This window comes from Culex pipiens, chromosome 1, assembly GCF_016801865.2.
Source record: "Culex pipiens pallens isolate TS chromosome 1, TS_CPP_V2, whole genome shotgun sequence".
Lineage (NCBI taxonomy): Eukaryota > Metazoa > Arthropoda > Insecta > Diptera > Culicidae > Culex > Culex pipiens.
In genome coordinates this window covers 134,109,180-134,229,045 of record NC_068937.1, presented here as the reverse complement: position 1 = coordinate 134,229,045, position 119,866 = coordinate 134,109,180, and the positions used below count along the sequence as shown (strand labels likewise).

The following is a 119,866-nucleotide window of genomic DNA, read 5'->3' as shown; positions in this document are numbered from 1 at the left end:
TTTGTCGTTGGCGGGATGTTATTGTTATGTGAGTGTGGGTGTTTGTAGGCAACTGAGAGAAGGTCAAGAGAGATCATCCTTGCGCTAAAATAAAGCAGGAGGAAGTGAACGTAGAGGGTACACTTGTAAAAAAAGTTAGCAGTTTTTCAATGTTAAATTTATTTAATTTTTTTTAAATGGCAGTTTTTTTTTCAGATTTTGGGGATATTTATTTTTAAAAGTACAAAAACTCATCAAACTTTCAAGTTTTTCATACTGTGCCAAGTCGTCCTTGTTCCACCTACACACGCCCCATAACGGAGCAAGGTAGCGGCAGGCCAGCTTCCCTCTGGCCTAGTTAAATATTCACGAGCGTAATAATTCGACTGCTTCTCGGGATTGAATTCAAAATGAAGACGAAATGCAAAAAAAAAAAATATGAAAAAGAAAGGACCTTCGAAGAGCGAAAACAATAGCGCTATATTTCAGTTTTGTTTTTGTTTTTGTCGCCGGAAAAAAGGTCTGTCACTGAAGGAAGTGGTTCTATTTTCGGAGAATTGAAATTGAATATAAATTAGATCAACTTTTTGTTCCTTTGAATCAAATTTATTTTTCTATAATTTTTTATTTTGCCTGATCCTGTGCTGAACAAAGCATTCCAAAATCAGCCAAATTTTAATTCTCTCAATATTTTTGTTCTTTTTGAAGATGTCTTGCTTGGTTCACTCAGTTTTTGTCGTTCCTCCTTCAAAATCATCCAAACAAAATCAAGCAATTTTGCAATTTTTTGCATAACCTCAAAAGGCCGGGTCTTTTTGTTAACGTGCGAGAGTCGCGCCAGATGCGAAACGCCCGGTTGCAATATTGCTTTAAATGAGAGTCTGCAAGTTTTCTGGAAAAGTCTGTATCAGGTATATTTTTTTTTTTCATAAACTTATTTTCATTATTACTTTGTAAATGTGAGGAAGGCACCAACCACCTAATGCTGGATTAAGAAACGTTTTTTATTGAAATTTCATAAAAATCAAAATTTTGGCTCACAATATTCAAATGTCTTTATCTCTTTTTTTTTGTGAGGTGACATGATGAAAATTCCATTTGCCTTCAAAAATTAAATTAAAATAACCTTAAATTATTTTAAAGAAAGATCACCGAAAAAATAATATATTTTATGTATTTATGCATATTAAATATAAAATATATTTCAAACGATTCATATTCAAGTTTATTTATGATTAAAAGTATGTTTTCTTAAATTTCGTAAAATACTTTAATTTTCAAAATACACTCACTGGTAGGTAATTTCACAATATTGGCATTGAATTTAAAAAAAAATTAACGCATTTTCACTAAATTCGATTTTTTCTACTTTAAAAAACTTTCAAACTTAAATTTTTACTTAATAGAATTTTAATTCAAGATGCAAACATGTTGTAAGATATTCAATATTAATAATAAAAATAAACAAACTTTTAATGTATTTTCACAACCACAAAATACCAACTTATTAATGTTAAACAAGGCCAAATGCTGAGTAAATTTTTTGAACATTAGACTAAATTTTACAAAGAAACCCAAAATATGACCAAAAAACGATTTTTCGATACTTTGGCTCAATTCTGAGGGCAGATTCAGATTCAGCGGGCAAAATTACATGGAAAAACATATTGGACAATTTTCGAATTTCGTTAGGGTGGTCCCATATGGGTTTCCCTTGAAAATTAGACTTTTTCAAATGAAAATATCTCGAGTTTAAAGAAAAACACCCCTAAGATTTTTTCAGCGTTTGTAGTGCTGGATCTCCTCTTTCAAATGCAACCTGGTGCTTAAAATTTGGCTTGTGCCTTTTCGAGATATTTAAGTTTTAAATTTGCATCTTTTTTACCTTAAAATGGCTGTAACTTTTTATTTGACCTTTAGGTCCAAATTGACATGTCAAAAAATAAAAATGTTTGTTTTTTAGAGCTCTAAAAGTGCTCCCAATATCACTTTTCTCTAAAACTTAACCCTGAATTGCCACGTTCAAAAAACTTATTTTTGAAGGTTTGCTCAGATGCTTTCTATAAATTTGGTCGTAGAGGCGTAGATTACGAGATAAAATTTTGGTGTCTTCGACAAAGTTGCTTGAATTGGCAAGTCCAACAACTTTCTAGAAGACGAAAAACATTCCTGCAATGTTAGATTTTCAAAATCACCCTAATCGTTAACCACCCTAATTTTCAACCAAACCAAAAGTTGCCCCTTTCCATTTGCAACAACTCTTCTGAAGACACCAAAGCTCCAAAACGTCACCATTTTTCGGAAAATCCATTATCCACTTAATTTTGCGATCTGGACCACTGTGCAGTGGTCAAAATGGAGACTTTTATGTAAAATTGTCGGTTTTTGAAAAATTTTACGTTTAGAGCACTTTAAAAAAACAGTTTCAGTAAATGATATCTGTATTTTTTTTTAGGTGAGTTGCTCCATCCTGCATTTTTCGTGAATCTTCAGGTTATTTTCGCAAAAATTTTGAACGAAAAAAAAACGTGGTATCCCCCTCTAATTTGACTTTTAAACTTGAAAATCAGAAAATCTCATAAAAGTGGCGTGTTTTTTTCTTTCAGTGTAAATGGAAAGCCCGTCAAATTTCCTACAAGTTTGTCTTTGACCACTTTTTGATACGATGCAACGGCTTCGAGATACAGAAATGTTTAAATTACGAATTACAAAAATATTTAAAACACTTCTGTTTTGGGCTGGAATTGCTCTATGGCAGCGATGGAGTATTGAGATTGTATATTTGGTTACAATACAAACAATCAACCACTCACATTTACATAATTTGGGGTATCTGAACTGAACTGAACTGATTTTCACACGATAAGAGGTTTGGTTTGAATACTCAAACTGTATTTTTTTTAATTTCCGTAATACCCCCAGATAACACCCTTTTTGTGTTTTCGAACATTTAGGCTAGACAACAGGTTAGTCTATTGTTTTTTTTTTAAATCCATCATGAGATTCTTATACAAATTGATCAATAAACTGTTGAATGTTGGATTTTGAAACAGTTTAACGTCAGTTTCCCTGAGCTGAAACTAAACAGAACGTTTAAATTCCTCCCAAAAACTTTGAAACAAATGCAAAGTGAAGGGATTGGCAGTTTCGAAATACATTATGGAACAAATCAATTCTATCAAAAGAAACGAATGCCGAAACTGATCTAGGGTAAGCAGCATTGATGTTGGCATTATCCTATTTTTGTCCAAAGATTAAATTCGACTGATCTTTTAAAGTGCGAAATGTCAATGTGGGGGAGTACCTATTCTAGTGATTTTGAAACAAATTTAAAAATAGCGATTGCGTCAAGTGAGAACACACACAACGCCCAACTGTCTAGCGCAGCCAGTACCAGGATATTGAGTTCGCTCCTTGATGGTTTTGATTTCGAAGCTATGCAGATTTGCGCCCATATTTTTCGGCACATTGATATTCAAATCGAGCTCATTCAATTTCCGGCACGGCTGGAATGCCAGGTCTGGCGGCTTGTGCTTTCACTCTTTATCCGAAAAGGGAAGTTTAAACGCGTCTGCTATAGATGTCAATTGTTTCTGACGTCAATGAATTATGGATGCGTGTGCTCTTGGGCGAAGGGAATTCGAGGAGCATGCCATGATTTGTGCGATCTGCTTCGAATGCACAAAATTAAATTCTTATCAAGTTTAAACAATTTTTCCACGCAAATGTGGAACCACCCTAGTAAATGTGTAGAATCTGGTAACAATAATCTGGCAATACGATTGTATTGTCCAGAAAATCAGCATTTGTGATCAAACAATGATGTAAGCGGTTCATTCTCGGTGCAACAGCTATCGGAAAAGGTGAGCTTTCTATCAAATCGCCTACTTTGCTCCATCTCCTAGTTCCACTCAAAACGTCAAAAATGGCATCCACCGTCACGCGGGACCGTTTGGTGTGCAACTCGAGCGGTTGCTACCAGCAGATCGAGTGCACCGCCTGGATCACCCTGTGCTCGCACGTGTTCTGCGCGGAACATGGCCGCGAGCTGAGGCAGCGTCTCACGGCGAACCCCGGATCGCCGTGTCCGGCCTGTGGAAGCATCTTCCGGGACGGCCAGTCTCTGCTGGAGCGCAAACTGGACCATCCGGTGCAGGTCCGGGCGGTGAGCATAACCTCAATCTTGACAGAAAGAAACAAACAAAAAACAAAATGGCCCCCTGTTTCCAGTTGCAGCTGTGCGGGTACAACCCGGAAGTGATCATGGAGATCGCCACCGTCGCAATCGCCTTCTGGAACCACCAGAAGCTGCAGGTTTGCGCCAACCTGACCCGGAAGAACGAGTTCTACAAGGAGTCGGCTCTGGTGGCGCGAAAGGAACGCGACGACGCCGAGGAGCAGCTGCGACGGGTCAAGGTCCAGTTGGGGCAAGTCCAGGCGGAAAACCACGAGCTGAAGGAAAAAATTGTGGCCACAAAGCGGAACAGGCGGCGGGACAGCAGCGAACGGGACCACAAGAAATTGGGAATTGAGAAGCAGCGCAGACAGGAGGATGATTTTTTGCTGTAGATTTGAACGGGGAGAGATTTGTTTCGATTCGCAACCTCAATAAATATGTTGAGTAATTGTGTACGCTTTTGCAAGGCGACCTCCTAGTTATTTTTTGTTAAATACGTATTTTGGGAATTCAACTTTTTTAGTGATACAAATTTAAACAAAAACAAAAGGGAAATTCTTTTCCGTGTACCTTTTTCTTTCAGAAAAATTCTAACCACAACTTACAACTTTGCCGAAGGCACCAAATCGATCAGAAAATCCCTTTTAAAGAAATATATTTTCGAATATTCAAATGCCCATTTTATTAATCTTCTGATTTAAAGATGCCGGCGACAAAATTGGGCGAAATGTTCATCGCCCGGAGATCGCGAGTTGGCGCGAGTGAATGAACACCGCGAAAAAAGATTCGGGGGTGCATTGGGGTTAAATGATCATTGCGTCATTCGGTTTAATTGAAAAATAATTATTTTTTCGTAAATATCACTACTTTGATGCGATGTAATTCATTTTTACAGTAAATTAGGCATTGTTACATCAAATTTGACCTTTCAAACGCGCTAGAATGTCCAAATTTTAAAACAACAATGTTTGCCAATTTGACCGTTTTACCCCCAATTCCCCTTGTAGAACAAAAGAAAAGTTCATCCGCGGTCTGTCAGCAGCGCGCTGTTTTGTTTGCTGGATCAACATTTGGAAATGTCGAACGTTGAAGGAAATCGTTAAAAAAATGGAAATTAACCGATTTCAAATGTTTTGGCCGCAAATGAAAAGTAAGGGTGGCTTATTTTTGATTCCGATCTGTAAAACTAGTTCTGGCGAGGGTTCTGGGCACTGCGGCAATCGAATGTACCGGCGGGTTGCTTCCGGTTGCATTTGATTTGAGGAGAAGGTTTTTCAATCCACCAGGGGCTTATTCGGGGGCAACAGTTTCGGTAATCCGGAACTTCCGGAAAGTTTCATATTTGCTGTGTTTTCAAACCAGTTTTTTTTTTAAATGTAACTGAGTACAATGAATCTCAAAAGTGCGCTCTTTTTGGGGGTCGCAATCCGAGGATGAATGCAATTCGGAGTGTTATTTCGAGGTTTTAGCGCAAATCGAGGGAGCGTTATTGCGGGGATTTGGCGTAAAACGGGGTTTTCTTTTTTAATTTTATTTACAAATAAACGAAACATTTATATAAGGGGTCATCCACAAAACACTGATAAGGGGCCATCCTCAAATCTGGGTATCCAAGAACTCCCGGAAGTCATTGCCTAGATAGCTACCTGTTCAACGGAGGTCTATATGGGTAAATTAACCATCGGTGTAGCTTCAGGTAGCTTCACTGAACCACGATGGATACTCTAGGGTTCGTTGGATTGTTATATGTCTTCCAAGAACTCCTTGAAGTCATGACCAGATCAACGACGGTTTATATGGCTGAACTAACCATCGGTATAGCTTCAGTGAACCACGATGGATACCCTTCGACATGTTGGATTATTATGGGTCCTCCAGGAACTCCCGAGAGTTATGATCTGATGATCTACCAGATCAACGGTGGTCTATATGGGTGTATTAATCATCGGTATAGCTTCAAGTAGCTTCAGTAAACCACGACCCATAACAATCTAACACGGCGAAGAATATCCATCGTGGCCCACTGAAGCTACCTGAAGCTATACCGATGGTTAGTTCAGCCATATAAACCGTCGTTGATCTGGTAGATATCCAGGTTGTGACTTCAAGGAGTTCTTAGTATCCATCGTGGTTCACTGAAGTTATCTGAAGCTATACCGATGGTTAATTCACTCATATAGACCCCCGTTGGATCTAGGCCATGACTTCCGGGAGTTCTTGGATACCCAGATTTGAGGATGGCCCCTTATCAGTGTTTTGTGGATGACCCCTTATATAAATGTTTCGTTTATTTGTAAATAAAATTAAAAAAGAAAACCCCGTTTTACGCCAAATCCCCGCAATAACGCTCCCTCGATTTGCGCTAAAACCTCGAAATAACACTCCGAATTGCATTCATCCTCGGATTGCGACCCCCAAAAAGAGCGCACTTTTGAAATTCATTGTACTCAGTTACATTTAAAAAAAAAACTGGTTTGAAAACACAGCAAATACGAAACTTTCCGGAAGTTCCGGATTACCGAAACTGTTGCCCCCGAATAAGCCCCTGGTGGATGAAAAAACCTTCTCCTCAAATCAAATGCAACCGGAAGCAACCCGCCGGAACATTCGATTGCCGCAGTGCCCAGAACCCTCGCCAGAACTAGTTTTACAGATCGGAATCAAAAATAAGCCACCCTTACTTTTCATTTGCGGCCAAAACATTTGAAATCGGTTAATTTCCATTTTTTTAACGATTTCCTTCAACGTTCGACATTTCCAAATGTTGATCCAGCAAACAAAACAGCGCGCTGCTGACAGACCGCGGATGAACTTTTCTTTTGTTCTACTAGGGGAATTGGGGGTAAAACGGTCAAATTGGCAAACATTGTTGTTTTAAAATTTGGCCATTTTAGTGCGTTTGAAAGGTCAAATTTGATGTAACAATGCCTAATTTACTGTAAAAATGAATTTCGCATCATCAAAGTAGCGATATTTACGAAAAAATAATTATTTTTCAATTAAACCGAATGACGCAATGAGCATTTAACCCCAATGCACCCCCGAATCTTTTTTCGCGGTGTTCATTTGCTCGCGCCAACTCGCGATCTCCGGGCGATGAACATTTCGCCCAATTTTGTCGCCGGCATCTTTCAATGAGAAGATTAATATATGAACAGCCCGCAAAGTTGTATGGGGCCTTGTATCGGAAAACTAATGATGCAAAATGGCTTTTTTAACAAAATTAAAAATGTTGAATTTTTTCGCGAAATTCTAGAGAATAACTCAATAAGCTTGTTTTAAACCAAATAATTCAAAATCTATAATCACGCGAAAACTTCAGCAATTCTATAAAATTACCCTGCTCCGAAAGTGTCGAAATTGATGCCAGGGAAGTATTCGATTTATGTTCGTTTTGGGCTATTTCCGGAACGGCCTCGCCACGCCACCATGGCTAATAAACCACATAAATATAAGCACTCGATGCTTTATGTTGCGAGGAGAAGTTTCATCGTGCGTGCCTCTTGCTTGTGCGTTTCATTTGTGCAAAGTCCAGATTCGCACAATTCCGAAGGATATTGGTTTACTGGCCGCGCCCGGTTCTTGCCAGAAAAAAAGTAATTTTTTGGTGGAGACTCAAGTTGAAAACCATTGGTGAGTGGCAAAAATTTAAATTCTTTGAATTTTAGAAAGCTTCTAACAAAAAATTATCCAAAAATGAAGATTTTTTGAAAATAAAAATTTCAAACTAAGAATTGTTTAACCCTCCACATGTTCCGCCTATGAGCAGTTAACGCGAAACATAACTTGCGACTGCGAGGCTCTCTCCACATAAGTAACTCATAACACTTTAGGAAACTTCTGCTGCGAGTAGCATCCACAATTTCGTATAGTGCCGTCGTGGCATGCCGGGATTGGATTTCTTTTTTTGTAATCCCAGTTTATTTTCCACCCACTCGCGTGGTGGGTGGGCAAAAATTGACTCGAAAAGTGGGCGAAAATGTTGAACGCCAGATTTTTGGTACCTTAATAATCTTTAAAAAAAATAGTGGGAAATGTGATTCTAACTTCAGACAACCAAGGTTCAGCATGGAACCAAAGTGCAGTCATGTTTGAAATATCTTTCCAGAAGTACTTAGTATTTTGCCTTCCTCATTTCTTTTTCGCAAATCAAAGTGAATAAATTTATTGAAATATGAAAAAGTTGCACCACCAGAAGGTACCCACGGCATAATAAATTTCCAAGCCAGGGGCGATTTATGGATTCTGGGAATTCATTTGCCGTATCCTTCGCGGACCATGGCATTGCACTATGGACGAGCTGGTGCTCAAAAAGTAAAATTAAATACAGTCCAGACTAGATTATCCGAATGCCTCGGAAAAAAAATCACTTCGGATAATCGAAAAAATAATTCGTTGTCTTATTTTTAATTGTCGAGCTTAAGTATGACCCCTTAACTACGCTAAAGTGATTTATAATTTACAAGCCTTACCCGACAAACTTCGTTCTGCCTTTTTTTCGTTTGTTGACGTTTTTTGCTTTTTTGTTTATTCAGCCTCCTGTGATCAAAGTTTTTTTTTACGTAGCTTTCTCCATACAATTTGCCGATGCTCCGGAATCGGTTCCAGAGTGGCCAAAGTATCAATTAGTTAACGTAAGAACCTTCCTTGGACTTATACGAACCCAACGCAACAAAGAGCAACTCGATCCGACGCTCCGTATTGAACTGATTCGCGTTCGAACAAAACCGTCGAAATTTTTTATATGTATCTAGAGTAATAAGCTCCAGGCTCTCTACTATAAACATACGAAAGACAATAGTTTATTGGTCCTTTTCAAAAAAAAACTCTGGATATAGAAGAAGAAGATAGATAAGTCCAAGATGACAACCAATATGGTGGTAACGAAAATATTGAAAAAAGGCATTTTATAATTTAATAGGCAATTAACTATTGAAATTCGGCTAAAGTGGGGTCGCGAACTCGAATTTGATGTTAAAAAAAAGAAAAAGAAAAAAACGAAATATTTTTTTTGTCGTGATTTGATTATCCGAATTCCCATACAAAACTTCGGATAATCAAACTTCGGATAATCGAGTCTGGACTGTAAATGAAAAATATGTACAATCTGGGATCAGGTTTTTATTTTTTCCAATTCCTAAATCCAAACATATAGTACTGTTGGGAACAGTTTAAACATTTTGAAAAAACAACATCCCGGAAAAGAATCTATTTGATTTTTTTTCTTCAGAATTTCAATAGCACGACTAGCATTGTAAAAGGCCCAAAACGTTTTATTTGTCCCTTTTTAGCATCTTCTATATTAGGGTCATGCTCGGCCACCTCATACGAGATCTGAAAAGTTAACCCGACCCCATTTGATTTGCGTGTAACTTTGTCTTTAGATGTATTTTTGGTCCCTGATTATGACCCGAAGGTTTTTTTCAATAATTGCATCCTGAAGTGGTGATGATTTGGGAAATTGTCATCATAGGGGTTAGTGCGATTTTCAATGTTCAAAAATGAAATCTTTTCATAATTTCAAAATAATTAATGACATTTCAAAATAAAGCCCTATGTCAATCTTTATGTTCAACGGTAAAAAACAGGGTTAGAAACCATTTCTGATCACTTTTTTTTTAATTTTAATGCAAAAAAAAATGACAAGACAATTTTTTTCAATTTATCAACTACGGCCCCTTGGAAAAAACTGTCAAGTAGGGCCACGAAGTATTTTTTTTTTAATTTAAAAACATTAAAAAAACGTAAAAAAAATATCCGTCCTTTTGCATTGCAAATCAACTATACTATCACACTTAGATTTTTATGCCGAACTTCGGCAAAATTCTGCCGAAATCAGAACAACTTATCCCTCGGCAGAAATATATGCCGAAACTCGGCAAAATGGAAGTCATTCTACCGAATTCTCGGCGAAAAATGACAGTTGATATGCCGAAGTTCGGCATTTTTCTGCCGAAAAAATCAGTTGTTCTGTTTTCGGCAGAATTCTGCCGAGCTCGAAAATCAAAAATGACTGTGTATTTAAAAAAATAAAATAATAGATAATTGAAGTGTTGAAAATCTGCTCTGCAATTTAATTTTTGAAAACTACCTTTGCAAAAAAAATAAAAAATATTTCTTGTTTAACTATTTGTTAAAATTCAATCATCATGCAAAAAAACTGATTTGAGAATCTGAAACGTGTCAATAAGGCACTTGTAGCCCCAACGGGGTCAAAAATGTTGGAAATGCAACTTCACCGGCTCTGTGAACACTTGGAAAAAAAAGTTGGAAATGCCTTTTTCATTATAACTTAGAGTAGACGCATCTGTTTTGGATCTCGAATGCAACAAGAATCATCCAAATTGAGTTTTCGTCGAGATACAGCCCGATGAAGTTGCATTTCCAACTTTTTTTACCCCCTTGGTGCTACAAGTGTTAATAGTAAAAAAGCGGCAATATATATGGTCCTTAAACCCTACGTTAAAAAAAATTTACAAGACATTTTTTTAGATTGATCAACTATGGTCCCCTTGGAATGATCTGTCAAGTAGGACCATTTCTGTCAAGAAGGGCCGTAAAGTTTATTTTTTCTAATCAATTTGAAAATCCATGTTAAATTCTTTGCGGTCGTATAAAGGCTTTATCGTTGTGAACAATAATATAAAAAAAAATCACCTATAAAGTTTTGTCCACCAACAAGTTCACACTGTGCAACCATCAGGATGTTCGACATTCATAACGTTTGTTTGGTGAGGGCACTCGAGCCCGGCGGCTGCTTCGACGGTTTCCCGGGGGAAGAGCACAAAAAAGCTAAAAGCACTCTTTCCGGGCAGTGGCATTGATTTCAGGTGAACTGGCAGAAATGGAAATGCTGTTTTTTTTTTGTTTCGTCAGCGAAAATTGCGAATTTCCGGGGAAGTGGTTCTACTTCCGGGAAAGGAATAAACGTTGACAGTTCGGGAAAATGTTTTTTTTTGCATTGAAGTTTATTGAATTCCCTAATCGAAGCAATCCGAACCCAAACCATCAATCACTAATTTAATTCAGTTCCGCCTGTCGGTCCGTCATCGAAACACAACCCGACGATGACAGGCGACAGGGCGCCCTTCTGTCAGAGTCGACAATGGGAAAGACACAACAACCGCAAAAGGAGAAACTCGTGTCTCGTTTATAATTTCCTGTTTCATCATCAAACTTCCCCGGGGAGTGGTGGTCTCTCCTCTCCTTCTGGCTGTCAATCAACATTTCCCGTTGCCGCACCAACACTAAAGTGACACCCCTGCATGATTAGCATAATCTCTGGTTTCCCGTCGTCGGCTACTACGATTCTGTACGGTTTCGAGGTTCAACAAGCTGAAAGGGTCCAAATCTCGTGCAGGCGGTGGAGTTGCTCTTAGGCCCCTTTCGATTTGCGCCGCCGCCAGCTGTCAAAACCTGTCATCTTCGGTTTTGTTACAAATTGGGTATTGCGGGTTTGATGGAGGTTCGAACCGATGCGGAAAATGGGAATATGAACGATGCTGAAAAGCTGTTTTATCCCATTAAGGGGGGGTATCGCGTACATTCGTGCTGTGCTAATGTTTCACCTGATTGAACATGAAAAAGGCATCAGCAGCCAGTTCCGGCCTGGTGGCGTGATTCGTCGCACCTAATGGTAGGTTAGGTCTTCAGTTAATAATATGTTTTTAAGTTCTTTTCTCCCCTACGATCAGATTTAATCTGTTTGACGATTAATATAGCTGCAGGTGAAATGGCTCAATTTGTGTCGTGATTTATGTAAATTCAATGTGTATTCCGTCTTCAGCATCAGTCTATGAGAGGTCCAAGCTTTTCTTTTTCCTCGCCCTCAAACCGCATTGGTAAATTGCACAGATTTTCCTCTATTACTTTGCGCACCAACCACTCTCTATTTCATTTTTCTCGTTCTCACCAGGGCCCAGGGTCAGAGTTGCCTGCCTGCACAGAATTTTATTTGCTTTTCGCCCAGGTCACGCAACTCACATGATAATGGGCTCTGCCTGGCCGCCGCCGGTGAAGGACTCTGGCTGTACTGACTGTGGGTGCCCTTCGGAATGGCGGCCTTCACGGACCAATGGGGTGGTTCTTTTGGGGTTTCAAGACCTAACATCAGGAAAATAAACAAAAATATGAAATGAACATTTCATTTGAAAAAAAGTTCCCAAAAATATATTTAAATTAAAATATTTCCTTAATTTAAATTAAGTTTAAACTAACACTAAAGTAAAAAGAAACAAAAATGTGATAACCATGAAAATGCTTCAAGTTTAAGAGTCACACAAAAATTTCGATATGTTATGTAATGTGACATTTTTAGACGATATCATTTTTTTACTAGAAATATAGATTTTCATAGATAATTTTGAAAAGATTTGTCATCAAGTATTCATTCTACAACGAAATCTAGATTAGATTTTTGGAAAAATAAAGGGTTTACTGTACAGATACGACCGTTTAAAAATTCAATCTGGCAATAATTTTGAAACCAACTCTGCCAAGAAGTTACACACTTACAGTGTTTTAATGTTGTAGATGTTTGCAATCAGGATTTCTCTGTTCACATATTTATGAAAAGGTATTTAAAAAATAATTAATTTATGCATGACACAATTAACTATTTATTTTTAATTAAATTTCTAATTACAGTCCAGACTCGATTATCCTAAGCCTCGATTATCCGAAGTTTCGATTATCCGAAGTTCGATTATCCGAAGATTTGTATGGGACTTCGGATAATCGAATCACGTTTTTCTCATTTCAGTCAAATGTCGCCATCTTGGATTTAAAAAAATTATATCACTTTAGCGTAATTTAGGGGTCATACTTGCTCGACAAGCAAGAATTAGATAACGAAAAACATTTTTTTTATGATTCGATTATCCGAAGTTTCGATTATCCGAAAGTACTTTCGGGAAATTTCAAGTGAAAATTTAAGTTTTCAGCATTTTTTTTCGCTCTGATTTTTCGGTCAAGTTATAAAGATAGGGTGCAAAAATTTGAAATAAAATTTGCATTGGCCTATCCAAATATAGATTTTTTGGGTCTTAACAAACTTTGATTCTTGGAACATCAAAAAAAGACGCAACACAAAACAATATGTTATTTGCAAGAATTTATTGATATTTTGAATTTTTTGACGATCGTCATCAGGGATGACATTGGGTCCGGGGGATTAGATTTGGTCATACAAAAAAAGCTGAAATTTGTATGACCCAATTTCACCCCTGATGATGGTATAGCTGTATAGCATGACTGTTAAAATCTTAAAAGTGTTTTGTGATACCGTAAAACGGGGTGACTTTGATAGCCGGGGTGACTTTGATAGGTTTGCGATTTTTCCGCAAAATGAAGAGTACAATTAAAATTCGTACGGAATGGTTTAGATTCATACTGACCGTGGTAGAGAAGTGTTCAAAGTACTTCAAAATGAACTTTTCATAACATTTTTGAAAGTTTAAAAAGTTAGTTAACTATAGTTAAGAAAATGTTGATGAAAGTCATTATTTTAAACTTCTCAAAGAGTCATTATTTTCTCAATGAACATGATTTTGAATCGGAAAACGGAATGCATTTTCGGACAATTTTCCACTAGGAGAAGGTTAAATAAGTTTGAAAATAATAAATAATATGTGTTTTTGAAACACAATTAACAAAAATTCTCTAAATTTATAGGCAATTTCGGTTAAACAAATTTCATGTAAAATGTAAAAACTTGTGATTCGTGCTTCGAATTCAGTATGAAATGCAATTTAAATCGATAGTTTTATAAACAAAACTAGTTTTAACAAATTTCTGGCAAAATTCCGACTTTTTAGCAATTTTACCTAAAATTTATATGTATTTTGTTAAAAAGCTTATAAACTTAGTTAACTAAATATAAACCTGTTTTTTTTGTGATGGTACATTTAACGTAAAAATAAAGTTTGAACATCTTTAATATGATTTTAATAAGAAAAACTATGACTATCAAAGTCACCCCGGAATTTAAACTAAGAATTTTTAACGTAACTATTTTTCTAAACACTATTGAAAAAACTTTTTTCCAAAATAGTGCATGGACTTGGTGTGGCGTACCCCAGTACATGTTTTAGAAATAATAATCTTGAGAAAAACCTTTCCTGTTGGAAAATATTCCAAAAACAAATTGAAATCCTATCAAAGTCACCCCGGTTTACGGTACTTTTTGATTGAAAACAAATAAAAATAAGGGTTGAAATTTGACATTTGCCCCCTAAATATTTTTTCGAGGGGCAATATTTTGAAACCTTTAGAATCAAAACAAACATTTTAAGATGAACATTTGACGAACACTACTCTATACGGGTTGAAAGAAAGAACAATAATGAGTAACACTAGAAAAGCATGTTTTTGGGTCAACTATTTGGATATTCTAATTGCTTGTTGTTTTTGCATATGAGACATTTAAGCGAACATGGGCAGTTAAGTGCTATGAAAACATTCAAAAAGTTTTTTCAATCAAAATTTCTTTTTTTTCTCGGCCACTCAAGAGTTAAACTTCATGAGTGAATTGGTCCATAGTATAGAGAAAACAATGGAAAAATCACAAAATCACATCGAAGTTTGGAAGAAAAATCTGAGTGTGAAGGTCATATAGGTATTTACAATGGTAAACATGGTATAATCTCAATAAATGCATAAAAATCTCATCAAATAATCGTTTGAATGTGACAATTTCTAAATTTTAACATTTTACATACTGCAGTGGGGGTGACTATGGGTCAAAAAACGATATCAAAAATCTTTTAACGTAGAATTATTCTTAGATAGTTTACTAACATTTTCCCAAAATATGGTGGAATTTGATGAACTCTACCTTAAATGCCAATCGTTTGAAAATATACCCAATCTCACCCCTTAGAGGGGGTGAAATTGGGTCAAATGAAAGTAAATTAAGCTCAAATACAACGATATGGTAAAAACAAGTCATCCATCAGTGTTTTTTGTTCGAGGGAATCGTATTGACATGCTACAATGTTTGAAGTAGAGATTTTCGTACATTTAGGTACTTTTCAAGCAATTCCAGCAAAAAAAATAAAAAAAATATTTTTTGAGGCGAAATTTTTGGCCAAAAACGTACCTCAACTTTAGAGAGCTGCCAAAATGACAGAATTTGTTGTATGAACGAGATTTTTTCAGCTAAGTCATCTTAAGATGTCCCTCACACAACCCTTTTAACGGAATTTAGTTTCATTGAAAAGAACTTGAGAAATTGTCAAATCCGTAAAAAATCACTTTGACCCAATCTCACCCCCGAGACCCAATGTCACCCCCACTGACGGTACACTAAAACTTAATCATAAATCCTAAACAGGTTTAACTCCTTCCCGCCCAGAGCAAAATCGAGATTTTTACGTTTTCTAGATTACTCGTAACTGGATAGACCAAATTAGATGAAATTTTAATGGTTATAAGTTAACATTCTATTTAAACTAATGCCGGTTGTACCAGGCTGATCAAATGCATGGTGCTCTGGAGTAACCATGGGCGTTAGAGGTTTAAGCTTACCAAAAAGTTCTAAAGCACCAAGCGGCTCCACCTTAATTTGATCCTTCATTAAATTTGATGGAGACGCATGGCAGTTAGAAAATAAAAGCTTCAATTTCCCAGACCCACTCTATCGTCGCAGCTGAGAGTCCTACACGCGGGGCAATAAATCATCGCCAATAGTGTGTAAACAACCTTCTTTCTGTATTTTTTTTCCTCCAGTGCCCCAAAGAAAAGCACTTTCATCAGCTGAGCTGGTGCTTGCTGCTGCCCTGCAAATGGTGGTGGGTGGTAAATAAACTCGCTGGTTAAAGGTTAGGTGTGGGTTTTTTTTGGGCGCCTTTTTTCCCCAAACCAAATCATGGAATCATTCATACTTTTTCGTTATTTTTTTAGTTAGGGTTCGCTCTGTCTGTCTGTGTGAGTTGATTTGACAGGCAACAATAGATTTTTCCGTTGATTTGAATTGTACATCAGAAATGAGTACAATCGCAGGAGGCGCACAGCAAAAAAGAAAAGAAAAGCTTTGACAAACTTTTGCTTTGGCGTTTTCTTTTTGGCACTTTTCCTTCTTCTCGTGGGAAAATTTCCCAACCTCGCCAGTCACACGAATCATCAAATCAATTTTCCGAACCATTTATATTCAGTGCAGAGTGGCTGGGCGGTTTGGAGCTTTATGCAAGGGAATGATGGTGTCGAGGAGGCGCTGGGAAAGTTTTATTATAGGGTAAGCGGACCTATTGTTGACTATTGTTTTGAAACACATGAAAAAAACCTTTAAATTTGCCTAAAAAAACTTAAAAAAACGTACTTATAATTTAAAAAAAAAACATTTTCGCAACTTACCTTACTTCAGGGAAAGAGAGAAAGACGGTGGGAGTGTAATTTTCGGCAAGGACAGCTCCGAATGGGCCAATGAAATATTCCGGTGCGGTCCATGGAGCGTCACCTCGACCGTTTTTTTTATGACGGACGGACGGACGGAGGGAAAAGTTGGAATCAGCATTTCCATGATGGTGGTGGTGGGATCTCCCGCAATGAGCGTGGGTAATGAGCCTGCAGGGAGAAGCCGGGCAACTTCTGGCCAACTGCTGGACGTGACGTGTGCTGGTGCTGAAAGGATAAAGGATAATTTAGGGCGTCACGTGTGTGTGTGCGAGTTTGTGTGGTCAAGAGTGTTTGGCGAGTGGAAGTAATTGAAAAAGTAGGGGTTTAGCTTTAAATGAGCTCATTCTCGTTTATATTTTCGTTTTACTGCTTAGTATTTCCCTTGAATTTTTCCCCCATTTAAATTACTCACAAAAAACATTTCCAGTAGACTTTAGTGAATACAATTGTATTTTGAGTTAAACTTTGAAACTTCCATACAGTCCTGAAATTTGAAATCTTAACAAAAGACGACGATAAACCCTTGATCAGTTCCCTAGAATTCCGCAAAAAAAATCCTGATTCTAATTTTGAAATTTCTTGTTTTGCATAAAACTTTGTCCATCGATTCCTCATGTTCAAATGACCGATTTTTTCGTGACGGGACAACGTTTGTACGCATATATTTTCAGTTTTTTGCTGATAACTTTAAAATCTGTGGGAAAAGGTACCAATATATACAGCCATTCCACGTCAAACAGGAAGTCTCCAAATCAAAAGTGCTCCGATTTGGCTCAAATTTGGAGTGGAGGTTCTTTGGCCCAAATAATTAGACCCGTATTTTTTTGTTTGGTGATTAGGGTGGTTCTATCCGAAATAGGGTGGTCCAAAAAAATTCGTTTTTCGTCGATTTTCGCAAAAACCACATTTTTCATAAAATCATCTCCGGAACGGCTAAACCATTTTTGGAGCGCCTCAATTCAAAAGAAAGGTTATTAGTTGAGCTTTTAAGGAAAAATATGTTGAGGTCCAAAAAAACTAGCTGAATGTTTGAAAAGGTCCTATGAAAATTTCATTTGCCGATTTCAAGGTCTCGGGACCAAAGAGCCCATGTCTGAAAATATTTTTCCCTGATTCCTTGTAATATTTTACATAACATATCAAAAAATTGCGAATATCCATTAACACGTTTCGGAGATATGATTTTTTTTAACATAAAAACTGGGTTTTTCGACGCGCCGCGCGCAAAAACGGGAAAATTACGAAAACGGGTAAAAATCAACTTTTTTCACTAAAACTGCGATAACTTGAAAATTTCGTAATTAAAAGACGCAACTTTTGCTGAAATTTTAATGTTAAAGAATATGTGCAATCCGAGATGGCGTCCAATATGGCGGTTATAGAATATTCGATATTTTATAAAGAAATGTAACCGGCAATGAACAGGTCAAATTCAACAAAGGGTTGCTGAACTCGAATATGAGCTTTAGAATATTCCAAAATACTCAGGGAATCTGCAATCCAAGATGGCGGCCAATATGGCGAAGCTAAAACAATTGATTTTTTTTTCAGATGTGGCTGAATGGAAAAACCACCATAAAAGTATTTTTAAGTTCAATCAATTAGTCAAATTTATCTAATTTGGGGTCGCTGAACTCGAATATGAGCCATATAATACTCTAAAGTACTCAGGGAATGTGCAATCCAAGATGGCGGCCAATAAAGAAAGCTAGAAAATTGAATTGCATTCCCTGAGTACTTATTTATTTATTTGTCATCGTATTCTAAGGAATTTAGAATATTCTAAGGATTATATTCGAGTTCAGCATCCCCAAATTAATTAAATTTGACTTGTTGACTGCCTGTTACATTTCTGTATAAAAATTTCCAATATTCTAGGTTCGCCATCTTGGATTGCACATTCCCTGAGTACTTTGGAGTATTATATGGCTGATATTCGAGTTCAGCGACCAAAATTAGTTAAATTTGACTAGTTGATTGAACTTAAAAATACTTTTATGGTTGTTTTTCCATTCAGCCGCCATATTAGACGCCATCTTGAATATCTCGCTTCCCTTTGAGACTCAGGAAAATCAACAGGCAAATTTGGATTCAGGAGGGTCGATTTAGTCTAGATCGATCAGAAACTGGCCTGTTACACGATTTGCTTCTAGACACGACAAATGAGCACCTTTTTTTGAATTCGTGCCTTGACCAAAAAATTGGCGTGATGGGATAACGCAAACTTGCGTCAGTCGTAACTCTGGTTCCTTTTGACCAATTTTCGATTTCTAATAAGCATTTTAAAGGGTTTTTCGAGTACAAAGAGAATCCAAAACATGATGCAAATCCGATTTCACGAACTATTGCAAATTAAACAATTGTCATTTTTCGTGACGGGACAACGCGCTTATATATCCCCTTTTTAAATGTCCTGTATGATATTATACCTGCTTTTGTCAATAAGAGGGCTTATAAAAGAGTAATTTTACTATAAAATTCCGTTTAGAATGATAAAATATCTGCATTCCATCCATTAACTTGAGCAATTATTTAAAAAAATAGGGAAAATTAAAAAATTCCAACGTTTATACATTTTACAACTTCTGCTCACAGATATGTTTAGAATAGAAACTTTGGTGTGGAAATATGTTTTTTTGTGTAATTCAAATAGTTGGAAAACATGGAAAATTATCAGACCCATCCAAAGTTCAACTTGAAAAAATGACTGCTTGGTAAACAAGTGCTAAGAATCGGTCAAATAAGCCATTTTGCATCATTAGTTTCTCCATAGCAGTCTCCACATAAATTTGGGGGCTGTCCAAATAGCACTTAAGTGCTATGAAAACATTTTAAAATCAGTCTCTCTAAAAGGGATTTCTGATCGATTTGGTTTCTTCGACATACCTAGTTGTAGGTTGTGATGATTAGGGCAATTCTGAAAAAAAAGACATTGATCAACAGGTCAACTATGTTCCTTTTGGAAAGAGCTGTCAAATAGGACCTTTTCTGTCGTGAAGGGCCGCGAGGTTAATTTTTCAAAATTGATTTCAATATCCATTTTAAACTCTTTGTGGTCGTACAAAGGGTCATAGTACTCAGAAAAATAAGCTTTATCGTTGTGAACAATAAAATTTATTCAGCAATTTAAGCTTAATTTTCGAACTCAATTGACATATTTTTTGTCTAAGACTAAGCTATAAGACTAATTGAAATTCTTTTTGAATAATATGGATCCTAAATCCTTATCCTGAATCGGTAAATAAGCTAACCGTTCCTCATCGCACTAATCTTCCAAATCACTGTATTTATCTCGGTGATTTCACTTCATCACCTCTGTCCCAAGATCCGGTCATGTCCTTTCTGCTTTTCCAGAAACCAAACCTCACTGTTTACAAAGAAATCAATATTTACGTGCCTGGGCCACCGAAAGAATGCGCCCTTGCAAAGGTCCCCAACGCAATAAACATTTTAAGCAAACACTAAATACTTCCTAATCCCCTCAGGGAAAAGCGAAGCGGAACCAAAAAGAGCGGGAGAGAGAGAGAACGCCGGTCTAAGCTTATCGCCCCAACACCATCTACCCTGACCTAAACCAAGAACCACCTTCTCGCCCCTCGGGTCCTGGGACCCCAAATCAAACTTTGTCATCGCCCGCCCGGAACTATAATCTCCAGAACGAATTGTTTTCCCTCACGTTCCACCACCAACCGACCAACTCCAACAGATAGCCAATTTCAAATTATTCCTTTCGTATGCTAATTCCGTCCGTCCAACCGGTCCTCCAACCAACCAAGCAGGTGCTGAACCATCTTTTCTTGTTGCTTCTCTTTTTTACAGCAGAACCTGCGGGACTGAGCCCCGCACCGAGGGACACGCGCGCGCGCCACGCCGGTCGTAATGAATGCAAATTTGGCCACGTTACGACCTGCTGCTGGGGTGTCCCAACCCGGACCTGCCGCCGACCACCGTGTTGTTGGCCAAGGGTACAAATGAAGTCGGAGCAGCTAGAACGAGAACGAGGAGGGAAACCGTCAGCAAATTTTACAGCCCTTTTTATATAGGCCACACAGAGAGAAGGGCCGGAAACCGGAGGAATTGCTATCGCATAATTAAATCAAGACGCGCTCGGGATCCAAGTGTCGGGCCAGAACTTGCAGCCGGACAGATTTGCGCAATCACGTTTCTCCCGGAGGAGGAGGAGGCCATAACAACAGAGACAACGACGACGACGACGACGACGACACCACCAACACAGGAAGTAGGCCATGAAACGAGTTGAACTGTCACTGTTGCCGCCGTACCTGCTGCTGCCGGCCTTTCTCGGCCTACTGCTGTTGCTGCTGCCGCTCGGTTGGGTTGACGGATCGAGGCCGGGTGCAGGCCACCGGTTGGATGTGTACATTGCGGGTTTCTTCCCGTACGGGGAGGGCGTCGAGAACAGCGAAACGGGCCGGGGCGTGATGCCCAGCGTCAAGCTGGCCCTGGACCATGTCAACGAGCACTCGACCATCCTGCGGAACTACCGGCTGCACATGTGGTGGAACGACACCGAGTGTAACGCGGCCGTCGGAGTCAAGAGCTTCTTCGACATGATGCACTCGGGGCCGCACAAGTTGATGCTGTTCGGAGCGGCCTGCACCCACGTGACCGATCCCATCGCCAAGGCCAGCAAGCACTGGCACCTGACGCAACTGTCCTACGCCGATACCCACCCCATGTTCACCAAGGACTCCTTCCCGAACTTCTTCCGGGTGGTGCCCTCGGAAAACGCCTTCAACGCGCCCCGTCTCGCCCTGCTCAAAGAGTTCAACTGGACTCGCATCGGAACCATCTACCAGAACGAACCCCGGTACGCACTTCCGCACAACCACATGGTCGCTGACCTTGACGCAATGGGCACGGAGGTCGTCGAAACACAGAGCTTCTCCAACGACGTCGAAGAACCGCTGCGGAAGCTCCGCGAAAAGGACGTCCGCATCATCCTGGCCAACTTCAACGAGTACTGGGGCCGGAAGGTGTTTTGCGAGGCGTTCCGGTCGGAGATGTTCGGCCGGTCGTACCAGTGGCTCATCATGGGCACGTACGGCAACGAGTGGTGGGCGGAGAACGATACGGATTGCAGCCCGGAGGAGGTCCGGGCGGCGCTCGAGTCGACCATCATGGTGGATCTGCTGCCGCTGGCCACGAGCAAGGAGATCACCATATCGGGCATTGTGAGTATTACATGTTGTATACGGATCATTCCACCTGAAGTGTGCAAGAAAAAATGCAAATTTGAAAATTACCATCTCCGATTCTACTCAAATTTGGCAGAGCTGTTGAGACTATCAAAACATGCAAGAATCCCGAATTTCATCCAAATCGGACCACCCCCTCCATTTTTGTACCCTCCTAAAAATCGACTTTTTGGCGATTTTTGAGCGAAACCTCTATCTTCAAACGACGATAACTCAGGAACCACAAATCTTAGAGGGTCGGTCTTAGACTCAATTTTGAAGGAAATTGGACGTAGAATCAATTTCCGTGATCAAAATTTAGATTAAAATATTTTTTCTACCTGTATTGCGCAATTGAAAACTTTAAATGGCCGTATCTCAAAACAGCCCTATTTATTTTTTTAAATTTGACCTCACCATCGTATTCCCCGGCCAATTTTACATAAGAATCACTTATCGACAGAAAGGAATATGTTTCGTTCCAGAGATATCGATTTTTAAAGTTTTGAGTATTTTAGATTACCTACATTAGCTTCATTCGCCGCATCTGCGAGAAGCACACAGTCGTGCTGATAAATAATTACTACCTGTTATTCTGGGAGATGAATTATTTTTATAATTTTATGCGATTTTGAAATAACTAATACAATCTATTTTATGTTTAAGGTATATTTATTGGATTATTTTTAATGCACTGTTTTTCCTGATCTCAGTGTCATTGAACCATATTTAGTAAAATTTTAACTTTTGATGTTTTTTTGCAGACCCTTATTCATCAGCACGACTGTGTGCTTCTCGCAGATGCGGCGAATGAAGCTAATATAAGTAATCTCAAATACTCAAAACTTCAAAAATCGATATCTCTGGAACGAAACATATTCCTTTCTGTCGATAAGTGATTCTTATGTAAAATTGGCCAGGGAATACGATGGTGAGGTCAAATTTAAAAAAATAAATAGGGCTGTTTTGAGATACGGCCATTTAAAGTTTTCAATTGCGCAATACAGGTAGAAAATATATTTTAATCTAAATTTTGATCACGGAAATTGATTCTACGTCCAATTTCCTTCAAAATTGAGTCTAAGAACCAGGGTTGTTAAAATATCAAAATATCAGCTCTCAGCAACTACAATTATCCCGCCTGAATATTCATGCCTCAAATATAACTGCTCTTCTCTCTTCATTGAAACTCTCAGCGCCGAACATAGCCGAACACGTTTTCGTGTTTACCCACTCGCGATTGACATTTTCCTTTTCTCTCCAATTCCCGCTTCCACGTTCATCCTACCACAACAGCGTTTAACCACAAAAGCCGCCACAAAACCAATTTCGCAAACGCAGTTTAACGGGACGTCATGCGTGGTCGGCTCCTAATCGCCTTCTCGCGTTCTCTCATTGCAGTTTTCGGAGAGATTGAGAGACTATGCGGTGAGAGGGCATAGTCGAGGAAAAGGGAAAGAGTGATAGAGAGAGAATGACATCGCTGGGAATCACGAGGCATAAGAAGAGATCTCACAAGCTATAGTGACGGCCACTATACTCTCAGATATTTTTGGAGCAGAGATAATCTATTGATAGCTTTTTTATCACTCATTTGCAACACTGCTAAGAACCCTCTAAGATTTGTGGTTCCTGAGTTATCGGCGTTTGAAGATAGGGGTTTCGCTCAAAAATCGCCAAAAAGTCGATTTTTGGGAGGGTACAAAAATGGAGGGGGTGGTCCGATTTGGATGAAATTCGGGATTCTTGCATGTTTTGGTAGTCTCAACAGCTCTGCCAATTTTGAGCAGAATCGGAGATGGTAATTTTCAAATGGTGTTCCGCTTCAGATGGAATGACTCATACACTTTAAATAGTACAATATCTCGCGCAAAGCCAATGTGCATTTGAAATGTTATCGTCGACTTGTCCTTAGAACTAAAGCAACTTCAACGAATCATCTTTGCGGCAAACTTTATACAGTAGGCCTGGCCCCTGTTAATCTTAGGAAAAAAAAAACGCGCAGAAAATGTTTTTTTTTTTTCAATCCAGATTAAACCTTTAAAAAACAAATTAAAAAAATCTTTGAATCACTTTTTTTTTAATCAGGTTCGTTTCCAAGAATACTAGATTTCATCCGATTTTTTTTAAAGTTGTGCAACGGGATTCTATAAACAAAACAATTTAATTTGACAACATGATTAGATTCAAGATGGCGTCTTTAACTCCATTTTGCGTCACCATTGAAAGGAATGCCGCCGAAAATTATCGATGTCGGGACGATAACGATAATCTATCGTTATCGTTATTCCGATCATTCTATCGGCGATAATTTTATCGGCGATAACGGACGATAACTTATATTTAATATAATTCCAAAATTGACTTACAGTCATCCCACATATTCGGAACACCCACAAATTCGGAACACTTTTGTGATAATTTGTCAATATCATGGTAAATGAAACTTTTCTGTCGACCCTACTATTTTTAGGACCTTTATTTTGACATTTTCTGGCTATTTCACTAGTAAAAGTAGTACTTTTTGAATAAAAAACCTCATTTCATGATTATTTTATCAAGAGCAGCAAAACACTGCCTCCAAATTGCCTGTTCCATAATTGTGGGATGTTATTGTGCCTCCCACAATTGGGTCCTAAAATGAAGCTTAGATTGCTGATATTATTGTTTACAGCGATAAAGCTTATTTTTCTGAGTACAATGACCCTTTGTACGACCACAAAGAGTTTAAAATGGATTTTTAAATCAATTTTGAAAAATTTACCTCGCGGTTCTTTTTGACAGAAAAGCTCCTACTTGACAGCTCGTTCCAAAGGGACCATAGTTGATCCATCGAAAAAATGTTGTCTTGTCAAAAAAAAATTGCGTTAAACTGAAAAAAAGTGATCAGAAATGGTTTTTGGTCGTGTTTTTCACCGCTGTACATAAAAATTGACATAGGGCTTTAGTACCCACCTGTATATAACTGATATTTTCACAAAAAAAAGTTATCAGACCATTCATAAAACATAACTATCCTTTTGTTTCGTTGGTTTCAGTGCGTGAAGTCAATATTTTGTAAAAATTATGTACTCATGGAGAGAACCAAAGTTTGTTTACATCCGTAAGAAAAAAAAGTTCCGAATTTGTGGATTTCAAGGGTCAAAATTTTTCTTCAAAAACTTGATATAAAAGTAAAAATTTGCAGTTGTTCGATACAGCATTCGAAAGATCGCAAGAAAAGCTTTCAAATGAAGGTAAAAGCGGATCATTAAGTTAAATTATCGATTTGCTATGATTTTTGGAGCATTGGCCGATCTGTAAACCGTTCCGAATATGTGGGATGACTGTAATCCAGCCAAATTTTGTTGAATTTTTCTCGAAAATACCCAAATTCTTATAATCCGCAATATGGATATCATCTTCATTTTTGAATGAAGTACTAAATTTTTTACAAAAAAACCCGTATTTTCTCGAAAATACTAAAATTTTTATAATCCGCAATATGGGTATCAAACGATTCGAAATTTTGCATGCATTTTCACTATTTTAGAGTTTTTTGAATGAAATACTCAAATTTTCACAAAATACCGTATTTTCTCGAAAATACTCAAATTTTATAATTCGCAATTTGATTCGAAATTTTGCATGCATTTTCACTGTTTTAGAGATTTTTGAATGAAATACTCAAAATTTTCACAAAATATCGTATTTTTTGAAAGTACTAAAATTTTCATAATTTTCAGCAAACTAAGCGAAAATTTACCTGTATTTTCACTGTCTGACAGTTATTTTTTTTTTTTTGAATGAAATACGTGCATAATTTCGAATCGTTTGACATCCATATTGCAAATTATAGAAATTTGAGTATTTGCGAGAAACTACGGTATTTTGTGAAAACTTTAACATTTCATTCAAAAATCTTTAAAACAGTGAAGATGCATGCAAAATTTCGAATCGAATCGAAACTTAATACCCACATTGCGAATTATAAAAATGCATTGAAAATTTAACATGATATTGTTGGATTAAGCCAATTTATGAAAGATTTTATACTACTAATACCTAATAAGTACAAGATTTATTAGTAAATGAGAAGATCATGCCGCAAAAGAATGTAAATTTCTCATTTTTCGCAGTTGGGTGTAGTCATATCTCGCTTAAACATTTGTTAGTGATATAAAAAATAGATCTTGTAGAGCTAAGTAGGGCAAACTTGATTGATACTATGTACATTAAGGAGTTTAAGAATCCTCAAACAAGTTGCTTGCTAATTAAATTGTAATCCAAATGGTAAACAGTTGCTAAATAAAGAAAAAATTTTAGAAAAAAAAAAAAACTAGCGCTCTTGAAATGCCTGACTTTACAAGACTTTGACTAATAAGTTTCATTTCACCCTACTCCACAGACCGCCGACGAGTACCTGGCCGAGTACAACAGCCGGCGGGGCAACGAGTACTCGCGCTTCCACGGGTACACGTACGACGGCATCTGGGCCGTCGCCAGCGCCATCCAGTACGTGTCCCAGCGGAAGGAGCTCTCGCTGACGCACTTTGAGTACCGGGTAATTGCAAGCATTAAGTTGATTTGTTTTTAAAAGAAGCTCATTTGAATTTTGTTTTCAAGAATTCCCGCTGGGAGGACATTTTTCTGGAGGCGCTCAAGAACACCAGCTTCGAGGGCGTTACGGTAGGCTGGAGGTTGATCTTGACTTGGAGTTCTTATACTTATGGTGAGTTTCTTTTTCAGGGTCCGGTACGCTTCTACAACAACGAACGCAAGGCGAGCTTTCTGCTGAAGCAGTTTCAGAACAACGAAGAGGTCAAGATTGGCGAGTACAGCTCGCTGACGAACCGGCTGGACCTGACGCTGGGCAAGCCGTTGAAGTGGGTGGGCCGGAGTCCGCCGAAAGACCGGACGCTGCGGATCATCGAGCACAGCCAGGTCAACATTACGATCTACGTGGTGCTGGCGAGTTTGTCGTGCGTCGGGATCGTGATGGCGTCCGTGTTCCTGGCCGTCAACATCAAGTTCCGGAATCAGAGGTACGTCGTGGGTTAAGGGTGTTGAAGGTCACTGATCATTTGGGGTTTTTTCACAGGTACATCAAGATGAGTAGTCCCCACCTGAACAACCTGATCATCATCGGGTGCATCTTGACGTACATGAGCGTCATCTTTCTGGGGTTGGACAGCGGGTTGAGTAGTGTGGCGGCCTTTCCGTACATCTGTACTGCACGCGCCTGGCTGTTGATGGCCGGCTTCAGTTTGGCGTTCGGGGCCATGTTCTCCAAGACGTGGCGAGTGCACTCGATCTTCACCGATCTGAAGCTCAACAAGAAGGTCATCAAGGACTACCAGCTGTTTATCGTGGTCGGCGTGCTGCTCAGTCTGGATCTGGCGATCATGACCACCTGGCAGATCGCGGACCCGTTCTACCGCGAGACCAAGCACATTGAACCTTCGGTAGGTAGCGAGTGTGGGAGTTTCCAAAGACACGATCCCAATTGATCGTGTCGATCGCGTTTTTTTAGGAACATCCAACGCTGGAGGACGTGATCATCGTGCAGGAGAACGAGTACTGCCAATCGAACCAGATGTCGATCTTCATTGGGATCATCTACGCGTACAAGGGTCTGCTGCTGATCTTCGGGGCGTTTCTGGCGTGGGAAACGCGTCACGTGTCCATCCCGGCGCTGAACGACTCCAAGCACGTCGGCATGTCCGTGTACAACTGCGTGATCATGTGCGTAATGGGAGCGGCGATCGCGCTCGTGCTGTCCGACCGGAAGGACGCCGTCTTCATCCTGATATCGCTGTTCATCATCTTCTGTACGACAGCCACGCTGTGTTTGGTGTTTGTACCCAAGGTTAATAACCCCAATGTCTCAGCAGGTACGATCTAAGCTAACTTTCCCCTTTTCTTCCAGTTTGTAGAACTGAAGCGCAACCCGAGCGGAGTCGTGGACAAGAAGTGCCGCGCCACGCTGCGGCCCATGTCCAAGAACCGGCGCGACTCGTCGGCGTGCGAGCTGGAGCAGCGCATGAAGGACGTCAAGCAGACCAACTGCCGGTTCCGGAAGGTCCTGATGGAGAAGGAAGCCGAACTGCAGGCGCTGGTCAAGCGACTGGGACCGGACGCTCGGGCCTGGATCGGACTGGAGACGTGCTCGTCCGAGCCGGATGTCAACAAGGAGACGGTCAAGATCCAAGTCAAGAAGGACTACGCCAGCGGTGAGTTACGCTACCCCTTTCAAACTTGAAAGAGACCCTCAACGAAACGATCTTCTTTCAGAGGGAACCGAGTTCACGTCGATCGGCAGTCTGGTTGGTTCCAGCAACGACACCCTGGATTCCGTCGGACCGGAACGGTAACCCTCCCCCTTTACCATTCTTCAAACGCCTCCCCTAACCCACCCTCTTCAGCAGGAAAAAGAAGACCACGGTGGTGCTGCCGGGTGAGGAATCTGCCACCGCCAAGCCACCACTCTCCTCCACCACCGTGGTCAACTCCATCTCCAAGAGCAGCCTAACCAACACGGCCTCGGCACCGGCCTCACTGCCAACGACGGTCACGACGGCGGCCCAAACGGTGCTGTCGACGACGGCCACCAGCCAAGCGATGACGGCGACGAATGGTGTCCAAACGGCCACGAATGCCAAGTCGGCGGTCACGTCCAACAGCATTAGTGCGTGCACCAGCGTGCCGCAAGATCCGAACAAGCCCATGTTCAACAGCGATGCGCGGAGGGAGTCGCTCGCGAGTTCCAAGTACTCGCCGGGGCATATCAAGGTAGGGAGGGAAAACTGTTGAATTAGTTCGTTAGTTATTTAGATATACTAACTAAAAGTTGATCTAAATATAAATTTGTAGAATTTTTTTTCGTGCAAAAAATAAAAAAATAAGATAAAAGTTGTCTAAATTTTCTAAAGCGACCAAAAAAAACTGTTAAATTATTTAAAAATAACCTAAATTATTCATTTGTAAAATTATTAAATTATTAATTTATTAAATTAACTTATTAAATAATTAAATTATTATATTATTAAATTATTAAATTATTAAATTATTATATTATTAAATTATTAAATTATTAAATTATTAAATTATTAAATTATTAAATTATTAAATTATTACATTATTAAATTATTAAATTATTAAATTATTAAATTATTAAATTATTAAATTATTAAATTATTAAATTATTAAATTATTAAATTATTAAATTATTAAATTATTAAATTATTAAATTATTAAATTATTAAATTATTAAATTATTAAATTATTAAATTATTAAATTATTAAATTATTAAATTATTAAATTATTAAATTATTAAATTATTAAATTATTAAATTATTAAATTATTAAATTATTAAATTATTAAATTATTAAATTATTAAATTATTAAATTATTAAATTATTAAATTATTAAATTATTAACTTATTAAATTATTAAATTATTAAATTATTAAATTATTAAATTATTAAATTATTAAATTATTAAATTATTAAATTATTAAATTATTAAATTATTAAATTATTAAATTATTAAATTATTAAATTATTAAATTATTAAATTATTAAATTATTAAATTATTAAATTATTAAATTATTAAATTATTAAATTCATCTGATGAATTATTAAATTATTAAAAAATTTAAATTATTAAATCATTTATAAAAAAAATCTATGATTGCAGTTATGCGGGTTCTCTATATTTTTTATAATTCCTCTTTTTTTCAGGATCGCTACGAGGACGACCGGCAGCAGTACCAGAACATCACCAAGTCCAACACCCAGCTCAACTGCTCGTCGGCGACCTCGCTGAACCACTCGAACAACGACCTCAACCAGGTTTGTCACCACACCAAGCCGAGCAGCAAACCCAGAGGAGGTAGGTTCAATTTGGTTTTAGACTATTGGTTTCGAATTTAATCGTCTTTTTGATTTCGCAGAACCTCCGAATGACCCAACGCGAAGGGTCAGCGTGCAGGCGACGACCTCGCTCAAGGGCAACTTTGTCGTGTCCCAGAGTGACCTGTGGGACACCCAGACGCTGAATCACGCCAAACAGCACCAGCGGCACTCGCCACGGGGACAATCCCGCTGTCCGGACCACAGTCACCAGCAGCAGCAGCAGCAGTCCCAGCAACCTCCCCAGTACTCGGATCACGAACGGAGCGAAGCCAGCGTGGCTGCCTCACCCGGTCCCATCCAGCGGAGCGTGTCGGAGAAGAACCGTAGCAAGCACCGCCACAAGCAGAAATCAACGGCGGCCGCCGCCTGCCAGAGCGAAACCGACAGCGAGCGGGAACAACGCAGCGACTATCAGAGCTACTCGGTGTGTTCAGCGGCCATCGGTTCGTCCGCGACCATGGTCAACTCGACATCGCACCACTCGGCCGCCACCAACAACTCCACCAAGGGCACCACCGCCAACTCGGTGTCCTCGTCACGTAAACTATCGAAATCACAGCACTCGCATCACCACTCGACGCCAAACGTGGCCCCCGAGAAGAAGCACTCCATGTCGGGCGGATCGATCGGAGGAGGAGGAGTAGGGGAACGAGGGGGCTCCACTTCCGGCGGAGGGGGGTCGTCCCACATCCGGCACCGCAAGAAAGAGTCCAGCCAGTCCAAGCCGAACCTGTACGGGGCCTGCTCGGAGTCGGAACTGCTCGACGGGGACACGGCCATTCTGCCCATTTTCCGGAAGTTGCTCAACGAAAAGGACTCGAGATATCGCACGCGGAACACCGTTGGGGCCAGCTGCCCGAATATATCGATTAAATGTGATATTGTTGAGTATCTGTAAGGTGTGCGTGTGTGTCGATCGGTTTCTTTGTTTTTGGTTTGGTCTTGAATTTAAATCTCCTCACATGTTCACATCGAAAGCAATTCTCTAGATTTTCCATAAAAATCTTTTTTTTTAGACAATTAGAAAATTTGAGAAAATTTGAGTGCATTCACAAAAATACGGTATTTTGTGAAAATTTTACTATTTTATTCAAAAACCTCTAAACTAGTGAAAGCATGTTAAATTTTACTTCATATAATACCCTGGGTGATGAATAGAGAGAATGCGTAACGTGATTTTCGAATGATCCCACTTTGTTTACATCTACAAAGTAGGAGGCTGTTCAAGCACAAGCATGACTTTTTTTATTACTGGTAAATAAGCTGTTTTATATTCAATAGTACGTGTTTTATTTTGTCTACTTTTTGACACTTTTGCTGTAAAATTGTGTGTGTTTTCAAGTTTTCATCGGTTTGAAGAGGTTTTTTTATTTTTTACGGGTGACGAAAAACTGAGGTGAGAGTGCCATTCTGCAAAGTCATGGATAAATTCCCTGGCTGATTTTGGAATCCTTCAGCTCTTCATGGTCTAGCGAAAAAACTGATCCAACAAACAGAGAAGATTTACACTAAACCAGTAGGTTTTCAAATGAAATCAAACAATAAAGACAGATGGATACAACCGCATCGACTCGATAAACAACTTCCATTCAAAATATAAAAAAATGACGATCTCCCCTTCAACTTTCTTAAGATTTCTTAACATCAACTTCACGTCCTCAAAAGCCACACATTTTTCATTCTTGCGAAAAAAAAACACGCGCACAATTTTTAATGATCGATAACAATACTCTCTACTTATGGCGAACAGTAAATTAGTTCCGCTTTGACAGTTCAAAATTGAGGCCGTTTTGCGAACCACTATTCAGCACCCAGATAATCGAGAAATTAAAAGTGAGAGTGTATGCAACATGGAGTTAAACTTTCTGTGAAGTTGCTGTGAAGGTTACCATGGCACTTTGAAAAGTTTAACTCCATGTTGCACGCACACACTCTCACTTTTAATTTCTCGATACCCATTTTGCAAACTATGAAAATTTGAGTACTTTAAAAAATACGGTATTTTGTGAAAATTTCAGTATATTATTCTAAAAATTCTAAACCATTGAAAATGCATGTAAAATTTATCTTCATTTAATACTCATATTGCAAATTATGAAAATTTGAGTACTTTCAAAAAATACGGTATTTTGTGAAAATTTAAGTATTTTCGAAAAAAAAAACAGTATTTTGTGAAAACTAGAGCATTTAATTCCAAAAATACTAGAACAGTGAAAAAGCAAACCAAATGTCGCTCCGTTTGATACCCATATTGCAAATTATGAAAATTTTAGTACTTTTTAAATTTTAGAAAAAAAAAGTATTTATACTTTGAAACTTACCATTTACCAAAAAAATGTTTTTTAAGTGAAAGCTTTAAAAATTCAACATAATTTGGTTGGATTTAGTCAATTTTAGAAATATTTTAAAAATAAGTTAGGGAGCGTTATTTTATTACGTAACGAATTTGAAAGGTAGGAAGGGTCGAGGGGCCGTGTTACGTTTCATACATTTTTTTTAATTTGTATGGAAATTTTATTACGAGGGGGATGGAGGGGGCCAACAAATCCATTTTTTTGCGTTACGTGATAAGATAACGCTCCCTTATCGTCCGTTATCGACGATAAAATGATTGCCGATAGAATTCGTTATCGAACCTCGATCATTTTGTCGTTAACAACCTTGTACTATATTATAAAGAATTCTCATAAGCTTATTTCGGCAACATTTATTTATATTTTCAATATTTTTGTTGTTATCGAAGAATTTATCGACAAAATATCAATGGATTTCAATAACTGTTAAAGCTTTTCGATCAGTTGTTCTTTTTATGTTCCGCGGGGCGAAATGGGTCATACAAATTTCAGAATTTTTGTAAGACCCAATCTCACTTTTTATTTTCTTCTGTTTTTTTCTGTTCCAATGTAATTTTTATTTTTGCAGTTTTAACTGACTACCAAAAAAACATTCTTCGACTACTTAAAGATCGATAAACTTTTGACTCGTTTCTATATTTTAAATGGCCTTTTTAAGGTTCATTCACTTTTCCGAAATCCTCAAAAAGCGAAGGTCTAGAGAACTAACTACCAATCCAGCAAAAATATCGACGAAAATCGACGCAACCTCAACCGTCAAACCCGAAGCCCCGCACAAACCTGCTTGGCAAACTAATCAAGCAATAGTAAAACACGTGTAAATGTCTGACAATGATCTATCGACAATTTGTTTAGAGTCCTCATCTTTTTTTTTTTTTTCGTTCCATGTTGATCGAACTCAATCAAACACTGGAACAAAAAGTTAAAAGCGACAGCGAAAATAAACGAAAAAGAAGACAACTTAGAACGAGGAAGAAGAACTCACTAGTTTATAAAACAAATTGCAGCTAAGTGAAAAAAAGTAATGAGTAAATCAGTAAAATAGTAAATTAATAAACCGTCTTCCTACCGAAACAGAGAGAAAAGTAAAAACATTCACACAGAACGAACAAACAAACAAAACCAGCACCCATTGCGCGAATTTTAAAACAAGCACTTCACCCCACCTGTAACAGTTAAATAATACAAACACACACACAGACAACTATGAAATTAAACGTGAACAGATACACCCAACTCTCGCCCAACCTGTTGTTGTTACAACGTACTAACAAAACAAAAGCAAACTCACATTTAAGATGTTACGTTCAGTTGGTCCATTAGAATTTTTCGTTATTAAAAAAACCTAAAATACTAGAAAAAAAATGAAGACAGATAGAAGAGCAGCTCAATCGAATATTTGTAAATATAAAAGCAAAATCAGTATTTCTTAGAAAATTTAACATTTTATACCCCAACCAAAACAAGAATCAATTGAAACGGCTTGTTGCAAGAACACAGCTCCCCCAAAACTAGTCCTAACGAGTAAAACAAACAAACAATGCGTTGTAAATATCCTAGGTGAGAATTTTTTTCAGTGCAACTAAACTACTCAAAGCGAGACAAGGTGGAAGTCGATTTAGGCGGAGTTTGGAGAATTAGTGGCAAAACACAATGCATCTAGTCTGCAGAAACGAACGAACGAACTACACAGCAAACTGTAAGTGGAAATCTAACATTTAAAAAAAAAAACTAGGTGATTCAGCAAACTACTAAATATCGTTACGTACACCAGTGTGGTGTAACAGCTAGTGTAGAGGTGAATCAAGTTCAGTGCAGTTTAGGCAACACGATCGAGTGGGAGAAGGTGGTAGAAATTAAAACTAAACAACAAAAAAAGAAGTAATACGAAAAGTATTGTAAGCAAATCCCAGGAAAATGAATCATGTAATTTTAAATAAAAAAAATATAAACTTTTACACGGTTGTGGTTTATTTTTTTTACTGACCGCCCGATATGTCAGCCAACATATTTCGCAGCGACTTTGACAGCTCGAGCCCAGTCAAATCAATCCGAATTCTGAAACGGAATATAATTAGAATCGTATACAAATTCCGTTTCATACGCAACAACCGGTTCGTACACGGAACCGGTTGTTGCGTTTGAAACGGAATTTGTATACGATCCTACTTAGATTCCATTTCAGAATTCGGATTGATTTGACTGGGAGTCCGCTCATTGTTTGCATTAGGACACTGTGACGAGGAGTTCGTCATTTATGAGTTAAATTATATTGTTTTCACTGGAAAGCCTTATTGGCAAATTTTGATTTTTGAGACCATAGATCCTAACACCGTTGAAAAAAAAAACAGTTTCGAAATAGCCTACTTTTCTGTACCAAAAATAACAGAATCGAATAGCAACACTTTTCAAAATAAATGCTGAAAAGTTCTACTTTTCAGCACTGAAATGGGTGCTGAAAAGTTGAACTCTTCAATTTTTTTTTATTTAAACGATTTATTGACAAAATACATGAATATTTGACTTAAAATTTCACTCAATGGGTGTTTTTCGGAATTGCAAAAAATGTTGTTTGGAACACGTTGCAAAATTTGATTTTTTCAGCACTTTTCGTATTTATCCAACTCGGTGAACCTCGTTGGATAAATGTACGACTCGTGCTGAAAAAATCCTCTTTTTGCAACTTGTTGCATAAACTACTATTTCCAATATCACTTTAATTTAAATTTCAAAATCATTTTAATTTTGGCAACTAATTTTTAATGATAACATTTAAAAAATATAGATTTTAACTTTTTCTATTTTTTTTTTTCATTTATAATAATTTTTGTTTTGTTGCCCCCTCCTCGATATCGACTAGAGTGTTGAGACAAAAACACCAAAAAATATTTGCGCAGTCTCAATTTAAAAAAAAAGTAACTTACTTGGTTTAAAAAATCGCCAATATCATTCAATTCTGCTGCTTAATCGCTGACAGTGAGGAACTTTCTTTTCTCCGTCCAAAGCGTCCACTATTTTAATCAAATCTGCAAAGCAAACAGAAAAGAAAAAAAAAATGTAAATTTTGAGCTTTTTGCAACTTTTTATTTGTCTGCATTATTTTTCATACACGTCGAAAACGTACGCACGCGTTTTTTCTTCTCAACTATATTAGCTGATTTTTTTTAAACTTATTTGTTTTCTTCGTCTCTAATGTTTATGTATATATCACAAAACGTTATATAATTGTGTTTCACAATAATTTTCTTCTTCTTCTTTTTCTTCTTATTTTTTGAGCGTTACAGTTGCCTCACACGGTCTGATTCTTCACTAAACGTTAGCTTAATTTGTTTGTTCAGTTTTAAAAAGTATAAATATAATCATTTGATGAGATCCTCCTTCCGTTGTCACTGTGTCAGAGACAGTGCGCGCAATGGTTTTTCGTCAGTTTGATAAAGTTTTCTTTTTTTTTCTAGTTTTTACACACACACATTGTTTTTTTTTCTACTAACAAATATGTACGGCTTCTGCTGCTGCCCACATAAATAAATGCTGCCTCTGTTTAGTTTCAAATTACTCTAAAGCGAGTTAGGTTTTTTTTTCTTTAATGGTATGTGTTTCACAACGATATACTGGTTTCTTCTACTACGCCTCGAAACTAATCTTTCCCTCTCTCACGAGTATAATGACTGCGTCCGTGTTTAAGTAATAGAGATATTGTCAAAGGTTTTTGATTGACTTGACTTAAAAACATATAAAGTGTTGCGCATTCTTCTTTCCTCCTCTTTTTTTTGGCACGGTTTAACCTGACTAAATAAGTATACTTTCTGCTTAATTTGTGCACGCAATTTGGCACGCGTTACTTAAGTACAAACACACACATACTTACACATTGATCACTACTGTGCAACAGTCCATGGCTTAAAAACAGATTACATTTACGGTTAAACTGATACTGATACTGATCATAAGCTCGAGAATAAACATTTCCTAAATGCTCAAACAGTCAACGGGGCGGGCTCTAGAACAACAACTACACCTCTTCTTATTATCCGTTCTTAAAGTCTACGTCGTCGGGCAGGACCATCGTGATGGCGCTGGCCGTCGAGGGGCTGTGTTCCCGCGGCAGCGAGTACTTTTTCTTGAACGCCCGATCGAAGTTGATGGGGCGCGAAATGTCCAGGTTGATCGGTTTGATGATCGAGTTGGAGGTGAGTGAGTCCAGTTCGTGGGATTCGGAACCGACCAGCTCGCCGGCTGCGGAACTCGAGTTGGACAGCAGCTGCTCGGACACCGGATTGTGGTGATGGTTGAGCCGGGCGGTTCCGTCCATCTGCCCTTTCGTGCTGTCCCGCAGGGCTGACCGAAGCTTCGGATACCGAAACTGGCCAAAGCCGTACTGAGGTCCGATCACGCGCAGCAAACTCATCAGGAAGAACGTCGCGTAGATCCAGCTGATGGACATGACAATCACCAGGAAGACACCGATCTGGATGTAGGCCAAGATCGTCGAGGGAAGCATCAACGCACCGGCAATCCCCGTCGTCAGCGCGGCCATCGCCGTCGGTCCAATCATCCGGGTCAACGAAAAGTGCGTCGACGAACGCCGATCCGAGTCGGTCGCCAGCCGATAATGGACGCCGTAATGCAAGCTAAAATCAACCGCCAAACCAATCGCCGTACTAACCGCCACACTCTCCAGCACGTTCAACTTCCAACCCAGCAGCACTAAAACGGCCACCGTCGTCAAAATCGTAAACGTCACCGTCACGATCGCGTACAAACTGATCAACACGTTCAACGTCACCAGCAGCAGCACCAACAACGCCACTCCCATCGCCATACAGATCGCCACCAACGTCCCCGTCGAAAGCGTGTCCTGCAGGTCAAAAAACTCCAACTCACTCGTAAACCACCCATTCGCCATCCCCGCCGGTGCGTCCTCCAACATCTGCCCAAACCACCCCTCAACCGTCCTCACAAAACCATCAATCTCCCCGTAAGACATCGTAAACACCTGATTACTCTCAAACTCAATGACCACCGCCTTCACAACCGTCCCATTCGCGCTCTGCCGGGCAAACTTTGGCCCCGCCACGCCCGGAATGAAAAACTCCCGCGGCGTCTCGTACAAGCTCGAGATCGACTCGGGCAGACACAGCTCAAACACGTCCGGCGCAAAGGGAAAGGGCGACACCTCGCAGCACGGCGTCCGGTCGATCTCGCCCATCGAGTCGTTGCACCGGCGGGCCATCCAGTTGATAAAGTTCTCGATGAAGCAGTTCGGTAGCAGCAGTCCGTAGCTCATCTGGTAGAAGGTTTGGTTCTTGAGGCTCTTGCAGAAACCTAGGAGCCACTGCTGAGATTCGGGTGCGCTCATGTTGAAGCTGTCGTCAAAGTAGAGCAGACCGCGGCGTTCCGGGTCGAGGAAGTTGCCCCGGTCGACGGGCTGGACGCCCCACACGAAGCGCAGCGGCAGCTTGAACGAGTCCGAGGTCTGGGGGGGGGAGAGGGCGGAATTTAGATATAATCGATCAATATTGAATGCTCAACAGAATCTTGATATTAATTATAGAAATAGACTATTTTTAATCTAGCAAATGCCCGCAAAATTTACCTCTTTTATTACATTCCAATCGAAACAGATTTATTTTCCCCAAAAATATTTATTTCTCAAAATGTTACGTCATTATTGAATGGCCCAAGCCAAATTTTTTGTTGGTGTGGATGTTATTTTTTCTTAATGTTCAAATTTATAAAGTTTAAGAACATTAAAAAAATTAAGTATAGTACAATTTCATAATTATAAAAAAAAATCTTAAAAAAAATAAAACATATCAATACATTTCAAGCAATATTTTTTTAAGATTTGATTTTTGAAAAATCAATGTTTTTTTTAACTACATTTTTTTTTCAATCGAGGCAAAAACAGTTATTGCAAAAAATGCAAAATTTTATTGAAACACATGTGAAGCAAGTGTCGTATTTTTAGTTTGCTTTATTTTAAGTGTCTTTTTCAATACAATAAAGAAAGTTTTCAAACAATTTAAAAATGTGGAAAAATAATAAAACAAATAGAAGAGCAAAGAATTTAAATTTCTTACATTAAATAATCTGGAAATATGGATTACTTCAAAAATTAATAAAAAAAACTACAATTTCATCAGTCTTAAGAAATTTACAAAAAAAAAAAAATCATAAATTTAAAAGTTCAAACAAATTACAAAAGATATGCTTTCTTAAATTCTAATTTAGAAGCTTTATTTTGAAAATTTCATAAATGCGTTTCAATTTTTTTTTTGAAAACGCATTTTTTGAAAAATTTAAGGGGATTAAAAAAATCAAAGAATTAATCAATTTAAAAGTTCAAACAAACTAAAAAAAAATTGTATTTTTTTTTACTTTTAATGTAAAAAACAACAATAAAAAAACAAAAATTCAAAAACTGAGGATTCTGGAAACTTTTAAAGTCTAACAATTTAAAAAAAATGCGTTTTCAAAACCAAAATTATAAGAAAATTAAAAAAAAAATCAATCAGAGAATTAATATATTTGAAAGTTTAAGCAAATTACAAAAGATTCAAAATCATAAATTATTAAATTTTTGGATTCTTCAATTTCAAAAAATTTCAAGATTCAAAATTAAAAAAAAATTAGGCTAAAAATAAAAAAATAGCTTTCTGGAAATTTAGATGAGTTCAACAATAAAAAATGTGTTTTCGGAATCTAAGATTTCCAAAACTTTGAGAAAATTTAAAAAAAATCCGAGAATTAATAAATTTGAACATTCAAACAATTCGCAATTCGCAATTTTCAGTGTAAGAACGGGCCTTGACCGATCTTATGCACCAGGTTCCCGACGAACACGCACTGCCCTTACACCTACATCTCACCCTTGCTCTGAGTCAGTACGAGCAGCACGCTAGAACACGCTTTGAGTGTTCGTGCCAGGCATGCACACCTTCTTTTCCGGTTACGCATTTTAACTCGGCCGGGGGTGGTACATTACGTAGGGTTTGATGTAAGTATAAGCGCCTAACCATTAATAGTGTGCCTATCAACTTTCATTAAAGCAAAAACTGTTTTATTTTTAGTTTGAATTCAAAAACTAGTTGTTATTTTACTGTGTATTGTTTTCTCCTGAAATCTTTCCTAGTGTTGAGTCGTGTTTATATGTTGCTATTTCTTTTGTCGCGGTGTTTTGTTACAATTTTTGGTCCTAAGCATGTTACAAAAATTTACCAAAAATACAATAGTAATATTTGTGTTAATCCTTTAACCATTCCATAGATTCAGCAAGGGCTCAAACCTCACTTGTTTGAAAAAAGGGTGAAGATTGAAAACAATAGACAGTAAAAGAGAATTTATTTATAAAAATCAAGTAGCAATTGTAAGAGAATGATGATCGTATTTTAAATAATAAAAATGAGAAGCTAGATGTATTGGATGTAAAATTAGACAATAGTTAATAAATAGAGATACAAAACAAGCTTAGATTATAGTAATGATAATTTATAGGACAGATAAAGAATTCTGTAATTCTGTAATTTCGGAATACATTCGTCCGGCTTCAGCTGAAGATTCATGCTGTCCCATGTTGCATGTTCGAGTGTAGACCTACGGAAAACCTTGCCGCGAGGAGAGGTGAGTGAACCAGTACACGAGCCACTTACGACATAATTCCTCGGGCGGCCCAGGTCAACTCGAAGTTACCCCAGGCACCCCCAGTGCAGGACACATTGGGGTAGAAAGCGGATAGAATAAGCAAAAGATCAAAGCAGGCTGCGAGGCATACTTTTAAAGTAGTTTGTATCTGCAAAGGAATTTGTATTAACAAAGGATCAAACATAAAAAGGCGATACTAATTAATACTTCCCTGCGACCTTGGAGGTCTTTCGGTTGGACATCTAGCCGTGAACACCAAGCTTGGTATCAATCTTCGTCAGTCGGTGTGGTATTGATCACAGCTGGTGTTAGTTTGACGCTCGTCTGTTGTATCCTGCGGCTGCGTAGCAAGTCAGATGCTCGCTCATTCAGTTTGAAACGAAAAGAACAAAAGAGAACACAAGAAAACATTAGATTCTGATAGTGAGTTTCAACTCAGATGTTAAGTGTAATATAATATTAAACATAAATAGTTCACTTCATGATTCTTTATAGACACTTTATTTATTTTGCTTTCACTATCACATTCACTATTTCTTCGGGTCGTCTAAAATTCTTTGTGTAAATATGGGTATTCGGCGACGTCGCTCCGTGCCACACTTAGGAGCCCAGGGCGGCGAAGTCCTTGCAGATAAAAGGGAAGACACTAGTGGTTGGTACTAGCAATGGTGGCCGACAGCTATAAAGTCAACTTCGTTTTTTTTTTCGTCTAATTTTCGTCGTGTTCCCGTACTTGGAGAATTCCGCATAACTAATCACTGCTGGTTCGTAGTGTAATGTCGAACATGTTACTAGCTAACACAACAGTGACACAGAAACAGAACTTCACAAGCACGGGAATTTCCACACGACCTCCCAGTGAATTAATACCGAGCTTTAACTATTTTTATACTACTATTACCTAAAATGTCCAAAGCAGCTCAGCAAAACTCACTGGGAGCGTTTCACAATTTAGCCCCATCCGGGGGGAGCTTATCCCTTTGTACCCTCGTTGTTTCCTTTGATCAGTAGTCTAGGTAGTCCAACAATGTTCAGCACAAGTTTGAATCGAAAGCAATTGCTTGAACAGCTGAACGGATCAACCTATTGCTTCCCTTGCTGAACTAACTATGCTACTGTTACTAAGGAAACAAAAGGATAAAACATCATGATTTGATGTTCTAACAGGTACGTTCAACTAGCCAGCTGCGAGACCCATCAGCCCGGCCGGGAACCAGTTCATATCTGTCGAGTACAGCATACGGTGTGGTTCACAAAATATCAAATACAGTGAACACAACACTAATGCCATACATATGGACTGGCGGGATGGAAGCACGTGGACACCTCCCCCCAGATGCAAAACAAGCTTAGATTATAGTAATGATAATTTATTGGACAGATAAAGAATTATTCAAAAAAAAAAAATAATTCACAATAAAATCAAAAAAAGATTAGGCGAATGATAAATAGACTTGATATTTCTAGTACATTGAGGAAAAGTATATTTTTAAGGAAAAAAAAAATAAAAAACAAAGTTTGTTACAGCAGTATCAATTGGTAAAAAAGAGTGGAAAAGCTTTGAGAGATAAGAGAATCAAAAGTTAGTAAAATCAAAATCAAATGATGGATATTAAATAGAAGAATCAGTGAAGAAGTGAGAATCAATAGAGCAAAATAAAAATAGGAGATAGGTGGTAGCTGAGAATGAAGAGAAGAGATACCCCGTTGTGCGATGTTTCAGGTACATCCACATCAGTTGACTCAACATACTGCGAATCGAAACAATACCGTCTACAATCACAAATTACTGAACTGAAAATTTTAAAATTGAAGATTTTAGAAAATCTGCTAAGATTTCCAAAGTTTTGAGGAAACTAAAAAACAGATCATCTAATAAATAAATTTGGTTTGTTTTTACAGCACACATATTTTTCCGTGTATCTGATAAATGTCGCAATAAAAACGGAGTTTAGCATGTAGCCGTATTTTGCCCGGCTATTTGCCTGAAAGAAAAATCCTAAAAACAGTCTTTTCGATTCGAAAACTGGAAGACAGTACTTAAATTTGAATAGAAGCTTTAATTTTTTAATTTATGAAAACATGATTGTAAGAATTGTACAAGGAATTGTAAATTGGAAGATTCTGAAAGTTTCTGATTTTTTTTTTTCAAAACCGTAGATTTCCGAAGTTATGAGAAAATAAATAAAAGAATTAATAAATTTTAGAATTGGAACAAATAAATAATTGTAAGTTTAAACAAATTTCATTTCATTTTCTTAAATTGGAATTAAAATGGTTTTAAAATTTTTTAAAACATGGATTTTGAAGAATTGAAGATTTTGATAATTCAAAAAATCCTTAAATCTTCAAAGTTTTGAGAAAATAAATCAAAAAATTAACATAATAAAATGTTTCAAGAAAAAATAAATAAATCAATTTCGATTTTTCTAGATCTTTTTTTTTTAAAGATCTTTGACCTCCAAAACTTTTGAAATTTTCTTTCCTGTATTGACGTTCAAGATGCTGTTTGTCAACTACCGGGCAACGTTACTTACACTGTAGATCTTCTCGAACCAGAACATGTCCTTGTACTCGGCGTCGTACCGCTCGAACGGATGACTGCTGATGAAGAGCTTAAAATCGGGCGAATCCGGCAGCCGCAGCTTGGGCCAGTGTAGCACCATAACTCCGCTCAAGATTCCGATAATACCTGAAAAATAACGTAAAGTTGCAGTTGAGAAGGCAAGATCTCTTTCCCAAAACCTCTTCCCTTACCTAACAATGCAATCCACAACAACGGGACGCTAATCACCAGCGAAATAATGACGTCCTCGACCTTCCTGCCCAATTGACTGATGGCCCGAAAGGGCGCGGCCAACCGTGCCAGCATCGTCTCCACCGGTTTCCCCAGCGAAACGCACGTGATTCGCTCGGCAATCGAAACCGCCGCCGGCAGCCACGTGATCATGATCACGTAGTTGGCCATGACGGCCGTACCGGAGAAGATCCTGGATGGGGAAATGAAGGCGTCAGAACAAGACATTTGAAGACTTCCGGTAAAGTCAACCTACCCAAAGCACCGCACGGCCGTGATGGAGCTGACGTAGGACGCGTAGAAGGCCGCTGCCGTCGTCAGCGACGTTACCAGCATCGATAGGGCTGCGTGCTTCAGCGTACTGGCCATGATCCCGACGAGAGTATCCGACGGTGCCGCACCTGGCCCCACTGCACCACCACCCGTCCCATTGCCTCCCTCCGACACGAAGGAGGAAGATGTGGAAGGTCCTCCCAAAGGGATAACCGCTCCGGTGGCCTTCATCCGATCCGCAATTACGCACTGCCAGATTTTGAGGAAGATGAACGCGTCGTCCGCACCGATTCCTGAAACAAAGGTTAAATCAGTCACGTCTTACCTCTTCATAGAAAACCCAAAACTTACCAACAACAACAATCACCGCCAGCAGGTTCATAAACGGAAAGAACGAAAGCTCAAAGATCAGCGTGTAGATAAAGTAGGCGATGCCAAGCGAAAAGATCACAGCAACCACCGTCATTAACGTCACAAACAGCGACTTGGTGTACAGCCACATCGAAATCACCACGAAGATTCCGCCCAGCCCGACCAGCCATCCGTCCCGCAGCAGACACTCGTCAAACAGGGCAAACTTGAGGCCCATATCCATCGCCACGACCGCCACCAGCTCGTTGCCGAGGTTCCTGTAACGAAAAAAAATCCCAGCATGAACCCACTAACCAACTTCGAAAAGCCACTCTACTCGCGCCTCCCGGAACATCCCGGCGTGTGGCACCCGCACCGCTACCGTCCCCAACCCATCCGATCCGCAATGGAATCCGTCGATCCGCACCTCCTCGACGGGTACGCCTTCACAAACCTCTACCTGGAATCCCCCAGCGAACTCCCCGCCTTCAAGCGTCCGGAAGCGGAACGCTACCAGGACTTTGTGACCCAAAAAGGTTGGCCAACCGGATCGATTGAAACGCTAAAGCGAGATCAGCGCGAGCGGCGGAGCACGACCTACCGGCGGCACTACTGTCAGCTCGCGCCGGAGCTGGACTCGTTGCGCGTCCAGCGGATGAAGATTCGCGCCGGGCGGCAGACGGTTCAGCTGCCCGACGGGTGGAAGTGGGCGGAGACCAGTTCGGCGGTGAGTTGAATTTGTAGGAAAGAATTCATTCTCAGTTGAGAAGAGTGCGTCAGAGCAGTGTGAGATCAATCGTTTTGCCTGTCAAAACTGGACAGGCCTACTGTGTCTAGTTAGCCGCAAAGGCGGTTCGTTTGAACTGCAGTCGACTCTCTGGCTGTCGATTTTCTCTATATCAATATTGCTCCATGTGTCAATTAATTTAAATTCGATTTAAATTAATGCAAAACAAGCGTCCGCATAAAGTGGCTCCTTGGACTAGAGAGTAACCCAGAGCGAACACAGGCATTTGATTGTTGGCTCAACTTCACGGCAGCAGCAGTAAAAGTCGCGACGTTCTAGCAGGATTCTAGCAGCGTTCTTAAAGAGCTGAACATTCTTACAGCATTCCAGCAGAAATGTTCTGCCGTTCTAGCAGGATTCTGGCAGAACCAGCTCTGCTAGAATATTTCGTGACTGGGCAGCAGCAAACCTTGTGAAGCCAAAAAATAAAATCACTTTTCTTCGGACTGTTCTCTCTGGCTCAGGGATACTCTGTGCTTAGGCCATACACCTTGCCACCATGGTTTATTCAAAACTCCTTTGATTTTTTAAAAATATTCGATGTGCAGTACCGCATTTCATTTGGCCCTTCCTCGAACCCGGCCAAGGCCGAGGGACAAAAGCTTTAAAAAATATTTGCATCGGCCAAATATTAGTTTTATTTTTGTCACAAAAATAAAAAAATAAAAAAAAAGACAACTAAAGGACTGAAAGTCTCATAGATTCAAAGGCTCAGTAATTAAAACAAAACTCATATGTTTCCAAATTTAATTGCTCTAGTGTAAATTTTCTATTTGAACAAGTTATGTGTTAAATTTTTTAAAGAAAATTACTTACTCGCTTACCATTAAACAGTTTATTACTTAAATTCACATGAAAACGCTTTTTACAAGCTGAAATTTGACGCCAAAGTGCTGATATGCCAACATCAAGTGCCCAGTGGAATTACATGGTGTCCCCCTAAAATTCTGAAGTTCTTCAAAGATTTAACGATTCCTAAGTTCAATTAATTTTAGTTTGCTGAACTTAGATTTCACTTAAAAGAAAAAACACAAATATTGTTTAATGATTCGATAATCTGAAGTCTTTAACGAAACCTTCGAATAATCAAAAGATCGGAGTATCGTGTACAAACTGTATTGACGTAGACTACGTCTTACTCGAAGGTACTGGCACATAGGTGGAACTTAATTTCAAAAAGAGAGAATCGTACGGTCCTGCCTCTAGTGGTGGAGAGCTGCAACAATTAGACAAGATTTTCTGCCAGATGGGATCGAGGGGTTTCAAAACTGTGTAAAACATTAAGATTTCAAAATCTATACCCCTCGTATATTGCTGCCCGGTGAAACTCTGGTATAAACCTGTCAAAACACAATCAAAGTAATCCATGGCTGAAACTAGGACAGTCAAGGCTAAGACTAGGAAAAAAAGATGGTTCGGTATGGAATAATCCTTAAATTTCTTTAGATATAATGCCTTTTAAATCATTTAAGTTTATTAAACCTACTTATAAGTTTTCCATATTGGTTTCACGCAAGTATAGATCTAACAAAATTTGTGGAGTTGCTGCTAATGTTTTTGGTTTGGACATGGACTGGACAGGCGTGTTTCTTCAAACAGCTTGACGGGTCAGCAACTTTTCCTATGTGACTTAAAGGAAGCTTCTACAGTAAGATTTCTGTAATATTACTTGCTGAAATGCTTTGTTTGAAAATACCTCTCAGCTGCGATTAAATATTATAATTTTTTGCATCCGTGAGCAGAGTTTGATTGTTTACGTTTGGGTTCTGTCTATCTGGTATAGTGAAATTTCTTTGGTCAAAGGATGCCATGACAATGTCGAGGACAAAATCCTTATTATACCACTAGCCAAATCTTTTCTGACCCACTTTTTGAAAGAGAATTTGTACGGAGTTCCACGTATGTGGTACTGGGGTGCCATTCCAAAAAACCCGAGCCGAAGGCCCTGGAATACTGCGTCATCCGTCAAACGCTTATAGCTTCCTTCCCTCAAATCGAATCGGCACGATTTCTGCTGCATTCGATTCGAAAATTATTCAGCAATTTGCTATTAAATTTTCAATGTTGGCAAAATGATTTTACTATTGAAAAAACTCAAGCAAAATGAACGCTTCCCACTCACGGACGGGAATGTCAAGTACCTATTTTGAGGGGAAAATCACCCGAGCACCGCGACCGATTGTCGGTCGCAAAAAAGGAGGGGAAGTAGCGAGCCTGCTGCCTTCTCGCCGAACAGTTGCCTCTCGTGAGCCAAACCGTGGTGGTCATACAAGAGGAAGGGCGTGAGGACTCTAAACTTTCCGGAGTTACCCTCACTCCCCGTCTCTCGTCCCACCCGGGATGAGTCGGTGAAATGCCTTTCAGGAACAAATGTTGGTCTTCGGGGGTGACGGATTGCACAGCTTTCTGAGGCTGCTCTCGCCCCCAACCCCTCTCCCTCCTCCTCATTCTGCTACCAATTCTTTAAGTTAGCGAAAAAATCGTTTTTCGTTCTTCTCTTTCCTTCCTCTCTTTTCTGTTGTTGTTTGAATAAGGCTTCAATTTCTGGTCATAGATTTACCAACACATTTAAAGTATGTTTACATGGCAGCTGCGGTTTTGTTCGCATTAGATTTGCCATCTCTTTCTAGTAAAAGTCAACTAAATCGGAATTCAATTCGAATCGCATACGAATTCCGTTTCAATAATCGGTACGTACACGGTCCGTTGAGTTTACTGGCATAAGAGTGTGTAAGTTCTGTCTTGTTGGTGGGTCCATCTTCCATTCATGATCTTTTTCCGTTAATGTATTTCAAGTATCTAGCTAATTCGTCAAAATTAAGATATGGAAAACTCTATGTCCACATATCAAAACTTTACGTAGTCTACGCCATTCCGGTTATGTCTGTGACATAACTACTTTGACTTTTTTTTAAGTTTTTAAATTTCTTAATTTCTAAAGCTTAGAATTAATCAGAATTAATAAATTCAGAATTTTAGAATTATCGAAATAGGAAATTTTAAAATTTTACGCGTTCAAAGCTTTTAATTTTTTAACTCTTGTAATTTAGTTTTTTTTTTAATTTGATTTTCAAAATATGTAATTTTTGTAACTTTTCATTTTTAAAAATTTTGTTTTAAGTATTGTTCGTGATTTTGTATTTTAGACATTTTGAAATTTATTCTCTTACATATTATATTTCTTTTTTTAATTTTGTAACTTTTGATGCAGTTTTTCGAACTTTCGATTATCCGAAAATTTGTGTGAACTTCAAATAATCGAGTAAAATAGTAGTTTATGCAACAAGTTGAAAAAAGAGGATTTTTTCAGCACGAGTCGTACATTTATCCAACGAGGTTCGCCGAGTTGGATAAATACGACGAGTGCTGAAAAAATCAAGTTTTGCAACGAGTTCCATACAACATTTTTTGCAATTTCGAAAAACACCCATTGAGTGAAATTTTAAGTCGAATTTTCATGTATTTTGTCAATAAATCGTTTAAATCAAAAAAATGTTGAAAAGTGTTACTTTTCGAAACAAGTGCTGAAAAGTTCAACTTTTTAGCACCCATTTCAGTGCTGAAAAGTAGAACTTTTCAGCATTTATTTTGAAAAGTGTTGCTATTGAGCAGTTCTCTAGGATTTCGGTCATTCGATTTTTTTTGTATTTTTTAATCCGACTGAAACTTTTTTGGTGGCTTCGGTATGCCCAAAGAAGCCATTTTGCATCATTAGTTTGTCCATATAATTTTCCATACAAATTTGGCAGCTGTCCATACAAAAATGATGCATGAAAATTCAAAAATCTGAATCTTTTGAAGGAATTTTTTGATCGATTTGGTGTCTTCGGCAAAGTTGTAGGTATGGATACGGACTACACTGGAAAAAAATGATACACGGTAAAAAATATTTGGTGATTTTTTTATTTAACTTTTTATCACTAAAACTTGATTTGCAAAAAAAACACTATTTTTATTTTTTTTTATTTTTTGATATGTTTTAGAGGACATAAAATGCCAACTTTTCAGAAATTTCCAGGTTGTGCAAAAAATCTTTGAGCGAGTTATAAATTTTTTAATCAATACTGATTTTTTCAAAAAATCGAAATATTGGTCGCAAAAATTTTTCAACTTCATTTTTCGATGTAAAATCAAATTTGCAATCGAAAAGTACTTTAGTAAAATTTTGATAAAGTGCACCGTTTTCAAGATATATCCATATCTAGGTGACTTTTTTTGAAAATAGTCGCAGTTTTCCATTTTTTTAAATAAGTGCACATGTTTGCACACTTTTGGAAAAAATATTTTTGAAAAGCTGAGCTGGCGTAATATTGAATGTTTGGCCCTTTTGAAATGTTAGTCTTGGTTTAAAATTTTTGAAAATATTGTTTTCGAAAATATCGGAAAATTTTACAAATGTTTCATATATTAACATTGAAAATCGGACCATTAGTTGCTGAGATATCGACATTAGAAAATGGTGGGTTGTTTGGGTGAGACTTAGAAAACATCAATTTTCCTGTTTTTAAACCTTTGCATTGCAATATCTCAGCAACTAAAGATCGTATCAACAAAGTCCGAAGAAGCAAAATACAGAGAATTTTCTCAGCTTTTCAAAAATATTTTTTCCAAAAGTGTGCAAACATGTGCACTAATTTAAAAAAATGAAAAACTGCGACTATTTTCGAAAAAGTCACCTAAATATGGATTTAACTTGAAAACGGTGCACTTTATCAAAATTTTACTAAAGTACTTTTCGATTGCAAATTTGATTTTACATCGAAAAATGAAGTTGAAAAATTTTTGCGACCAATATTTCGATTTTTTGAAAAAATCAGTATTGATTAAAACATTCATAACTCGCTCAAAGATTTTTTGCACAACCTGAAAATTTCTGAAAAGTTGGCATTTTATGTCCTCTAAAACATATCAAAAAATAAAAAAATATAAAAATAGTGTTTTTTTGCAAATCAAGTTTTAGTGATAAAAAGTTAAACAAAAAAATCACCAAATTTTTTTTACCGTGTATCATTTTTTTCCAGTGTATCCATACCTACAACTTTGCCGAAAACACCAAATCGATCAAAAAATTCCTTCAAAAGATACAGATTTTTGAATTTTCAAACATCATTTTTGTATGGACAGCTGCCAAATTTGTATGGAAAATTATATGGACAAACTAATTATGCAAAATGGCTTCTTTGGGCATACCAAAGGCACCAAAAAAGTTTCAGTTGGATTAAAAAATACAAAAATTAAAATTGAAGAAAAAAGACCGATTTCGTAGAGAATTGCTCTATTCGATTCTGTTATTTTTGGTACAGAAAAGTAGGCTTTTTCGTCGTTCAAGAATGACAGGAAAAGTAAGTAGTTTCACGACGGAATTGCAAAAAATATATTTATTGTCGTATTTTTTATTTTCTAACTTTACATAAAATTCGAGTTTTGCGCCCTTGACTTTGTGTTTTTCTGTAAGATTAAAATTAAGGATTTTGTTAATTTTTTCAACAGTTGTTTTGTTTTATATTTTTTGTAATTTTGACATCTTAAATTTTTTAAATATTGTTATTTTGTGTTGTTGTATTTTTGTACTTTTGCAAGAATGAAATTTTAAAATTATGTAATATTTCCACCATGATTTTGCAACTTGGATTTTTTATAAATCATGAAATTTGGTGTTTTTTGCAATGCATTTTTACGTAGTCTGCAATTTAGTCATTTTGACTTTTTAAAATTTTGTAATTTCCACGAAAAGAACGTGCAACTTTTTTTTTGGCCGCGTTCCTTCCGATCTCCGTACTCAGCTGAAACATAAGTCTAAGTGTTATGTTACAGACATAACCATGTTGGCATAGAACTGCGTAATTTATATAGGTTCCCAAATATCCCAATTTCAGCACCCAAACGAGTCACAATGCAATAAGCGTAAGCGTAATTTTTTTTGGCATCATTTTATCGCACTATTTGAACAAGCTTTAAATCTGACTTTTTTTTGACATGAAATTTAAAATAATCTTTAACATTTAAAAATACAAGAAACATTTACCAATCAAATATCCGAGTTTTATACGTTGGGTTGGTTTAAGTTTATCACTCCAAGAAATTGTAACATTCTGTAAATTTTGTTGTTTTTTTCTTTTCTAGGCCACCCACCGAAGCTGGCAAGATTTGAAGGCGCTGATTGAAGCCGCACGCGAAACTAAATTCAAAAGCCACCAGAAGGAGAGCGATACGTTCTAGTCGCAGCAAGTGGGTACTTACTCCTGTTGAAGGTTGTGGTAAAACTCCAACGATTTGGTGCTCCTAGCGATCGGCAAGAAAATCATGGTCGCGTTCAGAAACTCGGCCGATTCCTACGAGAGAAATAAAATTGTATTAGTAAAGATGTTGGGGTTTGTTGATTCGGATCTTACATTGAGCTTGATAAATTCCACATCCGCCAGGTAGTGCAGAATGTTGTAGACGGCGTTGTGCTGTTTGCAGGGAGGCGGAACGACACAGCTGGACCGCACGCAGTCGTTGCTCAGCTTCATGTTGTGGAAGTATTGGAAGCAATCGAACAGCAGCGTCTTGACCATCGCAATGTCCTCCTCGTCCAGGTCGAAGCAGCTGCTCTTGTTGGACAGAAACGTGACGTAGTTTACGACCGACCACGGCCGGCAGCAGTTGTCGCTGGTGAGTTCCTTTTGGCAGAGGTCTTCGTACAGCGAGGTTTGGACGATTTTCTGCTCCAGGTCGCACATGGCCAGGAAGGCGTTCAGCTCGAACAGGGTGTCGTTGAGGTTGTAATTGACGCGCTGGACCACAAAGTGGGCGAACTCTTTGTCTGTGGTTGGGTGAGGGATGTTAGGGATGATTTATTCGATTGATTTACGGGAGATACTTACTTGGCGACTCGCAGAAGAACCCATCAGCTGGGATGTGCATCTCGACGATATCCGGCGGCGGCTTCAGATTGCGCAACGTGTCCCATTTGGCCCGTTTCTTCTCGACTGTCTTGTTGCCCGTTTCATCCGGATAGAAAGTCATGTTCTTTCCGTATTCCCAGTTGTCATGCCGCAGGCTGAACGTATCGTTGTCGTACTCTTCAAAGCTTATCATCTCTCCGTTGCTGGATTTGTTCAGCGTGCTAAGTTCCTTCAATATCCGAATGTTCTTGTTTCCCTTGGGTCGCTTCTTGCCGTTCATTCCGTTTGCTTTCTTGTTTTTCTTGCGCTTTCGAACACCCCCGAATTCACTTCCGGCCGCCAACCCGGACTGCGCCTCCCGCTCGCTGATCAGCTCTTTCGGGTTGGCGATCAACCTTCCGGAAGGGCTGGTTTCCTCGAGCAGATTTCGCCACGCCGTCCATCGTCGTCCGATCGAGGTGCCCCGGGCTTCAAAGCCGAGCGTTGGATCGTCAAAATCGGGCAGCTTCTTGGTGATGAGTGCGACGACGATACAGGCCACGGAGAAGACACCGACGGCGACCACGACAAAGTGGGGTCGCCGGGCCAACAACTTGTAGTACCAGAGCATTGTCCTTAAAAACAAAAAAAAAAACATTTAATCATGATAACTTGATCAAAAATTGCTTTACTCACCTTCTTTTTAACTATGTTGATAACTTGTTCAATTCAAGTTCCATAAATTTTGTCATCTGTTGGAATTTCTAGTCTAAACGATGAAATTTTGCAACCCTGGTCAAACTCTCGATTTTTTACTCTCACTCTCTGGGTTTTCTTGTTGCTGTTTTTACACGCTGCCTTTGTTTACATTTTTCTCCGCGTTGTTTATCCTCTTCAGCGCCAAGGGAACACCTTCCAGGAAACGTTCTCCCACCTGGTAACCTCTCGTTACGATCGATTCCGGTCAAAATGTCTTCAATTTAAAACTTCCCACAATCGAAACCCCCAAATTACTTCCCAGAAGGATAAACAAAAACAAACTGCTCCTCTCTCTCTCTCCCACTCTCGCTCACCCTCCCACTGACCGCCGCACCTGACACCTCTTCACCACCCACAAGTTTTCACTCACACGCACACACACACACCCGCACAAAATTCCTCCGGTGGCAAAGGCTGGCCCCGCAGGACGACTTTTTCAGTGCATGTTTTCCCCACACGCGCCGGATTTCCCCCGGAACCCACAGGTGGGCCGGATGCCCGGAACGGCCCCGCACACGGTGCGACACACGCGGCCTGGAATCGGGCCGGAAGTGGCGCTAAAACGGGGCACTTTTTCCGCGGAGTGAAAATTTTTGCCTGTGCGCGATGGAAAATGAAAGTTTGACAGCGGGCAAGGGTTGCCAGAGCGGGAGGGAGGTTTGACTTGTCTGTGGAGGTTTTTGAGTTTTGAAGAGCGCGTTGATTGCAGACATTTTTGGAGCACGATCATGATTTCTCGCTTTCTTTTTCAAAAGGTCCTAATGTACATAGGAAACCCCTGGTGCATTGGTTGTTTTGAAAAAGTAATATTGATTTATTTTAAATTGGGAGCGTTTTTATTACGTAACGCAAAATTTGGGATTTTTACAAGCAAAGTTTCAACTTTTTGAAAAGTTACTACGGAATTTCTTCCAACCTTGGCCAAGTCACGAAATATTCTAGCAGAGCTGGTTCTGCCAGAATTCTGCTAGAACAGTAGAACATTTCTGCTAGAATGCTGTGAGAATATCCAGCCTAGTATCCAGCTCTGTAAGAACTCTGCTAGAATCCTGCTAGAACATCGTGGCCTCGTGGCTGGCGAAGTCATATTTGACCACCCTAATGTACAGATTTTTTTCTGCGACCCTAGTACAGAGGGCTTTTGTTAATTTGATTTGGTTAACCGCGGTGGATTTTCTTGAAATAATTCGAACTGTCAAAAATCCACCAAAGGATCTACCGGTGGATACTTTTCTACCACAGTTTTTTGTGTGATCAATGTGGTACATGTTTTGGTGGATTTTTGACAGTTCGAATTATTTCAAGAAAATCCACCGCGGTTAACCAAATCAAATTAACAAAAGCCCTCAGATTTCTTCAGGTGCGCGAAGAAACGTCAAAATTTGGCTGCGTACTGTGCATGTTATCAAATGATGAGTGGGCTGTCCCTCGGTGACGATTTGTTTACAAAAATAACCATTAAAAAGAAAAGTGCTAATTTCAGGGTCGATTCGTTCAAAATCAAAAAGCCAATCGCATAAAAATAGTAAGTTACTAATCTGTTCCCTAAAATAAAAACATTGAAATCCCTGCCATGAGTACGTTACCGTTTAAATCCCGCTTCAATTGGACCGTCATCGACGGAGATCCTTCCCGCCAAATAACGCACAACATCCTTTCGAATGAGCCCTCCGAACCGTAAGTACCAAAGTGGCCACCTTCAATCCCAGTTGTAATATCCCTCTCTTCCAGCGTCTCTCAGGATCGCCTGCTCAATCCGGACGGCTGCGTAGTCCTGGCCACTCCGGACGATTCCGTCAAGCCCGTGTTCTGCGAGCAAACCGTTTCCGTAAGTCCGGTTTACCAAGTGACGCGACTCGCGCTCATCGCCGAATGTGCCAAGCTGGAGTTGCACGTGGGACGCACCCAAGAGTACTACCAAACCTACCAGGGCGAGCTCATCTTCCAGACCGATGACTCGCAGCTGTACCGATTCGATGTCGAGTTTGAAAACGCCGGAATCGCCGAATTCATGCTTCGGTTCATAACACCCCCCGGGGAACCGCTCTGCCTGTACGGAATGCACCTGCTCCTCGAACGCAACACCAACCCGCTGGGACTGCTGGCCAGCGACAGCACCCTGAACCGGGCCATGCTCGACTGCCAGCTCGACGACCGGAAGTTGTCCGAAACGGCGGCCCGCTGCAAGGCCTTCATCGTGGCCTCGATGCGCAATCGAATGTTTGGCAGCCAGAACGTTGCCAACAACAATCCGGACGAGGAGAGCGGCGCGTCCACCGGCACGGCGAGTGACACCAGCAGCATTGGAGCGATGGGAGGTGGTTCCGAAACGATGGCCATTGGTCGGTACATCGACGAAAAGTTTCGACAGTTGGAGACGAGTCTCGAGGCGAAGCTGCAAGCGATCGAAACGCGACAGAGCGAAAAACTGGATCGCATCTTGGCGCTGCTGCAGGCTGACAAGAGTAATTGTGATAATTAAATTTTAGATTGTAAAACTAAATAAGTAAATAAATGTTCCTTCCTGTCTCATCATACATAGTTCAGTTAACATAGTTTTGTTTTATTACGTTCTTTGATTCACTGCACACATTTGTTGTGTTTAGCACATGTGGTTTACTTTAACGGGTTACATATAAATAAAGGTATTTTATCTAAATATTACGATTAATAATGTATATTTATCAGCAGGCATGTGGTTGCTTCCAACAACCTCAGGGGACCGGGAGGATGAAAAAAAAACAAAACAGTGGCAACGACGCGATCAAATGCGAGAATAAAAAAGCGCGCAAAATACGGGGCGATGTTGCGCAATCCGATTAGTTGTCTTCGGCGGGGCCATCGTTATCGGGTCTGAAAATGGAGAAATATTTTTTTAGAGCAACACTTAGAAGTTTTACCTTTTTCTTTTTTTTTTTTTCAATTTTTGCACTGATAACTTTTTATGGACTTTAGACAAATTTGTTCAACAACAGCAACGGTAACTGTCACAGATTAACACTAGATTGGACATATCTTTCAAATTTTCATAAAGAGGTGTACAATAAAACCACAGACAATGTGATAAAACTGTGAATTTTATTGATTTAAAAAAAAAGTTACAAAATTTGAAAAAAAATTAAAGATTGTAATAAAATTTAAAAAAAAAACAAAATACAGGAATTCTAATTCTTGTTTTAATAACATTTTTAAAATTTGAATGCAAAAAAAAATTGGCAAGACAACATTTTTCGATGGATCAACTATGGTACCCTTGGAACGAGCTGTCAAGTAGAAACTGTTCTGCCAAAAAGGGCCACGTAGTTATATTTTTTAATTGATTTAAAAATCCATTTGTAATAAATACTTTGCGGTCGTTTAAAGGTCCATTGCACTCAGAAAAATAAGCTTTATCGTTGTGAAGAATAATATCACAAATTTAAGTTTAATTTTAGGGATTCTATGACAATTTCCGGAATTCCATTTCCCGGAATGGACGTTTTCCGGAATGGACATTATCCGGAATGGACGTTTTCCGGAATGGACGTTATCCGGAATGGACAGTATCCGGAATGGACGTTATCCGGAATGAAATTTCCCGGAATGGACGTTTCCCGGAATGGACATTTCCCGAAATTTTTTTTTATATTACCTGATATGAGAATGAATGGAATCTTGCCTACTCACTTACTTGTGGTTAAGAATTATTTAGTTTGTACTCCGTTGGTTTTGACAACAATATGAATATAAATACATGAATGATAAAAAGAAAGTGAAATGTTCGGACATGAACAATAGAAGCAAGTGTTGACTATTGAAACAATACTTTATCAACCACCACGAGATGTAACAATGTAGATCGATAGATATTAGATGTTTTTTACATTCTTTCAATTCTTTCATTTTTTTCCTTTCTTTTGTTAATCATTTGACTTATGTCACAAAATTCTACCATATTTTACTATAAAGCAGAATGATTATTTTCAAAGAAGGGAAAACCTCAAGAAAATAAAAAGCTTTTCAGAAAATCAATGTGTAATGTGTCCAGTCAAGAAAATAAATAGCTTGAGTGTATTTTTAAAGAATGAAAAACCTCAAGGAAAAATACATTATACATTGATTTTCTGAAAAGCTTTTTTTTTATCTTGAGATTTTCCCTTCTTTAAAAATACACGTTCTTTCATCAAAGTAATGGGATTTTATGTAAGAATTATCCCTTCTTTTGTTAATTCTACTAAATTTCAACTAGTTTTTGTTAAGGAACTCTGCACTATAAAGAAGAATGTGTTTTTTTTAAAGAAGGGAAATCCTCTAGAAAAAAAAAGCTTTCAGAAAATCAATGCATAATGTATATTTTCTTGAGGTTTTCCCTTCTTTAAAAATACACGATCTTTAATCGATGTGATGGAATTTCGTGTAAGGGATTTCCCTTCTTGTGTTATTCAGTTGACTTTTGTGACTAAATTCTACCAAATTTTATTATAAAGCAGAATGTTTATTTTCAAAGAAGGGAAAACCTCTAGTAAATAAACAGCTTTTCAGAAAATCAATGTATAATGTATTTTTCCTTGAGGTTTTTCATTCTTTAAAAATACACTCAAGCTATTTATTTTCTTGACTGGACACATTACACATTGATTTTCTGAAAAGCTTTTTATTTTCTTGAGGTTTTCCCTTCTTTGAAAATAATCATTCTGCTTTATAGTAAAATATGGTAGAATTTAGTCACATAAGTCAAATGATTAACAAAAGAAAGGAAAAAAATGAAAGAATTGAAAGAATGTAAAAAACATCTAATATCTATCGATCTACATTGTTACATCTCGTGGTGGTTGATAAAGTATTGTTTCAATAGTCAACACTTGCTTCTATTGTTCATGTCCGAACATTTCACTTTCTTTTTATCATTCATGTATTTATATTCATATTGTTGTCAAAACCAACGGAGTACAAACTAAATAATTCTTAACCACAAGTAAGTGAGTAAGCAAGATTCCATTCATTCTCATATCAGGTAATATAAAAAAAAAATCCGGGAAATGTCCATTCCGGGAAACGTCCATTCCGGGAAATTTCATTCCGGATAACGTCCATTCCGGATACTGTCCATTCCGGATAACGTCCATTCCGGAAAACGTCCATTCCGGATAATGTCCATTCCGGAAAACGTCCATTCCGGGAAATGGAATTCCGGAAATTGTCATAGAATCAATTTTAGGACATAAATTTGTGATATTATTGATGATAATCTATCGATGATAATCTACTCAAATTTTGAAAATTTGCAATATGGGTATCAAACAAAGCTAAATTTAATATGCCTTTTCAATGTATTAGAGTTTTTTTTTGAAAATAATAATACTTTCACAAAGTACCGTATTTTTTCTAAAATACCCAAATTTTCAAAATATGCCATAAGGCGTCATCCATAAAGTATGTCACGCTCTAGGGGGGAGGGGGGGGTCTGAGCAAGTGTGACATAGCATGTTATAAGTATAGGAAAAGCGTGACAAAGGGGGGGGGGAGGGGGGTAAATTTTGGCTGATTTTAGCGTGACGTACTTTATGGATGAAGCCATATGGGTATCAAACAAAGCAAAATTTGGCATGCTTCATACATACATTCAAATTGTTTATGCTTCATATCATGCAAAATTTTGCGTCGGAGAGTTGGCAGCCCGGCTATCGAGAGCAGAGGCTGGCGGTGTGCGGTCCGCGGAATTTGAATTGTTTAGTGACTAAACTTTAGTCGGTTGTTTTTTATAGTAAATCGCGTGAAAAGTATTGAAAAGATTAAACAATGTGTGGATTTGCATGTAGAAAGTGAAGGTTTCCTGCAGTTTTGGGCATTTGGACAGTTTTTTCGCGATTTTCGTTTTCTACGCCGCTTGGTCAAGGGTTTGACAGTTCATCGCGGCGGCTTCGTTCATGCAGTTGTATTAGTGATGTGGGCTAGCTCGTTCTATGGGTGGTATTCAACTCGTTAGAAAAATCAAATAGTGCGAAAGAAATAAAAGCAGTTTGCCAAGGAATATTTCTGGAAGTGTCATCAACAATCGCTCAAGCAATTTCATCTACTACTGGAGAAGGTGTTGCAGATGGAGAAGAAGTACTTGGAAGATCAGCAAATCCGATCGCGGACTGCCCACCAAAGTCTGCTATCGGTTGAGGTTGGTCGGAGAACTTGGATATCGTGCTGAAGCAGCAGCTGACCAAAAATGGCCGGCATATCTGTACGCCCGGATGTGAGTCTTGTCGGTAGGAATAAGATCAAGCTGCTCGTGATAAAGGCTCGTGAGCGCAGCTGATTTCCAGACGCATATGACCAAAATAGGTGACAACTCCCGGGTGCTTAGGGCCACCAGAAACCAGAAACTTGGTGAGATCTATCCAAACTAAAATTTTTACATTTTGCATACTTTTCAACAATTATCAAATACGCGCTGATCCCTGTTTTGCCTGATGGGATTGGAAGTTTAAAGATAGGTCGAGGACCCGTCTGGTTCTTGTACTATGTTTAGGCGGGGCCAGACAATGCCCAATGACCTTGGAATTGGGCCACTAGGATCTCTGCCATTCTGAAATGGGTAGCGCGGAAGTAGCGCGAGGGCTGTCACCACCTAATACCCGGGACTGAGGTATGTTGTATCAGCATAACCCAAGTCTGATACAAACTATACTTTCCCATAATTTCGCTGCCGGCCAGCGGGTATTGGATTGGACCACACACACACACATATCATACAGAATTTTGCGTCGTTTGATACCCATATTGCAAATTATGAAAATTTTAGTATTTTCGAAAAAATACGGTATTATGTGGTATTATGTTAAAATTTTAGTATTTAAAAAAAACTCTAATAAAGTGAAAAAGCATGCAAAATTTCACTTTGTTTGATGCCCATATTGCATATTTTGAAAATTTGAGTATTTTCGAAGAAATACGGTAATGTGTGAAATTTTTTGTATTTTCAAAAAAAAAAATCTAGTAAAGTAAAAAAGCATGCAAAATTTCGTTATCGAACCTCGATAATTTTATCATTAACAACCTTGCATCCTACTAACCAATTGCGTTTGAATGATGCTTGATAATTTGGAGTGCTCCTTGAAATTTACTAAAATCAAGTACTTTAACGAATAGAGCAGCTTTTTGAGAACATTTCTGTTCGATTTGACTTTTGTTAAAAGTTATTCGTATTTTTTTAAAGTTTTTTTGCAAAAATATTTCTAAAATGTATTCTGGTCAGACGAGAATGCACTGGAGTCCACGCAATGTCTATTATTGGCTGAGTGCCCTTTTGTGTCTGCCTAGTGCTGCCATTTGTGACGAAATTTTAAGCGAACACTCACGAAAAGTGGCATTTATAGAGAAAGTTTCCTGGCATCACTGGCTAACTCTTACACGCGCTTCTGGTGGTGTTGGGGGCACCCTTTGTTCTTTATTTGCCTCCGCTTCTACAGGGGAAATAGAATTTCAGCCAAATAATAATTTCATAAAAAATTTCTCAAACAAAAAGTCGCTGGAAATGGGCAGTAGAGGGTTACAAAAAAGCAAAAAATTCCCCAAAACTCACCGCGCATCCGGATCGAAGCAGTGCAGCTTCTTGCGCCACACCCGCACCAGTCCGTCCCAGGCCCGGCGGCTGTACTTGATGTGCTTCGGGGGCGTCTTCGGATGCTCCTTGGTGCGCTGCTCCCTCGGAACCTGCCGCAGGTAGTTTTCGTAGCCGAGCGTATTCTTCCCGTAATCGATCTGCTTCTGGCGACGCACCAACACCTCAATGTCCTTCTCGTACTCGACCGGCCGCCGGCTGCTCTGGCTGCTGCCATCGCCCGAGTCGGTACTCTCCCGCCGGAACCGTTCCCGGCCGTGGTCATCCTCGTGTGTTTTGGTCTTTTTGTGCTGGCCCAAGTCGCGGTCTTTGCTGTCACCGTCGTCTTCGTCCCCTTCGTCGCCACCGCCGGACAGCCGCCGCTTGAACGGGGACTTGATCATGTCGCAGCGGATCAACTTTTCATACTTTTGCACGTTGGCGGAATCTGCCCCGGGAAGAGAAGTAAAGAGAAGATGTTGTTTTTATAACCTACAAGTTCCGCCGGCCGCTTGGACACTCACCAAGAATGTCGATCTCGATCTGCCGGTTGCCGCTGGTGTTGTTGCTGTCGTCCAAGGACATTTGGCTGTCGGAGTTGGTTTGCATTACGGTGCTGCTCGACGACTTCTGAAACAATAGAAGGCAAAAGTTTTGTTTATTTCAGACTCTCCACCCAACTCAACTCCTCCACCACGTACCACTAGCGATTTGTCTTGCTCTTCCTGTTCCTCCTTGATGACCTGGTCGGCCCAGTTGAGGGATTGACGTTCGCCACCGGTTCCCAAAGTTGCTCCGGACGACGACGACAACGCTGATGGCTTGGTTTGATCTTCTTCTGCCGGGTCTATTGTTTCCTTCTTTATTGTTGTCTGCTGCGTTGACAGATCCGTCAAGGTCGTCTTGTCAAGGCGATGCGCCCCAACAACGAGATCGCAAAACTGGGAGCGAGAAAAAATCCGGAACGAGTTTCGGTAAACAAAATGCGATTTTTTTGTTCTGAAAATCTCCGGAAATGGTTACTCACCGACATGGTGGCTGATAAAATGCGTTCGCTTCCGTCCAGGTAGGTAAACCACAGTCAAAGTATTCAAAAAAAATAATTATCCGAAAGCTCGAAATAAATTTTCCAATTTTGTCTTATAAAATTCAAAATATTTCACTTTCTCTTCGTAAATCACAAACACTAAAACGATTCCACAGGACTGTATGTCCTGTTGGTCAGCTAATTTGCACTGCGAAGCCGGAATAATCGCCGGATGCTCTGGAAATCGAGGACGGAACTCGGCAAACAAACGAAACGCGATCGACTCTCTCGGCACAGCAAGCAACACAAGCGCTTGGTTTGGAGGAGGGAAGCGCGCCAATTTTGTAAACAAAATTAACCCTGGAACGTACGCAGCCAGCAGGGAAGGGCTGCCGGAAAAGTGCTTTTAACCTTCTGAAGTTTTTTTTATTCTAAAGGTCCAACAAGGGTCAAATGAACAAAATTTTCAAGTTTTGGTTTTTGGGTGTATTTAAAACTGCCTTGAGTCACGGGTAGTCAAAAACACCCAAAAATCTAAATGTAAAAAAATTGTTTAGGCCGTTGCAAAAAAAATCAAAATTTTAAAGAAAATAGAAGTCTAACCTCTTGCAGTCTTGACCTCTTTCCTTCCGATCTGCATACTAGCCTTAAACGCGTGTAATGAAAGGCATAAAGAGCAATGTCGTACCGCCCCTTTCAAATGTTGCTCCTGAAATTTGACATTACGATGCCAACATTTCAAAAAGCGTCATGTACACACCATCCTTTTTGAGAAAAACGCATTTGAATGTTGAGCATCCCATTTTAAAATAAAATCAAAAGAAGATGTTCTAATGATAACAAACCATCGCTTTTTTTGATACTTGATCATCTATATTAAATATAACATTATTTCCGTGATTATATTTGAGAAAAACAAACATAACTTCTTTTGAAATCACCAACGTCTATATAACTCTGTTGACATTGAGGGGGACGCTTTGTTATGATTCGTTTTTCTTCGCCGAATGTACAAGGCGCTTTTTTCATGATGCACTGCACTGCTGATGGCAGAGATTTTGTTTATGTTACTTTATTTAAAATCATTATTAAGCAGACTTTACTGAAGTAACTTTTGCTATTTTTTTTTTGTGGAGAGGTAGCTTATTAGGAGTACTTTCAGAATATGCAATAACCCAGAAAGTGTCAAAATGTACATGATGCCTTTTGAAATGTTACCGTCGATTAGTGAATTCAAATTAACAAATGAAAATTACAAGCGTTTCAATTAATCTAGTTTTCAAATCCTTGATCAAATCGAAATTGTCTGATTTTTTCATCAAAATATATTGCAAACAAGCACCGCGCGAAGAAATGCCAAACTCTCCGCAGCACGCAGCCAAATCATAAAATGTCAAACGGTGGCAAATGCTCACATTCCGTAACGCAAAAAGCTTATCAGCAAATTTCGTTCGCAAAACAAAACAAATTAAAATCTTGGCACTTTCATTTTTGTGGGTGGCTAATTTTCTCCTAAAATCTTGTAATTTGTTGTTTTATTGGGTACGGTTTTCCTGGACGCGATGTCGCTCGAACCGTCCAAAGTGGTGGACTTCCGGTACGAGTACCAAAACTGCGACGACACCATGGCCAAGCTGGTATATCCGGTGGAGATTCCGTTCCGCGGTCAGGTTCCGGAACTGGCGCACCGGATCGTAGCGGAGCGAATGGACCCGATAATGAAGTTTCTGTGTGCGGACCAGCAGCTGCTGGGGACGCTGGAGCGGTTCGTTGAGCAGGAAAATGAGTCGTTCTACGACGAACGGGACGAGGGCTTGCTGGAAAAACTCCGAACCGGGCAGGTTGATGTGGATTCGGTGGCGCTGGATTTGGAGCGGCTGTACAAGGATGAGATACTGGAGTACGCGGATCGGGTTGGTCCGTCGGATGAGGAGATCTTTGCGCAGAGCTACCATCAGTTGGTGCACTCGACCGTGCTGTCGGAAATCTTGGCCAAGGAGCGGGAATACGCCACAACTATTGCCACTCTGACCGGTTCAATGGCTCAGCAGATGCAGACGATGCACACGCTGCACCAGGAGGAGATTGAGTCTAAGGTTTGGACTAGAATTGTTGTTTGTTGGTTGATGTTAAAGATGATTGATTTATTTCAGATGAAACTACTGGATATTTCTGTTACGTCGGAAAATATCAACCATATCTTAGCTAAACAATACGGAATGCAAAACATGATTCGGAAGCAGTGTGAATCGGAGTTAGAATCGACAAAGGGTCACCAAAAGTACGAGTACCGTGACTGGATAACGACCCACATTGACGAGAACTTTTTGGCGGAGTCGACTGAATCTCCCACCCAAATCGGAAATCGCTGGTCAATGATCAGCACGCAAGGTCCGTCTATGGAGGAAAGTTTCACCATTCATCTGGGCTCGCAGCTGAAGCACATGCACAACATCCGAATTCTTAGCACCAAGATCGGTGACCTGTGCAGTCCTCTGTACAGTGAAAACAGCTTCGGAGGTCCGAACGTGGCCCTCGGACTGTATTCGAGTTCCCTGTGCGGAATTGTCGTGCTGACCCCGTCCGGTAACGTCCAACCGGACTCGGAGATTCGTCGCAACGCCAACATGTCAACGGAGTTTCACTTTGACCAGATTGACGTGCAGATCGAAAAGATCCAGAACGATCTGCGCAAGTTGCGTGAATGTCCGGACGATGAGCAGGGCGCCGCCGCGGCCCGAGTGGACAAAAACAGCACCCGCTTGAAGCCCGGCGACGTGTTCATCACGCGCCACTCAAATCTGTCCCACTCGCACGTAATTTTCCACCTCATTTCCGACGAAACATTCCAAAGCCCGAGCGAGATCAACTCGCGCCACCCGGTCATTCTGGGGCTGCGTAACATACTGAAAATTTCAAGTCGCCACGACATCACCACGCTGACAATTCCGGCTCTGCTGCGGCACAAAATGTCCGAGGACATGACCGTCTCGTGGTGCGTGCGGCGTGCCGAGCTGGTGTTCAAGTGCGCCAAGGGCTTCATGATCGAATCTTCGAGCTGGGGTGGGGCGGAACTGAACACGCTGCAGCTACTGCTGCCGCACGACATATCCGAGGAACTGTTCCGGACGCTGGCGGACATGGTGCCGCACGTTTTCCGGGTGGCCAATCCAAAGGTGCTGCAGTAGGTGGCGTGCAATCTCTATAATAATCGCAGAATGATTAATTGTGTTTTTATCCCGTTTAGCTTGTATTGGAAGTACGTAAACATATTAATTTACATTTTTCATCATTCGCTAGTGCATATCACATGCCATTTAAAGATTTGTTGAAATTTTCACAAAAATTCTAGCAAATATCGTAAAATGATTTAAAATCCTTTTCATTGATTCATTTCCCACCATTTTTAATGATCCTGGGATTAACTACACCTTGTATTTTCCATGTGTGGAATTTTGGGAAAATTTTATTCAACGTTAGTCCAAATCTGGAGCAACATTTGAAAGGGGCGGTACGACATTGCTCTTACGGCCTTTCGTCCCATTTAAACGCGTGTAACGAAAGGCCGTAAGAGCAATGTCGTACCGCCCCTTTCAAATGTTGCTCTGGAAATGAGAATGTTTCTTGTAGTAATACAGAAGAACACTGGTCAGAACCAAAAACAAAAATTAAAAATAAATTAATAATTACTGCGCTGCCCATAATTGAAAATTCGGCTATTATGCCAAATCAAGTATTCCGAGAAAAATGCGTTTTAGTGTTTGTCACAAAATCTCCGTCAAGGCAATTTCCCATAAGAGTGGCATATTAGCCGTTTGGTTTTTCGCATCGGCAGCCAAGTCTAAACATTATTTCAGTGAAATTCAAGGTTCAGGAGATGCGTTGGAACATCCTCTACCACCTGGTGCTAATATCTCGTTTTTGCCAAAAGTGGATATTAGCCGTTTTTTCAATGGTGGGCAGTGCGGGAGTCAATAATTAGAGTTCACGCGCGTTGATACGACCGCAAGATTATGGTCGCATGACAACCGCAGAACAAGTTGTTGGTTGTTGTCAAAGGTTGCCTTGAGTTTTCAGCTGACTTTTGGAAAATATTCAAAACAAACCAAGTTGACAGCCAAATCAACGCTAAATTTCAGTTCAACTTGCTGATTTTTGGCAATAATCTCCTGTCCCTCACAGCAAAGGAGAAATTGATTTTATCTCGCAATAAGCAATACCTATTTCGTGCAACAATCACGTACCTAAAACAACACCAAAATCACGTTCCCCATAAATTCCCACCTATTTGGTGCACCGCATCTAACAATCTTGGGCCACCCATGACAGGTCAAACCGCGCCGAGCTGTCACTCGTTTTATAGCATCGTCATCGTGCCGATGTTATGTGCACAAACAAGGGTTGTGAAAATTACGCGTTCAATCGATTATCTCAGGTGAATAGTCCGCGACTACCGTAAGATAACGCTTGTTTGAATCAAAAGAATCACTCGTTGAGCATCATTCTAACCCGTCAACTGAAAAGTGACGACATGTCGCGCAAGTGTGCCGTCCAGGGCTGCGACACCCTGTACGACCAGGAACCGGCCAACGCCGAATCGCACAGCTATCTCGACGCCGTGGGACCGTCCGGCCCGTGGTCGGTTTCGGGCATCAACGTCACCCCGTCTAGCTCCAAGGAGATCTTCATCTGCAAACGACACATCGAAACGGGTAAGCGGGATTTTTGTTTTGCTATGTTTGCAATCGATTATGGCAAAGTCGGGCCCGAAAAAGTCCTACCAATTTCGTCAAATGACAGCCGCACAGGATGCGCGCATTGCCGTTCCCATCTTTTCAAGCTTGACCTTGGCGGTCAAGTGACAGCGCCGAAGCTGTCAAAACTGGCAATGCATTCCGCAAGCGGCTTAAACTCTGGCAAGCGTCTCAAGTGTGTGTTGTGATATTTTTATTAATCAATCGGTGTAATTAAACAATTTTCGCATCTTGAACTAGCTAAACGCAAGGAGCTACCGCCGACCAAGACGATGGCAACGATGGCACGACCCGAGTACAGGATAGGGCCGTCGTCGAGTGATCCGAGTGCCGCGTTACCGTAAGTTACCGATGGCTTGAGAGAAAACATGGGTGGGTGATTAATCAGGACCTTGTGTTTTTTTTTTATCCAGGGGGTACTGTCGGCTCTGCTTGACGGAGGATGGTCCGATGGTTATACCGAAGGAGGCTAAAGTGTTCCAACAGCTGGCCATGAAGATCACGGCGTGTCTCCAGATGACGGTAAGTTGGTGTTAATATTTTTATTTTATTATGCTTGAATGTTTGACTTTACTCTAGAATGGGGTAGTTTTGTGTTAATTTTTTTTTTAAAATTAAAATTTATCAATTTTGTATGAGCGTTTGATATTTTTAATCACAAGAAGAGATTTCATGATCGATTTGGTGTCTTCGACAAATTTAAAGGTTATGATAAAGAATTTTGAAGAAAAAAGATTTCACTAAAAAAAATACAATCATAAAAAAATATGAAATGGCTCACTGCTACGGTTATGAGATAAGGTAGGTATATCAGCATAATTCTAGATTAAATTTTCAAAACAACCTATCCCTCATGGGTTTTCTATGCAGATAGGACCTTTTGAAAATTTAATCGAGAATTGAAGTCTGATGCTAACTATACTTTTCCATAGTTTCGCTGCCGCCCAAAGGGTATTGTATTGTACAAAAAAAAAACAGAAATATGAAGAATATTGTCTTTAACAAAATGCTTAAAGTGACTTTAACTCAAATACGGCGTATCAAAAATGATATTTTTGATTGCAAACTTTCCAAAATCCGCTATTTTTCCAAAAGTTCATAAACTTTTCAGAAAAACAACTCGTCCGTCATTCACAATAGGTCAAATGTTGGCATTGTTGTCCACTAAGAAATCAAAATCGAAGGTGTAAAATTTATTTTATGATTTTATATTTTGCTAAACAAATAATAATTATTAGCGTTTTTCAAAGTATTTTAACATTTTATCCAACGATTCGATCTGAAATTTAAAGAGATTCAGCGATTGAATTTACGTAATTTTCGCAGGTCTCCGTCGACGAACTGCGCAACTCGCTGATGTGCAAAAAGTGCTACGAAATGCTGGAACAGTCGTACCAGTTCCGGCTGCGTTGCTCCCGGTACAACGTTTACCTGAAGATGCGCAAATCGTTGGATCCGGACAGAAGTCAACCGCTGCGTTACAAGGAAAACTGGTATTGGTACTCGTGCCTAGGAAACAACCTCAGGTCCGTGTACTGGGGTTGCAGCGTGGTCTGCTGTCCGGCGTACATCATTACCTATCCGAGTGGAAAGGTGTTTGAAAACTTTGCCCGACATCAGCACAAACAGAAGCTGGACGAGGTCCGGGTGGTTTACGGAAGCGGGGAGTTTATCTACGACGGATTCCGGTACAGCTTTGACATGATCAACACCAACCGGACGTTGCAGTTTAGCTGTCGCAGTTTGAATGATCCGTACAAGAAGTGTGGCGCGACGCTGACATCGAACGACAAGAGCGAAGTATTGAGTTACACTGAGCATAACCATCCGATGGAAACCATTTTGGAGTCTGCGCTACGAGAATCGGGAACGCATGAGAAGCGCTCGGTGACCATGATCCGAGGGCAACATCTTGAACTGGTTGTTTGTCTTGGGTTTTGGTACGGCACCATGGCCGATCATAGCCGAATCTCCAATTGGGATTGCATTCGGCCAAACTGTACCGGATCGATCACCATGACCGATGGAGTTATGCAGCTTCACGGTGGACACAACCATACGCCTGTTTGGCTCAAGTGGGGCGCTGCGGCCACCAAAGCAGTCGAAAATAAGATACCGATGGTCATGAAGATCGTAAACTCATCAGCCCCAAAACAGCAGCCCCCACAGGCCAAGAAGCAATCGCCGCCGGTAAATGTGGTCAAACCGAATGCCAACCAACCAAAGGCAGGACAGATTTCCGTTCGAAGCGTCGTTTCTTTGTCCCAGGTGCCAAGCCCGGTGAACGTTAAGCTCGAGCAACCGGAGCCGCAAAACCGCGAGATCACAATTAAGGGCGAAATCATCGATCCAGATTACACGGAGTCAGAAACATCCGAACAGGAAGCCGTCGAATTCGTCCTGGAAAATCCCAACGTTCCGCTGATCGTAACAACGGCAAACATCGCCAATCACCAACCCAAACCGCAGGCTGTCGGCGGCACCATAATGATTCGTCAGAACCACCCAATCAAAATTGTCCGACCAGCCCCTCCCCCCGAACCCGTCTTCAAGCGAGTTGTACCCGTCCAACCAGCTGCCAACCCGGCGCCCCCGATGCCCAAAATCCTCAACGTCATGTCCCTGTCCGACCAGCCCAGAGCCGTTCCCGTGCCGGAACCGCTGGTGCTCACCAAGAACGAAGACGAGCCCGGCGGCGTGGAGGAAGACGAAGCCGAGACCATCACGGACGAAGTGCTGCCGGAATCCGGAACCGTTCACCGTTCGCAGCAACCTTCGCCGGAGGCGGAACCATCCGGAGGGGGTGGCGAGTTGCGCCCGATGATGCTGGTCTCGTCCGGATCGGTAACGAGCGACAACACGCTCAAGGTGACCGCGCTGGACCAGTTCTCAATGGAGGAGTTGGCCGCGGAGGAGCAGGAGGATGCGCAGCAGGAGGGCGAAACAGCGAGTGCCGAAGTGGATGAGGTGAGTTTCTTGTTTAAATAAGTGCTGTGTTAATGCTACAAGGATAACCATCATGACGAAGAACTTTAGATACTTGAATAGCACGTCCCGTATAGAGCCCTTAAGACGAAGTTCGTCGTCAAAAATGAAATATTTTGTCATCTTCGTGCTGTGTTGCCACATGCTCATTGGCAAGTTTGTATTGTTTTGACGTTTGCTGAGAGTGCGAAAAAATGAGGTTAAAACGCTCCATATAAAAATGCTGCTACGGTTAACAACTCGACTCAAGCTCGCGTGCGCCCGTACACTGTGAATCGGCATTACACATTTTTCAGTTTGGTTTTACACATTTGCATGGGACCTTTGAGTTTAACCAGGATAACACACTTCGTGCTACCAAAGTAATATGGATAATACTGAATCTGAGTGTTTGTTATCTGAACTTCCAAGATGGCGGCTTCTTCGCTACCCCGTGCATAAAACTAACGATGATTTTTGTTTGTGTCAAATGACACTTGCTGTTTTGACGTTACACGCTTAACATCGTTTACTATCATTTTTAAATAATTTTAAATGATTTAACATTTCAGCATTTTATGGGAGCATTCATTTATTATGTAACGCTACAATTTCGTTACGCTTACATGAATAATTTTAAATTACTTTGGGAAATGTGTAACAAAATTTGAGTTATTTTTAAACCACCAATCGATTTCCCAGGACGATCTGTGCGACCTGATGGACGACGAGGAAATTCCGGGCATCATCCCGGTTGACATTCAGCTGTACCAGGCCACATACACGTCTCCTCCTCAACCGACCTATAACAAGCCCGCAGCGTCCGAACAGCCAAAGCGACTGTCCAACAGTGCGCTGTCCGGGAAACCATCCGTCAGCAGCGCTGTTCCGGCATCGATGAAGATCGCTGCCAGACACTCGCTACCAGCCCCGGTACAGCACAAGACTGCACCCCAGAAGAGTGTCATTGCACTGAAGCGACCTCTGCATCCGATAGCTAAGGTCGCCAAGTTGAACGATAAGGAGCCCGTCAAGAGGATCGGCTCGAAGGTGTTCCAGGTACTTCAATCCTTTCAGAATTCCGGGGAATATGTTTTAATTATTTGTTTTATAGATTCACAACACAACCATCAAGAAGTTCAAGGCCGATAGTACGACAACTCCGCAGAAACGCCCTGTCGTATCGGTGTCGCAAGCTAACGCTTCGGCAAATAAGGATCCTCCAATGGATCCGATAGCCGTTGCAACCGAACCTCACGAGCTGGTTGACCAAAATCAGAACAGTGAGGCTGCTCCGAAAAAGCAGACGGTAACGCTCGTAAAGCCGACGCAGCGCCAGCAAAAGGCTGTGGCGGCCAAACCGACCGCAGCAAAGCCGACCGAACCGAACGCCAAAACGGTCCAGCTGGTGAAGCTGCAAAAGTCCGAACAGATGCTCAATTTCGAGGGTCACCTGTACAAGATCAAGTGGAGCAACGATAGCTTCTTCTACTGGGACTGTATGCTGCGGGAGCAAGTTAACTGTATGGCGATTCTTGAGACACCAAGCGAGGCGGCAGCCTCCAGCAAATGGGTGCGACACGGCACGCACAACCACAAGATCCCGAAGCCGATCGCTAACGAGGACTCGAGCGGACGGTACCAGATGTTCAACGCAAACACGGGCATCACCAAGATGAAGCGCCTCCCGTTGCGGACGCTGTCGGCGGTTGAAATTGAGGAACAGAAGGGCCGAATGATGTATCTCAAGAAGAATAAGCTGCTTTCGTACTCGGTCACGAAGACCGATGCCAAGTTGGTGCTGAATTACGCCAATTTTATCTACGACTTGCAGCTGGAACAGGGAACAGGTTTCAGGTGAGTTCCCATCTTTTACTCAATGATCTTGTCAAACGTCAAATAGGTGCATGGTTTTTAAATAAAGGTGGGAGAGCGCGCTAACTTTTGTTCTTGATTAATGAAACCAGCTTAATAAAGTTACCGTACCTTCTTCCAGGTGGAAGTGCACCACGTGCCCGAGCATGCTCGACACGGACGAGAAGTTCAGCATCGCCAAAACGGTGGGCGAGATGCACAACCACGGTCCGAAGGTGCCGGTCATCGATTTGGCCGTTGACGAGACGCCTGCTGCTGCCGACACGGAACCCGTTCCAGCGTCGACCACGAAGGAACCCACGTTGGATTTGACGACATCGGTGGTGATCAGTAGTCAGGAGGGGACAAGCGAGAAAGAGGACGAGCAAATGGCTGAATCTGAACGGGAAGACAAATCAAATGACCAAGATCCGTTGAGTGAGCGCGCGTCGGATGCTTCAGGCAAGACGAGCGAGAAAAGAAAAAAAGTTCTGAAGAAGATTAAACGCGTTGCAGACTACTTGGAACAGAGGAATGAATCGGCTGATGATGACAGTTCGAGGCAGAGTGAGAAATCCGACTCGAAGAAAACGCAGGACATTCCGAAGAAGGTAAAACAAGTTTCGACCGAGGACGTTGTTGCGACAGAAGTCGTGCATGTATCAGAACAGGAAGACGGATCCGATGATGAAGAGATGGTACTGGATTCGTTTAGTGGTCAATTAATTTCACTCAAAGAACTGAAACGTAAGGAACTTATTGCTAAGGAGGAAACAGTAAAGCACAGAAAGAAACCTGCTCCGGAGGAGAAATCCGACGACGAAGAGTTGGTGTTGGATCCGTCGAGCGGTCAACTTATCACAAGGCTGGATATGAAACGACAAGCAACCCGAGCAGCTTTGTTGGGCGATTTGGAAGACCAGGACGATGACGCTACGGTGTTGGATCCGTTGACAGGTGAGTTCAAGAGACAAGGCGATCTGAGCTCGACAATAGCGACAATAGCGGCGGAACCAATGGAGACCGAAGAAATCAAAGAACCCAACCCAACCAAACCTCAAGAAGAGCCTCCCAAAGAGGACTTTGAAGAGCTTCTTTCAGCAAGCAAGACAGTAGAACCAGCTGAGGTCGTGGAACCGCAGAAGAGTCCTCCAAAGCGGATGAAGAAGGGCTCTGCGGCCATGCTCAAGCTGATTGCCGAGCTGCATCAAAGCTTGCTGAAGGCAGATTCGGAACGGAACTTTGAGGTGATTCCCAGACCGGAAAATACCTGCTGGATCAAATTCAACGAGTTTCCCTACATGCTGGAGAAGCTGCAAACCAACACATCCCTCTGGTGTTGCGCGCTTCCGCCGCAGTACGCATGCCGTAGCAAGCTAGTCCTGGACGATTCCCGTAAAACGGTAACGACGAGCTACGCTTCGCACTGCCACGCGGCGGACCTGAAAGACATGTTCGACGCTCATAAGCCTGAGGAAGAGGGCGAAATCCGCGACACTGACCAGGAAGAACCCCGCAAGTACACCTTCACCAAGCAGCCGGACTTTGTCTACCAACTGAAACTGGACGACGACTATCTGTACAACTGCTTGACCATCTCCAAGACTGGCGTCAGCTGCTGGAGGTGCGCATCGCGACAGGAGCACAACTGCAAAGCGATGGTCACGATGCAGGGCGATTTTGAGTCGATGACGCGGAATCGGTTCGCGCACTCTCACGGGGTTCCTGGTGCGGCAGATGAAGAGGAAGGCGACAAGGGCACTGATGCGGGAGAGGGAACGGCCGAAGAGGAGACGGGTTCGAAGGGAAAGCGGGAAAGTGTTGGTGAGGAGGATGGCGAGGTCAGCCGGAAGAAACGGAAGCGACAGACGCTCTGATTGGACGAGGGTCGAGTAGGTTGACTGTACCGGTCATATGCACCTTGTACATAAAGAAAGATCTAAAATTTTACCTTGGATATTTACATGTTCAGCAAATATAATTATTCCAAAATCATTTTGCATGTTTTAATTTTCATTCGAAATACATTCCGAGAAAAAACGACGTCTGGTAATTTTGATTTTGAAACTACCGAATGGTTCAACGGTCAAATAGGAGATCTCTAAAACGTCGCCATTCACAAAACAAGTGGACCCTTTTTGGAAATTGTAAGCCTCCCTACCCCGCAAAATTAACTCATTTTTTTTACATCATATCAGTCTTTGGTCAAATCAGTCAAACATTCGGGCAGCGAATGACCGAAAGGTTAAAACTGCCGGAAATAAATCAATTAACAACAACAGTCAAACATTCGGGGTTTTACTGTATTATTTTTGACACACAATTATATTTACCAAGGTTCTTAGATATTTCGTTCAAATGTGGGCCGAAACGGGTAAGAGATTTTGAGCGTGTAAGCAAAATTAAAACACGTTGAAAATAAACACAACAGTGACCAATTAAAAGCGATCGTTTACAAAACTAATTAAATTTAATTTAATCTAGAGTTTTTAAAAGGTCAAACAAATGCCTTGAGTCAAGAGTATTATATTTAAAACACAAAAAAAAGTTCATTCATTAAAAAGTTTTTGGTTAAAACTCCACAACTTGTCTTGTTCTGAGGACTAAGATTTTTATATTATTTTTGAAGTTCATGACAATTTGAAGAATTAGATGTATAAAGTGATTTTAGATAAGATTTAAAGTTTTTTTTAAATAAATTTATAAAATTCTTGACTTTTTTTTGATAAGGTCCTATAAACAAATGTAAACATTGAGTGTATCCCTTTCACACCTTATGTCAAAGTCCATCGGAGTAAGCGGGATACACTCAATGTTTACATTTGTTTATTGGACCTTATCAAAAAAAGTCAAGAATTATTAAACTTACTATTTTAAGAATAAGAGCGATGCATTGTATGCAAAATTCATTCAGCGTGTGCATAATCGAAATCGTAACAGCCGTCACTTTATCGTCACAGCTGTCAGAAATCAGTCTTTGTGTTCACATTTGGAAAGGACGTAATCGCATCGCGTAATTTCTGTTACTTTAAAACTTTTGAATTTAACTCAATTGAATCCAATAAAGGCACATTCCGAGGCACAGTGGGATTTTTTAGTTAAAATATATAAATAATTTTATAGGTCTACTTCTTCAACACTTCTTACTAGAGAGCCTGGAGCTTATTAGAGAACGGCCATCTCAAAACAAAAGTACCAATCGAAGCACGAGAACTGTCCAACGGAGGTACCAATCGAGCAGAAGAAATTTCAGTCGACGTTCATTCGATGGGAAGTATTGTAATTTGGGTGATTTATATTTTATTCGAAAATGTACAAAACACAATTTGAAAACAAAACAATTTAAATTTTCTTTTTCAATTTTAATTTTGATTTGATTCGTAAACTCATTATGTCGTTGCGTGTTAATGCCGCTCAAAAATGGTCAGTTTCGGGCGCTAAGAACTTCGTGGGATTTTTTTTTGAAATTTTTGCAAACGCAGCATCTTATTTTAGATTTACACCAACCATAACTCAGTTTGTTTTGGTTCAATTGACTGATCAAAAGAGAATCTGAAAAGAGTCACGCAGGTGCTTTGACAACTGCAGTGCTGCAAGCTATTTTGACCGATGTGCATGTAGTGGTGCCAGTTTCAGTATTTTAAGATGTCCGTTCTCTAATAAGCTCCAGGCTCTCTACTTCTTACTAATATAATATTTAAAACTTCAGTTTTTTGTGGGTAAATAATATCGTTTTCTTAAAAACTTTCAAATTCTAACTGAAATTACTTTAAAAATATGTTCAAGCAAAAAAAAATAATTAAATGAGCGAAAAACTATGCGGATTAAATCCAAATTTTGTAAACACACGCAGAAAAATAAGGCATATCTGAATCAACAAAACGTTTTGTTGATTTGAAAATCAAGTTTTTTGTTGAATCAACGCTAAACGTCAAAGCAACTATTTCAAAACAAAAAAAGATTTTTGTGGAATTGAGAAAATCAAGGTTTGTTTCAACGCAAAATCAGCGTTGATTAAATATATTCAACAAAAATTCTGTTGAATCACCTCGTACAGGCTGATTCTACAAAATACTGTTCTGCGTGCAAGTAGTCTTGTCGCTCACGCCTACTGCGCCCCTTTCAAAAACCTCCTCCCAAATTTTCCTCCAACTGACAGTTTTTGCGTCGTCGTCGTCAGAGTTTGACAGACAAAGCAAATCAGTCAGCAGCAGAGAGGCCTGGCAGTTCGATTCCAAATTGCGAGTTCCGCGGAGGTCCGCACATCGAAATTCGGTCCGAAGAACGACGAGCAAAAAAAAAAGTGGCCATCGGCAGTGTGTCCCAGGTGCGCCGTGACCGCAAAAAGACAAATATCCCGATCGTTTCGCGTGTGCTGTCGCGCTGAATATGTAACGCGAATAGTTTTGAATTTTTCCAACAATTTTTTTTTATTTTGTTGTTTTTCGTGTTCCGTCGACGACGACGAGTTGGAAGTTTTTTTTTCGGTTCTTTTCTGGGTGGTGATTTTTTGGCTGCGTGGAGAAGGCCAAATTGGACGGAGGAGCACTTTGGAAAAGAATCGAGTTCAAGTGGTGAGCTAATTGCGCTGAGAAATCCTTTGGCCGTCGTCGAAAGGGGAATCGGGAAATTGCAACACCCAATAGAGAGAAAAAAAAACGCAAGTGAAGGCCAGATTTGGCAAGAAAAAGAAACAAAGCAAGTGAGAGGTCGATTCCGGAGGTGGGCGCGAGGGAAAGAGGCGGGCTGGGGGGGTTAGTGTGGTGGAATCGGGGTCACTTTATGGCACCTTCGAGGTGCACCTCATTAAAGTGTCGAAGTGTGCTGCTAGCGGAGTTGAAGAATCGAATCTGCCCGGCCTCTGGGAAGTTCCAAAGGTCGAAGCACTGATAACAATCTTCCCCCCGCGAGAGAGTTTTATCAAGATTCCATCACCCTGTTCCCGATTCCGTGTGTCCGTGTCTGTCGAGGAAGGTGGCCCCCTTGAAGTGGTGTGAGTTTGTGAGTGAGAGCAAGCCAGAGCGAGAGAAAGAGCAAGGAACCAGATCCAAAACAGACACACGGCAAGACAGCGAAGAACAGGATTCCCCGCCCGCCACACCACACTCGTAGAGTCTTGGCGGCTGACACGTCGACGTTGGTTTGTTGGCTGGCCGCAACTCCGACTTGAAACTGAGCCAAATCAAGGTGTGTTGTGTTGGTTCGCTGCAGAGCGCAGCGTTTCGCAACCTCCTCTTGGGCGATTAATCTGCGCTACGTGTTGGCAAAAACGGAGATTTGTTGTGGTCGCGGTGCGCAAACTCGGCGAGGTGGCCTGGAGTCAGGTTTGTGGGGCGGTTGGTTGCTGGGAGGGGTGGAAGCTAGCGGAGTGAAGAGGGTATGTTGCGCCTTGTTATTGTTTGTTTTTGCTGCTGGCCTGCGTTGAGGTCGATGCGTTTGGCTGCACGCACGATTCAATGTCAGAATAATCGGTAAAACGAGCTGATTATTGCGGGGATGTGCTTGACTTTGAGCGAAATCAGAGCACACGATTTGCTACAGGTAACAGCACTTGTTTAAATTTAACGTGGCAATCTTTTCTTGGAAGTCTTAATGCTGATTTGAAATAAATCTTTTAATTTCGTTGAATAAAACAATTGCCATTCTTAGAAAGATTGATAAGGATTTTGCAATTTCAATTTAAAGCAAATCTGCGTCAAAACTTTGCGTCTATGGCCAGTTAAACTACCAACAAAAGGGAACGATCAAGTGACAACCTCTCCGATTATCATTCAACACACGTTCCACATTGCATTTCATATATGCAAATTAAGGCAAACACTTGTCGCCGATCGAAACTATACTTTCCAAAAATGGAACTACCCGTGGCGACCTTCGAAAATGCACACACGTCCAGGAATCTAAGAAATTGTTAATAATTACCGCGCTCGAAAATCGCTTTCACTCGCACTTTTCGCCCCTTTTGCTGTCCGAACGCCGCCCCCAAGTAAGAAGGCCCAGAATAGAACCGGCGGCGGCGTCGTTGCTCTTGTCGTGGAACCGCCCCGGGCTGTTCGAATTGTGACTATTTTCGTACCCTGGCAGTTAGCGTCACCAGCAGGATAGAGTGCGGTGTTCAAATTTTGATGATTTTGTGGGAATATTATCCCTGAAATGCTCAAAAGTGTTAAAAATGTTGATTTAAAAAAAAAAACTTCAACTTTAAAACGGTTTTCTTTTTATGCTTCGTTTTAATTCGTCTTTCACTTTTACACAAGACTTTCTTGCCCTCATAGACTTTGTAGTTGCTGACATTTAGTGTACGATCATTTGGATCCAAACTTACCTAGGTCGTAATTTCGAACGTTTAGCTCATCAGCACATTTGCGCAAAAAAATGCCCTTCAGTTTTGACGCAAGTTTTTGGCAAGAAAGTATCCGACGACGACACCTTCTCATTCAACACCTACATAGTATGGTTGACCTTTTCCAAGTTAGTTATTTCGCCAAACGGCGACGATTTGTTGCACGATTTGAGCATCTCTGTGTGCGTGTGTATGTGAAGAGAAAGTAATAGTATTATTACACACTTGGAACTTGGCTGCTAGTAGACCGGGTTCTAGGTCGGTAAATGTTGGTGTTGTTTGAGAATTCTAGGCTGAGGCACCTTCAGTCTGTTCAAAGTGTCTGTTATGTGTTTTGTTTTTTGGAACGATGACTCTTTTTACGTAGGCTGGCTTGTTTTCCTTTCATTTGTGACTTGTTATGAAAGAAAGAAGCGTAAATTTAGACTTTGATGCGAAACTTCGGTATAATATTAATAGCTAAGACAATTATGTTCAGATTATGAGCAATTCCAGGCCAAAACAGGCATATTTAAGGTACTTTTTTACTCGACCCTCTACGGAATCACTTTGTAGTAACATGTTATCCTATGCCAACGAGAATGGCATTTGAGAAGGGCCTAATTATTTAAATAGTTTTGTATTTAGTAAATTGAATATTCCTGTACGTCCAAGTCGTTGCATCGTACCAAAAAGTAATCAAAGACAAACTTGTAGAAAATTTTACCATTTTTTTCCAAAACTGATCATATCCAGAAGGATTAATTACAGCATTGAGAATTTTCGTGACGTTACAATGCGAGGCAACCACCCTTTTTAGAAAAGTCTACGTTGTAACGTCACGAAATGAAAAGTGTCTGCAAAAAAATAGCTTAACTTTTTTTTGAAAAACCAATGATGGCATTCGATTCAGCAGCCAATTTTACGTTAAAAGACATGAAAAAGTCTAATTTATTATGAATAGCAGAATTACAGCCTTTCCAATAAAATATTCAATAAACAAAATTCTCCACCGTTGTTACGCTACATACTCGCTCGTAGAACAGAAGTGAAAACGTAAAATCCTAAATCCAAAGTTGATTCTTATGGCAAATTTAACGTAATGTGTAAAGATATTACACATTATATTAGTACTAAGTCTGGATAATTTCTAGAGAAAATATTTCGAAATCTTTTCTGTTAAAGCAATGCTAATTACATTTTAATATTATTAAAGTTCAAAATATATAAATATATTATGGTTCCCTGGGCCTTGTAAAGTCAAGGGGTATGATTTGATCCTAGTGCATTAGTTAAAATTTGGGTATACATTCTTTTTTATAAGCACTATGGACACCACTTCATGCTACGAGAACTCGCTTTGTCGCAGCCCCAGGGCTTAAGCGTTGACCGATAAGCTGTCTTCGTGAACTAGGTAGTTCTCCGATATTGAAAATATCACAATTGCACAAGACACCGCTGCTTCTGTGACTTTTTCACTATCACAATGTGGGATTTTGGTGGGACTTTAGGATAGTACAATTGATTTGTTGCTTTGATAATAAATTTAGTTGCAATTGTTAAGTTGATGTAGAATACTAGGCATTCTTTTATGTCAAATTGTCCATAGAGTCTCGATCAATCAATAATGTAATGATATCGGACAAAATTCGTTGATCTGTTGAACTAACGGTTTTCGGATTATGGTTGTATTGACCATTGTTGCGAATCGAGGAACAACGGATCTTTTGACGTAAATGGTTATTTCTTTTTCAAATCGCGATTTCTATCCTATTTGTATATCAGTTCACAATTTTTTATTGTTTTTTGATAGAAGTAGTACTACAACAGTTAAAAGAACGTTTACTTTTGAACATTAAGTTTAGAGGATTTTAGATTAAAGTTTAGATTTTCAATCCAAAGTAGTTAGCAAATGAATATTTGGACTTAAATGAATAATTGAACATTTTGGACTTATGAATAACACACAACTGTGCATTTATTCTACAGTCAGGTCCATACAGCGTCAGTGTTTATTTGGTCGAAGTGTACTTATTCATTGGCAGATCTGATTCTAGTTGTAATGTACGACAAGACTACTGACGGACGTGACAGGACGAGGGCCCAGTTTAGAGGTTTCAACATCAACGATGTGCGGCTGGACCAACTTCCCTTAAAAAAAAAAAAATATATATATATATATATATATATAAATATATTATGGTTGTGCATGTTGAGAGGATTAAAAACAAGGTTCAACTATATATTTTTTCAGTTCAAAGCTAATCACTTGCCTTCCCTAATACGGCAGAGCCGCAGTGGCTCCTAATTTCACACCAAATGTTAGCCTTTGATCTGCAGCCACGTTATCGAACGCGTAGCAGCAGAAAATTGTTATCAGAGAGCCTCTTCCAGTTTCGGTTGGAGCGCCACTGGCCAGCTGAGCTGGGCGCGTTTTGGGGCAGGATTAGTGTGGCGTGATTAAGTGGTAATTTTCGGACCCGAACTCGACACTGGCAATCAGCATTGTTTTGCTGGAGGTGAGCTGAAAGAGCAAAACCGCCAAATAAGTAAGAAGCAGAAGAAGTTGTAGAGAGAGAAGGAGAAAAAAAAGTGAATGAAGGCAAATTGCAAAGAAGAAACAATGCAGGTAAAACAGCAAAAAACATGATAAGGGATGTGTTCGCTGCAAAACAGTGAATAAATATGGCAATTACAACAGAAAAATTAAAGCAAGTTTAAAAATTTTAAATCGGAAATAAATAAATTAGTAAAAGGATTAACAGCCAATATACCACCACGTTGAGAGTTAAAACGTGCGAACAACCACCAACACATCACAAGCTGACACACTAAACACAGTGACTAAGTACATCAGGTACAAACAGAGTGAGAGAGAGCGTCATCAATCCGTGTGTGGTGGAGGAGCGTGAGTTGGCGCAAATAAAAACGTTCTGCCTGTCGAATGACGCGGAAGTCATTGGGCGAACAGTTTTGTGGTGTTGAGTTGGCTGTCTTGTCTGATGGTGGGTGATTGTTGGGGAACAGATGGACGATTCTACGTCAAAACAAAGTGCTCCTATATAGAATTTCTTGGCCAAAATAATTAGACTGGCATTGGTTATTTGGCGCTTTGTTTATTGCGATTTTTTTTCCAAAATTCGCATTTAATTAATCTACGATATTTTTTTATATTTTTAAGGGGACTAAAAAGTTATCGGATTTTTTTTAATGTAGTGATTTTTTGGAAAACATCTAAAATATATAAATTTTTCATTTATCTAAAATATTGTCAAACAAAATTTAAAAATAGATGTGTCATCTCCAAACAAATTTTCAATTTAAAATAACTTTCAACGTTTTTTGATAAAGTGCACCGTTTTTAAGTTATAAGTATATTTAGGTGAAGTTTTCATTCAAGTAGCATAAAAACCATTCTGATTTGTCAATATTTCCATAGAGTCTCGATCAATCAATAGTGAAATGATATCGGACTAAATTCGTTGATCTGTTGAACTATCGGTTGTTGGATTATGATTGTATCGACCATTGTTGCGAATCGGGGATCTACTGGAATTCTGACGATCAAATGGTCGTCTCTTTTTCTATTAGCGACTTGTAAAATATGAACTGTTAATCTATTGTTTTTTTTTTTTAAAGAAGCCAGACAGGTTTTAAAAGAAACGTACTAGAATTTTTGGCTATTAATTAAAATTTCGGGGATTTGAGATAAGAGTAGCTTTCGGATAGGTTACTTTAAATCTAGTATTCAATTCAATTAGGTAGTTATCCGCAAATGAATATTTGGACTTATATGAATAACAAGCCTTACCCGACAAACTTCGTCTTGTCTTTTTTTATGTCTTGACGTTTTTAGCTTGTTTGTTTATTCAGCCTCTTGTGATCAAAATTTGATTTTTCGTAACTTTTCCCATACAATCTGCAGATTTTCCGGAATCGGTTTCAGAGTGGAAAAAGTTATCACTTTATGGCGTTTCGACAACAACAATGTGCGGCTGGACACCCTCCCAAAAAAAAAAAAAAAATTCTGCAATTTTTTTTCAATTCAATTCAATTAGTTTTTATTAGTAAATAATCAATTCACAATTTCGTAATTCTTATAACCTAATAGAGTTTTTGAGTACCTTTCAACTATGATTTGTACTATAGTTCATTTTGATGTAATTGGATATTCTAACAATGGATTTGGCAAGAGAAGGAAAAATAAAAAAAAAAACCTTCTAGATTTACTAAGGAAAGGATAGAAATAGAAAAGCTTAAAACTAGATCACAGTTTGTTTTGTCTTTTGACGTCTAATTTCTGCAATTTTAAAATACTTCACGAAGGAACGGCATTCCAGGAAAAAATATTGTTTGAAAGCTGAGAAAATCTCCTACAAAATTTAGAAATGTAATGAAAATTATGTATGACGTTTTCAAACGCTGAGCTAGATTACAAAATTTAGAAAAACATATTGAATTGATTTTTTTGCAAAAGACCGACTATTCTTGCCTAACATTTGAAAAGGTCGAATGAAACTTTAAAATGCCGTTTTGACGGTGTCTGGACCAAAGAGCCTATGCCTGAAAATATTTTTATCGGATTCCTTGGACAACTCAACGTAACGTAATCAAAAATGGGAGTGGTTCATCAACAGGATTCCGAGGTATGATTTTTTGAAAATAAAAACTGGGTAAAATACGCAACTTTTGGTGTCCGAGGAATCCGATAAAAATATTTTCAGGCATATGCTCTATGGTCCAGACACCGTGAAAACGGCATTTTAAAATACAAAATACTTCATAAATCAATTGAATATTATATCTATGTTAAAATAATTATGCTCCGGCCAAATTTGTTGAAAATAGCTAAGAATTCATGAAAGTATTTAGGCAATAGTCTCATTGGATTCAAACTTTAAAGAATAACAATTTATTTTAAGTTGTTAGGGAGCGTTCTTTTATTACGTAACGCAAAAAATCGGATTTTTAGACCCCCGCCCCCCCTCGTAACAAAATTTCCATACAAATTTTAAAAAACTTGTATTGAGCGTAACACGGCCTCCGACACCCCCCCCCCTCCTTCCCCCTACTGCGTTACGTAATAAAAGAACGCTCCCCTAACAATTGATTGAACTAGTTTTTTTTAATGATAAAATCTATTCTTATCTGAAATTTTAAAAATAAAACATTACTCGGGTGAGTTTTCAAAAAGCCGTAAGAGCCACCGTGACCTCCGGCACTAATTTTCGTGTTTCTCCAAATTGAAACTATATTTCATTTGTTTTGAGTATAGCGCACTTGAAGGACGTGTAAATGAGCAATCTCAAGCATTTTTGAAATTGGTTTCTCGTAAGTAGGTCGAGTACCGATGCAAAAAGGGCTTTGTTTACCAATGGCTCTTGCGTCCTTTTGAAAACTAATCCGAGTAACGTCATGATTCGAATTCCCGGACGCTTCGAAACCCGGACACATCATCTTGTTTTATTAATTATTTTGATATAAGTTCGCATAATTATTGTCAAAACTGTGTTATCTGATGAATTCTAACATCAACTTTTATTTCAAATATGTTTGGACGCTGTAGCCAATGCCAAAACAATGAAATCAAATTAAAACATGAGTTTACCAAAATTGTGAAGCATTTCAGCTGAAATATTTCATAGGCGTTCGAAGCGCTGGGGAGGCAAAGCATAAATTTATGGTTCTGATTTCCTTAAATTCAAGTAATTTTTTATACAAACTATCGATTGTATTGATGTTAACAGCTTATTTTAGACCTAAAGAATGCTATTCACTTAAGAGCGAGTTTTTCACCGATGTGAAACAGGTCGTATCGAGGTGCTCCGATTTGGATGAAACTTTCAGGGTTTATTTGTCTATACATGAGATGAACTCATGCCAAATATGAGCCCTCTACGATATAGGAAAGTGGGGTAAAACAAGCATTGAAGTTTGAGGTCAAAAAAACATGAAAAATCTTAAAATTGCTCGCATTTCCGTAAAACTTCATCAATTTCAACTCTCTTAGATGCATTTGAATGGTCTTTTGAAGCACTTCAAAATGTGCTATAGACATCCAGGATTGGTTTGACTTTTTCTCATAGCTTTTGCAAATTACTGTTAAAAATGGATTTTTTTAAAACCTTAATAACTTTTTGCAACAGCCTCCAACACCCATACTCCCATAGGTCAAAAGTTAGGGAATTTCATGGACTATAAGCCTACGGTATTAACTTTTTGGCCAATCGCAGTTTTTCTCATAGTTTTACGATTTTTCTATAACAAACATTTTACAACGTTGGTTTTTGCCCTGTAGGCTTCCATAGCGGCACTTTTTGGTCTCAATTTTGACATATTCGGAATCCTCAGAAAATTTTACATTAGATTGAGATGTTGGAGTTATGAATTTGATTAAGAAAATAATTAAATAAAACATTTATGAAAAAAAGTTAGATTTTTCATACCCTGTGTTCAATACGTCAAATGCTGTATCAAGTAGGCGAATACCTGTTTTACCCATAATCCGACAAAATGCTAAATAATATTTTAATTAATTCTAAATGGCATTTTTTCCAATCAAATTCAAAATTCCAACACCCGAATATGTCAAAATTGAGACCAAAAAGTGCCGCTATGGAAGCCTACAGGGCAAAAACCAACGTTGTAAAATGTTTGTTATAGAAAAATTGTAAAACTATGAGAAAAACTGCGATTGGTCAAAAAGTTAATACCGTAGGCTTATAGTCCATGAAATTCCCTAACTTTTGACCTATGGGAGTATAGGTGTTGGAGGCTGTTGCAAAAAGTTATTAAGGTTTTAAAAAAATCCATTTTCAACAGTAATTTGCAAAAGCTATGAGAAAAAGTCAAACCAATCCTGGATGTCTATAGCACATTTTGAAGTGCTTCAAAAGACCATTCAAATGCATCTAAGAGAGTTGAAATTGATGAAGTTTTACGGAAATGCGAGCAATTTTAAGATTTTTCATGTTTTTTTGACCTCAAACTTCAATGCTTGTTTTACCCCACTTTCCTATATCGTAGAGGGCTCATATTTGGCATGAGTTCATCTCATGTATAGACAAATAAACCCTGAAAGTTTCATCCAAATCGGAGCACTTCGATACGACCTCTAGAACAAACCGAGCAGAATCTACAAATACTGCCTCTTAAATTTCAGTCCAAATTTGTGCGATTCATAAGCAAAATCGAGTGTCCGGAATTCGAATCAAAAGTGTCCGGATTTCGAATCAGCTTTCATCAGTGTCCGGGATTCGAAGCACAACAAGTCATTTTAATTTTGAAATTCTGATGAAAAATGGTTAGAAAAGACATATTTTGCATGCATTTTCTTAAAATTGACTGTTTGTACTACATCCTGATGATATTTCTACATTTCCAACTTATTACATGATTTTTTGCCAGCTAAAACGAAAATGATAGGCTACTAAGTGTCCGGATTTCGAATCATGACGTTAAAACTTAAAAAAAATTGTTGGTGTAAATATCTGAGGCAGAGAAATAATAAATAATAAATAATAATAATTAAACAACATTTGAAGAGGAATTCAATTCAAAAGGTCAAGAGATTTGTTCATCAAGCTATTCAAAAGGAGGTAAACCCACTTGAACTATGGAAACTAGGCCATTACAAATGCTTTCGTTTAATAGTTCTAGCTAGGGGTTATAAATCAAAAACGCAAACGTCAAATTCACCAAACGTACTTTATTCCCTGCAAACAGATACAGTTTTGGTTCATTGGAAAAAAAGGAACGCCGAGAGAGTGACGGAGAGGGGGGCAGGAACGACTCATCCCAAGCAGACAGACCAGATTTTATGGCTAAAAATAAAAATTAAATAACTGTTCCCAGCCGAGTGATGGCTTCGTTGAGTGCGCCTGAACGCGAAGCTCAAGATGGTAGAGCCAATTTTGTTTGAGCTATTTATTACTTTAAAATAGTCAAAAACACTTTATGAAAGCTGTAATTCATGATCAAATTCTGATAAGCCGATTGGAGAAATGGGCAGAAAAAGGGTGTATTTCTACTTTGTTTTGTTATTCTGTTTTATAAAACCACTTCTTTCCACCTACTCAACAACATCTTGGCGTACACTATTTTGTAGGTATATCTATATTGCTTCTTCCCGAATGTGTGTGTGTGCAAGCGTTAATATATACACACTAAAATGATCAGTAACCTCAGTCGGTGCTGCACTCACGAGCTCCGCTCAATCGCTGCTATTATTACTAAATGGGATGGAAAAATATTCACTTTAGGTGGGCTCTATGACATCAATTGCGGCGTTGGAATTCAATGATTTCGATTTGCTTGGATTTAATTTATATCGTCACTTAATACTCTTTACTGTCTTAAATTGTACAAAGTTTTCTGGCACCTAATATGCGTGACTTGTTCGAGCAAAGTCTCGACTGGCATAAAAACCGTGAAATCCGTACAAAATTAAAATAAACTGCAACACAAAGAGGGACAGGCTCGTTAGACATTTGTAAGAAGCTGCAGCGCGAGCCGTCAACAAAGAGGAAAAGAGATGTATGTAACTTAGTCGTTGAAATCAAAGTTCAAATGACGTCAAATTGGCGTTCTCTCAAGCTAAGATTGTTCTATTGTAGCAAACACTTTGAAAGCCTCTGTAAATTAATCAGAGCGTACAGGGACGAGATTTGTAAAGACAAAAGTGAGTTTATTCTTCTCTCATCATCGTAACAAATGGATTCTTAGGAAAATATCATTTACAACAAACCCAGCTGGTATATTATTAAATTTTCTTTATTCTTAAATTCTTCTTAAATGTAAAACTTAAAATAAAATAATGCAGCTTTTGAAAAATAAATGTTTCACCAAAATAAATTTGGTAGCTAAATCGATTGCCATTTGACCCTTAGCGATTTGTTTCACGCAGGTCATAAAGTGCATCAACCAACCAAGCAGCAGCATCTAAACAAGGCTGTTGGTTGTGGTTTGTGAAGATATTACAACAAACGCACCACCAGTGGAAAGATTTGTGGTTTCCGCTGTTTTCTCAGCTGGCGGTTGCAGAGATCTTTAAAAAGTCAAGGTCAGGCCACTCATTTGTGGGTGGTTGAACAACAGACTTGAAAGGCTTTTAAACTAGTTGAATCTTGACCTGGTTCCACAATTCTGTAAAATTAGTTGAAACTAAATCGACTCGTATTCAGTTTTTCACTCCTCAGACAAACTAAAAATAATTCCACGTTCAATTAGCGCATTTGTCCCTCCCCGAAACATGTTCCATTATTGCATGCAATGCAACAGGTAGGGCCTGCCAAATCTAATTCAAGCCCACTCAGTACAAATCCTGCGACAAAGAAGAAAATAAATCATGTCAAAAAAATCCACCAGTTTAAACTAGGCACAGGGGTTTCTATTTTTGGTCACGACAAGTGACTGAACTTGAGAAGCAGTGCAAAAATTTCCGTTCGTTCTCACGGGACATCACTCACGACGACACGCAGCGAGAGAAACAAAAAAGTGGGCACAACTGTTGAATGCCGACAGGACCGGCAACGACTGCTGTCCCAGCTCTGGGACAGATCACTCACCGATGATTCGTTTTTTGTTTGATTAATTTGATCGCCGATGTTGATTGCAGTATACTAATTTTTTTTTTATCTGGTGAGATTAACAGATTAACAGGCAGTGCGTGGCCGAATGGTTACGCTGTCGGTCCCGGCCTTGGTTGTTGTTAGGCCGTTAAGTCATTCCAGGTGTAGGAGTCGTCTCCATGCCATAAGTACAAACAACACACCAAACCAAGCCTACTCCGGTGGAATCGCTGGCGGCGGTTGGACTCGCAATCCAAAGGTCGTCAGTTCAAACACTGGGGTGGAAGGTTCCTTGGAGTAGAAAGAGGTTTGGGTGCTCTCCCCATTCAAGCCTTCGGACTCCTAGGTTCGAGCAGAAACTTGCAATAGAGACCACAAAAGACCCGGGGGTCGTTAATGTGGATGGTTTGATTTTGTTTGAACTTTCTTCAACCAAGCCAAATAAAGCACGAAACTGTCGAGAGCATTTTACTCTCAGGTCAATTCTAAGATAAGTTTACTTGTGTAAAAAATAATCAAACTGCCGACCAAAACAATGCGAAGAACATAGATAGTATAGTTATAAGAGATGGAAACGATCGACTATTCAAGAGTATAATCCTCTCAGTGTTAACAAAATCTTGGTCATTTTGCTCTCGATCATTTGATGTGGGTGCATTTGACTTTGTTCACGCAGAAAAATATTTTGTAGAATCAAGGCCAATTTTGCGTTGAAACAAACCTTGATTTTCTCTATTCCACCAAAAACTTTTTTTGTTTTGAAAAAGTTGCTTTGACGTTTAGCGTTGATTTAACAAAAATCTTGATTTTCAAATCAACAAAACGTTTTGTTGATTCAAATATGCCTTAAATATCAGCGTGTTGTAATTTTGTAGCTTTGTTAATTTTTTGTAGGGTTCTGTAAACTGTCAAAAATGTTTTTTTTTATTCATTCAAAAGTAAAATAAAATTTCTCAGCGAAATTAAACTATGGCTACCTTTCAAACATCAATATTAACTTTTAGGTTAGGTTTTAGGGGGTTGGCTGTTGCTCAAGTTCCATACGAAAATCTTTCTTTGATTGCATTTTTTCTTTTTTGATAACATTTTCGATTTTTTTCTATAAAAGAGATTTTTATTATTAAAATATTCAAAGGAAAAACCATTACTGTATTGTTTTTTGCAAGCAGAACATAACCAAACTTTTCGGCACCCTCAGCAAACGTCAAATCAATACAAATTGCTTTGCTTTGCTGCCCGGTATCCAGCATATTTGCTACCGCATCAAATGAAATCATGCACGGAAAAATCGAATCAAGCTAGGAAAAATCGAATTGAGCACGGAAAAAAAATCAGAAAAATAAACAAATTCAAAAATTTAAAAGGTTTTAAAAAAAATAAAAATTCAAAAGATTTTAGAAATTAAAAAAAATTAAAACTGTAAAAAAAACCTTTTAAAAACTTAAATAGTTAATAGTAGTTTATGCAACAAGTTGCAAAAAGAAGATTTTTTCAGCACGAGTTGTACATTTATCCAACAAGGTTTACCGAGTTGGATAAATACGACGAGTGCTGAAAAAATCAAGTTTTGCAACGAGTTGCTTACAACATTTTTTGCAATTCCGAAAAGGCTTATTTAATGGAATTTTATGTTAAACATTCATGTGTTTAGTAAATTCATCGTTCAAAACAAAACAATATTGAAAAATGTTACTTTTCGATACTAGTGCTGAAAAGTTCAACTTTTCAGCACCCATTTCAGTGCTGAAAAGTAGAACTTTTCAGCACTGTTATTGAAAGGTATTAATTTTCCATTCTGTTATTTTTGGTAGGGAAAAGTAGGCCGTTTCGTTTCTCCAGAAGGGCAGGAAAAGTTGACAGTTTCACAGTGGAATTGCAAAAAAAAATTAAAAATTAAAATAGTTAAAAAAATTAAAATATAAAAAAAATAGAAAAATAAAAATTTAAAAAATTAAGAATTAAAAAAATAAATAAAATATTTATAACAAATTTAAAAAATTTAAAAAGTTCACAAAATTTAAAAATTCTGAATCCTCAAAAAAAAAAAATTAAACAGTAATAAATTAAAAATTTGAAGAGTAAAAAAAAATAAAAAATATATATTTGTCACATTTTTTTTTTTTTTTAATATAATAATAATAATAATAATAATGTTTATTAAATTCATTCAAGTTAACAGTAATGTCTGACTTCCCTAATGAATATAATTCTTTTAAAGGGATGTAAAGACGTGAAGACCAAACAAAATTTAAAAAAAATTTAAACGATTTAAAAAAAACTAGGCAAATCACTTTGTGCATCAGCCAATATAACACAAATTTGCACCATCCTAATATGACTTTGCTATTTACAAAGCAATAAGTTGGAGAAAAGAATCTACATTTAACAAAAAATATCAAAACCCTGGTGAAACAAATATGCTTTTCTGGGCAGTTTTTTAGTTCAGTTTTTCAATCATTTCAATTTTTACCTATGTTTTCAGCCGTTGAAACCAAACTAATTGCTTTGTAAAAATAATCATTCCTTAGGAAAAGCACGTAGAAATTTATCGATGGCACCAAGCGATTTTGCGTCATTTTTTCAAAAAAATTAATAAAAAACCCTAATCATGAAACATCCCTATTTTCAACCAATCCAAACGTTGTCCCTTCCCATTTGGAACAACTTTTGTGAAGACACTATTGCACACTTTGCACCAAATTCTCCCCCTGTGCAAATCATAACTGCACACCAAATATTTGCACACTTGAAATCCTACTCCTTCGCCCCCCTGCCCCCCCCCGCTCGCCTAGAGTGGTGCGTGTCGCGACTGAGCCTTGTGTGACCTTTTTTGGAGAGCTTTTTACAACTTGCACGATTGTTGCAAAATCTCTGAAATTCGCAATATAATTTGAAATCTTCACATTTTTTTTTTCGGAAATCCCTTTTTCACTTAATTTTGCGATCTGGCACTCGGAAGGGGAAATTTTACTTTACGGTATTTGTGAATGACCCCCTCCAAATCAAGAACAACGTTACGTGATCTTCGAATGGTCCCCACGCTTTTTTTTACGTTCCGACAAAAACGAGTTTTAATGTTTGACCTTGAATAAACAAAAATGAGAGCACTCAGTGTAAACAATAACAAACATGTTTAGTTTGGTTGAATTGTGTTTTGCCAGAGTCCCGAGTTATAATTAAAAATGTTAACAGTAGTCGGGCATGTACGTGTGTCAAACGCGTTCTGACTGAGATTCTTTTGGCCAGTTGTCGCAATTGCAGCAATTTTCAGGGTGTGTCAAGATAGCACAATCCGACCGAAACTTCTTTTATATGAAGAGTGACAACAATGTACGGAGTTTGGTATTTGTTGAATATCTCAGGTTTGAAATTGAATTCGTAAGGGACTGTCGAGATCAAAAGGTTGAGGCATTAAAAGCTGCACAAAATGGCGCCCTCAACTTAATTTGTCCCAAAATCGACGTGCGACAAGATAGCACGATCACAACAAGATGTTAACATCATCAAAATGAGAAGCTATGTTCAAGCTTTAACATGGCACACGCGTGTAAGAGGTGGGCGAAATTTTTTGAAGCATTTTAACAATAATTTATTATAACCTCCCTTAGAATAAAAAAAAAAGTAAAATTTAAAAGCAAAAAACGTTGAGGTTAACTAATCAAATGATGATTTTATCAAATTTACCCCAAATAAAAATGTTCATTCCTCATCACATGCTTCGTAACACCTCAATCACAGCGCTCCTAAACGGTGGAAATTTCAGTCATCAGCGAACTTAACGCACCCTCACGCGTATTAAATTAAATAATTAATAGACTAAAAACGAACGACGACGACGACGACCTTGGAACGCAATTTTCCAGCGGCCGTCGATCATCCACGAGAAGGTGCCGCTGCAATCGTGTCCAAAAACCATTCGCGATCACCGCAAAGATCTCCTCGTTTCGTTCGCGATGTCATAATTTTGTTTTTTGGGTGTTGCTCTCCATTCGATCGGCAATTTTATCGAAATAATAAAGGAGTGTTTTTTCGTTCGTTTTCGTTTGAAATTGTAACGTAATGTTTTTCTCCGTTCCAGATTGCAAACAACTGCAAATTGAAGCAATTACCGATTTAGGGAAGCGGGACGACGACGACGAAGACTAGGGTGGTCCAAAATTAAAGGGAAGCAGCATGGACGCGAAACCGCTGCAGGTGGTCGAGGCGGGCGAGGACCACACGTTCATCCTGAACGAGGATGCCCTGACGGAGATTCTGCTCCAGGACAGCATCAAGGACCGGTCGGTGGTGGTCATTTCGGTGGCCGGTGCCTTCCGGAAGGGCAAAAGCTTTCTGCTGGACTTTTTCCTGCGATTCATGTACTCAAAGGTAATTCCAACTCGGGTGTGTCTGCTTGAAATTTGAACTAATGAGACGATTTTAAACTGCTTTTTAGTACGTTCACCACCAGAGTGCGTCAGAGTGGCTGGGGGATGAAAATGAACCGTTGACGGGATTTTCGTGGCGTGGTGGCAGCGAACGGGACACGACCGGCATCCTGATGTGGTCCGATATCTTTCTGCATGACAAACCGAACGGCGAAAAGGTAGGTTTCCAGGTCAATTGAATATGAAGCAGTCAATATTGGCACATAATAACATAATTCAGTATTAGCTTTTTTACGAAACAAGTACTAACTACCAACTTAAAACACATTCTAATGGATTCAACCCTGGAATAGGAAATTGGACTCAAAATATAGAATGTCAGAATTTTTTAGAAGGTTAAATATATTTTTTTTAAATTTAAACTTTGATTTTTTTTTTATTTTAAACTTTTAGACTTTTTGGAATTTCTGAATTATAGAATTTAGAATATTCCGAATATCAGAATTCTAGAATTTCTTTTTTTATTTCAAAATTGTTGAATGTTTTGATAAAAAATAAATAAAAATTTTAGAACATTTAAATATTTGAACTTGAATTATTTAAAATTTTATACAGTGGACTCTCTCGTTGTCGATATTGATGGGACCGTCGAGAGCGGGAGGTATCAAATAATAGAACGAAAAATCAAAGCATACTTCTTGAAAAGAATGAAAAAAGAACTTATGATAGTATTTTATTTTTTTTGTATTTTAAAATTTTAGAATTTTTTAATTTTAGAAATTTAGAATTTTAGAATTTTAGAATTTTAGAATTTTAGAGTTTTAGAATGTTAAAATTTTAGAATGTTAGAATTTTAGGATTTTTTCGAATTTTCGAATTTCGAATTTTCGAATTTTCGAATTTTCGAATTTTAGAATCTTAGAATTTTAGAATTTTAGAATTTTAGAACTTAAAGATTTTAGAATTTTAGAATTTTGGGGACGTAGAATTTCAGATTTATTTAATTTTAGACATGTATTACATATTTTAAAATTCCAGAATTTTAATGTTTAGATGTATTAGAATGTCAGAATTTTCCTGCTAAAAATTAAATGGCATTCCCCTGCGTTTAGAATCATTTTCAGCATGTTTGGGTTGATTTAAAAAAACATTAAAACTGTTGAAAATTTTCGATGTTTAGTATTTTTGTTTTCGTCAAAACTTATTTTTTTGAAAACTAATGATTACAACTGAACTAGTGTAAAATGCATTTTAAAACACTTTTTTGCATTCAGATATTGAGACTATGGCTTGTTATTTCAATTTTTATATTTTTAATTTTTTTTTTTGCTCCCCCCTCGACCCTAGCTAGAGCCAAGGGACAAAAACTTTAAAAAATATTTGCATAGGCTGTATGAAATTTTGAAATTCAAAATTTTTTAATTGTAATTTTTTTTAAATTGTAAGAATTTTTAAATTTTAAATATGGATTTTGTCTATAATTTTTTTTATGGGTTTTGAAATATTAGTACATTAAGATTATTTTGATTGAAGAGTTTTATAATTTTTGCCTTCCTCACTGAGGTAAGGCTATAATCCTGCTCTAAAATTGAACTTTTTATTTAAAGCTCGAAAACCCACCTTGATGTATACATATCGACTCAGAATCGAAAACTGAACAAATGTCTGTATGTATGTGTGTGTGTGTATGTGTGTGTATGTGACCAATAATGTCACTCAGTTTTCTCAGCACTGGCTGAACCGATTTTGACCAAACCAGTCGCATTCGACTTGGTTTAGGGTCCCATACGGTGCTATTGAATTGTTTGAAGTTTCGATAAGTAGTTCAAAAGTTATGTATAAAAATGTGTTTTTGTATATTTTCTGAAGTTAAATAAATGGCAGTAAACTGAACCAAACATCATCATGCTATACATCGTTAGTTAGGTAATTGAAAGACCTTTCCAACGAGTCTAAAACATTGAAGATCTGGCAACCCTGTCTCGAGTTCTGACCACTTAAGTGATATTTATGTACTTTTTTTGTAGCCGGATCTCACTTAAATGTATGTAAACAATGTCCGGATCCATCATCCGACCCATCGTTGGTAAGGTAATCGAAAGACCTTTCCAACGAGTCTAAAACATTGAAGATCTGGCAACCCTGTCTCGAGTTCTGACCACTTAAGTGATATTTATGTACTTTTTTGTAGCCGGATCTCACTTAAATGTATGTAAACAATGTCCGGATCCATCATCCGACCCATCGTTGGTAAGGTAATCGAAAGACCTTTCAAACGAGTCTTAAACATTGAAGATCTGGCAACCCTGTCTCAAGCTATGATACCACTTATGAGCCCTTGAGTGATATGTGTGTTTTTTGGATTCCGGAATTTAACGAAATTAGACGAAATTTGTGTGCAAACCCATCTTATCACATATCACCCATTGTTGGAAAAGATTGAGGAAGGCACCAACCAAATAGGTGGATTAAGTTAGTTTTTAATTTTGGAATTTTTGGAAGGTTTTATTTTTTCCTTCTGTAATTGTGGTTTTATGGAGTATTAAAATTTTATGATTTTGGAATTTGAAAATTACAGAATTTCATTTATTTTTTTAGAATATTTTAATGTTTAGAGCTCTTGAATTTTTGAATATTTTTTTTAATTTTAGAGTTCGAATGTTCATATTTCATACATGCAAAAATTAAAATTAAAATTTGGAGTGGTGCTCCATCAGGAAGATAAGCGATTTATTTACAGAAAAAAAACGTGGTTTAACTTCTTTCCTAAATTTGCCCATGTTGGGTAAAAAGTTCATAAATCATGTAAAATGTCTGTTTTACACTCAACCCGCGGTGGTTGGTCACTTTTTCGTTTGACACTTTTTTAGTTTGTACCCCGTTGGTTGGTCAAAGTCAAGCCTGATCTACATCGGGAAACTGCTGCGATCCTACGCTGCGCCGCGATGACAGATGTGAAAAATTTTCGTTCTAAATACGCAGACTTTCCTGCGAGTATCTACAATGAGCTGCGTTGGTTGCTGTGATTTCCCATTTGGAACTGTCAACGCAGAAATCCTGCGAAAATTTTCATTTATTTCAAAATTTAGAACATGCGACCTGCGGTCTGCGATTTTAGTACAGAATCGCAGCACCGCAGCATTGTCATTGTAGAAGATCAGATTGATTTGCATGAGTTTAAAACTTGCGCTTGCATCTGCGATCCTGCGAGTTTCCTATTGTAGACCAGGCTTCAAACTAAAAAGCTACGAACTGTCACTTTTTACTTTTTACGGCGCTCACGCACACTATCAAAACAAACGTTTGATAGTGTGAGTGAACTCCGTGTAAAAGGGGTGTCAAACTAAAAATTGACCCCGTTCGTTTGACAACAGTTGGTGTCAAACCATCGGGTTTGAGTGTAGCTAGTTTATTGTCTGAATCATACTGCCGTTCTACGCATAATTGTCCCATGTTCAAAAAAGTGCAACTGAGAAAAACGCGATTGAAATTTTTCGACCGATTTCTGTGTTTCTACGCATAATTGTCCCGTGGGTTCCTATTCGCCCTATGTGTCCCTAATCGCCCCAGTTAGCAGTATTTCACCCTTATTTGTGATTCGCTTGCTATATAACAGGTAAACAAGACATAAAGCTTCGTAAAACTAATGATTCCGTGTAAGAAAATACTTGGTGGGACAATTATGCGTAGAAGTGTAACGATGGGACAAACAGACTTGGTGTTGTTTTTAATGAGTTTCCGAACAAAGTACCAGATGTTATGTACTTTTCTTAAAGTACACATCGAACTAAACCTAAAAATGTAATAATGTCAAAATCGTCCAAAACTGACATGGGACAATTATGCGTAGAACGGCAGCATAAGTCATAACCAATTTTTATTTCTTATGACTTTTCCAAACTAATTCGTCACTAAACTAAATCAGCCTTCAAGAATGTGGAGTGTCGAAACACTTTTTGAAGCTGGCAAACATATTGTATGATTTATGAGTAAAAAAAAGCGTAACGCCACCGCGTAAAAATAGGTTTCTCTGTACTAATTGTGCTCTCGCCTACCCGCTAGCTCGCCATCATCCTGCTGGACACGCAGGGCACCTTCGACAGCCAGAGCACGGTGCGGGACTGCGCGACCGTGTTCGCGCTCAGCACGATGCTCTCGTCCGTGCAGATCTACAACCTGTCCCAGAACATCCAGGAGGACGACCTGCAGCATCTTCAGGTAATTTATCTTTTCTTGAAATTTTGTTGGATTTCTTTTAAATTGTATTTTCGTTGCAGCTCTTCACCGAGTACGGCCGACTCGCGCTGGCCGACAGCGGCAAGAAGCCGTTCCAGCGGTTGCAGTTTCTGGTGCGCGACTGGAGCTTTCCGTACGAGGCCGAGTACGGTGCGTTGGGCGGGGAGGTGTTGCTGAAGCGACGCATGGAGGTGCAGGAGAAGCAGCACTCGGAGCTGCAGTCGCTGCGGCGTCACATCGCGAGCTGTTTCACGGAGATTGCCTGCTTTCTGATGCCGCATCCGGGCTTGACGGTGGCCACGAACCAGACGTTTGACGGGCGGCTCGCGGACATTACGCCCGAGTTTAAGAACAGCTTGAAGGAGCTGGTGCCGATGCTGCTGGGGCCGGAGAATTTGATTCCGAAGGAGATTAATGGGCAGCGGGTGAAGGCGCGGGATTTGGTTCAGTACTTCAAGTCGTACATGGCGATCTACAAGGGCAACGAGCTGCCGGAACCGAAGAGCATGCTGGTGGCGACGGCGGAGGCGAACAACCTGACGGCGGTGGCCGCGGCCAAGGACATTTACGCCCAGCTGATGGAGGACGTTTGCGGTGGCAACAAGCCGTACCTCAGCTCGGCCCATCTCGACTCGGAGCACGGCCGGATCAAGGAGAAAGCACTGCATCAGGTGGGTTATAGACATGGTTCCTTTAAGACCCCCCGTTGATGTTTCCCTTTTTCAGTTTTCCTCCAAGCGCAAGATGGGCGGCGAAGAGTTCTCGGAAAAGTACCGCGAAAAGCTCGAACAGGACCTGGACGAACAGTTCGGCACGTTCCGGGCGCACAACGAAAGCAAGAACATCTTCAAGGCGGCGCGGACGCCGGCCGTCTACTTTGCGATCGCCGTCGTCATGTACATCTTCAGCGGAATCTTCGGCCTGGTCGGCCTGTACACGTTCGCCAACTTTGCCAACCTCATCATGGGCGTCGCGCTGCTCACGCTGGCCACGTGGGCCTACATCCGGTAGGAGCGTTCACTACTGAATGTCCATCAACCTTATCTAAACTCCACTTTCTCTGAATCTACAGGTACAGCGGCGAGCTGAGCGACTTTGGCGTGCGGTTAGACGAGATCGCGAACCTCCTCTGGGAAAACGTAAGTTGGTTTGCGTCCTGCTTTTGCCTCACCGGCCTCGGCATCGTGCTGTACGTGCACCAGGACGAGCTGGTGTACGCGCTCAAGTTGCTTAAACTGGTGTAAAATCCTGTTTAGAGAGAATCTCCCCCGAAACCCCCTTCGTCCCCTCTTAGCTCTAGTTCTAATTAAATTAAATAAGCGAAAGAATCTAAATCTGAACGCCGTGTGTGTTTTGTGATTTGCCCTTAAGTTCAGTTTAATCATCTTTAGTTTGGAGGATAGTCTACTAACTGCGAAACCTTTGCCAAGACAAGACAAGCGCATCTCTGTTGTTGACCACTCGTTTTTTTCCGTTGGTGTTTACAGCCGTTCCGGCGTCTGAGAAGAAGACGAAGAACGCATCAAGAATGAAGATTTTATTTTGTCAAGTTGGTTGTTGTTGTTTGTTTTGCTTGTTGGGGGATATTTTGGCGCGGGAAAGGTAAGTATTGTTTGTGTGAGAGGTATCGCAGCAAAGGTGGCTTCAATTTTATTCTCTTCCTGTAAAGTAATCTAACCAATGTGCTAAATCTGAATTTATGTCAAGTAATCCGCATTGCGGTTAATTTAACGCAGTCTACCTGGCTATGCTGTAATTTGTAGCTAGCTAGGGTGATGATTGTCAATGTTTGCCTTCTTTTTGTGCCTTTTTTAAATTCTCGGCATTAAAATTTAAAAAAAAATATAGACATTCACAAACACTCTTAACAAATAACATTTTAATGAAAATTTTCAAAAGTTTGGTGCAAGCATATACAAATCTGTACATTTGGCATCACTGGAATCTTTGTTCGAAAATTTACCCAGTGAGAATTTTGGCTCGAGCCAAAGTTTTCATTGGGTACCGATATCCCTCGTCAGTGTTGCCAGATTCCTAAAAAAATGTCTTCCCATATTCGTCATCTAGTTTACAAAATTCGACCTTATGTTTCCATAAATATAACTAAAGTGGCGATATCTCATGGCAGCGTTGCCAGCTATTCAACGTTAACACCATTTTCAATAAAATTTACAATGTTTAACGTTCGATAGTCCAAAAATAGAGATATTTATGCCAGAAATTCAATGCTTAGGATGGTGATATTATTTTACAACAAACTTTATTTGTGCACTAAACTGCCGTTCTACGCATAATTGTCCCATGTCATTTTTGGACGATTTTGACTTTATATCATTTTTACGTTTAGTTTTACGTATACTTTCAGAAAAACACATAACATCTAGTACTTTGTTCTGAAAATCATTGAAAACAACACCAAGTCTGTTTGTCCCATCGTTGAACTTCTACGCATAATTGTCCCACCAAGTATTTTCTATCACGAAATCATGAGTTTTACGAAGCATCTTATCTTGTTTACATGTTTAACTGCAAGAGGATTACAAATAAGGGTGATAAAATGTTAACCGGGGTGATTAGGGACATATAGGGTGAATAGGGACCCACGGGACAATTATGCGTAGAAACACAGAAATCGATCGAAAAATTTCAATCGCGTTTTTCTCAGTTGCCCTTTTTTGAACATGGGACAATTATGCGTAGAACGGCAGTAAACAAGACATAAGACTTTTGCGCTTTTTACAGTTCTTTAGAAGCATTACAAAATTTAACAAGCATTTGCAAATTGCAAAAAGCTTCACACATTTTTAAAAATTGCAACGTATAAAAATTTTAGTCACTTTTAGGGACTTTTGTTTACGGCTGAGATACAGCCTCCTCAAAAACTCATTTTGAGAGAAATTATTTTTTATCTCGGTGTCATCTAATTTGCCCACATTTTTCATTGGGCGATATCTTGGAAAATGCCTTATTTGGGCAAACGGAAGGCCACTAAACGATTCAAGAAGATTTAAAAATGCAAAAATATTTTTTTTAAATATTTTAGTTATCGGCAAGATTTATTCTGATAAAAAAATTAAAATGAGTAAATTTAGAAGGTCTTCTTTACAACAATATGTTTTTTCTGGAGTTTTTTAACGTAATAAAACATTTTTGAATTGCATTTTTTTAATCTCCTCCGAAATGTGCATTGGTGCTGACTAGAAATTCACAAAAAAAATCATCGACTGATCGATTTTCTTCGAGAAGTTTGGGAGCGATTTTCTGTTGCGTGATTCGTCTCCTCGGGTGAAGAAAGCTCGCAAGCGAAAAGATTGTTTTGCGATTATTCCATCCCTGCTTGGTATAAAATTTTGCTGGCTCAGGGTTCCAATCGAGGGACAAGACATTACAGTAGGGATGGATAATCGCAAAAAAAAAATCTTTTTCGCTTTAGACCTTTCTTCACCCGCGAAAGAGAGAGGAGGAGAATCACGCAAAAGAAAATCGCTCCCGAACTTCTCGAAGAAAATCAATCAGTAGATGATTTTTTTGTGAATCTTTTTGTTAGCTCCACTAAAATTAATTTATTTCGTCTTGTTTACAAAAATTGTTCATCTACGAAATGTGACGGGTTATTGTTCGCCGTGTGACGTTACACCTACAAGTGTAGTAGCACAGAGAACAGATGTACATCTTGGCTCCAACTTGTGTGTAAACCGTGAAAATTAAAAAAAAATGCGTTGCATACAATCTTGCATCAAAGAAATTAGAGTGTGCAGGATACGCTTGGCGGCGCCACCGTCGCGGCTGAGAATATTTGACTTAACAATGAAAACGGCTCAATAAATTGGAAAGAAAATAAATGTTAACCTCGTTTAAATATAAAATTCACTTCTGTATAATTCCAGTTGACTAAAAATAATGAAAAAATGCATTAACATTAACAAAAATATAACAGAAAATTTATTCAAAAATGATTTATCAAGCGACAACTTAAAATAGTTCCTTTACACATGTTATGTCCGATTTCGTTTTGTTTACCTTCTTTGGTGCGTAAAATTACAACCCTCTGATGAAGGGCAGTCAGATATTGGTCTGATGTCGTTCGTACGGAATGTTAAGCTGTGAATAGATGGTCCAACGTTCTGCTACTGTAGGCCATCATGATTTTGGAAGTGGCGCTATCTAGGCGGATGGTGCACACCCTAGCTCTTTTCAACGTATTTTGGTTTGAATTTTTACACACGTTTTTCAAAGCTGTTTGTTCAATGATATACATCTGTTCTCTGTGGTAGTAGTGAAATTGGTGTTCCGCCAAATTAACCAGATGATGATGACGATCTTTCGTGCGCGAGAGAGGAGAGCCAAGTTCCCTTCCGATTTTTTTTTCGCTTGATGAGCGTCAAAAGATTTTCTTTTGACGTAGATTCTTCCATCACTGCTTTGCAGGAACACGGTTGAAATCGCTTGAAAATATTTTGAGAAAAACGAGTTATCTCTTTTTTTGATTATAAATATTTTCAAGTGATTCTAACCTCATTCTTGTCGAATAGAACCCCGAGCGAATAACATTTTGCCTCTCCATATAGGCTCTCTACTTTGGATAGCTGTGTGAAGCGATTATTCAAATCGTATGGCTGCTTAGAAGCGTGGTAGCTCACGAATGATTTTTGATCTTTAAAAGGGGGGTTAGACTAAGACAATCAAACAAATAAAATCGCACTTCTTCGTGTTTAAAATTTTGTCCAGCTCCCAAAAAAAACAAAGCAGGAAAACTGTGAAAAAATGCGAGTTGTTTGTTATAGTCTAATACCTCCTTAACCCAACAAATGGCAACAAATGAGCGGAGAGTTGCGAGCGCTCTATATCTCTCTCTCTCTCTTTTCTTTTTTGAGGGATTCGTATTTAAGTACGATAGAAATATTTCGAACTCTCTGCTTTTCAGTTAACTTTTACTAATTTAATATCATCTAATTGTGTTTTTAAGGTTTTATAAATTTGAGATCTTTTGAAATCAATTTTGGGCTTTTAACTCTGCAAGACTTAACGATTTTCGTTGCATTCTATCGCTTAAAACATTTGCAAACAAACTCAAAATTACCCTCACTCCCTGTTCGCTAGCTAGTCATTTTGGCCTACATTCAGTTCTCACCACACCGTTTTCTTTCTCTTCTTCTCCTTTTTTTGTTTCGTTTCCGTTTTCTTCACATGCCCCGCCCCTCCACACACATCGACGACCTGGGAAAACAGATCATGAAGCCCATCTACCAGTCCTGCATGGAGAAGGGCATCCAGCACGTGGCGAACCACGCGACCGAGTACGCGATCGGCGGAGCAGGAGCAGCAGCCTCACCGACGGGTTCCGGGGCCGGAAGTCCGCGCGGCCGCCAGCTCAACGGCAAGGTCAAGCACTCTTGAGAGTACGCTCGTGACGGCGTTGACGACGGCTGGTGGTGGCAACGGTGGCGTAGACCAACAACCGCCGGTAGATCCGGAGGAGGAGGACGAATGGCCTGGTGGCCATCCGGAAGTGGCGGCAGCAGCTCCAACAACAACAACAACAACAACAGTAGGTTAAGTGATGTTTTCGATAGCCTTAGAGGTAAAAATAGCAGCAGCAGCAGCAGCAGAACCGTTAAACGAACTATCGACACCGAGAACAATAACAGCAGCAGCAGGACGACAAGTCGTGTGATAAGACGAACGAAGAAGTAGGATGGTTCAACTCCCCACCCCCCAAGCAAGAAAACAAAAACAAACACACGCACTCACACACAAAACCATAAATCATTTATGTTGCATTTTTTGCCCCCTCTTCTTTCTCCTCTTCATCTTGTTAAGATATTATTATTTTTTTCTGTTTGTTTCTGTTGTGAGTCTTGTTCCACAGAGATCCCAAAATTTATACAACCATTGAGAAGCTTAGTCAAAATTTTAAACATGTACCCGATTTTGCCGCAAATCTGAACCGGAAATGGCGTACAGAGCTGAAACGAAATAAAAAAAACGCAAGCAAGGCGGTTCGAAACCCAAAATACAGTAAAGTTGAATTTCAAAAGCGAAAATGTGTGTGCGCGATAAAAAAAAACAACATGAATTAAAAACAAAATGTGCCAAAATTGTTTTCTAGCATACGCGTGCGCGCGCGCGCGTTTAAAGCAAACCCACTCACAGAAAAAGGCAGTTGTTTATTGAAAGAAGCTTTTTTTTCTTGCCAGAAAACACACGAAAGCACACACACATACATATAATATATTCAGATTTTTGCTGCATTTTGTGGCAACATTGAAATTGTTGAAGAGATTTCATTCGAACGGCTTGAAGAGATGACGAAAAATTTACGGAAATAGCGCGATTTTGAGCGGTTTTAAGCACATTTATACTGCTGTTCACGGTGAAGTGAATGTTGCAAACCAAAGTTCGACGAGCAGTAAATTCATGCTGAATGCTAGCATGTTGGCAGTGGTATCGCCTCGTGGGGCTTTATTTCATGAATCAGAAATACTTTCAAATTTTAATTTGAATGTTTAGTCTCAAAATCTTGTTTTCGCTCAAGCTTAACTGATCCTGATTTTGAAGTTACGATTGAAATTTGTAATAGCATTATTTACGTTATTATTTTTGCTTAAACGATACACTTTTCATTGTTTCAAAAATGTGAATGTTGCTGTTTTATAATTTCTATAAGATAAAACGTTGCAATAAATCTGAAATTTGTGTCAGATTCATGACTTTAAAAGATTAAGATATTTTAACACACGCTGGTCAAAAATAATTTTTCGATTTAAAAGGAGTTTTGCAATTTGAAAAGAATTCTGCGATAAGAAAAAAAATCTAGATTTCTGGAATCTATAATATTGAAATTCTTAAGTTCTCAAATTCTAACATTTTCAAATTTTATTCTTCTAAAATTGTAAAATTCCAGCATTCTAAAATCTTAAATTTAAAAAAAAATGCAAAGATTATAAATTCTAGAGTAAAATTTCAAAACAACCTATGAGTCATGGGTTTCCTATGCAGATAGGACCTTTTGAAAATTTAAGCTAGAATTTAGTTAATTCTTTTCTAAATTTTTAATTTTGAAATTCTAATATTCTTAAGTTTAAAATTGTAAAATTCAAACATTCTTGAGTTAAACAATTTAAATTTGTTTCTTTTTTAATTTTGAAAGTTCGAATTCAAGAGCATATTTCAAAATCTAAACAAATTCTAGTATTCCTGCATTTGAAAATACAGTCCAAACTCGATTATCCGAAGGCCTCGGAAAAATTTCACTTCGGATAATCGAATCTTCGGATATTTGAATCACGAAAAAAATATCTTTTTAGTTGTCATATTTATCATGGTCGAGCTTAAGTATGACCAATAAACTACAATGATATAGAATTTTTAAATCCAAGATGGCGGCTAAAGTGGCGGTAATAACATATTGAAAAAAAATCATTTTTTAATTTAAAAAGCAATCAAATATTCAATTTTGACTAAAATGAAGTAGCAGAACTCGAATTTGATGTTTTAGGGTAAAGAAAATAAAAAAAAAAAACAAAAATAAATTGTTTGGTCATGATTCGATTATCAGAAGTCCCATACAAACCTTCGGATAATCGAGTCTGGACTGAATAAAAAATCTAAAAATCTTCAATCCTTTTTAAATTTGGTAATTTCTGGAATTTAAATTTTCTTTACATGATTAAATAAAAAAAATATACATTCAGAAAGAAAAAGTCCAAAACTCGTTAATAAAATAAAAATTCTGAAATTATTTGAAAAAGTCATATTTTTTCGATCGTTGGTCGTAATTTTTCAATGACGTTATTTTTTTCGTGAAATTACGATTCAAAATAAGTTGATCGATTGCAAAAATTCCACTATCGCCCTAAAACATTGTATGTTTTAAAAATAGCTGCTTTCAAACAAATTCAAACTGCAGTTCATGGTGAAGTGAACTGTGCCTACCTGAGTGCGGCGAGCAGGAAATTCATGCTGAATACTAGCATATTGGCAGTGGTATCGCCTCTTGTGGCAATGTTTCTTGTAATTTCATGAATCATTCGCAAGTTTGACAATGGCTTCACATCTCAAAAAGCATTAGAATGAATAATCCACGATTGTTTAAGGAAAATTCTTTGATTTTGCTCAAAATAAAGCGCAGTTTATGCGATTGCTAAATTTTTCGTCATCTCTTCAATTCGCAAGAAAAACCTTGAAGGCAAAACGTATGAAAGTAAAACAATTTCCCCATTTTCCCCATCTCGTAAGGGTCGGGTTTTTACAATTTTTTTTTCTTTTTTAAGTGTCTTCACGTTAGTTCTAAATGTAATATAAAGGTTAGCGGATGAAACACAGAACACGGACGAGTTAATAATGTGTAAAGTAAAGAAATTGAAGAACCACACGCGGTTATGAAATTGCAATATATTTTATTTGATATTTATAGTACATGAAATCATCTAACAACGCCCTAGTTCGTAACATTGACCTTTTAGCGTGATAAGTGGATGTGTGACCGGAGAAGAAGAAGAAAACAACAACATTGTTAGATAGGTGTAGCTGATTTTTCATAGTGTTTAAAACGTAAGAAACTAACTTGGCGCATCCGTGTCACCTTTTTGCAGCATTGGGACCGTACTAAAATGAATGTTTTTTCACCTGTTTAGTTTTACAACTGTTATTCGAAACTTCTTTTTATAAAGACACAAACAAAGTAAATTTTTGGTGTGTGTGCATTTTTTGCTCAACCTCTCATCGATTTAAGAGAAGAAAAAAAAATTACAAAAAGGTACATTACAGAATCATAAAAAAATCAATAGGCATTGTTGTGTTGTCCGCCTTTGCAAGCATCAAGAAAATGGCTTTTGTAAATTAGGCGCCACGCTGCTTGAACAACAACAAAACAAAAAAGAAAAAGAAGAGTGAAGCCCTTTTTGTGTGCGCTTCAGCAAGTAGCACAGTTCACCGTGAACAGCAGAATGAAAGAAAAAAAAAGCACGACACAATTGCAAAGCCGTAAAATCGTAAATCCGGTGGATGGGTATCAAAAAACGGAGACGGAGTGATGACAAACACGGATGGGGCGAGAAATGGAAGTTTAGCGAAATGAAGACAAGACGATGACACACGTCGAGCCTCCCCCACCCCACCACGTTTTGGAAAGCGAGAGTTATTATATGAATTATTTTTTATATTAAAGTTACAAAAAATAAAAATAAAACGTGTTTTGCTCTTGTTTCTTCGAAAGCAAGCGTTTTGTTTCAGGGTGTGACTCATAAGAATGGTTTGTATAAATTACTTTTGAAATTTCACAAATTAACTGTAAATAAGTGAGTGATCTTCTTAATCCTCTATTTTTAATCTGTTGTTTTTCAACTTAATTAAAATGTTTTTGGTGAAACTTTGTCCTAAGGGGTAACTTTTGTCCTTGATCATGAATCCGAGGTCCGTTTTTTGATATCTCACGACGGAGGGGCGGTACGACCCCATTCAGTTTTGAACATGCAAAAAAGAGGTGTTTTTCAATAATTTCCAGCCTGAAACGGAAATGAGATAAAAAATTGTTGTCAAAGAGACTTTTATGTAAAATTGAACGCCCGATAAAAAACGTGTTTTTCATCGAAAAAAAACACAATTTTTTTTAAACTCTGCCATTTTTCGTTACTCAACTGTAATTTTTTTTGGACGTGTCATTTTAAGGGAAATTTAATGTGCTTAACCCAGAAGTATTTTTTCATTTAGTACAAAATTTTTAATTTTAAAATTATGTATTTTTTCTAACCTTGCAGGGTTATTTTTTAGAGTGTAACAATGTTTTACAAAGTTGTAGAGCAGACAATTACAAAAAAAAAATGATATAATTCCTTGAAACTCCTTATGTTTGCTTTAAACATCACGAGTTATCGCAATTTTACAAAAAACAGTTACTTTTTGCGTTTCTTTTTGTTTCGTCGTCCTTGTCTGTCGCGTCGCGGGTGATTATGAACGGCCATGATCAAAAGACGACCAACTTATTCAAAACTTTTTTTTCGTAAATTGCAATAACTCGTGAAGTTTATAAGCAAACTCCTTATGTTTTTATATAATTTTTTTTTGTAATTGTCTGCTCTACAACTTTGTAGAACATTGTTACAATCTAAAACATAACCCTAAATGTTAGAAAAAATACGAAATTTTAAAATATTTTTCTTTATAAATGTAAACTTTTTCTGGGTTTTTTTTTTCGATGAAAAATACGTTTTTTTTTTGAATTTTGAGTACGCCATCCAATCGGGCGTTCAATTTTACATAAAAGTCCTGTGATACCAAATTTCTATCTCATCACCGTTTCAGGCTGCAAATTATAAGGCTTTCTAGTCAGAAATTTACCAACACAATCAAAGTATGATTACATGGCAGTGGACGTTTTTTTGCGTATCTCTTTCTAGCAAAAGTTTTTTTTTGTTAGGTGAGCAGTTCTCTCAGATTTCGGTCATTCGTTTTTTTTTTTGCATTTTTTAATCCGACTGAAACTTTTTTGGTGCCTTCGGTATGCCCAAAGAAGCCATTTTGCATCATTAGTTTGTCCATATAATTTTCCATACAAATTTGGCAGCTGTCCATACAAAAATGATGCATGAAAATTCAAAAATCTGTATTTTTTGAAGGAATTATTTGATCGATTTGGTGTCTTCGGCAAAGTTGTAGGTATGGATATGGACTACACTGAAAAAATATGATACCCGTTAAAAAAAATTGGTTATTTTTTATTTCACTTTTTGTCATTAAAACTTGATTTACAAAAAATCACTATTTTTATTTTTTTTTGTTTTTTTATATGCTTTAGAGGACATTAAATGCCAACTTTGCAGAAATTTCCAGGTTGTGCAAAAAATCTTTGACCGAGTTATAATTTTTTGAATCAATACAACTTTTTTCAAAAAATTGAGATATTGGTCGCAAAAATTAATTGCTGAGATATCGACATTAGAAAATGGTGGGTTGTTTGGTGAGACTTAGAAAACATCAATTTTCTTGTTTTTAAACCTTTGCATGGCAATATCTCAGCAACTAAGGGTCGTATTAAGAAAGTCCGAAAAAGCAAAATGTAGAGAATTTTCTCAACTTTTCAAAAATATTTTTTTCAAAAGTGGGCAAACATGTGCACTAATTTTAAAAATTGAAAAACTGCAAGTATTTTCAAAAAAGTTACCTAAAAATGGATTTAACTTGAAAACGGTGCACTTCATCAAAATTTCACTAAAGTACTTTTTGATTGCAAATTTGATTTTACATCGAAAAATGAAGTTGAGAAATTTTTGCGACCAATATTTCGATGTATTTTTAAAAATCAGTATTGATTCAAAAATTCATAACTCGGTCAAAGATTTTTTGCCCATTCTGGAAATTTCTGAAAAGTTGGCATTTAATGTCCTCTAAAACATATCAAAAAATAAAAAAAAATTATAATTGTGTGTCAAGTTTTAGTGACAAAAAGTGAAATAAAAAATCACCAAAATTTTTTTACAGTGAATAATTTTTTTTCAGTGTAGTCCATATCCATACCTACAACTTTGCCGAAGACACCAAATCGATCAAAAAATTCCTTCAAAAGATACAGATTTTTGAATTTTCATACATCATTTTTGTATGGACAGCTGCCAAATTTGTAAGGAAAATTATATGGACAAAGTAATGATGAAAAATGGCTTCTTTGGGCATACTGAAGGCACCAAAAAAGTTTCAGGCGGATTAAAAAATACAAAATTAAAATTCTAAAAAAAATACCGATTTCGTAGAGAATTGCTCAGGTGGTTTCTAGCTGGTTTTTTGACTGACCGCCCGATATGTCAGCCAACATACTTCGCAGGGCTGTGACAGCTCGAGCTCGATTATTGTTTGCATCAGAACACTGCACAGTGGTTCAGATCGCAAAATTAAGAGGAAAATGGATTTTCCGTAAAATGATGAAGTTTTGTAGCTTTGGTGTCTTCAGAAGGTTTGTTGCATATAAAAAGGGGCAACTTTTGGTTTGGTTGGAAATTAGGGTGGTTCACTATTAGGGTGATTTTTAAAATCTAACTTTTCAGGAATATTTTTGGGAATTTTTCGTCTTCTAGAAAGTTGTTGGGCTTGCCAATCCAAGCCAAAATTTTATCTCGTAATCTACGCCTTCTACGACCAAATTTATAGAAAGCATCTGAGCAAACCTTCAAAAATCAGTTTTTTGAACGTGGCAATTCAGGGTTAAGTTTTAGAGAAAAGTTGTATTCGAGGCACTTTAAGAGCTCTAAAAAACAACTTTTTTTTTATTTTTTGACAAGTCAATTTTGACTTAAGGGTCAAAAGTAACAGGGGACCATCCATAAACCACGTGGACACTTCAGGGGGGGGGGGGGGGTATGGCGATTGTCCACGATCCATACAAAAAAGTTTTTTTTTGTATGAACAATTGTCCACGACAGGGGGGGGGGGGGTAACAGATTCCCAAGAAAGTGTCCACGTGGTTTGTGGATGGTCCCCAGCGAGTTTAAGGTAAAAAAGATGCAAATTTAAAACTTAAATATCCCGAAAAAGGAAAGAGGCGATCCAGCACTACAAACACTGAAAAAATCTCAGGGGTGTTTTTCTTTAAACTCGAGATATCTTCATTTGAAAAAGTCTAATTTTCAAGGGAAAACCTTATGGGACCACCCTAACGAATTTCGAAAATTGACCAAATATATGTTTTTCCATGTAATTTTGCCCGCTGAATCTGAATTTGCTTTCAGAATTGAGCTAAAGTGTTAACAAATCGATTTTTAAACTCGTTCAATCGGTAGAAGTTTGTCTCAACTAATAAAGTAACCAAGCTGGCGGCACCCAGAACCGAGAGTGCAGATTGCAGAACTGCCAATGTGATATTCTTGACAGATGTCAGTTGAAGGGATGGAACAACCTCATAAGTGCAACGCCTACTTTTTTTTACGGAAAATTTGACCTTTACTTTCATGAACAAAATGTGTCCGGCAAACTTTTTTCTACACAAACGGAAATTATCAAAACTGTGTGTTGACAAGTTGACGAACAAAGTTTCTCGCAGTGGAATTTCTTTCATTGGGATCGAGTAAACACGGAGTAATTGAATTTCTATACAAATGACTTGACTTTTTATTTTACCGACCATTTATGTAACTACTGCTATAACTTTATTAAATGTTCGCTTTCTTTACTCTTTGCGAGTGAGCGCTTTTCAATATTCACTTTCCATCGGATTGTTATAAACTACGTTTTTCTTTATTAAATACAATTTATAATATTTGAAATAAAAACGAGTGAAAGGAAAATAAAGTGAAACACCTAAACAAAACGCCGCAAATTAACATAGTTTAAACAAAAGACGCTCGGCTTCTTCGACAACTTATTTCCGTGTAATTTACGATTTTATATTTTACAAATTTTATCTTTCTTTTGGAATCTTCTCCCTATTTCACTACTTCGATTGTATTTTCTTTTTTTAATATATACTTTTTTACACAAACAACAATATTTTCTCTCCTTTCTGGCGTCTGCTGCTGCTTTCAAACAACAATTGTGTGATTTTGAGTTGTTAAGTTAGGTCCACCTTTTCAGGCGGTGGCGGCGGCACGGTGACGGCTGCGGCCGCTGCCGCTGCTGCTGCTGCCACAGGGTTCAGTACTTTTGGCTTCGGTTTGGTTTTACTTCCGGTGCCGGAACTGCCGTTCTTGACGACGGTTGGCGTGTCTGGAATGGGATTTTTTGTGGGTGTTTGTTAGATTGCAGTGAAACTGAAACTTTGTTAAGAGCAGAGCAGAGTGAAACAAACAAAATTAAGATTGTTAGTTGTGCAACCAGAAACAGAAAAGAGTTAACAAAAGTGCCAAACCAATAGAACAATAGAAGAAAACATAAACTTTACCTCAATTTCAAACAGGTAAAAAAAAACAATAAACGATTAACAATTACATGCAAACACATCTGTGACGGAAGTCTCTTCATTTCAGTTCTATTCATTTGTAGGCAGTTCGTTTCTTGGCACTATCGTAAGAGTAGTTTGCAAACAGGAAATCTTCCTCAAAGTTATCACAGTCGATCGTGACCGTGCTGGCGGCGGATGAGGAACCTGTGCGAGAAAGAGGAACGTCATTTTTGTTTACCACAATTCGAGGAATGTACTTTTTTAGAGAACATTTCTCTTCACAAAGTTTATTCATTTAATTTTTTGTGTGTTAATTATTGCATCTTTCGATCGCCCCTTTAACTCTCCATACTATTTCCGTAGCCGTTAAAAATATGCATGTTTTTGAGGTCACACTTAAAATATGAATAATTTTTTGAAATTACAATTACAATATACAACTTTAACTGAACAATTCTCTGAGATTTCGGTCATTCGTTTTTTTTTGTATTTTTTAATCCGGCTGAAACTTTTTTTGTGCCTTCGATATGCCCAAAGAAGCCATTTTGCATCATTAGTTTGTCCATATAATTTTCCATACAAATTTGGCAGCTGTCCATACAAAAATGCTTTGTAAAAATTTAAAAATCTGTATATTTTAAAGGAATTTTTTGATCGATTTGGTGTCTTCGGCAAAGTTGTAGGTATGGACACGGACTACACTGAAAAAAATGATACACTGTAAAATAAATTTTGGTGATTTTTTATTTAACTTTCTTTCACTAAAACTTGATTTGCAAAAAAACACTATTTTTATTTTTTTATTTTCTGATATGTTTTAGAGGACATCAAATGCCAACTTTTCAGAAATTTCCAGAATGGGCAAAAAATTTTGACCGAGTTATGAGTTTTTGTCAAAAAATACAATTTATTTCAAAAAAAATCGAAACACTGGCCGCAAAAATTTTTCAACATCATTTTTCGATGTAAAATCGAATTTGCAATCCAAAAGTACTTGAGTGAAATTTTGATAAACTGCACCGTTTTCAAGTTATTGCCATTTTATATCTCAGCATCTCAGATATCTCAGCAACTAATGGTCCGATTTAAAATGTTAAAATATGAAAACTTCGTGAAATTTTCCGATCTTTTCGAAAATAATATTTTCAAAACTTTAATATCAAGACTAACATTTCAAAAGGACCAAACATTCAATGTTACGCCCTTTTGAAATTTTAGTCTTGATATAAAAACATTGAAAATATTATTTTCGAAAAGATCGGAAAATTTCACGAATGTTTCATATTTTAACATTGTAAATCGGACCATTAGTTACTGAGATATCGACATTAGAAAATGGTGGGTTGTTTTGGTGAGACTTAGAAAACATCAATTTTCCTGTTTTTAAACCTTTGCATGGCAATATCTCTGCAACTAAGGGTCGTATCAACAAAGTTCAAAAAAGCAAAATATAGAGAATTTTCTCAGCTCTTCAAAAATATTTTTTTTCAAAAGTGGGCAAACATGGGCACTAATTTAAAAAATGAATAACTGCAACTATTTTTAAAAAAGTTACCTAAAAATGGCTATAACTTGAAAACGGTGCACTTTATCAAAATTTCACTTAAGTACTTTTTGATTGCAAATTCGATTTTACATCGAAAAATGAAGTTGAAAAATTTTTGCGACCAGTATTTCGATTTTTTGAAAAAAAATGTATTGATTCAAAAAATCATAACTCGGTCAAAGATTTTTTGCCCATCCTGGAAATTTCAGAAAAGTTGGCTTGTTATGTCCTCTAAAACATATCAGAAAAAAAAAATGTTTTTTTGCAAATCAAGTTTGTGACAAAAAGTTAAATAAAAAATCACCAAAATTTTTTTTACAGTGTATCATTTTTTTCAGTGTAGTCCGTATTCATACCTACAACTTTGCCGAAGACACCAAATCGATCAAAAAATTCCTTCAAAAGATACAGATTTTTGAATTTTCATGCATCATTTATGTATGGACAGCTGCCAAATTTGTATGGAAAATTATATGGACAAACTAATGATGCAAAATGCTCTTTTTGGGCTTATCGAAGGCACAAAAAATATTTCAGCTGGAATAAAAAATACAAAAAATAAAATTCAAGAAAAAAGACCGATTCCGTAGAGAACTGCTCAACTGCTCAAAATTTGTATTTATTGACATTTTGATAAACTGATTGCAATATTGCATTTTGAACATTACAGATTTAAAAGTCGGTCAACACAATATCTCACAATACCCTTAAAACTTCCGTTGAATATAATATGAAATTTTATGAAAAAATAAAAATTATTTTAAATTTGATGTTTTCATATTTGCAAACACTGACCCCTCGCCTTTTTTTCTCCCAGTAAAAAAAAGCCGTTAACCGGCTATTAAAAAAAAAAAACATTGGATATTTTTATAAATTAGAGATTTTTATGATTTAGAATTATGATACTTTTTGAATTTATCTATTTTTTAATTTTAGAAATCAGCCATTCAGGAAATTGAGATTTTAATTAGATTAAATTTATGTTTTATTAGAATTATTGTACTTTTCTTAAAAAAAAAAAAAAACTTTGTTAATGTTTATTTGTTGTACTAATCAGAATACAATTTGCTTAACTAATGACAGAATGCAGAGTTTTGGAGATCAACTACAAATAAATTCAAATGTAATCAATTGGTTGAAATCAATTCCATAAATTTCAGTTGAAAAAGCGAGAGCAGAAAAAAATCTAAAATAACTACCAGTTCTGAATTTTAGCATTTTTAAATTTTTAAGTTAAAAAAAATAATAGATTGTTAGAATTTATGAGCCTTTAAAGTAGAAATTTTCAAATTTAAGGTATTAAATTTTTTTAACATAGAACATATTTTAGAATTTAAGAATTTAAAAAGCTTTGAATTTTAGACTTTTTTGGTTTTCTGAAATTTAGAGTTAAAAGAATTTTTAAATTAAAAGAAATACAAAATATCAGGAATAAAGCGTAAAAAAATAAGAACTTAGGAATATACTATTTTTATAATTAATGAATTTTGGAATTTGAAAATTTTGAAGTTTTGAATTTGAAAAATCAAAATGATTTTCAATTACACCTGAAATTTTCCAAGCAAAATTAGAACTCAAAAGGGAACTTCTGGAGTTTTTTAAAAGGTCCAATAAACCAAGTTTTCAGTTTTTGCTTTTTGGGTGTTCTTTTTTATCCCCTGACTCAAGGTGGTTTCAAAAACACCCAAAAAGCAAAAACTGGAAATTTGGATTATTGGACCTTTTTTTAAATAAAAACTCCAGACTTTTAACTCTTTTCCTCAAAAAAGGATACTTTCAAGTCTTTTTAAAAATTCAAGCAAAACATAAATGTGGCAAAGTTGATTAGTGAACAAACTGTCTATTTTGCTCATTCCAAATGTAAACATCCACTAACGTGAGCGGGATAGAATGCCTTGTTTCAAATCCGCTTTATACCATTTACATTTTTTACAGAAAATATTGTTATCGGATAACTAGACGCAAATTAAACTTTTGCGAAAGGATCCTGATCAAGGTTGAAAGAAAACTATGAAACAAAGATTAGAAATCCAGAACTCATCGCCGTACGAATCTTTGCCGACTGGAGCGCGTAACCATTCGCGAGCGAACATGACACGCTGGCTGCCAGCGGCTTGCACAATCGCTTCACTCAGCGAAAAAAAATCTTAGTGAATTTCTTTTCCTTCTCCGTCCGTCAACCCGAGTCACCCACGAATATGCTCAGAGAGGAGAGAGCCTAAAAAAACACTAGCGCGGCGCTCACTTGGCCTGCACTACCACAGTTTGCCGTCAATTAGAATTTGGCATGGTGGAAATTGCTGCCAAATGTGTCTTTGATGTTGTGGTAACAACAAAATTGTAAATATTATTGATATCATTGTTTTAAAGCAATTTCTTAAATGATCAAAGCAAAGCCGATCGCAAACTACTCTCACTCAGCTTGGAGCGACTTAACGGAATCGGTCTCTCTGAACCATTCGCTGTATTACCCGATTGGAGTGAGAGGGAGAGCAAAGAGAGAGTGTTTAGTAGCGATTGGTGTGGAGGTGACAAACGGTAGGAAACGGTCAGTGTTCTCGTCACGCTAGATTTGTGCTCACGAGTGACTGAGTCTTTTTGGAGCATTTTAAAATCAAGCTTAACATTTCAAAAGAGGCATTCTCATATTTGGAATCGGTTTATTTTCGTTGAAGTTCTCAAAATATATATTTTTTACAAATTTATATAAACAAGAGAATCTTATATATGTGTTGTAATTGAGTTCTATTTGGCTAAGAAAATTTGCATGCAAAGCAAAACAAAAACTAAAGTCAAAATCTAATGAACGAAACCGAAAAAAAAAAACATTCAAACAACACTCAGAAGGAATAAAGCGGAAAATCCCTCTTTTGTACCGATTTTGGTCAGCGGCGCTTCACGCCCTTCTCCAGAACCAATTGGACCCCGTCATCCTCGCTCGATTTAAACTATTCGATACATTGTTCGGTGGTGGCAGTGGTCGTGTTGCACTTTCCCATGTCCCATTAGGATCGCGGCAGAAACTGGGCCAGCTGCGGAATTTGCACTAAACGACGACGGAGGGACAATTTTAGGACAAAAGGTACCAACAACACAGGACAAAACACAGTCTCTCCTCTCCTCCTGCTCAACGATACTCACTGTGATGAGATTGTTGCTTTTGCTGCTGCTGCTGGGCCGGCGATTGAGTCGCGTCCGACTTGCGCGGAGGTGGTGGTGTTGAAGAGGTCGACGTGGCCCCCACCATCGCAGCGCTGCTGCTGACGGTCGACTTGCGCGAATCGCTGTGGGCCGGCTTCGGGGAGGGCTGCTTCGCCATTTGGATGGCCTGAAAAAGGGAAGCGCGTTAGAAGATGGGGTTGTTCTGGGGGGGTGAGTTGAGAAGTGTGAAGCGTACCTGCAACTCTTGCAGCTCTCTCATGATCCGGATGACGTCTAGGTCGTTGGGACCGGTGGAAGAGGAGCGCGGCGGCGGTGGTGGCGTCGGAACCGACGTGGTCGGTTTGAGGTCCTGCGGTTGGTGGTGGAGTCCGGTCATCGGAAGCGCGAACCCGCCGTACTTGCCGGCGTGTTTGTCCAGGTTGTTGTTGATGGTGGTTTTGGTGGAGCTGCTACTGTTGCTCTTGGCGGAAGACGCGCTGGAACCGGTGCCGGCGCCGAGCTTTTTGTACTTGTCCTTGTTGAGCGTGGGCATGGCCAGGTTTAGCGGGTCGGACTTTTTGACGGCGGTTTTGTTGGTGCCGTTGTCCGCCATGCTGTACTCGCCGACGATTTCGATGCTGCTGTCCGAGTCTTCGTCGCGGCTTTTGCGCGCTCCCTTCCGGGCGTTGGCATTCGGTGGAGTCGAGGTAGATGCGTGGGCCATCGGAGGTGGTTGGTCCTGGTAGACCGATTGACGCCGCGAGGACGACGCGGACGAAGCTGCCGAGGAAAGGGCGGGTGATTGGATGCGGAGGTAGTCCGGAACGGGGGCCGTTGAAGTCTTGGTTGCGCTGTGCGCCGTCTCCAGGTTGATGACGTGGGCCTTGATGAGGTCCTCGTCAAAGTTGGGCGAGGTGCGCGGCGGTTGGGACTGAGGTCGTGGCGGTTGTTGTTGTTGCGCCGCCGGATACGGACTGGAATGTGACGAGGAAGAACCGGCGCCATCTTTCTGGCTGGGTGGTGAGCTGATGATGTTGATGATGCTGTGGTCGGAGGTTTTCTTCGACGCGGGGGAAGTACTTGGCGGGGGTGGAACCGGCGATGCCTGCGGAGTTCGAACCAGCTTCGGCTGCTTGGGCGGTGCTGGCGATAATACTGAATCCTGCTTGGCAGGCCCGTTGGACGAGGAATTGTTCAGCTGGACGGCAGTCTTTTTCGGTTCCTTGGCCTTTTGAGCTGCCTTTTTCCGTCGGTCCAGTTCCTTCTGGAGGTCCTCGAATCGCATCCAACCGCTTGGCCACAGCGGAACCACGCTCTTCTTCAGATAGCTCTGGACGTACTCCTCTTCGGTTTCCTTCCGGGGCCGCAGGATGTGGAACGACTGCTTCCGGATTTGGGCAATGTCAGCCAGCAAGCCACGCAACGTATCGTTCCACGGGAACTTTCTCTTTGGGCTTTTTACGTCCGGCTGCTTCTCGGCGCTGGTGCCGTCCGTTCCAGCGGAAGCGGCGGCCGCGGCCTGCGCGGTTCTCAAATCCGCAGCCTTTTTCTTTTCCGCCTCGAAGCTGGCCACCAGCTTGGGCATCATCTCCTTGACGGCCGTCTCCAGCTTGTCCAGTGCCTTCTTCACCTTGTTGTCCTCCTTCCGGATGCGAATCTTCTTGATCTTGATCATCAACGTTTGCCGACTGACCTGCAGGTGACTCTCCAGGTGTTTGTACACCGAATTCCGTGCACTTCCACCACACATCCGCGAAGTCACGTCAATCTGCAGCAGCAAATCCGCCACCTTCCCGTCCAGGAAGTTGACCTTACCGCTAGTGGCCTTCGCAATCTCCTTCAAGCTGTTCAAATCCTGCACCAAATGATCCGGCAGATTGTCCGGAAGCTTAACCACGCTCTTCTTCTTCGCTCCCTCTCCCTCACCATTGACCTTGGCCACCGCACCTTCCTTCTCACTCCCCCCAGCGCCACCCTCACCCTCACCACTCCCACTGTCCGAATCCGACTCCGACCCGCTACCACTCTCACTGGAATCGCTATCACTGGCCTCGCTACTTCCGTCCTCATCCTCTTCGTCCCCATCCCCACCTTCCTCTTCCGCTTCCGAACTTGAAACCGTTCCACTACTCCTCCCTCCCTTCTTCTGCTGCTCCATCTTCAGCAAACTGTCCCGCTTCGCCCTCAACATATCCTTAACAGTCGTTGTCTTCATCACCTTAACCTCCTTCCCCCCACCAGCAATCGCCCCGCTAACCTTCTCAACCTTCTTCTTCTTCTTCTCATCCTTCACCACCGTCGCCACCACCTTCCCACTCTTCTTCTCCTCACCCCCAACCTTCTGCTTCTTCCCCACGTGCCCATTAATCCGCTTCCTCCCCCTCCCAGCAGCACTCTCCGTCCCGCTTGTCCCACTCGTCCCACCCGCTTCCTTCTTCTTCGCTGCCTTCACCGCCGGAACCACCACCTTCTTCTGCTTCTTCTTTCCCACAACCTCCTCCTCTTCCTCTTCCTCCTCCTCGTCACTACTCTCCTCACTCGTCGTCGACAGCTGGCGCTTCTTGGGCTTCGGCATCCGCAAGTGGTCATCCGGCCGCTCGAAATTCGACAGCGTCTTAAACTCCAGCGCGCCCGAGTTGATGTAGAACCCGCCGCCCACCGTTTCGACCTCCTGCGGGATCAGCTCGTCGTACGCTTCCGTGTTGTCGATGAACGAGTCCTCCTCGTCGTAGCCGGCCCCCCGGTCGCAGTAGTCCAGCCGGGACGGACCGCTCGAGTAGGCCGTCCCGGCGCCGTACTTCTTCTCCAGCTCCTTGGCGAGCCGCGCCACGTCGTCGTGGTCGACGGCGTCCGGGTCGGACAGGAAGCCGTTGGTGCCGGCAGGGGTCGAAGCGGCGGCGGCCTTTTTCTCCTTTTTGCGTTTGCGTTTCTGGAAAGTGAAGGAAAACAGTATTAAAAAATAGTTCAACGAATCATACCTGTGGTGAACGTCTGCGCAGTATGTCTGGCCACTTTATAGTTTGTAAAAAAAATATGATAATGTATTGTAGGTATCAAACGACGCATATTTCTTTAATTTTCATTGTTTCAATATTTTTATTGAAAAAAAATCTTTTTAAAACCAATCCTTCTGGACTGTATCGGCCCACCATCCCCATGACTGCATTCAAATGATTGCTGTCAACACTCTCACCCGCACCAGCAAGAAAGAGATAGGAAAAGAGAGAGAGAGCAGCATATCGTCGTGTCGCCCGGCTTTTTGAGTGGTGAGCTCGGCCCTCTCTCGTGTCGAAATTCGCATCCAAAAAACGATCACGACTGTCAGAGAGCATTCAATGATTGGGTTATCGATTACCGAGCTGATAGCTAATTATCGAGCTCTTTCAAATGCCAGCAATAGGGTCCTAAACTGCCGCTCGAAGCTTGTCCGTTCCATATGTAATTTCGTCAATTTTGAGGTAATGATGCAGTTTGGTTCGAAATCATGTAAACTATCAGAAAAACCAATAAAATTTAGTACTTTGTTCTAGAAAACCGAAGAAAATCCACTTTTTCGCATCCACAATTCTAACTCGTAGCCTTATGGGCGGGACAACTTTAACACGCGTTTTTCTCGACTTACTGTTTTTACATATGCAGGGTTGTTACGGACGGCGCGGATCGCGCGGATGGCGCCGTAAAAATATTTTTCTAAATTTAAACATTCTTGGCGAAAAATAAAAAGATCAGAACATTCAAAAATGTATGCTCCATCATTCAAAATTCAAATTTCAAAAAATCGAAACTTTTTTTTTAGTTTGATAGTTTTTTTTAATCAAAATTTTTAAAATTCAGATTTAAAAATTTTCGAATTTCTAAAATTGTAATTTAAAAAATCGGAAATTCAAAACTCCAAAAAACTAAAAAATGAAATATTCAAAATTTAAAGAAAAATTCAAAATAAAAAAAACTGAATTAAAAAAATCAAAATTTGAAAACTAGAAAAAATAAAATTTAAAAAAAAATGCAAAAAACGGCAATCTCAAAAATCTTAAAAAAAATTCAGTTCCTAAATTCTTAAATTCTTAAATTCCTAAATTCCTAAGTTCTTAAATTCTTAAATTCTTAAATTCTGAAATTCTGAAATTCTTAAATTCTGAAATTCTGAAATTCTGAAATTCTGAAATTCTGAAATTCTGAAATTCTGAAATTCTGAAATTCTGAAATTCTTAAATTCTTAAATTCTTAAATTCTTAAATTCTTAAATTCTTAAATTCTTAAATTCTTAAATTCTTAAATTCTTAAATTCTTAAATTCTTAAATTCTTAAATTCTTAAATTCTTAAATTCTTAAATTCTTAAATTCTTAAATTCTTAAATTCTTAAATTCTTAAATTCTTAAATTCTTAAATTCTTAAATTCTTAAATTCTTAAATTCTTAAATTCTTAAATTCTTAAATTCTTAAATTCTTAAATTCTTAAATTCTTAAATTCTTAAATTCTTAAATTCTTAAATTCTTAAATTCTTAAATTCTTAAATTCTTAAATTCTTAAATTCTTAAATTCTTAAATTCTTAAATTCTTAAATTCTTAAATTCTTAAATTCTTAAATTCTTAAATTCTTAAATTCTTAAATTCTTAAATTCTTAAATTCTTAAATTCTTAAATTCTTAAATTCTTAAATTCTTAAATTCTTAAATTCTTAAATTCTTAAATTCTTAAATTCTTAAATTCTTAAATTCTTAAATTCTTAAATTCTTAAATTCTTAAATTCTTAAATTCTTAAATTCTTAAATTCTTAAATTCTTAAATTCTTAAATTCTTAAATTCTTAAATTCTTAAATTCTTAAATTCTTAAATTCTTAAATTCTTAAATTCTTAAATTCTTAAATTCTTAAATTCTTAAATTCTTAAATTCTTAAATTCTTAAATTCTTAAATTCTTAAATTCTTAAATTCTTAAATTCTTAAATTCTTAAATTCTTAAATTCTTAAATTCTTAAATTCTTAAATTCATAAATTCTTCTAAATTCTAAAATTCTAAAATTCTAAAATTCTAAAATTCTAAAATTCTAAAATTCTAAAATTCTAAAATTCTAAAATTCTAAAATTCTAAAATTCTAAAATTCTAAAATTCTAAAATTCTAAAATTCTAAAATTCTAAAATTCTAAAATTCTAAAATTCTAAAATTCTTAAATTCTTAAATTCTTAAATTCTTAAATTCTTAAATTCTTAAATTCTTAAATTCTTAAATTCTTAAATTCTTAAATTCTTAAATTCTTAAATTCTTAAATTCTTAAATTCTTAAATTCTTAAATTCTTAAATTCTTAAATTCTTAAATTCTTAAATTCTTAAATTCTTAAATTCTTAAATTCTTAAATTCTAAATTCTTAAATTCTTAAATTCTTAAATTCTTAAATTCTTAAATTCTTAAATTCTTAAATTCTTAAATTCTTAAATTCTTAAATTCTTAAATTCTTAAATTCTTAAATTCTTAAATTCTTAAATTCTTAAATTCTTAAATTTTTAAGAAATACACGTTCTTAAATTCTTAAATTCTTAAGAAATACACGTTCTTAAATTCTTAAATTCTTAAATTCTTAAATTCTTAAATTCTTAAATTCTTAAATTCTTAAATTCTTAAATTCTTAAATTCTTAAATTCTTAAATTCTTAAATTCTTAAATTCTTAAATTCTTAAATTCTTAAATTCTTAAATTCTTAAATTCTTAAATTCTTAAATTCTTAAATTCTTAAATTCTTAAATTCTTAAATTCTTAAATTCTTAAATTCTTAAATTCTTAAATTTTTAGAAGAAAATATTTTAAATATTGGAAATGCAATTTGTTCGGAATGAAATTTTAGTGAGGAATTTGGAATACAATCTGTATTAAAATTCATAGTTTTTGAATTTTTAGAATTTCGAAATCTAAAATGTAATCATATTAAAATTTTAGATTTTGTTTTTTTTTGAACTTATATTTTTGAAGTTTAATTCCATTTATTAGATTTTTAAATTTTGTTTATATTGGTTTATAATTTTCTATTTTGTATATATTGGTCAAAATTATTAAAGTGTCCCTATGATTTGCAAAAAGATTTTTTTTGTGACACTTTTCTTGACGTCTCTTGTGGTATTTTATAAAAGGATTTTTTGCTTTCATTCCTTCAAACATAAAACGAATTTAATTTTTTTTTTATCAAATACACTCTTTATTAGTTTTTTTTGCTTTGGAAATAACATTTCTTGAATGTTGGTCGCGATTTTTTTTATATGGCGTAGATTTCGCGCGGATTGAGGTTTCGGTCGGCGCGGATTTGGCGCGGATTTTTTTAATGACTTTCCCGTAACAACCCTGCATGGGACGGACTCAATTAGAGCGGCAGTAAAGCCTTATTTAAATTTTTATGTACAACGGTAAAAAACACGATTCAAAACCATTTCTGACCCTTTTTTTTCATTTTAATGTAAAAAAGTAAATTGACAATACAACATTTTTTCGATGGATCAACTATGGTCCCCTTCGAACGAGCTGTCAAGTAGGACCTTTTCTGTCAAGAAGGGCCGCGAAGTTAATTTTTCAAAATTGACTTAAAAGTCGATTTTAAATCTTTCGTGGTCGCACAAAGGGTCCTTGTACTTAGAAAAATAAGCTTTATCGGTGTAAACAACAATATCATTGTATAAGTCATAACAAACATTGAAATCTGGTAAGGCCGCAGCAAATATGTTTTGTAAGATTTTTCTAATGTTGGTACCACTGCGCGATTTTGACATTTCGAGCGTGTACCATTCGTAACGCCATCTTTGCCTAAAAATCTGGATTAAATTAATTTATAGCTATAGAGGGGGTGCAAAAAAGTATTTAATATTTTTTTCTTTTCTAAGAAAACATTGTTCCATCATAATCTGTCATTTAAGTAGTGAGCACATAAATTTTTCGACATTACCTCAAAATGGGACAGGCTACTACTCATACACAATTATTTTTAAGCTTTAATTGAGCAACAAATTCGCAGTAGGCTGAAATAGGTTAATAGGTGCTTTGCCAATCTTTGAAGTATTTTGAAGAATCTTCGAATTAAACGACTAAACCATATCCCCAAAAACAAAAAAATCAACAACAAATAAAAGCATCGAACGCACTCATCAATTCTCAAAACAAAATAACGCACCAAACGCCACCACCCTTTC

The 119,866-nt window shown here is 38.5% G+C and overlaps 10 protein-coding genes across 17 annotated transcripts in view; 7 read left to right on the top strand and 3 right to left on the bottom strand.

Moving 5' to 3' along the window:
• Positions 1–3,616: 3,616 nt before the first annotated feature.
• Positions 3,617–4,588, top strand: LOC120422573 (E3 ubiquitin-protein ligase CCNB1IP1-like). 2 transcript variants are annotated; one of them, XM_039586059.2, is made up of 3 exons: positions 3,617–3,803; positions 3,885–4,144; positions 4,210–4,588. In XM_039586059.2, the coding sequence occupies exons 2-3, from the start codon at positions 3,905–3,907 to the stop codon at positions 4,546–4,548; spliced, it is 579 nt and encodes a 192-aa protein (XP_039441993.1). In that variant the 5' UTR covers positions 3,617–3,803; positions 3,885–3,904; the 3' UTR covers positions 4,549–4,588. The 2 variants fall into 2 exon arrangements, with proteins under 2 accessions (XP_039441993.1, XP_052562496.1); XM_052706536.1 differs by having other exon boundaries at positions 3,617–4,144.
• Positions 4,589–20,791: 16,203 nt separating this feature from the next.
• On the top strand, positions 20,792–30,727 carry LOC120422572 (gamma-aminobutyric acid type B receptor subunit 2). 2 transcript variants are annotated; one of them, XM_039586058.2, is made up of 11 exons: positions 20,792–21,744; positions 26,135–26,290; positions 26,353–26,415; positions 26,476–26,771; positions 26,828–27,191; positions 27,260–27,595; positions 27,656–27,959; positions 28,021–28,096; positions 28,155–28,518; positions 29,472–29,622; positions 29,684–30,727. In XM_039586058.2, the coding sequence occupies exons 1-11, from the start codon at positions 20,797–20,799 to the stop codon at positions 30,541–30,543; spliced, it is 3,918 nt and encodes a 1,305-aa protein (XP_039441992.1). In that variant the 5' UTR covers positions 20,792–20,796; the 3' UTR covers positions 30,544–30,727. The 2 variants fall into 2 exon arrangements, with proteins under 2 accessions (XP_039441992.1, XP_039441991.1); XM_039586057.2 differs by having other exon boundaries at positions 28,152–28,518; positions 29,684–30,726.
• Positions 30,728–35,057: 4,330 nt separating this feature from the next.
• LOC120422554 (protein dispatched) lies at positions 35,058–52,113 on the bottom strand. Its single transcript, XM_039586029.2, has 9 exons — positions 51,414–52,113; positions 50,718–51,352; positions 50,244–50,656; positions 50,092–50,183; positions 43,065–43,342; positions 42,697–43,006; positions 42,401–42,633; positions 42,181–42,335; positions 35,058–37,475 (listed from the first exon to the last, which is right to left on the bottom strand). Exons 2-9 carry the CDS (start codon positions 51,346–51,348, stop codon positions 36,027–36,029), a joined length of 3,561 nt encoding a protein of 1,186 aa, XP_039441963.1. The 5' UTR covers positions 51,349–51,352; positions 51,414–52,113; the 3' UTR covers positions 35,058–36,026.
• Positions 43,336–50,213, top strand: LOC120422555 (uncharacterized). Its single transcript, XM_039586031.2, has 2 exons — positions 43,336–43,791; positions 49,975–50,213. The coding sequence occupies exons 1-2, from the start codon at positions 43,366–43,368 to the stop codon at positions 50,068–50,070; spliced, it is 522 nt and encodes a 173-aa protein (XP_039441965.1). The 5' UTR covers positions 43,336–43,365; the 3' UTR covers positions 50,071–50,213.
• An 812-nt stretch (positions 52,114–52,925) lies between the features above and the next one.
• Positions 52,926–54,013, top strand: LOC120422547 (uncharacterized). The gene is made up of 2 exons (XM_039586014.1): positions 52,926–53,153; positions 53,208–54,013. The coding sequence occupies exons 1-2, from the start codon at positions 53,050–53,052 to the stop codon at positions 53,956–53,958; spliced, it is 855 nt and encodes a 284-aa protein (XP_039441948.1). The 5' UTR covers positions 52,926–53,049; the 3' UTR covers positions 53,959–54,013.
• Positions 54,014–54,015: 2 nt separating this feature from the next.
• On the bottom strand, positions 54,016–60,378 carry LOC120422548 (histone RNA hairpin-binding protein). 2 transcript variants are annotated; one of them, XM_039586015.2, is made up of 5 exons: positions 60,074–60,377; positions 59,748–59,987; positions 59,571–59,676; positions 59,029–59,494; positions 54,016–54,329 (listed from the first exon to the last, which is right to left on the bottom strand). In XM_039586015.2, exons 1-5 carry the CDS (start codon positions 60,077–60,079, stop codon positions 54,296–54,298), a joined length of 852 nt encoding a protein of 283 aa, XP_039441949.1. In that variant the 5' UTR covers positions 60,080–60,377; the 3' UTR covers positions 54,016–54,295. The 2 variants fall into 2 exon arrangements, with proteins under 2 accessions (XP_039441949.1, XP_039441950.1); XM_039586016.2 differs by lacking the exon at positions 54,016–54,329 and having other exon boundaries at positions 59,025–59,494; positions 60,074–60,378.
• Positions 60,379–61,519: 1,141 nt separating this feature from the next.
• LOC120422546 (protein C12orf4 homolog) lies at positions 61,520–63,349 on the top strand. Its single transcript, XM_039586013.2, has 2 exons — positions 61,520–62,169; positions 62,227–63,349. The coding sequence occupies exons 1-2, from the start codon at positions 61,636–61,638 to the stop codon at positions 63,259–63,261; spliced, it is 1,569 nt and encodes a 522-aa protein (XP_039441947.1). The 5' UTR covers positions 61,520–61,635; the 3' UTR covers positions 63,262–63,349.
• A 1,040-nt stretch (positions 63,350–64,389) lies between these two features.
• On the top strand, positions 64,390–71,640 carry LOC120422545 (titin-like). Of its 2 annotated transcripts, none has more exons than XM_039586010.2 (7): positions 64,390–64,785; positions 65,068–65,167; positions 65,241–65,349; positions 66,154–67,794; positions 68,494–68,850; positions 68,906–69,648; positions 69,788–71,640. In XM_039586010.2, exons 1-7 carry the CDS (start codon positions 64,605–64,607, stop codon positions 71,520–71,522), a joined length of 4,866 nt encoding a protein of 1,621 aa, XP_039441944.1. In that variant the 5' UTR covers positions 64,390–64,604; the 3' UTR covers positions 71,523–71,640. The 2 variants fall into 2 exon arrangements, with proteins under 2 accessions (XP_039441944.1, XP_039441946.1); XM_039586012.2 differs by lacking the exon at positions 64,390–64,785 and adding an exon at positions 64,864–65,002.
• Positions 71,641–73,868: 2,228 nt separating this feature from the next.
• LOC120422574 (atlastin) lies at positions 73,869–103,329 on the top strand. Of its 2 annotated transcripts, XR_005606149.2 has the most exons (9): positions 73,869–74,219; positions 89,615–89,904; positions 89,972–90,121; positions 93,966–94,121; positions 94,181–94,810; positions 94,866–95,146; positions 95,212–95,278; positions 95,627–95,741; positions 99,369–99,510. XR_005606149.2 is itself a non-coding variant. In XM_039586060.2 (8 exons), the coding sequence occupies exons 2-8, from the start codon at positions 89,710–89,712 to the stop codon at positions 99,534–99,536; spliced, it is 1,647 nt and encodes a 548-aa protein (XP_039441994.1). In that variant the 5' UTR covers positions 73,869–74,219; positions 89,615–89,709; the 3' UTR covers positions 99,537–103,329. The 2 variants fall into 2 exon arrangements, 1 of the variants encoding a protein (XP_039441994.1); XM_039586060.2 differs by lacking the exon at positions 95,627–95,741 and having other exon boundaries at positions 99,369–103,329.
• Positions 103,330–107,208: 3,879 nt separating this feature from the next.
• LOC120422551 (yemanuclein) overlaps positions 107,209–119,866 on the bottom strand; it is a 16,084-nt gene continuing 3,426 nt past the window's right edge. The window contains exons 2-5 of one of the 3 annotated variants that reach the window (XM_039586026.2): positions 112,950–115,622; positions 112,694–112,880; positions 112,429–112,598; positions 107,697–107,831 (exon numbers count right to left, since the gene is read on the bottom strand). In XM_039586026.2, coding sequence (XP_039441960.1) covers positions 112,558–112,598; positions 112,694–112,880; positions 112,950–115,622 — 2,901 coding nt within the window. In that variant the 3' untranslated portion in view covers positions 107,697–107,831; positions 112,429–112,557. Of the gene's footprint in view, positions 107,832–108,006; positions 108,211–112,428; positions 112,599–112,693; positions 112,881–112,949; positions 115,623–119,866 lie in introns of all 3 variants that reach the window. The other 2 variants (XM_039586025.2, XM_039586024.2) reach the window with 2 other exon arrangements.

Coding starts and splice junctions, on each gene's coding strand:
- LOC120422573 (XM_039586059.2), top strand. CDS start 3,905: ATGGCATCCACCGTCACGCGGGACCGTTTGGTGTGCAACTCGAGCGGT. Junction 4,145..4,209: donor ATCCGGTGCAGGTCCGGGCG/GTGAGCATAACC, acceptor CCCTGTTTCCAG/TTGCAGCTGTGCGGGTACAA.
- LOC120422572 (XM_039586057.2), top strand. CDS start 20,797: ATGAAACGAGTTGAACTGTCACTGTTGCCGCCGTACCTGCTGCTGCCG. Junction 26,416..26,475: donor CCAGCTTCGAGGGCGTTACG/GTAGGCTGGAGG, acceptor TTTCTTTTTCAG/GGTCCGGTACGCTTCTACAA. Junction 29,623..29,683: donor GAGCAGCAAACCCAGAGGAG/GTAGGTTCAATT, acceptor TTGATTTCGCAG/AACCTCCGAATGACCCAACG.
- LOC120422555 (XM_039586031.2), top strand. CDS start 43,366: ATGAACCCACTAACCAACTTCGAAAAGCCACTCTACTCGCGCCTCCCG. Junction 43,792..49,974: donor GGGCGGAGACCAGTTCGGCG/GTGAGTTGAATT, acceptor TTTCTTTTCTAG/GCCACCCACCGAAGCTGGCA.
- LOC120422554 (XM_039586029.2), bottom strand. CDS start 51,348: ATGCTCTGGTACTACAAGTTGTTGGCCCGGCGACCCCACTTTGTCGTG. Junction 42,634..42,696: donor ACGGCCGTGCGGTGCTTTGG/GTAGGTTGACTT, acceptor TTCCCCATCCAG/GATCTTCTCCGGTACGGCCG. Junction 37,476..42,180: donor GGTTCGAGAAGATCTACAGT/GTAAGTAACGTT, acceptor TCCCCCCCCCAG/ACCTCGGACTCGTTCAAGCT.
- LOC120422547 (XM_039586014.1), top strand. CDS start 53,050: ATGAGTACGTTACCGTTTAAATCCCGCTTCAATTGGACCGTCATCGAC. Junction 53,154..53,207: donor TCGAATGAGCCCTCCGAACC/GTAAGTACCAAA, acceptor CCTCTCTTCCAG/CGTCTCTCAGGATCGCCTGC.
- LOC120422548 (XM_039586015.2), bottom strand. Junction 59,495..59,570: donor GATCGAGATCGACATTCTTG/GTGAGTGTCCAA, acceptor TTCCCGGGGCAG/ATTCCGCCAACGTGCAAAAG. Junction 54,330..59,028: donor TGCTTCGATCCGGATGCGCG/GTGAGTTTTGGG, acceptor CTCCATTTTCAG/ACCCGATAACGATGGCCCCG.
- LOC120422546 (XM_039586013.2), top strand. CDS start 61,636: ATGTCGCTCGAACCGTCCAAAGTGGTGGACTTCCGGTACGAGTACCAA. Junction 62,170..62,226: donor AGGAGGAGATTGAGTCTAAG/GTTTGGACTAGA, acceptor GATTTATTTCAG/ATGAAACTACTGGATATTTC.
- LOC120422545 (XM_039586010.2), top strand. CDS start 64,605: ATGTCGCGCAAGTGTGCCGTCCAGGGCTGCGACACCCTGTACGACCAG. Junction 64,786..65,067: donor CAAACGACACATCGAAACGG/GTAAGCGGGATT, acceptor ATCTTGAACTAG/CTAAACGCAAGGAGCTACCG. Junction 65,168..65,240: donor GATCCGAGTGCCGCGTTACC/GTAAGTTACCGA, acceptor TTTTTTATCCAG/GGGGTACTGTCGGCTCTGCT.
- LOC120422574 (XM_039586060.2), top strand. CDS start 89,710: ATGGACGCGAAACCGCTGCAGGTGGTCGAGGCGGGCGAGGACCACACG. Junction 89,905..89,971: donor TGCGATTCATGTACTCAAAG/GTAATTCCAACT, acceptor ACTGCTTTTTAG/TACGTTCACCACCAGAGTGC. Junction 95,279..99,368: donor CGAACCTCCTCTGGGAAAAC/GTAAGTTGGTTT, acceptor CTGGGAAAACAG/ATCATGAAGCCCATCTACCA.